At 46.8% G+C, this 127,357-nt stretch overlaps 37 protein-coding genes across 37 annotated transcripts; 16 read left to right on the top strand and 21 right to left on the bottom strand.

The window, feature by feature from the left end:
• Window positions 1-2,274: 2,274 nt before the first annotated feature.
• LAJ45_08155 (uncharacterized protein) lies at window positions 2,275-4,442 on the bottom strand (the record flags this gene model as incomplete). The annotated part of the gene is made up of 5 exons (XM_046117708.1): window positions 2,275-2,804; window positions 2,861-3,042; window positions 3,101-3,692; window positions 3,748-3,991; window positions 4,065-4,442. 5 exons carry the CDS (start codon window positions 4,440-4,442, stop codon window positions 2,275-2,277), a joined length of 1,926 nt encoding a protein of 641 aa, XP_045968995.1.
• A 3,053-nt stretch (window positions 4,443-7,495) lies between these two features.
• Window positions 7,496-8,315, bottom strand: LAJ45_08154 (uncharacterized protein; the record flags this gene model as incomplete). Its single annotated transcript, XM_046117707.1, has 3 exons — window positions 7,496-7,996; window positions 8,051-8,219; window positions 8,296-8,315. 3 exons carry the CDS (start codon window positions 8,313-8,315, stop codon window positions 7,496-7,498), a joined length of 690 nt encoding a protein of 229 aa, XP_045968994.1.
• Window positions 8,316-8,500: 185 nt separating this feature from the next.
• LAJ45_08153 (uncharacterized protein) lies at window positions 8,501-8,986 on the bottom strand (the record flags this gene model as incomplete). Its single annotated transcript, XM_046117706.1, has 2 exons — window positions 8,501-8,659; window positions 8,747-8,986. 2 exons carry the CDS (start codon window positions 8,984-8,986, stop codon window positions 8,501-8,503), a joined length of 399 nt encoding a protein of 132 aa, XP_045968993.1.
• Window positions 8,987-12,100: 3,114 nt separating this feature from the next.
• On the top strand, window positions 12,101-15,945 carry LAJ45_08152 (uncharacterized protein; the record flags this gene model as incomplete). The annotated part of the gene is made up of 4 exons (XM_046117705.1): window positions 12,101-13,046; window positions 13,101-13,172; window positions 13,226-13,444; window positions 13,502-15,945. 4 exons carry the CDS (start codon window positions 12,101-12,103, stop codon window positions 15,943-15,945), a joined length of 3,681 nt encoding a protein of 1,226 aa, XP_045968992.1.
• Window positions 15,946-22,083: 6,138 nt separating this feature from the next.
• On the top strand, window positions 22,084-23,004 carry LAJ45_08151 (uncharacterized protein; the record flags this gene model as incomplete). Its single annotated transcript, XM_046117704.1, has 3 exons — window positions 22,084-22,240; window positions 22,305-22,646; window positions 22,712-23,004. The coding sequence occupies 3 exons, from the start codon at window positions 22,084-22,086 to the stop codon at window positions 23,002-23,004; spliced, it is 792 nt and encodes a 263-aa protein (XP_045968991.1).
• A 1,355-nt stretch (window positions 23,005-24,359) lies between these two features.
• Window positions 24,360-25,870, bottom strand: LAJ45_08150 (uncharacterized protein; the record flags this gene model as incomplete). The annotated part of the gene is made up of 4 exons (XM_046117703.1): window positions 24,360-24,559; window positions 24,612-24,834; window positions 24,888-25,558; window positions 25,702-25,870. The coding sequence occupies 4 exons, from the start codon at window positions 25,868-25,870 to the stop codon at window positions 24,360-24,362; spliced, it is 1,263 nt and encodes a 420-aa protein (XP_045968990.1).
• A 949-nt stretch (window positions 25,871-26,819) lies between these two features.
• Window positions 26,820-28,982, bottom strand: LAJ45_08149 (uncharacterized protein; the record flags this gene model as incomplete). The annotated part of the gene is made up of 4 exons (XM_046117702.1): window positions 26,820-27,005; window positions 27,071-28,050; window positions 28,115-28,390; window positions 28,451-28,982. 4 exons carry the CDS (start codon window positions 28,980-28,982, stop codon window positions 26,820-26,822), a joined length of 1,974 nt encoding a protein of 657 aa, XP_045968989.1.
• Window positions 28,983-30,757: 1,775 nt separating this feature from the next.
• LAJ45_08148 (uncharacterized protein) lies at window positions 30,758-33,101 on the bottom strand (the record flags this gene model as incomplete). Its single annotated transcript, XM_046117701.1, has 8 exons — window positions 30,758-30,864; window positions 30,934-31,043; window positions 31,098-32,071; window positions 32,125-32,234; window positions 32,286-32,328; window positions 32,391-32,692; window positions 32,752-32,934; window positions 33,053-33,101. 8 exons carry the CDS (start codon window positions 33,099-33,101, stop codon window positions 30,758-30,760), a joined length of 1,878 nt encoding a protein of 625 aa, XP_045968988.1.
• A 1,040-nt stretch (window positions 33,102-34,141) lies between these two features.
• LAJ45_08147 (uncharacterized protein) lies at window positions 34,142-39,277 on the top strand (the record flags this gene model as incomplete). Its single annotated transcript, XM_046117700.1, has 13 exons — window positions 34,142-34,196; window positions 34,260-34,689; window positions 34,755-35,016; window positions 35,087-35,433; window positions 35,504-35,856; window positions 35,942-36,997; window positions 37,053-37,091; window positions 37,151-37,221; window positions 37,271-37,585; window positions 37,639-37,831; window positions 37,891-37,984; window positions 38,033-38,433; window positions 38,556-39,277. The coding sequence occupies 13 exons, from the start codon at window positions 34,142-34,144 to the stop codon at window positions 39,275-39,277; spliced, it is 4,338 nt and encodes a 1,445-aa protein (XP_045968987.1).
• Window positions 39,278-40,984: 1,707 nt separating this feature from the next.
• On the bottom strand, window positions 40,985-42,904 carry LAJ45_08146 (uncharacterized protein; the record flags this gene model as incomplete). The annotated part of the gene is made up of 3 exons (XM_046117699.1): window positions 40,985-41,169; window positions 41,223-42,803; window positions 42,862-42,904. 3 exons carry the CDS (start codon window positions 42,902-42,904, stop codon window positions 40,985-40,987), a joined length of 1,809 nt encoding a protein of 602 aa, XP_045968986.1.
• A 1,282-nt stretch (window positions 42,905-44,186) lies between these two features.
• LAJ45_08145 (uncharacterized protein) lies at window positions 44,187-46,309 on the top strand (the record flags this gene model as incomplete). The annotated part of the gene is made up of 7 exons (XM_046117698.1): window positions 44,187-44,243; window positions 44,324-44,380; window positions 44,441-44,701; window positions 44,763-44,878; window positions 44,939-44,990; window positions 45,046-46,171; window positions 46,242-46,309. The coding sequence occupies 7 exons, from the start codon at window positions 44,187-44,189 to the stop codon at window positions 46,307-46,309; spliced, it is 1,737 nt and encodes a 578-aa protein (XP_045968985.1).
• A 2,092-nt stretch (window positions 46,310-48,401) lies between these two features.
• On the top strand, window positions 48,402-50,035 carry LAJ45_08144 (uncharacterized protein; the record flags this gene model as incomplete). The annotated part of the gene is made up of 6 exons (XM_046117697.1): window positions 48,402-48,440; window positions 48,509-48,604; window positions 49,013-49,044; window positions 49,106-49,207; window positions 49,268-49,334; window positions 49,391-50,035. 6 exons carry the CDS (start codon window positions 48,402-48,404, stop codon window positions 50,033-50,035), a joined length of 981 nt encoding a protein of 326 aa, XP_045968984.1.
• Window positions 50,036-56,113: 6,078 nt separating this feature from the next.
• On the bottom strand, window positions 56,114-56,693 carry LAJ45_08143 (uncharacterized protein; the record flags this gene model as incomplete). Its single annotated transcript, XM_046117696.1, has 2 exons — window positions 56,114-56,181; window positions 56,270-56,693. The coding sequence occupies 2 exons, from the start codon at window positions 56,691-56,693 to the stop codon at window positions 56,114-56,116; spliced, it is 492 nt and encodes a 163-aa protein (XP_045968983.1).
• A 701-nt stretch (window positions 56,694-57,394) lies between these two features.
• Window positions 57,395-59,937, bottom strand: LAJ45_08142 (uncharacterized protein; the record flags this gene model as incomplete). The annotated part of the gene is made up of 7 exons (XM_046117695.1): window positions 57,395-57,460; window positions 57,541-57,594; window positions 57,692-58,120; window positions 58,202-59,261; window positions 59,316-59,413; window positions 59,479-59,677; window positions 59,801-59,937. 7 exons carry the CDS (start codon window positions 59,935-59,937, stop codon window positions 57,395-57,397), a joined length of 2,043 nt encoding a protein of 680 aa, XP_045968982.1.
• Window positions 59,938-60,682: 745 nt separating this feature from the next.
• On the bottom strand, window positions 60,683-62,120 carry LAJ45_08141 (uncharacterized protein; the record flags this gene model as incomplete). The annotated part of the gene is made up of 4 exons (XM_046117694.1): window positions 60,683-61,088; window positions 61,139-61,416; window positions 61,479-61,897; window positions 61,952-62,120. 4 exons carry the CDS (start codon window positions 62,118-62,120, stop codon window positions 60,683-60,685), a joined length of 1,272 nt encoding a protein of 423 aa, XP_045968981.1.
• A 358-nt stretch (window positions 62,121-62,478) lies between these two features.
• On the top strand, window positions 62,479-64,795 carry LAJ45_08140 (uncharacterized protein; the record flags this gene model as incomplete). The annotated part of the gene is made up of 8 exons (XM_046117693.1): window positions 62,479-62,753; window positions 62,823-62,984; window positions 63,112-63,185; window positions 63,267-63,377; window positions 63,476-63,530; window positions 63,615-64,048; window positions 64,117-64,457; window positions 64,559-64,795. The coding sequence occupies 8 exons, from the start codon at window positions 62,479-62,481 to the stop codon at window positions 64,793-64,795; spliced, it is 1,689 nt and encodes a 562-aa protein (XP_045968980.1).
• Window positions 64,796-68,980: 4,185 nt separating this feature from the next.
• On the bottom strand, window positions 68,981-69,528 carry LAJ45_08139 (uncharacterized protein; the record flags this gene model as incomplete). The annotated part of the gene is made up of 3 exons (XM_046117692.1): window positions 68,981-69,381; window positions 69,448-69,467; window positions 69,524-69,528. 3 exons carry the CDS (start codon window positions 69,526-69,528, stop codon window positions 68,981-68,983), a joined length of 426 nt encoding a protein of 141 aa, XP_045968979.1.
• A 224-nt stretch (window positions 69,529-69,752) lies between these two features.
• Window positions 69,753-70,368, bottom strand: LAJ45_08138 (uncharacterized protein; the record flags this gene model as incomplete). Its single annotated transcript, XM_046117691.1, has 5 exons — window positions 69,753-69,806; window positions 69,878-69,957; window positions 70,033-70,059; window positions 70,137-70,171; window positions 70,358-70,368. 5 exons carry the CDS (start codon window positions 70,366-70,368, stop codon window positions 69,753-69,755), a joined length of 207 nt encoding a protein of 68 aa, XP_045968978.1.
• A 495-nt stretch (window positions 70,369-70,863) lies between these two features.
• On the top strand, window positions 70,864-72,126 carry LAJ45_08137 (uncharacterized protein; the record flags this gene model as incomplete). Its single annotated transcript, XM_046117690.1, has 7 exons — window positions 70,864-70,870; window positions 71,353-71,354; window positions 71,419-71,517; window positions 71,671-71,695; window positions 71,780-71,864; window positions 71,925-71,949; window positions 72,007-72,126. 7 exons carry the CDS (start codon window positions 70,864-70,866, stop codon window positions 72,124-72,126), a joined length of 363 nt encoding a protein of 120 aa, XP_045968977.1.
• A 184-nt stretch (window positions 72,127-72,310) lies between these two features.
• Window positions 72,311-74,195, bottom strand: LAJ45_08136 (uncharacterized protein; the record flags this gene model as incomplete). The annotated part of the gene is made up of 2 exons (XM_046117689.1): window positions 72,311-73,769; window positions 73,834-74,195. 2 exons carry the CDS (start codon window positions 74,193-74,195, stop codon window positions 72,311-72,313), a joined length of 1,821 nt encoding a protein of 606 aa, XP_045968976.1.
• Window positions 74,196-76,667: 2,472 nt separating this feature from the next.
• On the top strand, window positions 76,668-77,196 carry LAJ45_08135 (uncharacterized protein; the record flags this gene model as incomplete). Its single annotated transcript, XM_046117688.1, has 4 exons — window positions 76,668-76,822; window positions 76,905-76,935; window positions 77,011-77,068; window positions 77,150-77,196. The coding sequence occupies 4 exons, from the start codon at window positions 76,668-76,670 to the stop codon at window positions 77,194-77,196; spliced, it is 291 nt and encodes a 96-aa protein (XP_045968975.1).
• Window positions 77,197-79,205: 2,009 nt separating this feature from the next.
• LAJ45_08134 (uncharacterized protein) lies at window positions 79,206-79,931 on the top strand (the record flags this gene model as incomplete). The annotated part of the gene is made up of 3 exons (XM_046117687.1): window positions 79,206-79,289; window positions 79,380-79,453; window positions 79,514-79,931. The coding sequence occupies 3 exons, from the start codon at window positions 79,206-79,208 to the stop codon at window positions 79,929-79,931; spliced, it is 576 nt and encodes a 191-aa protein (XP_045968974.1).
• A 415-nt stretch (window positions 79,932-80,346) lies between these two features.
• On the bottom strand, window positions 80,347-81,269 carry LAJ45_08133 (uncharacterized protein; the record flags this gene model as incomplete). The annotated part of the gene is made up of 4 exons (XM_046117686.1): window positions 80,347-80,686; window positions 80,769-81,084; window positions 81,147-81,157; window positions 81,250-81,269. 4 exons carry the CDS (start codon window positions 81,267-81,269, stop codon window positions 80,347-80,349), a joined length of 687 nt encoding a protein of 228 aa, XP_045968973.1.
• Window positions 81,270-81,481: 212 nt separating this feature from the next.
• On the top strand, window positions 81,482-81,990 carry LAJ45_08132 (uncharacterized protein; the record flags this gene model as incomplete). The annotated part of the gene is made up of 3 exons (XM_046117685.1): window positions 81,482-81,605; window positions 81,682-81,774; window positions 81,935-81,990. The coding sequence occupies 3 exons, from the start codon at window positions 81,482-81,484 to the stop codon at window positions 81,988-81,990; spliced, it is 273 nt and encodes a 90-aa protein (XP_045968972.1).
• Window positions 81,991-84,753: 2,763 nt separating this feature from the next.
• On the bottom strand, window positions 84,754-85,140 carry LAJ45_08131 (uncharacterized protein; the record flags this gene model as incomplete). The annotated part of the gene is made up of 3 exons (XM_046117684.1): window positions 84,754-84,903; window positions 84,966-85,025; window positions 85,102-85,140. 3 exons carry the CDS (start codon window positions 85,138-85,140, stop codon window positions 84,754-84,756), a joined length of 249 nt encoding a protein of 82 aa, XP_045968971.1.
• A 1,431-nt stretch (window positions 85,141-86,571) lies between these two features.
• Window positions 86,572-90,816, bottom strand: LAJ45_08130 (uncharacterized protein; the record flags this gene model as incomplete). The annotated part of the gene is made up of 7 exons (XM_046117683.1): window positions 86,572-86,579; window positions 86,648-86,692; window positions 86,957-86,981; window positions 87,032-87,460; window positions 87,520-87,944; window positions 88,000-88,363; window positions 88,432-90,816. 7 exons carry the CDS (start codon window positions 90,814-90,816, stop codon window positions 86,572-86,574), a joined length of 3,681 nt encoding a protein of 1,226 aa, XP_045968970.1.
• Window positions 90,817-90,831: 15 nt separating this feature from the next.
• LAJ45_08129 (uncharacterized protein) lies at window positions 90,832-91,431 on the bottom strand (the record flags this gene model as incomplete). The annotated part of the gene is made up of 3 exons (XM_046117682.1): window positions 90,832-90,835; window positions 91,036-91,171; window positions 91,305-91,431. 3 exons carry the CDS (start codon window positions 91,429-91,431, stop codon window positions 90,832-90,834), a joined length of 267 nt encoding a protein of 88 aa, XP_045968969.1.
• A 1,230-nt stretch (window positions 91,432-92,661) lies between these two features.
• Window positions 92,662-94,503, top strand: LAJ45_08128 (uncharacterized protein; the record flags this gene model as incomplete). The annotated part of the gene is made up of 9 exons (XM_046117681.1): window positions 92,662-92,939; window positions 92,996-93,096; window positions 93,194-93,219; window positions 93,326-93,424; window positions 93,489-93,504; window positions 93,566-93,772; window positions 93,842-93,862; window positions 93,951-94,285; window positions 94,366-94,503. 9 exons carry the CDS (start codon window positions 92,662-92,664, stop codon window positions 94,501-94,503), a joined length of 1,221 nt encoding a protein of 406 aa, XP_045968968.1.
• A 1,051-nt stretch (window positions 94,504-95,554) lies between these two features.
• LAJ45_08127 (uncharacterized protein) lies at window positions 95,555-96,618 on the bottom strand (the record flags this gene model as incomplete). The annotated part of the gene is made up of 3 exons (XM_046117680.1): window positions 95,555-95,611; window positions 95,675-96,036; window positions 96,096-96,618. 3 exons carry the CDS (start codon window positions 96,616-96,618, stop codon window positions 95,555-95,557), a joined length of 942 nt encoding a protein of 313 aa, XP_045968967.1.
• A 2,423-nt stretch (window positions 96,619-99,041) lies between these two features.
• Window positions 99,042-101,986, bottom strand: LAJ45_08126 (uncharacterized protein; the record flags this gene model as incomplete). Its single annotated transcript, XM_046117679.1, has 11 exons — window positions 99,042-99,309; window positions 99,371-99,450; window positions 99,516-100,418; window positions 100,480-100,558; window positions 100,620-100,657; window positions 100,733-100,890; window positions 100,963-101,102; window positions 101,160-101,393; window positions 101,448-101,613; window positions 101,669-101,849; window positions 101,945-101,986. 11 exons carry the CDS (start codon window positions 101,984-101,986, stop codon window positions 99,042-99,044), a joined length of 2,289 nt encoding a protein of 762 aa, XP_045968966.1.
• Window positions 101,987-102,157: 171 nt separating this feature from the next.
• On the top strand, window positions 102,158-102,428 carry LAJ45_08125 (uncharacterized protein; the record flags this gene model as incomplete). The annotated part of the gene is made up of 2 exons (XM_046117678.1): window positions 102,158-102,240; window positions 102,305-102,428. 2 exons carry the CDS (start codon window positions 102,158-102,160, stop codon window positions 102,426-102,428), a joined length of 207 nt encoding a protein of 68 aa, XP_045968965.1.
• A 143-nt stretch (window positions 102,429-102,571) lies between these two features.
• Window positions 102,572-103,868, top strand: LAJ45_08124 (uncharacterized protein; the record flags this gene model as incomplete). The annotated part of the gene is made up of 7 exons (XM_046117677.1): window positions 102,572-102,641; window positions 102,697-102,810; window positions 102,890-102,929; window positions 102,990-103,085; window positions 103,145-103,554; window positions 103,618-103,775; window positions 103,830-103,868. 7 exons carry the CDS (start codon window positions 102,572-102,574, stop codon window positions 103,866-103,868), a joined length of 927 nt encoding a protein of 308 aa, XP_045968964.1.
• Window positions 103,869-104,450: 582 nt separating this feature from the next.
• On the bottom strand, window positions 104,451-105,530 carry LAJ45_08123 (uncharacterized protein; the record flags this gene model as incomplete). Its single annotated transcript, XM_046117676.1, has 2 exons — window positions 104,451-105,419; window positions 105,474-105,530. 2 exons carry the CDS (start codon window positions 105,528-105,530, stop codon window positions 104,451-104,453), a joined length of 1,026 nt encoding a protein of 341 aa, XP_045968963.1.
• A 738-nt stretch (window positions 105,531-106,268) lies between these two features.
• LAJ45_08122 (uncharacterized protein) lies at window positions 106,269-108,047 on the top strand (the record flags this gene model as incomplete). The annotated part of the gene is made up of 8 exons (XM_046117675.1): window positions 106,269-106,289; window positions 106,541-106,610; window positions 106,715-106,831; window positions 106,888-106,969; window positions 107,034-107,171; window positions 107,225-107,692; window positions 107,755-107,916; window positions 107,984-108,047. 8 exons carry the CDS (start codon window positions 106,269-106,271, stop codon window positions 108,045-108,047), a joined length of 1,122 nt encoding a protein of 373 aa, XP_045968962.1.
• A 2,463-nt stretch (window positions 108,048-110,510) lies between these two features.
• On the bottom strand, window positions 110,511-112,987 carry LAJ45_08121 (uncharacterized protein; the record flags this gene model as incomplete). Its single annotated transcript, XM_046117674.1, has 2 exons — window positions 110,511-110,747; window positions 110,804-112,987. 2 exons carry the CDS (start codon window positions 112,985-112,987, stop codon window positions 110,511-110,513), a joined length of 2,421 nt encoding a protein of 806 aa, XP_045968961.1.
• A 4,531-nt stretch (window positions 112,988-117,518) lies between these two features.
• LAJ45_08120 (uncharacterized protein) lies at window positions 117,519-119,003 on the top strand (the record flags this gene model as incomplete). Its single annotated transcript, XM_046117673.1, has 6 exons — window positions 117,519-117,586; window positions 117,688-117,748; window positions 117,977-118,020; window positions 118,102-118,123; window positions 118,430-118,436; window positions 118,900-119,003. The coding sequence occupies 6 exons, from the start codon at window positions 117,519-117,521 to the stop codon at window positions 119,001-119,003; spliced, it is 306 nt and encodes a 101-aa protein (XP_045968960.1).
• Window positions 119,004-119,294: 291 nt separating this feature from the next.
• Window positions 119,295-120,917, top strand: LAJ45_08119 (uncharacterized protein; the record flags this gene model as incomplete). The annotated part of the gene is made up of 1 exon (XM_046117672.1): window positions 119,295-120,917. One exon carries the CDS (start codon window positions 119,295-119,297, stop codon window positions 120,915-120,917), a length of 1,623 nt encoding a protein of 540 aa, XP_045968959.1.
• Window positions 120,918-127,357: the final 6,440 nt, after the last annotated feature.

Genomic DNA, 127,357 nt, shown 5'->3' with positions numbered 1-127,357 from the left:
GCTTGGTATCTAAAGCTCTTCAGGTTTTGGGATAGATATTTTGAGAACACCTGCTTTTATCAAACTGGTCGAAGAAGTGCCATGGTAAAACGAAGAGATTCCGTATTTTTTACAAAGGCGTGTGCATTTCCCACTGATCTCTTCCGTGTACGAGGACGATCCTGTCTATCTTTCGCTTCGACGCCCTTTCCAGAATAATAACCCCGTGATGCACCCTGCGCAACTGATTACGGCATCCAACACTTTGCGCCCCAATTATCAAACGGTAGGGAGATCAACGTCCGATTTCAACCGCCACCAGCAAAGAACACTGGATGGAAGGTCTCTATCTTCAAAGATGAAAAATAAAATTTAAAAGTGGCCACAAAGTCAAAGCCGCCGATCCCTTTTGTGGCTCTTGAAATCTCAGTGACGCCATAGCCATTCAAGGAATTCCTTCGAGAGGAAAAAAAAAAAAAAAGGGTGTGCGGTGAAAGCCTATGTTTACGCATCGTCACATCTCACACGGGCTCCCATCCGGCACGTTCGCCTTCAGGATCAGTCGATCTTCTTTTTCTACTCTCCACGCTCTGGAAAGCATTGCTTTCCGGGGGCACCCAGTTTACTCATCCCCGCTCACTGGTCCCCGGAATAGTCCTCGCTCGGGATATCGGGAAAGACAGAATTCCCGTCGACTCCTTGCAACCGAGACCACAAAATACATGTACATAGATAATCATAGGTACCTGCCTGTATTTGCGCTTGCCAGCGATATGTAAAGTAGACACGGGCGCGGGATGTAGCATGCCCCAGTAGCGTATAATTTGTGGTCAATTTATCATGTCGAAGAAGTCACACTGCACCATAAACATCATCATCACCAACAGCGCACACAGCTCCTGGACAATTTCCGACACTGTTTTTATCATCTGCATGCCCCATGGTCAAATAAAAACTATTGCGCGCCTATGAGCATGAATGTAAAAACGGATAGACTCTATGAAAAAAGTCGGGGAGTGGTGCTTTCTTTCGGACCGCACGGGTCCTTCGACAGGTGGGCCGACAAGCAGCATTTCCCGGCCCTCCTGATATTCCAACAGGAGCAGCGCCAAACATCTTGGTGGAGAACAGCGCAAAAAAAAACTGGGCGGGCAGGATGGAGGCTGAAAACCCCTGAAACAGAAGAAGGTAGCTTGTTGGCTGCCTCTGCGTGCGGGACTCGGAAGACAACAAAGTTGGCCCGACAAGGCCAAAGGAAATAGCAAACTTGCCAGAGCCTCATCTATTTACGCAATTCTACTTGAATGAGACGTATCCAGATATTTAACCACCCAACGCAGAGAGTCTACACTATAGGCGCTTAGAAGAATAAATGGACTTGAGTAGCTCCAGGTAAGTATGGTCCCCCAGCCTTAAAGGTAACATGAGAAAAATGCCAAGTCTCTGATAACTTTTCAACCACGATTGATATTAAAAATCCGTAATAATAGAACTCTTCTTCATCACGGTATCCAGCCTTCTATCATTACGGATTTTTAATATCAATCGTGGTTGAAAAGTTATCAGAGACTTGGCATTTTTCTCATGTTACCTTTAAGGCTGGGGGAACCATACTCCGTCTAATTGAAGTTTTCGCTCAATTAGGCATCCTCACGTGGTATCGCACAACCGGTCTTGGCAGAAATATCGCATTTTATGGTTGCACACGCTAGGGTTAGGGCTGGTGCTTGATAAGATGTTAAAAATTGATTTGCGGGCAAGGGTAATTAATGGTGCCTACATATTCAGGCGGCGTTAACAAGTCTCATATCTCCCTCGATCTTGGGCTTAAGATAAAACTATTGGGGCCGGTGGCGCAGACGCTTACACGCACTTCGATATTGAAGTGGAGAACTATAGCTACAGTTGTAGACTTTATTAAAACTATTAATTATAACCTGGAGCACCACCTTCCGCGTAAGCAGAGTGGGGGAGAGGTATTATATGGACTGACTTATTAAATTTCAAGCTTGGTAAAGAGTCATATATTTCTAAAATTCTAGCGAGTGATAAACTATGAATGTTCGGCCAGACTTCGAGTGATTTCCTATGCTTAAACAGTTTTCGAAGATTGATTTTATTGACTGGTTTTAGTTCTATAGGTACATAATACGATTCTTATTTACGTTTTTCCCTGATTTCTGCTATCTTGTCAAAAAAAAAAAAAAAAAACCACATTCGCAACAAGCTTTTATTCAGTCCTCTTCTAAAGACAATTCCCCTGAAGCCTAACTTAACCCAGATCAAGACCGATTATTATTTAAATAGCTTTGGCAATTCCCTCGCCGCCTCTGAAATCTTTGGAGAATAGTGTTTTCTCAGTAAAACCGTTTCCCAAATCGTCGCAGCATATGGATTACTAATCTCCGGTTCGTCGATATCCATTTTATACGTTCCATCACCGACCCTCTCATCCGTCGAGAACAGCCCATGAAGTCTGCGTTGATGCTTCCTCGCCATCTTGTTCAGCATTCCTAGTGTTGCTAATGTCGATTTTTCTGGCATATTTAAACTCGATGTCATTAGCCGCTTTGTGAACGCTGCGATACGTATCGGTGTGTTTGACTTGTTTGCGTTTTGTTGGAAGAAGATTGTGTTGAGGGCGCGGATCAGCATCTCGATCTCGGTAGCTACGTTGATTCGTTTCGAGGGCGGGGCGGCATCATTCGGATCGGGGAGACGCAAAGACTTTGTGGAGAGTTCGAGATCGGGGGACATGGAGAGAGGTAGTAATGTGGCATAGAGATGTGTTGTGAAAAAGGTTAGATCAATGCTCATTCCTTCGCCTATGTGCGAGTTAGTAATCTCTACCCGATGGGATGTGGTTGATAGAAAAGCACACCTTGACCGGATAACAGGGCAAATGCTGTTATGACACAGAGAAGCGCTTCCCGGGTGGCGTTGCGCTGTGTTGAGGTTTCGATATCGTCATCCTCTTCCTCGTCTTCCAATGCTGCTCCAATGAGCTCCTTCAAGGCCACAAGGAGATCCCCGAAAAAGTCCAAGTTTATTAAATGTGCGTACCTGCATATCTAGTTGTTAGCCCTGGTAGCCCGTTATCAAAGGGATGGAAATGTCTCACTTTGCTAATCCTTCTAATGTCGCACCCATAAGTCCCGGCGGCCTTTCTTTCAAGATTCTGAAGTAAGTTCCAAAGACCAACTTCAAAGTCTCAGACTGTCGTTCTTCTCTCTCCTCGTGCGAGACTGTTGCGTCTGCCTCGTCCATCTCCTTCTCCGAAATCTTCCTCTCCTTCTCTGATTTTCTGGCCTTCTTAGTCCTGAATTGGCGATCCTTCTTCTTGCGTTTTCTTGGATTTTCAACTGTTTCTAGAGAAGCCTTTACGTCGAGCTCTGAGAGCAAACGAAGCGATAGGAAGGTATTTAGTACGGACTCGTCAACCATGAAACCTTTGGCCTTGAGCATCTTTGCAAGCAGTTGGACTGCCTCAAAGGAAGCTGCGCCATCGTCATCATTACGAAAAAGATCCTCCAGCGTTGTACGGCACTTGACAAATACCTCATCCAAGGTCTTGACGCTGACACGCTCAACAATGATCTTGAGAAGTTGGCTGCGGAAGTTGAAATGTGGGACCGTGGAGATAAGCCCGCAGGCGCAGTTCACAGCGATCTTTCCGACAGCAACAACATTGGGTGAATGGTTGTTTCTGGAAGCTATTTTTGTTTAGTAATTAATTCCGAGAGGCTCCAAGGAGAAGGAAATCTATACCTCTGGACAGGTCCGCCAGGTTTTCAACATATGCCTGATAATTTGCGACTAGGGACTGTTCAAAGCCTCTGAGCTTCTTTACCTCTTTTGTAACCTTTGACTTCTGCTCCTCTTCCGTCAGGGGTCTTATCCGATACCCAGGTATGATATCCTTATATATAGCCAACTGTGTCGCCAACGCCAGCTTCTGTATCGTAGCATTCTTATCCTCCGATATTTCGCGTAGCCTCTTGAGTAGCCCAACCTAAACCACAGATTTGATGAGCGAGATGTCCGAGCAAATTTCTTCTTCTTCTTCTTCTCATAAAACAACGTACATTCTCCTCTGGATCCTCATTCAGAAGAATTGCGGCATTTGAAAGCTCCTCCTTCGCATTTATCACCCTTTGGCGCTCCGAAACTTTCGGGCGGACTTCCAATTCCTTCACCACAGGTTGGATTGTTTTTTCCTCTTCAACTCCCGCCCATTCTTCTTTGTCCTCTTCCTCGCTATCGTCTGTCCTTTCTGGAAGCACAGATTGCAGCACTGCTCCACCGGGAGTCTTGATCGGAAGTCGGGTGCTTTCCTTCTCGGCTTTCCGTTTCTTGAGCGCTCGCGGTCGGCGCTCGTAGTCTTGTTCGAGGTCCCATTGCGCCGCTGCGGCAAACTGGTGCGCATTCTCAGTGGAGGAGCCGAACGACTTCTTTTTGGCCATTGCGTGTAGTCTGGGGTGATTTTTTTAATCTGGGGGTTGTGGTGGGTTGTCTAAGCTTTTTTTTTTCTGCGGTTGACAGAGCCGCTATGCAGCTAAATCAGGTGATCACGTGGTGGCTGTATTGGGAGGGATACCCACACTAGTAATATTTTATTACTGTTTAGGGTTGAAATCTTGCTATCTTGATCATTGATGTATTTGATTATGCGCGTTTCACAAAATGACGAATTTGATGATATATATATTGTTCCGATGACTTTGTTACTAACTTAACTGAGTAGGTTTTTCAGATTCCTGAACACAAATCTAGATAAAAGATAGCGTGAATCATAAAGTGCGATTGAATTAGATTTAGTCGATCGGGATTGTTTTTCCCTCAGATTTTAGCAGAATCAGTTTTAATTGGTGTTTACTTTATCACAATCTCCTGAAGCTTAGCGCTGGTAATAGAGGGGCTGATACACGTTTCTCTAGCCACTAAAAATATACTCTAATAAATTCTTTAGGAGCTCAATTAATGGCGCCTATAATTGATCATTAGGTTTCTAGTGAACGGGAGGACCTCCCTGAGAAGGTACATGTATGTACTAATTTACCTAGGGGCATGAAGATATGTTTTGAATGTCATAGCAATCATGCGTGTGGTTGTGGAGAGATCTCAACCGCTCGTGTTTGAGAACCGGAAGAGAAATGGCTATTCTCTCTGGACTTGTAGGCCTTATAGCGATACTGATCGCAGATATAGGACTACAATTTCGCACATTTGATTTTTATATCGATATTAGAGGAATGAAGTGAATTGGAGTTACCAGCCATCTTTGTAGGAGTGTGATAGCTAGCACATAGGTCAATTATACTAGGATGGTTTACCAGTATTAGAAGGGGTATCCGGGCCGCAAAGAGGACCAGGACCAGGTATATTGGGCGGAGAAAGGTGGATGGATATCACCCAAGCCAGGACTCGTCATTATAGTACGAAACAACGGGGTAATATACGAAATCATTATCCGCAACACCATCACGGAGGTGAATGGGAAGCTTGAGATTAGAGGGGATATAGTACTAGTTCAGTACCGTTACCGTTACCGTACCCCCTTTTTCGTGGTGTATGTAGGTACGCAAGTCATTATTGGTGCAAACGTTCCACTGATAAGTAATCACGAGCTGAATTCATTGCCATTGGGCTCTCGAAATTGCCAAGGCTTCTTACAGCACCTGATAGCGAGTGCCAATTTCGGATATGGGCGCTTTGATCTTCAATATTTATATGACAGGTTCATGGTAGTATTAGAGTGTTTCCAGGGTTAGGGTACTTCGACGAAATTGATAATTCATGTAGTCTCAGCTCCTTAGCAAACAAGGCAGAAGAAACATTCCCAGCAATTACGAAGATACATATGAGTATGTGCTTTGTAGTTCTTGGACGTAAATCACCGTTTTCGCGTCAAAACACACCAAGATTGGCCAAAATACCTCCTACACCTTCAACTCCCACCCAAACACCGTGAAACTTTCAGAATAAGAAGATACACTATAGAAGAGCATAAATTTTGAGCTATAGCTCTCCCTATTAAATATGTGGGAGGTTATGCGGCTTTGAGTTTGCAAATTTTGGGATTCGGCCGAATTTTGCCAAGGCCCATACAAATTCGAGATCTTGGCACACTTTTGGGGGGACCGATACTACCTATCCATGGCCCGTTTGCAATTGGCAACGGGGTCGACTTGTCGGATTTTGGTGGGGAGCGACTTATTCGCGTATTCTGGACCTTTTAAAAAGTTTTGGCTGTTTGGCAACACATTTTGTCCAGTAGATTTGTCACCCAAAGTCAACAAATCGACCGCAATAAAAAAGCAGCTCCGAGCCTGCTTTTTGTTTCCGTTGCAACGATTCGGTCAACTTAATTTAAACTACCAAACAGTAGGTTTTTCTAGAGTGCGACTTATCCTCTCCACATAAGTGACCCTTTGGATAAGTCTGTTGCAACGACTTAAACTATCAGATGATTATTCTAAATGCCAAATTATACCGATTGGTACGTCAAGTTATATCTTGCTTCGCAACGGTGATTTACGTCCAGGCGGTGTACAATTCAACACAGGTATTCTGAAAATATTATCGAGGTACATAATCGGTACCTATTTAGACGCTACAGCGTAATTCCAAATATCTTCGCCTTCAGCGGTTTGTTCTATATACATTTTATATACATACCAGCTCTGCAGGCCGTGCATCATGATCACAGGATATCACTCGTGGCACTATTTATTTAGAAATTTTCAGCCCGGAACCCGTTCAACTACCGTGAAAGTTGAGATCTATAATAACGGTGTGTGACTATATATGCTATTCTGGTGGAGCACCGGATTAGTGATGTTTCACCGAATGCTGGGGCTTCGTTCTCTAAGCAACGCCGTGCAGGATACTAAATACACCGCATGCCGCATCAGCTTCCCTTTGATTAAACCCGTGTTTGTCCTGCGGGCGTTTCTGCAAAGGAAAAAAAAAAAAAAAAACATAAACCCCGGCGTATGTATCGTGGACGTCATATTGCACTAAATGTAATGTAGGTTCCGAGTTTTGGGGACCTGCCAGTCCTTGGGCGTGTGATACAGTAAGAGGTAAAATTATTGTAGAAACAGGGGTCTAAAAACAGGGTTTCTGTGGCTGGGCAAGCCAATAGGACTCCTCCCATATTTCTACAATAATCTTACCGCAAGCTGTAGGAGTGGTGGTGCAGATCACTCACGGCAACGGAGGCGCCACCCCCAGATGCTAAGACATTTAGCGAGCCATGTCGACGACCTCTTTGAGATTGTCGAGATCTGGAATCAAAGACAAAATCGGTTTCGGAGATGTGATGCATTTGAGTACAGAAAAGATAAGAATAAACTAAAGAGAGAACTCCGGCTCCGATAATGTTACTACCCGGACGCACAAATAGTTATTTACAGTTTTCTTAGGAAATCCGTCAATCATTAATAGATACTCGTAGATTTCGTGCAAGTTAATCAATCTGTAGCACTAGAAAAATGTAAGATCATTTCACAGGTTAATAGATTTTCTCAAGCTGATGTGAAGCCTTTCCCGCCCTCCCAAACTCATCGTTGACAACCCCCTCCTCCAAATCTGCATTATTCAAAGGTATGTAACCATCCTCAGTCTTCCACAATGACATCGCATAGTGTCTCACCATTATGGCGAAAAACATCTGCACCAGCGTTGAGGTGAAGAGCCCGATCCACCCAACCATGATAGAAATTTGCATCATCTCCGAACAGCCCCATGCTTCCGATTTAGGAACTGAAGGCCCAAGTCCGACCCCATCTACTCCTGCAGCTTCGACAATATCGCTGATATGGTTGAAAGTGGTTGTGTGGAAAGTTCCGTGGGGTAATGTTAAAGAGAGTAGTCCTGAGCTAGGAGATTCTGCATCGCAGAGGTGGTCGCGGAAAGTCGAAAATATAAAAAGCAGGACAAAACGCGAAAATACTGAAACAACGGTGTCTAAAATAAAAAAATTTGCGAATATTGATAATGTGTAGGCGTGTTGCTGCAAGGGTTAGTGAAATGGCGGGAGGGAAGGAAGACACATGTTTGCACTTACTTTTATGGAGCCATATACACCCAATCCGCTAATGAATGCAGCAAAATATGTATACAATGCGAGGCTATCCGAACTTCGATAGGTGGTATCACTCGATAATTTGTGAAAAAGGCAAGCCGAAAGCCCATTTGAAACTAACGCCAGAACGCTAACAGCAATAGTAAATCCGCTATGAAGTTATTAGCATATTAATATTCCACTTTTTATTAAGGCAAGGATAGAAGGGTGCTGTCGGGTGCACGTACCGAAGTCGTTTCAATATCATCCTGGTCAGATCGCAATTAAATAGACGGCCGTTAATAAATTCTCCGGTTCCGAGAAATGAAATATAATGTTTCCCCAATTCAATCCCGCAACAAAAAATAGAGACAGTGTCGTATGTACTAAAAACCTCTACCCGCCAAAAAAAAAAGAGAAAAAAAGAAAAAAAGAAGAAAAGCTTAATCGAGTCTAATGAGGATTAGCGTCAATGATGTCGATGTGCTCGCCGTGTCCGTGGTGGTGGTGATGATGATGATGGCTGTGCTCGCTCTCAGGCTCTGCTTCGACAACCTCTATTTCCTCGGCCTCGTAGTCTGAATGGTCCGACGGATGTCTTGCCGCCGTTTCCTACACTCTCATCAGCCTGATTCATATACAAATGTGGGAATATACCCGGATATCTAAAGAAAAGGAATGGAATATCTGTACACTTACAGTTGTTAAGCCAACTACCCTTCCACGAGGTGCTTTTTCGACGTCCTCGCTACTACTACCACTGTCGCTGCTGCCAGTGTAGCTGTCTGAAGAATCCGTTGGCGATTTACTCCGTCGACCACCAAGGAAGATGCTCGGTTTATAACAGTAGAAGCAAGTACAAATGACGACAGCGCAGAGTATTATAGTAGCAAAGAAGATAGCGAGGAAGAGAGAAGTTTGAGCTTTTGTCATCCCCATCCTGAGAGAGTGCGGCGGCGGACCGTGTGGTTATGATGTAGCGATTTTTTAGCCTGGCTCAGATTGACGTATTCCGGATGATCCGATCAAGCATTTCTCAGCAGCAACAACGCTGCAGTTTCACTTTCGGTAATCGCAAGGTCGTGGAATCCGGAAACGATTGGTCCGCGGAGGGGAAGGCCGGGGTCCTGCGACCAATAAAATCTGGCTGGCAACGGTTTGGAGTAACAGAGGACTGCTCGCTCGAGGAACTGACTGTTTGTAAATGCAGCTATTGACAGAAATGAGTATTTGTAATCGACCGGTATCGCATGTGCAGTAAATCAAAGCCGAGTGGATGGGATGGAATCTCTGTGACCGTGGGATTCTTACTGAGGAACCTGAGGGCGAGCAAAATCTAAGCTAGGAGGAAGGATCTAAGAGCAAGGAGAACTGACGGGCATGAGAAGAGTTTTGTAGGATCAGACACGTCGACCTCCGTTCATCCTTCCACAAAATGTTCGAGGGAAAAAAAATAAGAGGCGGAGGTTCAGGGTTTGATTCTCGGCCGCCCGTACAACTCTCATTGGGCGTAAGCGCCTGTCTGCGAAATCCCGTGGCCGGCCAACCTCCCTTCAATTGCATCTTTTAAACGATATGTGATAAGTTAGTATGTGGTGTAGACTGTCGGTCGAGTACCTGGCACAGTACTCTATGTACGAGTAGTCATGTCTCCCTCCATGTTGTTACACAACCTGCACAACCCCATGTCGTAGGTCCATGCTGAGGGCACAGTGAGGGGATCGCTAAGAGGCCTCTCTTGTTTGGCGTCTTTCCTTCCATGAGATAATCGTAATAGTATCCTTTACATTGGTTCGCTACATGCAGTCCTTAAACCTCATAACCTCATTTTTATCCGGCTGGGTAAATTTGGCTGTTTCCTCCGTTTCCCAAACTCCATGGGATTTCACCCGTCATTGAGAGATCTCACCACGGCAGTTTCGGGCCCCACGCTTTCTTAAGATGGTCTTCTTGTCAGCGGGAGTGCACTTCTCAGCTTCCGGATTCTAAAATATCATGGGAGAGCCACTCAGCTATTCTTATTTACATGGCTTATGGGTACCAGCCCTGATTCGTTTTCTTAGCTTCTCGGGTACTATTCTTTATGAATATAATTATAGTCCTTCTGGAAACAACCATAAAGAGATGGAAGGTTCTGTCGAGGCCCAATGTACGTGCTTCTGAACCGTGAGGAACACCGCATCAAAAGCCGGGATTTCTCATGAAGTTGGTTTTTTTCCAGGTCACTTGATGTATGAGAGGTATCTGCAAACGGTAGTCAAGAGAGAGCAAATAAGAAGGCCATTTACTCCTGGCCTTGTAGAACTGCATCTCGCCCTGAATGGTAATTAACAGAACTCTAATCTGTAGGCATAAGTTGAACCTAGCTGAGAATCAGCTGGTCGAGTGTTTCTTCATCAATCAGCCAGAATATTTCAAGAGAAATACTCACAGTAGGCGTCAGACAGAATACAGCATCTAGACGCTATTAAGTTGTGGCTTTGGGTCTGGTTTTGTCTTCTGTGCACCTATTTCGGAATGCCTCACACACACTTCTCCACTTTTTTTTTTTTACTCTTTCTGCATAGTAACCACCAGGCCCTGCGTTCGACAGTCATTTGTTTTCGGAGTGTGCCTGACTGCAGGCCGGGGTGCAGCGATGCTCGGGAAAGTTGTCAACCTCAACCCATTAACCCGCCAGGGCCAGATACATGTACCTATGGCCAGTGCCCGGGGATACGGAATCTTTTTTCGTATTTTGATTCGTGTCTCCCTTGGTTCTATCTTTCCTTCGATTTTAATTATTTCATTGGTTGTCTTGGTTTTTTCCCTATTGTGTGCATGCACGATCCTACTTCGGTCGGCTGTGACGTAAATGATCAAGTTATATTTCGAGTAAGTAGATATCGAAAGGACTTTTATATTTCTTCTAGCATGCGGTGAACTTTCCTCCTAACTCCTGTAATTAACAAGGAAAGAGAGCACAGAGGGCGTTTATGACCTAGGCATCCTGGTGGGCATTGTGGAAAGTGGGGACAAGAAAAGGGGGAATAAAATAAATCAAGGTCGAAAGTAAATTCCTAGGGAAAAAGAAAAAGGGACAAGTCGCAGGAACAGCAGGAACAGCAGGAACAGCAGAAATAACAGCAGGGTCAGGAACAGGAACACCGCAGAGGCTGTCAGACATCGATTTGCCAGCTACGTGTAGATATGTAGCTGATCCTGAATTCTTACTGTTCTGACAAAGATAGAAATATGTATAATATGTACATGTAGTATTAGATACATGTAGTTGAACAACGATTCTACATAGCACAGACAGCTCTCTGCTGCCTTTGCTTCTCTGCTGTCGGTGCACACCGTGCTACTTCGTTCAAGCGTTCAAGCAACTTCGCGCTCTCTACTAACAACCTCTACTCACACACACCCTCCCTCGCCCTTAGTTCCCACACCGTTCTCTAGGTCGCCCTACGTTCCTCCCAAACAAACCCTCTCCGTCACTTAGGAGTTAGCCTGCAATCCGTTGCTCACCACACCAACGCTACCCTTTTGTCCCTCCTCTCCCTCTCTTGCGCCCTATATCCTTCTACCTTCTCCTCCGTCCTCCTCCTACTGCCCTCCCTCTCCTTCTTTACCCCCTGCCTTTACCTCCATCACACTTCTCCTATTACGGTACCCCGTTTTAACTACATCAACTGTTTTTTGAAGCTCTGGAATTTGTAGTCCCTTTCTGTTTCTACTGGAACTTTCTGGGTGCCCCTCCTCGCCCCTTCCGATCTCAATACGCCTACACCTTTGCCCCTCCTCGGCATTGATACAAGATACCTTGTCAAATCCCAGATTTTCGGTCCCTCTTCGCTGGCCGAATCCCCCTCTTTTTACTCTTGCTTCTCCTACTGAAGCTGGGCGTGGGACCTTTGCTCCGTGATATCGTATTCAACCGTTCCTACGCCACCGTCCAATCTTCACTGCTGGCCTTAACACTATTCTGAAGGGCTTATTGACTCTCTGTCCTCAAGGCAGTGCCCATACTAAGCCCTTACAACTCAAACCCCTTCAACTCCCTGAAGTTTTATGACGTTGAACGTTGGAACGGGTGCTCCCCCGTCTCTTCATCAGCAGCAGACACACTCTCCTCAGATTCTTGAACCAAGCAGTCCCTTGAGACGGTATACAGTTGGCTCACCCAAATCTTCAACTCTCAAGCCTGTTGCTTCGCCCGCTCCAACATTTCCCCCACAACAATTTCTTCCCTTGCTGTCACCACATCAAGAGCTCACAATCCAGCCCCGTAGCTTCTCGACAGAACAATCTCAACAGACTAGAGTCAATTCTCAATCTCGCAAAGTTTACCCTCCCGCTCGACGACGGCAAAATTCAAAGTCACCAGAGCGAAATCGAGGAACTGGGGGGACGGTACAAGGGAATGGGCGAAGGAGTTACCACAATCAAACAGCTGGTTCAAAACATAGCACACCGGCCATGCAAGGAAGGAGGAATGAAGGAGGACAGTCGATAGCAATTCAGAGGCCTTCATTGAAGTACAATCGATCAAATTCATCGGTTCAATCAAGCTCGTTGCCATCAACGCCCAATCATAACCCCCGCCAGTCGAACGGGCTTTCTCGAAGCCCTTCGCCATCATGCCCTCTTGATTCCCCAAGATCAGCACTATCAGAACCCGTCACAGTAACCCCATATAAACCGCCAGTTAGCGGATGTATATATGAGACTGCATTGGTCAACGCACGTAGGCGGATGCCTTATGCTCTTGGCAATGATAAAATCGCTCCTGCGAGGCCAAAGCTGGAAAAGTTGGCTCCTGAGCAGGAGGCTAAGCTAACAAAGGATATGCTTGATTTATTTGAAGTACTAAAACCAGATAGTGGGAGCAATGAGAGACGGAGGCGATTTTTGGTCAAGCTTGAAAGGCTTCTGAATGATGAATGGCCAGGCCATGACATAAAAGTGCACGCTTTTGGCTCAACAGAAAATCATCTCTGCATGAGCGACTCCGACGGTACCGAGCACATTTATACGCCTTATGTAAGAATATCTTGCTGACATCGTACAGTGGATGTGTGTATAACAACAACGTGGAAAGAATTCAACCACGTCTGTAGGCTGGCGAGAACACTTGCTAAACGTTTGTACTCATATGATCGAGACTAGTATTATTGTGTCTAACGATCCTGGTAGATGGCATGGAAAGAGTTGTTTGTGTTCCTGGAGCAAAAGTTCCTATCGTAAAGGTATGGGATCCAGAATACGAAGTTGCCTGCGACATGAATATCAACAACACACTTGCCCTGGACAATACCAAGATGATTAAGACCTATGTTGAAATCGATGATCGAGTTCGCCCCCTGGCAATGATTATCAAACATTGGACAAAACAAAGATCGTTGAACGATGCTGGTAAGCGGATTTTTATTGAATCAAGGATAGGCTTCGGAAATTAACATGTCATATTAGCTGGCGGTGGAACATTAAGTTCATACACGTGGATTTGCATGATCTTAAACTTTCTCCAGACTAGAGACCCGCCTATTCTCCCTTCATTGCATCAAAGGCCTCATAAGAAAAGGCCGCCTATAAGTGGAGTCGACATCTCATTTGATGATGATATCGAAACGTTGAGGGGGTTTGGCATGAACAATAAGGAAACCCTTGGCGAATTGATTTTTGCTTTTTTCAAGAAGTACGGGTATGACTTGGATTATGATACCAGTGTGATATCAGTAAGGCATGGGAGACTTTTGACAAAGGAAGAAAAAGAGTGGCAATTCAAGCAAAATAACCGACTCTGCGTTGAGGAACCATTCAACACCTCTCGGAATCTTGGAAACACCGCAGACGATTACTCATGGAGAGGTTTACATCAAGAATTTAGAAAAGTTTACCAGATTTTAGCAGAGAAAGCTGATCTAGCCGCCTGCTTGGAACTCTTTGTATTCCCACCCGAGGAACCACATCTCCCGTTACCGTCACATCCGCCCCAACATCGTCCTATATCTATCGCTCGAAGTAACTCGAGCCATGTAAAGCGACGTGAGTTTAATGGAAATAATGGAAGGGGCCGAGGACCGCAATGGTATAACAGTAACAATAACCACAACAGCCACAACAACCACAATAACCACAACAATCACAATAGTCACAATCATAACAGCCATGGCAACCACAATAGGCCAAATCAAAATAAAAGGGCTTCTAATGGGACTTATGGCGCCCAGTTATCTCAGCAATATCTCCCGCAAGATATTTTTGGATACATCCATACACCACAAGACCAAATCCTTGCTTTACAAGCCCAGTTTCACCAAGCTCACGTACGTGCCCAGGCGATTGCTCAAGCACAGGCTGTTCAGCAGGCACAAGTCCACGCTCAGACGTACGGTCAGCAGTCACAGTCATCCGCAGCTTCCATTAATTCATTGGGCTCTGCGCAAAATCACCAAGACGCTCTTGCCTTACATCCGCTGGCATCCTATGCGTATTTTGCCCAGCTCTGGGGAATGAATCTCTACTATCCTGGCCCTTTACATTCCGAAGGCACATCAACGCCAACATCCCCGCATATTGCAAACGATACCAGGAGTGGGCATGGTCGAGGAAGGCGTCAAAATGGGTATAGTGCGGGCCCAAGATCGCAATCACAACCGCCTCCTGATATGTACCCAAACCCAGGTTACGGAAATGGAACATCTACAGTTGGAGCGCCTGGATCGGAGGATGAAGATTTTGCCGATCATTCCTCAAACGGGAATCCCGTAACACCTCCAGCAGAGGAACAAGATGAGTATGTGGGTTACTATGACATTGGCGGTTCACTACAACATGTACCTGCTGTTGTGGACTCAGTTGAGGAGGAGGAGGAGGAACCTTTTCTAGAACAAAAGAGCTTAGTAGACCGGCAAAAGCGTTTATCGCAGGAGAAACTACCAACTCCGCTATTAGGAACGTCACGAGATGCATCGGGTGCTCTTCGTTTGGAAAATGCCTCTCCTTCTCGTGATTGTTTCAATGACCATCGTGGTCCTGTGATCGTCAATGGGTCAATTCCAGTGTCATCCTCGACCTACACAGATACTCCTTTCTCAAATCTCTCGCCTTCATCGGAGACTCTTTATTCCTACGATGGATCATCTCCAAGTATAGAATGCCATGGATCAGATGGAACATCGGATGTAGCAGCCACGGAATTAAAAGAAATTTCTGGACACACTCAATTATATGCCCAGAAGCTGTTGGAGGTACATACACAAGCGGCTGGTGGTCGCCCTGAGAATGATCTGACAGCTTCCAATATGGTGCAACAACATATTGACACCTCAATATCCGACCCCAGTATTCTATCATCGCCAAAAGCGGAATCTCGCCCTTTACAGTTGATTTCGGATGATGAAACAACTGAGCCTAGCAATTCCACACGATTATCTCCCAATCTTCGACAGCGTGCAGCTACTCAACAATTACTTTGGAGTAACACTAGAGTCCCAGTAATAGATACCTTGAAGCCTAAGGGTTGCGGTTTACCCCAAGAGGAACTTGATGTACCACCTACACCTGTACCTGATGTCTTGGCGCCTTCACCGATACCTAAAAAGGACGACAAGAATGACGTTCCTACAAAACAGCAGCATAAAAATGGGCGCAGTCGTAAGCCAGTCCGATCTACCAATAGTTCGGAAAAACCTCCAACTCCTACCGAAAAATCGACTGCAAAAAATGGAGCTGGTTCGAAGCAAAGGAATGGAACAGCAAGTAATGGCACTAAAGCAAATGCCGGCCCAAGGTCTGGCACAAAGAATGGCTCATGGGAAAGGATAGGAAATACCGGCAAGGGAAGAAAGCCAGTGGTTCAGAAAACAGTAGATTCCGTCCCATTAAATGAAATCGAACGAAAGGGTGGCTGAGCCGATGCCATTTCGGTTGCTCTTATTTCCTTTCGGAAGTGCGGTGTGTATAATGAACTTGTGAATACTTACGACAAAAGAAGGGATGAATCTGGCGCAGGAGAGGGATAGGCCATTTTTGTTTTTGTTTTCAGTTTTTTTTGACCCTTGTGATCAATTTTCTCCTTTTTTCTTTCCTTTATTTTCTATACCTGGGATTCACGGTGGCGGGGTTTTATCAGAATGCTTGTGTTCTTTCTTTTTATTTCATTTTAAAACCACTAGTGTTTGTGTGTCTATGTGCGTGTTTTCTTGGTGTAACCTTTTCTTTTCCTCTCTTTACTCATTAATACGGAAATGGAGCGATTCACGGTAAAACGGCATTTTCCTTTTATCCCCCTTTATTACTCGTCCTCTTTCCTCAATTAGATTTATCATCTGTCTCTCATGGCTGTCATCTTGTCGGTTTACGTCCCTATTTATGTTTGCACTTTCTATATGGCCTTGTGGAAGCCCGGGATCGGGGGGGGGGCTCTGGGGGGTAAGTAGCATCATCTAGGGATTAATGGGCTAGCAACATTTGGCCATTGTACCAATAAACGCGCGGGAAAATGGAGGTAGCCATGCAAGCATTTAATAACGCGGAAGGACTGGATGATGCAAGACTACTGGTGGAGAAATGTTGAACTTCTGGCAAGACTTTCTCTCCTCTGTTTTTACCTCATTATCTACCTATTTTCTTTGTCAAATACTTTCCCCTCTAATACGGGTGAGCTACAGGTTTGAATGGAGGATAGGAAGATGTCCTATGATGTTTCCAAGACCTGAGTACTATACAAATTCTTTTTCTCTCTCTTTTTTCTCTCTCTTTTTCTTCTTGATTAACGTAGCGGAACGTGTTTCCACAATCGGGGAGGAATGGAGAAATGAGGTTGCTGGTTATGGCTGGTGGTAGGGGAGCATTGCTTATGGGTGTCCTTTTTTGCTTCCTGCTTTTTGATGGTATTTTCTTTTTCTTTTGTGTGGTCATTGTGGGTAAGGTTCGGTGTGCGGTTTTGTTTGATTTGCGGATTTGGGATGTAGAGGTGGATTTAAAGCCTACCATCATCTTTCGAGGTTCTATTTCGGTTTTTTTTTTTTTTTTTTTGATCACCTTTATACTACCCTTCATCCTCCTTCGCCATGGCTTTATTTATACTCGCTAGGTAACAGTTTTGATATGGTAACTGGCTATTGGTCTATCGCTTTCTTCCTTTCTTTATATACTCTTTATGCATATTCTCGTACGTTTATCCCTGCAGCTGGTGCTAAGGATTATAAAAAGCATTTGAGGGTTATTTTCCATTTCTCCTTTAGCTCTGTAAGGTTACGGCTTTTGTTTATCGTTGTTCGCCCTATCATTCCCCCTTTCATTGTACTGTATTATCATTGGGCGGCATTGGTTAGCGCAGCCTCCATTTTCTTTCCCTGTTGAATTTCCGCCTGGGTTGTTTTTATGTTTCTGGAAGTGGTTTTGATTGGTATAGATAGGTAAATGAGTATTTCTTTGAGTGAAGTCGAGCCTTAATTTAATTTCTTTGTGTGGTCTAGTGTCTACATGTATTCGCTACATGTGGTTACATGTACTTAGCATGTGTGATCCGGTAGAGGAGCTTCCCACGTAACACTTACATCTAATAAGTATATAATTATAACCTGCATATGCAATGTGCTTTTATAGTCTTCTGATTGGCTCATTGAGAGAGGTTTTGTTTCACTTGAAACATGTTGTGTTGGATATTAACATAGGGTATTAATTGTACTGAGTGGTGTTAGGTTAACATGTTTTCTACTGGTTCTGGGAATCGATTAGTAGTTCGATTTTAGTGACTTGGTGGCTATTAAAGAGATATACTTGCAGCTTGAACTGCTGATATATGGGGGATATCAGAAAAGGCAAATATCGACCAGAGCAGATCTAGATATAGTGATGGACTTTGCCTGCCAGGAGGGGTCGAGGGCCACGCAGCGGCCTGAGAGCCCCGACCGACAGGCAAATAGAGAAAATAAGCCGCAAAGCGGCTTGCCTGTATATTGGACTGATTGATACACATATAGTACCGGCCGAAGGCTGGAAACTACTTGTTGGATTATATACATGTGGAAGATCTGCAATTACAGATATAAACAGAATGGAATTTCTGTCTTATACTAAACATAGCCTCTCGAATCCCACTGGAAGTCTCGAGCTTTAAGAAAGAGGTTTCTAATGGTCTATATGTAGTTTAGAATATAGGTACGTGGTGTATGTATTATGTATTCCAAGCGTTTCATCAAAACCTTTGTGTGTTTCGGTGGATAACGATGCTTTATGTCTAAGAATTATAATGTATGTATGTAAGTAAGGAGTAGGCAAGCTGGGTTGGTCCAGGGACCAGGGGTGGGCAATTGTAATATAATGCTCAGTCATGAATGTTTTCGATAGGATTCATTGAAGAGTGTTTATGGTTTGTCGGGCTGGTACTTTAATCCAGATAGACTAATCCGTTTATCCCTTAAGCTGTTACTTAAATGCTGCCAACATGAGACATGGTGCCGGGCGAGCCTCGCACGAAAGCCAGATTCGAGACATAATACTTGGTAAAATTGGCAGCTTTAATAAATAAGGGACAGTACATACATATACGTCGCTGCCAAATGTTGAAACGTCCATGGTCAGTTTTGGAGCAATTTCGAAAAATACCAAATCGTAGATTGTTTGACTAGCTTGAGGACCAGAATGAAGAGCACCTCTTGATCAGCGTTAGACGGAGTATATTTAGTTATTAGTTTAGTTGTATGTTGTGGAAGGTGAATGGGATGTAGGTACTGTAATTACACATAGGAACACTGGGGGTACTTATGATTATTGACACATTAAAAGAAAAGCTAGTGTACAGAGGCGTGGACTGATGTCCGTTCGCAACACAACTATATGTATGTAACCTTATAGCTGTTTTCATCTTTTCTGCCGACTCCGGATCGCATACACATTAAGTGACGGCCCATTTAGGCAATGCTTATCACTACAGTGGAGTCCCGATAGTAGCATTCTCGATAGTAGCATATCCTCAATAGTAGAATATAGTTGGACGATCCCAAACGAGTCGGTATGGGCAAAGTTGTTCTCGGTACAAGCACATCCCCGATAGTGGCACATGAAAATCCGTTCCCGACCATATGCTACTACCGAGACTCCACTGTAGTAACAGCTAGATCACATACACCCATACCTAAGAGAGTGGTTACGGTTTCCTAACTCGGGAATTACCTTACGTGTGTGTAATCCAGTGCAGACAGACAATGCGAAAACTGCTGTAAAGCCTTTCTATAGAGACTCTTATATTGGACGCCTCAGCTAGGAGTTCCTGCGATCGACTATATATACATGTAGGTAACTAAAGTTTGACATTGTTTACGAAGAGATCCGAACGCACAGACTCAACCATATATTATGTAATAGAATTTTAAGGTATCTTGTGTTTTACATGACGGGAGTACATAAATGTATACATGGACGAGCTAAGACGGACTCGATAGTAAGAGGGTATCTCCGTAGTCCTGTAATCTTTCGAGTGATATGCTATGATTAAATAAGTCCTAGCCGTAAGAGATAACTAATCTAGGAAGGTAATAGGGCTTTGGTATTATTATTATATTTCTAGATAATAAAACCTACTCGGATAAACGAGAAAGGACTCTGGGTCTTCTTATACCGTTACAGAGCTTACGGGGGTGACTTCATACTAGCTGAGTGATCTTTCATAACTAGACCGTGTGCACCTGTGTCGAGCATGTACCTGTGCCGAGCACCTTATAATAAAGGCAGCATTTTAGCCACCATTTGGAGCGGATCCCTAGAGATCAGATAAGATGCTCGGCACAGGTACATTCTCGGCACAGGTGCACACGGTCTAAGTGACTACACACATCTGCAGCCGGCCGGCCACCCCCCCACCCACAGCTAGCGTCAGACTTAACCACACGCACATTATATGCACATACATGTATATACATGTACATGTATGTAATCGACTCCTTATCTATCCCGAAGCTCAATCGGATTTCAGATGGGCCAAATAACAGAACCCTTTCTATCTTATGAAGCTATGTAGTCCGGGTTGAGAACATTTGCTATTAAGTACGGGCAAAGTTCTCCAAGCAGTATGTCAATCTATGTGTAGGTACAGCCACTCTGCAAAAGTGTTCGTGATTCCGATTTCGGAGTGAGATATTTCTCCATATGCAACCGCGGCGGACCATCCAGAACCCCCCAAGAGAAGACTTTCCCAACCAATGGCGCCCAAATTAATGAAGAATAAGATCAGTGACCTATCTCTGCTTTTATATATAATCACAAACTATATTATATATTTTTCGTTGTTTTGAATCTCAACTTTAATTTGCCATAACTGTAAGGTTGGATGCAATTAATGAATTAAACAAAAAAAAAAAAATCTCAACTTTAATAACATTAGTATTACGGGTGCGCCACACTGCGCACTGACATTAAAACCATATCACGAACACTTTTGCTGAGTGGCTGTACATATATGCAGCTTCATGTACTCGCGACCAGCAACAAGAACCCGAATATGCAGCTGCAAGTCTTTGGTGTATTTTTGACTTCTACTCCAATAGAAATTGCAGATTAGGACGTGCATTTTCGGGTCCTTGTTGCTGGTCGCGAGTATATGCGTAGTCCTTTCTACTCAGTACATGTACATGCCATATATATAGAGACTCTTTTGTTCTCGTATATATATATAATGTGGCATTCCCAGCTTATATCTTCTTCATGGTGCACCGGCGGTAATAATAAAGAATACTACATGTACATCTATATTCCCTACTTAACTCTGCTCGTTGGGTGGAGTGTGTCTAGCTAGACATGATCTGTGGGACTTAATTCTCCAACCTTACTTCATTTAGTTTATGCATAAGTCACGTTATCCTAAAGCACAAGTGATGAGCCCTGTGCCTGGGCACGGGCCACATGCACGGTCGGCTTTCGGCTGCGTCTCAGGTCAGAGCCGCATACAGCGTGAGGTAAAATTATTGTAGAAGTATGGGAAGAGCCCTATTGGCTTGCCCAGCCATAGAAACCCTGTTTTTAGACCCCTGTTTCTACAATAATTTTCTCTCTCGCTGTACAAGCGAACAAGCGACGTCGTGTATTTTTGCTACGTAAACGTTTCGCGAATACCTTCTACTTCCTCTCGCCCGGCCTTCCCAACATGGTAGTTAGATTGTACATTTCGATCCAGGTTTCGAATATCGAAACGCCAAAAATCACGACAAAGGCCGCCGCAAGTTCATGATATTCAGGAAAGCATCCTTCTGGGTGTACAGATTCTGGTAGAATTAATGCGAGAGTGGATTTTCCGTGACCTAATAGTCCCATTGGCCCTTAAAAGAGTTTTTGCAGTGAGAGCAGACAAAGAAACCCACTCTTATTGCGAATAATTTTACCATAATCTGTAGATGTTAAATTCAAGGTCATTGGCCTTTTTACCATTGGCTCTGTCTAAAATAAGATCCCTCTCTCAATTCTCGCTTCCCCAACTTTCGGTGGTTTACGGGAGCCTAGGTTGCTGGATAGGGCTTGCCTCACAATATTTTGCCGATTCTAGGTCTAGCGTTGTGGCTTTATCTTCGCTTCTTTTTCCCAATATGTCACTAGTTAGTTCATCTTTTCGAATGTATGTACCTAGGAGGTTAGAATTTTAAGGAGCCAGATAGATATCCCAGATAAAAAAAGGCATCATAGTATCCTTTCTTTGACTTTTTCACATTGCACCACTTGATTGATTTCTCACCTCTGATCGGGGAAATTCCACACCTATATACCCCACACCAGAAACTGGATTCGGGATTTATTTCATTTTACGTTTGATGATTTCGCGGAGAAGCTGTCCGTTATTTAGTTATCTGCAGATCTGACATCATCGTCGGCCTTTTGAAAAGTTAATATCTGCTACTAACTACCCGAACCCGAAGACTCCTCAGCTCTGAAGAGTATAAATATAACAAAGAATTGCTACAGATAGCTATTGGAAACTTTCTGGTCTCATAGCAGGAAAGAAGAATAAAACTGCATTCTATTAAGCCAGGCCTCAGAAAGAAACAATATTAAGACGAATGCCTCGACAAGAATCTATTCCTGTCGCAGCCAATGTGCTCGGGACTATAGGCACCATCTTATGGTGTATCCAGCTCGTCCCTCAGATATGGAGAAACTATCGGTCGAAATCCACCGAAGGCCTTCCCGCATTAATGATGTTCATTTGGGCAACCTGTAAGTTTTCCCTTGGAATACATCTCATCATAAGCTATCTATTAAGGATTAAAAAAATCTATAGCAGGAGTACCCTTCGGAACTTACGCAATTGTACAAAACCTCAACATCCCTATACAGGTACAAGCCCAGGTTTTTGCCTCTCTATCCCTCATTTCATGGGCACAATGCCTCTGCTATGCCCATGGATGGAGAGCCTGGACTGCTTCTCTACTGGCCTTGGGGACGGGCATCGTATATGGTGGCGCTGAGGCTGGTTTGATACTTACCCTCAAACCATTATACGAGAAGGGGATTGAGTGGCCCATGTTGATTGTTGGGGTTATTGCTTCTATCCTTCTTGCGGCGGGCTTGGTACCGCCGTATTTCGAGATCTGGAAAAGGCATGGGAGGGTTGTTGGAATCGGTATGTGAATTATATTCTTCGGGTGATGTTGGGGTGATGTGCTAATGTGAGGATGGGGGGGGTAGATTTCATATTTCTTTCTATTGATTGGGCAGGAGCGTTTTTTTCGCTTATGAGTTTGGTGGCACAGACTACGTTTGACTATATGGGGGGAGTTCTTTATCTGGTGTGCTTGCTACTCGAGACTGGGATATTTTTCTCGCACTGGATCTGGCTATTCCGCACTAGGAAGCAAAGAGCGGCGGAGAGGGTGGCAGAAAAGGAAGGAGAGGATGCGGGAGTGAGCGATTCGGTCGAAGAGAAGGAGATGCAATCAAGTAGGAATAGTGTCAAAGAGGACATAGGAAGTAAGGTTTAATCATGAGAGTTGCAATTTTGGGCACTGTTTAAGGTTTTTGATTTTCATGGTAGTGATGTTATATAATGGTCTTGGGTGGAGGAGGTATTTTGATTATTTTGAAATTTCGGGGCGTATAGAGTTACTTGAAAAACGCTCTAGAGGATAGGACATAACACTGTTCTAGGAATGAATGACCAACATTTTGATGAGTTGCGACTGGTAGCACGTGAATCACTTGATATCACTCGCATCGAAATCAACATCTCAGATAAGAATTGATTTTTTTTTTTTTGTTTAATTCATTAATTGCATGCAACTTTACAGTTATGGCAATGCCCCTGAACTGCCCTTTCTCTTCCGCCTCACGTATTTCTGAAGATAAGAATTGATTGATTGATTGATAATTCATTAGTTGTATGCTCTCAGACAAGGGACAAAACGAGAAGAGCGAAGTACGTAGAAATATGCCATTAAGTAATACGGGACATACCGAACCGATAAGTTGATTTGAATCGACTGGTAATTATCCCATTCCCCGCAAGAGTTGTACAACTTAATACCTTAGTGCTATTATAATACATGTGCAACATACAAGTACCGCTGAATCAATGATGAAATGGTTTAACATAGTATTGTAACTGCGTGATTTTGGTAGAAGATTTGACAGAGTTAGGAACTTGGACGGAAACTCAATGTTTAGAAAGCTCACCGGACTTTCCTCCTTAATCAAAAAGCTAAAACTTCTCTAGCAATAGCAATGCCTCGTCGGCCTTTTTTAGGATAGTCAAGCCGGATTCGAGAAGCAATACCAAAAGGATAGGTGTGCATTCATTGGCCGCATAGAGCGCCCCCCCCAAAAAAAAAAAAAAAAAACTTTGGCATTATGTGACCCTGTCCCCAACACAATGCTTCTGGACGACCATCTCGATCGTAAGAAGAGCGTAGCACAAATTGGTTGCCTGATCGGACACAAAAAGGTTTCGGCTACTATGATGCTTTCTGGGATTTGAGGATGGAGGAAAATTATAAAAAGGTATTTGCTAGAATTGAGTCTTATAGTAGATGGGTATTGACGCCTGCCATATCTTATTTTGTGGAGTTCTAAGTAGAAAATTTGATGTTAATTATTGCTAGGCCCAGGTACATATCGCATGTCATTTAACTACACCACAACTTTATAATCAATCCCTTTTAATATCCATAGACAAACAGCGGAAACACACCACGCTGTGATACCTGTATAAAGAAAGAAATATTCTAAAGTACAGTGGAATTTATGCCTTAAGAAAAGGATATAATAAAGAAAAAAAAACAGAAAAAACAAGGAGTCTAGCAGAGGTAAGAGCAAGAGGTAAAACAAGGATCTATGCTTTCTATCGCGTCAACATGTGTTCTCTTCCGGGGCCAACCCCAATATTCCCTACTGGAACACCAACAAACTTCTCAATGAAGTCAACGTAGTTCTTCGCTTCATTTGGAAGTTCATCCCAGGAGGCAAGCTTGGTTGTTGGTGATGACCATCCAGGGAAGGTTTTGTAGATGGGCTCGCATTTTTCGAGGACCGTAAGGTCAGCTGTGTATGTGTTAGATTATCATATGTTGCTAGAGGGTGAGGATAAATCTACCAGGGAAGGACTCAAGCTCTTGGCCTTCAAACTTGTAACCAATGGCGATCTTGATCTCAGAAAGACCATCAAGAATATCAAGTTTGGTCAGGTTAAGGGAGGTATAGTGGTTTACAGCAGTGGAGTACTTGACGATCACAAGATCGAGCCATCCACAACGGCGCTTACGGCCTGTAGTGACACCGACTTCCTTTCCAATATTCTGGAGGTGCTCGCCAATTTCCTGTGAATGCTGTGAGTAAATGGTGTTTTTACAGGCCACATGTGTAAACCTACATTTAATTGTTCAGTAGGGAATGGACCACCCCCAACACGGGTGGTGTAGGCCTTGACAACGCCAATGATGTTCTTGATCTTGAAGGGTGAGATAGCCAGTCCAGTGATGACACCACCAATCCCAGTGTTGGAGCTGGTGACATAAGGATATGTGCCGTAGTCGATATCCAACATAAGGGCATTTGCGCCCTCAACCAAAATTCTCTTATTGGTGTCAAAAGCCTTCTGCATGAAGAGAACCGCATCAATGACGTACGGCCTCAGTGTTTCATAGTAGACCTTGTATTGCGCCAATTCCTCCTCAACATCGTAGACCAATAAATCTCCATGAAGCTTCTTGAATGACCTTGCAAGACCTCTCAACTTCTTCTCAAATGTCTCCCAATGGAAGAGCTCGTAGACCCGAATGCCGCTACGGGCAGCCTTTGTAGAGTAGGTTGGGCCGATACCCTTCCTGGTGGTACCAACTTGTGAGGAGCCAAGGGCACTCTCCTCAAGCCCGTCAACTTTTTGATGAAGATCGAAAACAAGATGGGCGCGATCGGAGATGAAAATACGATCAGTGGTGTCGAGCCCTTTCTTTTGGATGTTCTCGAGCTCGTAGAAGAAGGATGGAACATGAACAACGACACCAGAGCCGATGAGATTGAGACAATTAGGATTCACAAGACCTGAAGTGGTAGGGAGGTATTAGTAGTGGGACATGACAAGGCTTTGCATTAGCACAAAGTAGGGGTCTCCTTATTCAATTTGCAATTGTAGCAATATTGATAGATAAACAATTTTTTTTACACCGGAATGAGTCATAACTAACCTGAGGGCAGAAGGTGAAAATCGTAAGTAATTCCCTTCACCACAATTGTATGTCCAGCATTGTTTCCTCCTGCACTCCTTGCGCACACATCTGCCTCGCTGCAGAGGATATCAACAAGTTTTCCCTTCCCCTCATCACCGAACTGGCTGCCCAAAACTACGGTAGCCATGGTTTGGGCAGGTTGTGTATTTTTCCTTTCGTATGGTCGCCTAGCTGGGTCGTCGGGAAAGAAACAGTCAACCAGCGAAGATGGCACGGTTAAGTAAAAATCAAAACGAGGCTCACCGCTTGGCGGGGTGAGGGGTGAAAAGAAAAGTGGGGTCTCTTTTGATGCAGGCTGGAAAGAAAAAAAATGGAGTAAAGCTTGGCGGTGGGGCACGCAATCGTTGCAAATTCGACCACGATCATTTCTTGGTGTTAATTGTCACTATCTACAACATACCTACATGTATGTCACTTGTAAAATTGACTTGGATACCCTACCACGGCCCGAAAAACTACCGCGGGAAAGATAGTTCTACATCAGTGTTAATAATGACAGTAAATTCACATGTGCGTACATACATGTATATAATACATACATGTATGTATACAGTACTAGCATGTTCTAATGTTTAACATTAGAGCGTATTTGACAACTGTCGATTTCGACAATTGACTGTTCGGCTTTGACAGTTGCGGGTCGCAAAATTGACATTATACTTCACGGACTCTCAAATTACTTACTAGATCTCGACCATTATCAGTGGTGACGAGATCGAGACACAAGGCCTTTTGCGCATTGATAGAGTCCAGCTCCAAGTTCCGGTACCATGTGCCGATACCCTCATCAATCAAAATTGACGGTTCGGCAAACTGCTATTGCAGCCGGCGAACTGTCAATTGTCGGAATCGACAGTTGTCAAACACGCTTTATTATAACTATATATAATTAGATAAAATTTCATTCCAGGTTGTTGCCGGACTCCGCCGAGTAGCGCCTGATTATTAGACTTAAGGTCCTGGATCAACCTACTTTCCTTGCCTGGTGAGATTTAAGAAAAGACAGCTCTATAATTTGATAAAAAGAATATATGGAAACAACCCTATATCAATTAAACTGTAATACTTATTACTACCTACATTAATCTCACTCCAGCCTGCTTGCTCTTTTTCGCAGCCGACTGGACTGCCGTCGCTGAAGTGCTATTAAGGCTTGAAGCTGCTTCCCTCTTTTTCTCGTCTTCAATTTTCTTGAGCCTCTTCTCGGTTTTTGCTTTTCCAGAGCCCTTACCATGGAATTGATGCGATAGATGTTTGAATGCCTGTGTTTGTCAGTTATGTAATGATGAAATATAAATTACAAAGAAACTAGGTGGATAAAGCATACCTCTTTCTGAGTCATGTCTCGCCCAAACTCGTCCTTATAGCTTAAGTTAACATCCGGTTTATACTCCTTAAACCTTTGCGCCATTTCCCTTGCTTCCTGTAGATCCCTCTGTCTATTCTCCCACCTAGCATGCTCCTCCCTCTCTCTGGCAGACATGCGATCAAACTTCCCGCTTTGTCTATCACGGAGTCTTTGCTGCTTAGCCTTCTCTTCTGCTTCAAGTTCACGTATCTTCTTTTCGATGCGGAACTTTTCACGATCACGGAGGAGATTGATTTTGTTATCCGCCTCCTCGTCCCGTTTAAGTAGACCGCGTTGATTGAGCATGGCTAGTGTTGCACCCACGCCACGAGAGATGGTCATCTCCTCGTCCAGACCAGTACTTGAGATCTCCGGCGGTGCTGGGGCAATTAAACCTAGATCTTTTTGATCCTCCTCTCCATCTTCCATCTTGATATCTCCATCATGCCCTTCAGGCTCTGGAGAATTTTCCATAGCACTAGCTGCAGGAGTAGTAAGAGGGGCAGATCTGGATTTCCTCCGTTCCGGAATAACAGGCGCCCTGAGTGCCGCCACAAACTCAGTCGTCTCATCAATGACGAGACCAACCCCATCATCGTCTTCACCTTTCATTTGAGTATCTTCTATATTACTCTCTTCACGTAGTTGACGTGCTAAATCGTCGGGTTTTAAAATCTTACGTTTCTTCAATACCATTTTACGTTGCATAGCAAGTGAACTTTGTAGATCGTCATCGTCGATGAAGGAAACGTCTTCATAAGTTCTCTTCGGTTTGTGGTTTGGTTTGTTATCAACCTCCATAGTTTCCCCATCCGCCTCTGATTCCTCCTCTTTAATTGTTGGTGGGGGTGCAAGTGAATCCTCAACATCGCCGGACTTCTTTCTTGTGCTCTTCTTCTTCTTTGGTTTCCTGATCTTTATGGTAGCTGGGTCCGCATAATCCGGCATAATCTCTGGTTCTACATCAACCCCTCACAATTAGCTGTGTTTCGTATCCAAGAATGTGGGCGCACATATACTCACTCGGTATATCTAAGGTAATTGGTTTTGCCTTGAGTTTCTCAGCAATTTCTTTCCGGTGAACGTCGGACAAGTCTTCGGTATTCCCACTGCCATCTAGCACAAACCTCTTCTTCTTCTTGCCGTCTATCTCCTCGTCATATTGGGCAAGTATAGATGTTTCTCCATTAGCAGCTTCATGGGGATTATAAACCGGTTTTTTCTTTTTGAGCTCCAGCCGCTCCTTGAGGCGCTCGCGTTCCGCGAGCGTCGTAGAAATAAGCTCGTCTCCGTCCTCCTCTAGCCACCCACCAAACAATCAGTCCAATTCTTATTTGAGTTATAACGATATATACTCACCTTCATCCCCGATTGTTGAATCCTTTAATGTTAACACCATTCCCTCCTCTCCAATTACAAGTTCCTCCAAATCATGCCCCACCCTCACACCCTTCAAATCCTCCGCTGTATAGTCCTTAGTCTCCCTCGCTAACCTCTCTAGTTCTTCCTCCTTTTCTTTCGCCATCTTCTCTGCTAGCTTCTTTTGACGCTTCTTCATCTTCCGTACCCACGTTGTCGTGTCCTCCTCATTCTCGTCCGCCTCCCCAAGTCCCTTGCCTTCCAGCACGACAAATCGCTTCGCTGCATCGCGTGCCTTTTTGATGCCTTCAGCACGTGCACGGCGTGCAGAGTCGGCTTCAAGGACGGACTGGTGGGTTTTCCAGTTGTCGATAGCACGACGATCTTGAGACTCGGTCGAGTTGTCGAAAATGGGAGTGGTATCTGTGGCACTGGCAGTGGTGTTTGTAGAAGGAGGGTCAGCTTTGAGAGGCTTGAGACCGAGTGATATTCGGAGCTTATTAGTTTCCTCGAGTGATAGTGATTCTTCCATTTTAGAGGATCAGTGAGGGGGACTTGAGCCTTGAGGAGCGGAGTTTGATAATCGCGAATCCGAATCGCGAATCGTAAATCTAGATCCTAGGCCCCGGAGAGACTTGGCGCCAAGTAATACTCGCACGTTAATTACTGTAAGTACATGTAGTCGGATATCGACATTTTAATTAACGACTGAGTGCTTACGAGCTAAAACTCATATGCCATTAAGGACTTCAACATTCTCATTAAGGTTTAATTTGGATGAAACAAAATCTCAGAATCAACCACTTAAAACACGGGTGTATCGTGCATATACATGTATGTTTATATTTATATGTTAGATTCTGATGCCTTGGATTGCACTTGTATACGCAGCTCTCCAACCTGGTATCCCTTCCATGGATGAAACTTGTCAAATTCGCGACCTGGACCGTGCACCACTTAGTAGGGGAATTGTGTTGCCATTTACGGTTGATAACAACAACAGAACCAATTAAGAATTAGCAAAAGTTACCACACAAGGCTAATGATAGCTGAAAGAGGGAAGTCGCGAATTTGACAAGTTTCATCTGTGGAAGGGATACCCTCAGGGCCAGATAAAAGTACCAGACAATGCAGGTTTTTGGTTCATCAATGGGTACGCCTAGGCGTGAGCTGCTGAAAAAAAAAAAGAAGAAAAAAAGCCCAGAGACAAAACATGCATTCTACGACATGTCTTGCTGATATCGACATGTAGGTATATGTGTATATAAGCGCAGTATGATATCGATGGAATTATTTGGCTGGGCACAAGACAGATGCTAAAGTACATGTATGTATTTCGGTAATTACATGTATACATAAATACAGTCCAAAAATAAATTTAAATTCCGGAGTTCTTGGAGATCCTTCTCCAATGTTCTAATGAATTCCTGTAAGAGGTGAAGACTTTTATCCAAGGGTACGGATCTCATTGGGATATGGAACGGATCCAACAATGTGCATACCGATAACGTCGAGGGTGACCCTAGAATATTTATGTATATGGTTAGTTCTCTGTGGAAATTAAATGTAGCCTTCCGCTGTCTTGAATTACTTGACTTCATCGACTTCTTCTTGCAACTGAGGAAAGCGTCGACATATGTCCCAGTACTGAGGGCATCCCCTGAAAGTGTTTACTTTGGGTGTCAAGGGGATCAATTACAAATGTTTATATATCTCGGGGTGGTGGGTTGACTACATCATGAATGTATACATTGTATCTCGGTCATTCAATTTTGTCTTGGCTACATGTAATTGGCCAGCTATTGCAATGCTGAGTGATATGCTATGTCCCAGGTTGTATTTTATGAATGATCCACATATATAGAAGTTACATACATGTAGTCAACTGCCTATAGCTTACGAGCAGCAGGCTGCTCATTGTAGGGAGTAAAGGCCTAAGATCAACAAAATCAATCAAGAACTTATCAGACAGGGTTTTCGGCTATAAGTATTTGAGAGTACATGTATCAATGCCTTTCGATTTGAATCAAGGAGGGCGCAATCCCTTCAAACATGTACAAATAAGTACTTACATACATGTACACAAATAGAAAGGGACAAATAAATGAAGAAATAAGCGCGCCGAACCCTATCTAAATATTTGAATAGACCCACCACCACAAGTAACAGCCCAAACCCTAAATCCATTCGCTCATACATGCAACTACAAGTAACTATCAAAGAGAATAGAAATATGAGGAAAAGTAAAAAATAAAAAATAAAAAGCAAAAAATGGATTACCAGTAGAAAATATTAAAATCAATTGACTCAAGGTTGGATAATAATCTCATACCCTAGCAGTACCTCTGTGCTTGCGCCTTCCCACCCCCTATTACCCGCAGTTGAGATCATGTATTGGCAGGTCGTATCGACATCTACATAGATGTTATAATTTGAGACTCCAGAGTGAAAGAAGGGCTTAGATTTTATGATATAAGACTTACATATTGATGATATAACACCTCCATGGTGTCCCGGAATAATTAAGAATGGGACGGTCGACTTTGTCCCTTGATCGCTCAGATCATATAAGCGTAGATTATCAAACGACGCGCTAATTTTCAGATCAATTACTACTCAAGTAGGGTTCTTGATGGCAAATACTAACCAGATCAGGTGCCTGCCATTGGGCATTGCGGCCAATGCGGAAACTGGCCCACTCCCCATAGGGAATCTCATTGTTCTTACAGGCTCTCCAACCCCTTTATGAACGTTGAATTCCTCTACTGTACCATTTCGTCTCCCAACATAGACAAAGTTACCATCCGTGCTCCAGCATGCATCCATACACCAAGGCGGAACTCCTTTTGACGGAGTGCTTGTTGCGACAGGCGTGTGCTGCCGGCGGTCCCAAATCCTGAATGTTCCATCCATAGATGATACTAGAAACACATTTTGGTCCGTCGTGGAGGCTGAAGATGATGCTGCTGTAGGAATATGATTGGTAGAAGAAACATCGTGATGATGCACGCCGTTGGTACCATTGGAACCCCCACTATTTTTTGTTCCACCTGAACCGCTGTCACCCATAGTGATGTCCCCGTCATCATCGCCTTTTTGACTTCCACCCCCGTTTTGAGAAAGCTTTGTATCACTATTAAGCCCGGATCCACTGGCAATGGCTTGGCTCATCTCATCTACCTCACCACCCCCCATACCCATATCATCATCATCATCGCCGAATAAACTCCCATAACTCCTCGTGCTCTCTGCCGGGCTTCCTGGCGCATCCTCGTCACCATCGTCTTTACTTGCTCCATTAAGCCCATTGGGAAGACCGCCATCTCCCCTTCGTCCCCCAGATGCTCCATTTATTAGGCTGTCTTTTTTGATCTCTTGCCAATTATCTGAATTTGGTCTAAAAGCAATACTTGAAACTTGACCTGCATTGGAAAGAAAATCCCGTGTTGTTTGCCCGGTGTTTAAGTCCCAATCGTAGACATTCCTATCCCAACTCCCGGATAAAAGGGACCTTTCGTCTGAAGAAAGCGTGAGTACACTAACTGCCGAAGTGTGTTTTCGTAGCGTAGTGATAATCTTTCCTTCATCATGGCGTACTGATTGAAGATTGATACCACCACTCTATATAGGCAACGGTAAGTACGGTTCATGCTATAATTGAAGGCTTTAAATACCTCTAAACCGCTCAACAGCCATAGACTTTGGTTTTGAACTGCCAAGCTGTATACGGGACTTAGCTTTAGATCATCCGTTGTTTCCGGGATATACAGATGTTCAGATTTGACTACATAGGTGTCAGTTCATAGTAGAGTTTCATTAAATAAGGTAGACGAACCAACTGGTTCTTCGTTCTCCCAGTATGATAGCAAGATGCCAGCCTGTCAATAGTAATACCGCGTTAAATATTGCCTACAATGTTGCATGTTTCAAGAGGACTTACCCTGGTGACGCTATCAACAAACGGATGCCGTTGAGCAACAGTCAAGGGAACCCTCCCATTGATGCTTCCAAACCAATCGAAGCGCCTTATATAACCGTCGCTTCCTCCTGTAAATATCCACCGCATGCAAGGTGTTGCGCAAAAAGCGTTTATGCTTGTAGATTGGGGGGCTGCTACATAAGGTACAATATCATATGTGGAAGCTGTTCCAGCACCTTCTCTCAGCTTTGGGCGTGGTCGGACATCCTTCGGCTCTTTTGAACTTGATCGTGAGCGATGAGGTCCCGGCGGGTGCTGCGAATCTAGTATAAAGGTTAGTCGAAAGATATATGGAACGTGATAGGGATGGCCGAGAGTTTACCGTCGCCGTCACCGTCTCCATCACCTTCCTCATCGCCCTCGTTCTGATCATCCCCATCAGGGTCAGCGTCCCCATCCACATCGTCATCATCATCAGAATTGTGATCGGATTCGTCTTCGTTTTCCTGGTCGTGGTCATCCATGTGGTCGTCCTGCTCATTGTCCGAAGATCCGGCGTTGGAAGCTAGAACGAATCGTTGGTTCAGTATTGGTCCCCAAAGCTACTGGCGATATGCCTATAAGGTTCTACGGATCAAAGAGACAAAGAGATATATGGGGCTTGATAGAAAGGCTTCAGTTACCATTATCATTATGGTTTCGTTCATCATCTGAATCCATCTCGCCGCGCATTCTAGTTCCCTACTTGCTTGATCCAATCGCGTCTTTTTTTCTTCTGGGTGCTGTTACCCGATAGAATTTCGAGGTTTGCGATAAGCGTGTAAGGGCTCCCAGTGAGTATTTAGTGAAAAAACAATGTGATAATCTACATGCCCATTCGCATTCACGGTGTGGTTATCTGTAGGTATTCGACCGTATTCCCTAAGTTAACGCGATCCAAATCCCTTGCCCTAATTGATACATTCTGCCAAGAATCTGTATGCGGTACTCTAGCTCAGTACATTTACCCCCACATGCATGTTCATTCGATAAGCACTACCAAAACATACCTTTGCGTATCTAGGCAGGGGAAGTCCTAGCCGGGCCCACTCTTCTAGTAGGGACAACTGACTCAACTTATGGGCATAAAAACAGTGACAATTGATACCCTTGCAGGGAAGTGACCTTCTACTCCAGATTGGTACAGCTTGTACGGAGTCCAATAAATAGCCTAAGTACATGTATCCTAAAAGGAATCGAGTACAACATGTAGCTATATCAACTCTACCTGTAGACTACATTCCCTCTTACCTAGAATATCACAGTTATGAAAGAAGCTGCAGCTAATGCGTGATGAAGGGCCACTACCACGGCAATTGCCGAGATTCTACGAGCCGCATTCTGAACTTTTATAGATCTACTCCATATGCATCTTCATCCGACGTATTCTGGAGAGTCGGTTTTGGTGAATTCAAAGGGTATGTAATGAACCTTGTGAATATGCAATTAGGCCTACTACATGCCTTGGTTATTGCACTGGAGGCCTGAAAAAATGCCAAGACACCCCACTTACCCTCGAAATTATGAACGACTACATGTACATACATCTTATTTTTGCTGGATGCCTGGAAGCCTTAATGATCCACCAAGTTATTCTATCACATCCTTACTTTATTCATGATTTGACATATCTACTGCACCCTACCTCCCGACTGCACAAACAATCGTTTCTTTAACCTCTCCTCCTTACTCTTTCCTCTCATCTTGACTCACCAATACATACTGTACTCAATATGCCTACCATCACCAGTACTAGCAGCAGCAGCAGCAGGAATGGCGCAAATGGAGGTAGCCGGAAAGACCAACGAAAAAAAAACCGCGAATCCAAGCTTACAAAGGGCAAATCTGCAGTTCCAAACGAAGATGGCCCAGAAGAAACCGCCAACCAAGCTTCTATTGGGGCTCCTGAGGAGGTTGGGGATATAAAAGACAAGCTTGGTGAAAGTAGTACTCAACAGGATGTCCGGGATTCCGAGAATAGTAGTGAAGAATTATCACTAAAAATCTACGATGGAGACAATTGGGGACCAGATTCTCCCTCTACGGGTAAGGGCAAGATTCTTAAGAGGGGAAAAAGGAGACAAGAAAATCATGATCTTCCACCGCTTCAGATTGCCGGGATAGTCGCGCCGAGCAGGGAAAAAATCTTAAGAGATAGGGAATCTTCCATTACCCAAGAAGAGTTACACACGGATATCTCTGAGAGGATACATAGAGGAGGGAGGGGGGGAGGGGGAGAAATAACTAATCCGGGAGTACAGAGGAACGAAAAAGTGGCCCGGTAATAACTATCTCGATACATCACTTGAGACTCATCTGACTTAACTCTAAATTTTCTGCCTATAGTTTCGAGAGAGAAAGTACAGACCACTTCGAAGCAGCATGGCGTAAACGCCCGGACGTACCGACAACCGAGGAATTGCTGAGCGAAGTCGTAGATCTTCCAACAAATTGCATTGACGGCGCTTTTGACAGTGTCGATGATTACCTTGAAACACACTACGAACTTCTGAGGGAGGATGCGTTTGCATGCCTTAGAGATGCCGTTTTACTTATGAAGAGTGATCCAAATACCGGGGATACACATGATGTCTCCATTTACGAGGATGTGAGTTCATCTGTTTTACGGGTGTAGCTTCATTTTACACTCAATGCTAAAGCCTGTGTGTTATTTCTAGGTTCGTGTACTTGGCCTAACATTCTCAAAAATGGGAATTGCCACTAAGGTATCATTTTCTACCAATCGTTCAGGAAAAAATATTCCTTGGGCGCACTCAAAGCGACTGCTTCCTGGTACACTCGTATGCCTCTCGCCCGATAACTTCCAAACAGTCAAAGTGGCTACTGTTGCAGCCAGACCTTTGTGCGGGCTTGAAATGAACCCCCCTGAAGTTGATCTACTTTTCAACGAAACCGAACTTGAGATTGATACAGAAAAAGTCTTTCTCATGGTGGAATCACGCAATGGATATTATGAAGCATATAAGTGGACTCTCAGGGCGCTGCAGAGGATGACAGAGCATAAGTAATTTTACTACTATCTTTGCTCTAAAGTCACTATTCCTATTACTATTACTGATATCGATTCTTGGCAGTTTTCCCTTACACGAACATATATGCTTCCTTAACAAAAACATTCCACCGCCGCGTTATGTCACGCAAAAACCATTTCTCAATCTCGCCCCGATATTTCCAGATATACCGGATAAGGAACCTTTGGAAGATGTTGATATCATCAAGGCGTGGCCTCAAGATCCCTTGACCGCCATGGACAGCACACAGATGAGGGCTTTACATTCAATTTTAACCAGGCGTGTTTCGATTGTCCAAGGACCCCCAGGTACAGGGAAAACATACGTTAGTGTCCGGGCGTTAAAGCTTTTGCTGCACAATATGGACGCAGTGGACCCGCCTATCATTGTGGCATGTCAAACAAATCACGCTCTAGGTAATCCTTAGACCCCCCCCCCCCCCCCCGCGGGAGCTTCCTCCTTACTACGGCTCAGTTTAGCTTCTAATTAATTCTAATATAGATCAACTTCTAAATCACATCCTTGAATTTGAAGACGAAGTCGTGCGTATGGGAGGTCGCACACAGGACAAAGACAAAATCAAAGATCATACGATATTTGAATTGAGAAAGAAATCAAATGTCAAAATACAGGGCTCCCAACATGGCCATGCAACAGCGAATTTAAAGAGAATTCGGGACAAGATGATGAAGCTTTTCGAATCTCTCAAACAGGAGGTTCTGACGGTAGATGACTTATACGACAATCGCCTCATCACTCCAGCTCAAGCCAAAAGCTTCAATGAGCGTTCGGCAGGTTGGATAGTACCTGAAGAAACCAATGAAAAGGGGGGTATCATTGGCCAATGGCTTGGTGAGTACCTTAAAGAAATTCAGGTTCAGGAAGTTATCTGCAATGGAGATGAGGAAGGCGATATCGAAGAGGAGAAAAGGAAGGAACTTGAAGAAGATTTCCTTCTTTCGGGGCCTAGCGCAAATGGCGATAAAATAGATGATAGGCTCAAGGGGGATTGGTTTGCGATGGGTCGTCAATACACCGTCGAAAACCCAGCCGGTGTTACAATGGCAGAAATTCAGCAAGCCAGACGTGTACAAAATGTTTGGGATCTTGAAGGCTATATGAGAGCAGCCCTATACCATCACCTCAGGACGGAGTTCATAAATAAGATTTGGAATGAAGTCATAAATCTCAACAAGGATTACCAGCGCTATTGTCAAATGTTGAAGATATCAAGGTTGGAAACTGACGCTCACATAGTTTCTAAGGCTAAACTCATTGGAATGACAACAACTGGATTGGCTAAATATAGAAGTATCATTGCAGCTATAGGCCCGAAAATCGTGTTGATTGAAGAAGCAGCAGAGGCCTTGGAAGGACCCGTGGTGGTCGCATGCATGCCGAGCGTTGAGCACCTGATCCTAGTGGGAGATCACAAACAGCTTAGGGGCCATTGCTCTGATATGAACCTCTCCGATGATCCCTACTATTTAGATATCTCAATGTTTGAACGTTTGGTAACGAACGAAGTACCATACGTGACATTAAGAACACAGAGACGTGGGTTTCCTTACAGCCAGAGATAATAAAGAGGGGTGCTAATTAATTCGGAAAGGCATGAGGCCGGAGATTCGTGAAATCCTGAAACCAATTTGTACGAAAAACACTCCATATCAACCTGTTTCTTAAATTTACTAACTGGCCGATATATAGATGAGGATACACTCGTGGATGATAAGAGTGTTCTAGGCCGAGAATCAGTCCAGGGAATGGGCGATGTGAATGTAAGGATCTATCTTCTAAAAGACGTCCCTGTACTTATTTTGTATCCAGGTCTATTGGTATACACATTTCTACGCAGAAAGTGTTGATGAGGTCCATTCACGCGTGAACGAGAATGAGGCCGTAATGATAGTTTGTTTCGCAGAATACCTTGCGTTGAACGAATTAAGCCCCGATGAGATAACTATCCTCACATTTTACGCCGGGCAGAGATCTATGATTCTCAAAACGTTGAGGGAAAATAAAAATCTTGCCGGGGCGAATATCAAGGTCAGAACCGTAGATAGTTACCAGGGAGAGGAGAATACAGTAATTCTTCTGAGCTTGGTGAGGAGTAATGATTATGACCAAATTGGATTTTTAGATGTATTATTAATCCCCTTCTCTAGTCAGTTGTACGAATGGCTGACACTGTTTAGGTTGAAAATCGTGTTTGCGTCGCCCTATCACGTGCTAAGAGAGGTCTCTACATATTTGGAAATGCTTCAATAATCACACAGGCCAGTAAATTGTGGTGGGAAGTCGGAAATATTCTCAATGCAGCGCCATCAAGACTTGGAATTTCCCTTCCCTTGACGTGTCAGAAACATAAAGTCAGGATAGCGATAGAAGGTATGACTTATCCTTAGTGCAATTGTTTATCATTAGTCTAACAATTTACGGGAATTTAGATCCTAAGGACTGGGTCGACATCAACGGAGGCTGTCGTAAATGGTGCAAGGAAATATTGCCGTGTAATCACGCCTGCATCTTGAGATGCCATCCGTGAGTATAGGACTTCAGCAAATCCAAGCCGTACTAACCAAAGATTAGGTTTTCGCACGATAACGTACGGTGTAGTTTCCCATGTGCAAAGATTCTTTCATGTAACCATCAGTGCGGTAATATTTGTTCGAAAGAGTGCATTTGTACAAAATGTGGCAAAGAATCAGAGAAGCCACGGCCACCACCGCCGGGTCGTTCTAGCAATCTAGTCACTGCTCCTAACCAACGGCCCCCTACTCCTCCTGTTGCCGCTATTGAAAACCGCACAACAGAAAGGCCTCCTATACATACTGCGAGTGTCGATAGGCCGCAAGCCGCTCCACCTAGGCTTGTCGATGTTGATGATGAATGGGCGGCTGCGCTACCAACAAATCGGGCACAAACAGTAAAAACAGAGGATAATTTCCCAGAAATTCCTAGCAGGGCTATGCCTTTTGCGTATCCTAAGGGTAATAATAATAACCCTCGGGCCCAGAACGAATATCCCCAGAAAATCTATCAAGAAGGTCGACCAGGGGAGGACTACCCCCAGGGCAACTACGATTATCCTCAGGATAACCATTCTTTCCAGAACCGGGCTCCACCCCCGCAGAGCCGTCCTCCGCCCCCACAGAACCGCCCTCCACCCCCGCAGAGCCGACCTCTACCAACCCTCAACACCGTCCGCCACCCTCTCAGAACCGCCCTCGAGAAAACTACCAACAGGAAGGCTACCCACAGGACAGCTACCAGGATGACTACATACGGGACGATTACCAGCGAGAAAATCCTTCACTGGATAACCGCCTAGTTGTCCGTCCTCGAAACACCCATCCTCCAAACTACCCTAACAACTTTCCCCATGGCCAGGGCAACTATCAGGACGATATCATTAATCATCATCAAGGCAATTACGACGACGTTGATTACAACGGAGGCAACGGGTATCCCAACCGCGGGGGTCCTGCGGCGGCAACTCGCGGCGCGGCTTATGGCTCTGGTCGCCGTCAGGTCAGAGAGACATGGGTAGAGGACGAACGAAATTCGCATTTCGTAGAAAGGGAAAGTGGGATGCAGAGAGGAACATACGGCCATTGGGAAAACAGAGAATACCCAACGCAAGAGCGCAGAGCTCCGGAAGAATGGCCGTCTCTAAGAGGGCCAATGAATTCGCACAGAGGCTTTGAACCAGTACACCCTAGGGGTAATAATAATAATAATGTGTGGCACAAGAATAACCCACATCACGGGCCATCTACTAGAGGGGGCGGCGGATCGAGGGGAGGGCGTGCCTCATATACCGCTTATCGCTAGCTGTAGCTAGCTGGTAGTGTCCCCTCCGTTTTTTTTCTTTCTCTTTCTTTTTTTGTTTGTTAAAGCTCAACTACATGGTTAAAGTGCTGTATTTGTGCTTAAAAAATCTGTTCTCCTTTTTTTCCTTTTTTTCAATTTTACAAAAGTTTACTAGCTGTTATACATGGTTAGCGTTTTGGGGCGTACAAGGTCGGGGGGTTGGGGTTGGGGTGGTGGGTAGGGTTGGGCGGGTTTTTGTTTTTTTCTTTCTTGTAAACATTTTTCTTTTATTTAGGTATCTTCAACCAGTATCAATAGAGACACCATTCTTAGATGCGAGTCTTGCAACCTTTAAAACCCCAAGCGGTGGCTAGAAAGGGGGGGAAGGACCGGAAGTTAGGTAGCTTATCACCGAGTGATGGCCTATGATCGCCGCTCCTACCCACCAGTTCTGGGTCTGCCAACGGGGTGGCGCGATGGCTGATTCGTTATTATAGAAACCGGGGAGCTTTCTTTCTTTGATGTTGTCCCGGCGTTGCTGTATGCCGGATCTGCGGGAAAAGGTACAGCCCGCCGCACTGGCGTGTCGAGTGAGAATCTGTGACGCACGCTTCCCGGATCGCGCTGGCTAAAGCGGGTACATGGGATTCTCGGGGTAGATAGCTGCGCTGCTGGAAGCGAGGATTCTTGTGGACTGGGTTATATATACTCTGGGCGTTACTTATGAGATACGGAAGGCAAGGCGCGGTCGGCATGCCTAAGGCCAGGAACAATACCCCCAAGCTATGCGCCCACACCACAACCAGACCCAACTTCGCATAGATAGGGGGTTAATAAGGCTTGAACGGACGGATATGGATTCTAGACTATTACTGTGCTCTACATAGAAAAACTCTGGGAGTGTTAGCTGGGATCATGAGGGATCACTCGCTCTGCCGCGGTAGGCGGGGCGGAGTTTCTTTAGCATTTACTTGGTGTTTTTTGGCTCATTTGTGGGGTTTAGTGTGAGGCATGATTACAATCGATCAGGTTTTTCGCCTCTAATCGAGTCAACTCACCCTCCCAGACCCATCAAATCATACTCATGATTGATTGATGGTATAAACTCATACCTATTCGATTATTCTGATTGATTACAGTATTATATCTTCGGCCTTCAAGACAGAATTTCTTACCAAAATTGACCTTCGTCAGGTTTATGAGAGGGGAAATGATTATTTGCCGGTCATATTTCATAGTTTGACTGTCTCTTTGGACTTATATGATTTAATCGATTTATTGCAAAAGACTAATCGTGATTATGATTCGAAATGTCACCCCTAATCGAGTCTAATCAAATCAAATACTCGATTTTTGTACTCGATTGTAGTTAACTCATGCCGCACACTAGTGGGGTTTATGTACCCGGGTTGGTGTGGCCGGATGAGTGTCGGGACTCGGCGGGTTACGCTTGGTCCAGTGTTGGTGTTCGCCTGGCTGCACGGGGTCTGCTGGAAGGATAGATGTAGCTAGGAGGGTTAAAGGCAGGTGTTAATTTGATATGATATTCATAATAAGGCCCTGAATGGCGAGAAGTCTATAACTCACAAGTATCATGCCAATAAGTGATCCAATCACAAATTATCACTCGATCTATTCTAGCTACATAAAAAGCTCAACCAAGGGGGGAAAAAAAGGAAGACGGAAGAAGAAAAAACGAGAAAAGCCACCCAAACCCCACTCCACCCCCTACCCCGATCCCGCCAACCTCCTAATCCGCTCCTCGGCGGCCCTCGCCCTCCTCTCCCTCTCCAACCTCACCCTCGCCTCCTTCGTCAGCCCCGCCTCCTGCTCCTCCCTCCTCCCCATCCCCATCTGCACCGTCGACCCCAAATTCCTCCCCCCCTCCCCGGCAACCTCCGACTCTCCGCGGCCTTCCTTTCCGCCTCCTCCGCCAGCCTCGCAACCTCCCTCTCCCGCCGCCTACGCTCCTCCGCCTCACCGCCCTCCCGCTCGCGCTGCCCCCGCTCTTCAGCCTCAGCCTTCGATAGCGCAGCGGGCACGCCGGCAGCCTCCCAGTCCCAGGCGGCCTCGCCGAGGTCGTGCCGTGCGACGCGGAAGGCGTCGCGCGTGGGCCGGTCGCCGGAGAGCTCGAAGGCGGGGCGCGGCTGCGCGGGGGTTGTGAGCGTTGGGTCTGCGCGCGCTTTTGTGAGCAGGGCTGTGACGATGGCGGGGGAGGAGGAGGACGCGGCGAGGTGCAGGAGCGTGGGGGAGTGGTGGTTGGGGGGCGTAAAGGTGTAGTTTGGTGAGAGGGAGTGCGTGGTGAGGTAGGTGAGGAGTGCGGGGACTTTGGAGCGCCGGATGAGGGCGCTGAGTTGGGTGCTGTGGAGGTGGGCGGTTTCTTCGGCGGGGGTGAGGCGGGTGGGTTTTGGCTTGGTGGGTGCGGGGGTGGTGGTGCTGGTGGTGGAGGTGGTGAGGGCGGAGAGGGATGTGGTGGTCAGCGTGGAGGTCTTCATCCGTGTGAGCTCGACAAAGCAGCGCATCAGCTCCGACTGCGTCGCGCGGCGGGTACTGAACGGGAAGCCGCGGATCCGTGGATCATTACTCCTCAGCGGCGCGCCCTCCCCAAACAGCGTACGCCGATTCGAGTTGCCCACCGCACGCACAAACAGCAAGTCCGCACTATCCAGCCACTCCTTCCACCCCGCCAGCAGCTCGTGGATCTCCGCCGTCAGCGCAACCTCATTGTATCGCCGCAACGAGCTACCGGCAGAGTGCGCAGCGCCCTTGGCGGCGTCGCTCGCGGATTGTGCACCACCTTGCTTGCGCCGCGTGGTGTAGCGGTGGAAGGTCTTGTGCGCGAGGATGGCGGCGGACCGCTCGCCGCCGGTCTTGGCGACTTTGGGAGCGAGGGAGACGACCATGGCGGCGAAGTGGCCGCCGCCGATCATGCACATGAAGATGTGTGGTTCTTTGCCCTTGGGCTGCGCGGAGAGCTGCTTCGTGCGCAGGGCGTCGAGCCAGGATGCGTCTGACTGCTCGGGCTTGGTGAAGAGCGCGCGGTACACGCCGAGTGATGTCTCTGCGGGGAGGAGCGGCGAGTTGAACCATATTATGGGGGCTTTGCCGGCGCCCTGTTTCCAGCCGGCGGCGACGGCGGTGGTGGTGGGCTCGTCGTCCGGGTTGGCGAGGACGGCGTTGCGCTTTAGGAGCGCGGAGAGCTGGTCGGTGGGGCCGCTTTCGCCGTCGTCGTCGGAGCTGCTGTCGGAGCCGGAGATGCTCTCGTTGAGGCCCTCGAGGAGGTCGTCGAACTCGGCTTCGGTGACAGGCGGTTGGCCGCGGACTTTGCGCTTTAGGTTGAAGTTGTGGATGTCGGAGCGGGCGTGGGCGCGCTGCTCGGCGACGGTCTTGTTGGTGATCTTGCAGAGGGCGCAGGAGGTTGAGGAGGCGGTGTCGGCATCTTGCGGCGCTGGGGTGGTGGTTGTGGTGGGCTGGGTTTCCTCAGGCGTGGCCGGCTGGTCGGTCCGTAGCGTGAGGGTTTCGAGGAGCTCTGGAGGGATGTCGTAGACTGTGGATTGTTAGATGTGTAGATGCTTGGGGGGGGGGGGTAGCTAGTGAGTACAAACCGTACACTGGACGCTTGAGGAGATCCTCTTCTTCTTTGACCATTGTGGGTTTGCGTATGGGTTTGTTAGTATAAAGAGATGGCTGTTTTGCAGTCGTAGTGAAGTCTCTGCAAACTGCAGTCCCCAGAGATGTTGTTCTTCAGATCAAAACTCCGTGATGGTGGGGCTTCCTGTATATCGATAAAGAGATGAGCGAGTCCCTGTCAGTCTTCAGGCTTCCCTTCAACCCACAAATGACGCAGAGGTGTCCTCGCCAAGAGTTTTGCAGCTGAGTCATGCATCAAGCAACACCGCATTCCTCGGCACTAGGCCGCGGCGGGTTAGTGCGCATGGCGGGAAAGACACCCTGGGGAGAGCTCTTGAAGCCACGATGCTGCAACAGGAAGCCCCCAGAGAGGAAGAAAGAGAGAGATATAAAGAGATAGGGCGGAGAGGAATGTGTTCATACATGTCAGAGAAGGAGGTGCCTGCCCCTCTCTCTCCCACGGCCATATCTCGAGGGAGCTGCTGCATCTGCCCAAGCCCTTGTCCCATGTATGTATGTAGAGCAGAGTCATGGCATGCTGCCGAACCATCGCAGTCTGAGGCTCAATTAGACATCTCCTTGGACATGCCTGTATCTAGATCTAGAGTACTCTATTCTGCTGCAATGTACCATCATGTCCCGAGTAGAGTACATGTACCTACCTACTCCATCTGTTCTACTCGACCTGTGCTCCTCTGCTCATAGACCTCCGGGTCCCCAATTAAACTTCCCCTATCCCCTTGGAGCAGAGCAGCGAAGACTCGCAGAGAGCATGTAGCCTAAAACAAAGTGCGTCCCAGAAAATGTAGGTATGTAGGTAATAAAACCCCAAATAATAAACCCCGGTAAGAGACATCCCAAAATTTCCCACGGCAGCTCTCTACCGGTGCCCTTACCACACCCCCCAAGACGAAATGGCGCATCGGCCCAGACGTTTTTTCTGAAGCACGACTACGAGGCTGAGACCATTTTTTCCTTTGCTTGCAGCAGGCACATATGCAGACTTGACCAGGGTGGTTTTTTTAGACTTCTTCTACCCATCATTCCCACCCCCCCGGCTCCCCCCCCCCCCCCCCCACACACACACCACACACACCACACATCTCCACCACCACCACAAACCACACTCCTCACTCGCTATGTATATGTAGACAGTAGCTACTACTACCACCACCACCACCACTACTTCTACAACCACAAACCATATATTATCACCAGAAACAGAAACAATTAGACGCATCTACAGACAAACGCATATGAACAATCCTCGGAAGAATCAACAGCAGAAGAAACAGCCATAATGACGACGACAATTCACCGCCAGATTGGGCGTATGGGCAAGAGGTCCGCCGACGATGTATGGCCATCACCATCATTACCTCCACAGAGCTGATCCCCCCAAGATGTGAATTAGCAGTAACTGACGAATCTCCCCAGGCCAGCGTAGCAATGATCATCAAGGAAGTCCACGACGCCGAGACTCTCCTGTCAAAAGTGCCCCCTCACCCCCCTTCCGCGGGCCCCGCATTACAGCACAGCTAACATCCCCCACAGCTCCTAGAGCACACAAAAGCCTGGCGTGATGCCTGGTCGTCAATCCTCGTCACTCAAGTTAACCTCACAGACTCTTTCCACGATGTCTACAAGACGATCCCCATGCCCGGGGACTCGAAGATCGAGGTTCTTGAAACGCCGACAGACACGCTGAGACGTGTTGCGACGCTGCATGCCGCACAGAATGATCTCAAAGCGGACATGCTGGACGAGATTGAGAAGGTGGATCGGTTGCTTGTTGAGAGATTGGGAGAGGCCAAGGTACGTTGCTAGTGTTACTCGGGGTTGGGAATTGCTAGCTGACAGGCGTGTTCGTACATAGGCGGCGCTGAAACCGGTCAAGAAGGCAATTGAGAAGAGAGAAAACAAAAAGCTGGACTATGAGCGCTTTAATAAGCAAGTTGAAAACTCGCGCGCAAAGAAGAACAAGTCGGACAGGTGAGAGAACCACTGTCGCGCGCTTGGTGGGACGGGAGCACATTGCTAATACCTTTATAGGGAATATTCGGTCCTATCGAAGGCAGAGATGGATGCCGAGCGGTCCAAGAACGTACGCAAAACTACCACAGCCAGTTATCTAGCTACAGGCTAACATATAATCACAGGCCTACGACAATGCCGACGAGCACATCAAATCCTTTGTGCCCCCACTACTTGCCAAGATTCTCGAATTTGTCCCATGCATCGTCGAGTTCATCGTGATGTCCCAGTATACCCTGCTCCAGAACACCTACAGCGCAATCTACGAGTACGCCAACGACTACGGCTACACTGACCCCGAAGGCGCCGTCGTAATCTCAGAATGGGAGTCCCAATTCCTACCCATCCAGCAGCACCTTGAATCCGAGATCACCTTTATCGCCCGCGGCAAAGCCATCACCATGCCCATGAACGTCATCGTCCAAGAAAAGAGCATCATCCCTCGCCTGGGCCGCTCAAACAAAGCTCCCCCGCCCCCACCCCCGTCACACCCGCCCGGCGGCGCCCCAAGCTACCAGGAGAAATCACCAATCATGAACCGCTTCCAATCAAAGTTCACCAAGGAGGAAGCACCACCCCCGCCCCCGCCGGTGAGTAGCAGACCTAGCATCCGCTCCCGCCCCTCCAACTCCAACCTCTCCGCGCACTCACGCGACGAGTCCCCACCCCCGCCACTACCGGGCCCACGGCCCGGGACAGCAAACCCGCAGGGCAGCTCCGGCGGCTACAAGGGCGTCGTCAGGAGCCGGTCCTACGGCGGTAACACGCCCCTTGCGGCAGTGGCACAACGGCACGCAGCCGACCCGCCGCAAAACAACTACCTCTCACCCAAGATCCCCGCGGAGATGCCGCGGCGCAAGAGCGACTCGACCGGGGGCGAGTTCCAGGGCGGCGGGAGCGTGCAGGAGCGGCTGGCCACGATCCGCGCGGGCCAGAACAGTTTGGCAAGGGTGGAGAAGGTGGTTGGGAATGGCGGTGGCGGCGGCGGCGGGGCGCCGCGGCCGCCGGTGTCGAGGCACCCGACGGGCGCGAGTATGGCGAGCGTGTCGAGCTATCGGAGTGCTGCGAGTGATTTGAGTAGTATTGCGAGTAAGAAGAAGCCGCCGCCACCGCCGCCGAAGAAGAAGAAGATTGGGTTGGGGCAGACGTGGGCGAGGGCGTTGTATGATTTTGATGGGCAGGATAGTGGGGATTTGAGTTTTAGGGAGGGGGAGAGGATCTTGGTGGTTAGGAAGACGGAGAGTGTTGATGGTGAGTTTTTCGGAATCTGTGTTTTTTTCTGTTGTGTGGTTTTGGGGTTGTGGCTAATAGATGATTGTAGATTGGTGGGAGGGTGAGCTTAATGGCCGGAAGGGACAGTTCCCGGCTAATTATACGGAGATTGTTTAATTAACCCCCACAAAACCAACGAGCTGGCTGAGACCTTTTTCTTCTTCTTGTTTTTTTCGTTTTATGTCTTTTTAAGGGGATAGCCAAGTTAGGGGTAATCCGGGGCATTACACGGGATTTTCCTTTATCATTATTATTGTTTTTGTTTTTTTAACTTTATTTATTGCTTTTCTCTTCTTCTGTGCGCGTGTCTGTTTCTCTTTCAGAAATACCTCCCTCCCTCCCTCCCCTTCACCTTCGAGGGAGTATATTGTAGGTGTTTTTTTATTTTAGCTTATTTTTGTATCGTTGTATTGCTGCTGCATGGGGATTGGGGTTGGGTCGGATTAAGCTCAGAGATATTACCTATCTTAAGGGCTGCGCTGTCTGTGGAGAGTATAGTAACATGGGGTGGGACTGGGACTGGTTAGTAGGGGTGGGATAGGGATAGGGATAGGGATAGGGAGAGAAAAATGGAAGAGAGAATGTTTAATCTACAATGTGTGTCTCTGGCTTTGCAATTTGGCTTTTATGGGGCTGGGAGGTGTGTGGGTGATGTGATGTGATGTGATGTGATGTGATACCTACATGTACTGGTACTGATAGTTACCGCGGGGGAGGAGGAGGGGTCAATGATCACGACGGGTTGGGTTGGGCAGCTCATGTAGGCAGAGTACCAACCACAGTGGAGTCCCGATAATAGCATTCTCGATAATAGCATATCCTCGACAGTAGCATACTAGTATAGTTGGGCAATCCTAAACGAGTCGGTATGGGCAAAGTTGTTCTCGATACAAGCATATCCCCGATAGTGGCACACGAAAATCCGTTCCCGACCATATACTACTATCGAGACCACACTGTACATACATGTATGTAGTACATCCCGTTCTTAGCTATCCCGCCCCGCCCCGCCCCGCCCCAAGGTTAAAGACACTAACAGACCTAGATTTTATACGTGAGACCTCGCCAGTTTGGCAATTAATTGGGTGCTTTGTAGTGGTACTGTGGTGATGCTGGACTACATGTAAGTACATGTATACAATGTACTCGCATTGCCGGATTGAAGCCGCTCACGAAGTACATACAAAAGAAAGGGTGGATAATTATGAAATTACTACCGCTGTCTTTAGCAATGGGATGGCACTGCTGTATACTTTGAGATAAAGTGGCATATTCTCACAATACCGTACTGATCTGTCTGATGCGGTGTCGGTTTTTCCTTCCCAATTTCTGATGCTGTAGAGTAGCTACGTAGATAGAGTACGTACGAGAAGAACGGGGTGAAAATGATCACTGGTAGTGTATGACTACGGAATTTGGCGAATAATACGGAATTAAACAACTACTCGCGTACAGAAGAAAGAATTATAAAAATGCACTTGCTTAGTTTATATTGGCAGAGCGGTGCCGCTCCACAGAAATGAGATTTGTAAGATAAGTTATGGTTGATCGCTGGCGGGCATGCTAATAATACTGCTATAGTACTGCGCTGCGCATGCGGGCATGGAGGGGGTGGTTTATTGCTTAGAGGTTGCGGTAAATATCAGGTTTTCTCGTTCTAGGGGGTAGGGCTACGTGCGGTGGAGTCATTATGATCAATGCTTCGAAAGGATACATAGATTGTGGGTGGCCAGCTTGCAATTGATAAAAAACCATGGAATCACAACGAACCTACCAAGATGCATTTCCATTAACCACATAGCTAACAAGGTCTCCCGAGTGATTCTCCATGAAGCCAGCTGCGGCTGCGGCTGCGGCTCCATATACTTACCTTTTTTTTCCCCCTAACCACAAACATACACATCCAGGCATCAGCCGTGCTTGGCGCCTCGTTGGTTTCAGGATCGACCTTTGGGGGAGGGGGCTTGGTAAAGGTGCAACGTTGGTTGATCCTCCCACCTCACTCTCTTGTCTTGTCTTGCCAGCCAGCCAGCCAGCCAGCCAGCCTACTTTCTCTGCTCAATTCCCTTCCTTTTCTTTCCACCTCACACTCACAGTTTCGATATCTTCTCTCCCTCCTCCTCCTGCTCCTCATCACCCCCCTTTTATAGTAGCTTTTTCTTCGCCTCGCAACACTACTACCACCTTAATCCTCATCATCCCGGCGACCATGGATAGAGCTCTTGACGACGTCGTGAGAGAGCGCTCGGTAGGTTCTTCCTTCTTCTGCGTGTGCTGGCTGCTGCCTCAAAACCCAATCCACTAACGCCCCAGAAGCGCGGAAACAATAATGGCGGAAACAATGGCGGGAACGGGACCGGGAATGGGAACCGAAGCCGCCGTAGGACAGATCGAAGGGGCGGCGTCAGAAAGGTTTGCCTTTCCCTAACCTTCTTTTCCCCCCAATTATCGTCGTCGTCGCGCAGGAAGAGAGCGAGAGAGAGAAAGCTAACGCGAGATGTGTTTTCGGTTTCATTACAGCCACAGGCGTGTTACCACCACCTCCTCCTTTGATCTCATCCTCCTCATATCCTCCTCCTCACATCCTCCTCCTATTTATAAGTCTTAGTACTCCTCTTCCTTCCTGATTCTTTGCTTCCCAAGAATCGCAATATGGGCCAGGAGAGGATTAACGGCGAAAAAAAAATATATCTGAAAAAAAAATCACAAACCTCACCTTTTTATTCTTTTTACGCAATTGTCGCAGAAAAAAAAAAGAAAAAAAGTTCCAACCTGGCTAACGTAATCGTCTTTCTTCTTTTTTCTGTTTGGAATTGACAGACCGGAAACCCAAGAGGATACAGCGATTCCCTGTTTGGACTCCCCGAATCCAGAGCTTACATTGGCAGGAGAGTAAGGCTAACGGTTGCCTAGAGCTTGGGTACACGATAAATACGAAGGCGATGCTTCCGGCGGAGAAGTATACAGACGCGGTGGATCAGCCGATGCTCGTTTTGCTTCTGAGACAGGCAGAAAGTTGGTTCTTCTATATTCTTAGGTTTTTTTTTGGAGCGCAGTATATTAATGGTGACCTAGTGCTCCCAGCTCGGGCAAATTGAGAGTTGAAAATATCCATTACGAACTTGGACGCGATGACCTTATGGTATGGGTTCTTTCAACTCAGCTAATGGTCTAAAGACAATATCTAACATCTTGCAGGAGCTTTTTGAGCGCCAGGGTATTGTCACAAAGCTCGAGCTCCAGTACGATCGTGCCGGCCGCTCGGAAGGCACAGCATTCGTGACTTACGAGCGCGAAGAAGACGCCAAGCGTGCTGTGGCCGAATTTGACGGCGCAAACGCAAATGGCCAGCCAATCCGCCTCTCCTTTGTCAAGCCAATCTCAACCTCCAAGTCTCTTTTCGACCGCATTAAGGCCCCTACATTGGACGAACGCTCTAGCTCCGAACCAATGCGCCGCGGTGGATCTGGAAGACGGGAGGCGAAATCGTCCCCTGGCCCGGATGTACGCCGTGATCCCACCCGCCGCCCTACACCCCCTGGTATCGACCGCTATGTGCCCCCAGAAAGACGACGTGAGCGTGCCAGAGCCGATGAGCCCCTAAGGGGTGGCGAGAGAAATCGCGGTGGAAGAGATGGCGGAAGGAACAACAACAACAACAGCGCAAGGAAGGAGAATCCTAGGACCGGTGCTGGAAATGGTAGAACCAGGAAGACTGTAGAAGAGCTGGACGAGGAGATGAACAATTACTTTGCAGAGGCCGGCGCCGAAACTCCAGTTCCTGCAGTCAATACTCATATCTCTGCACCAGTGGCTGATGAGGACGAGGAGATGATCCTTTAAATCTGGAGAAGCTTTCTTTTTTCCTCGCTCTCGTATTTTCTTTCAGCAGCTCAGTGTTTTACTCTCTTACTTTCGAGTTTTTCTATCCCCATTTTTAAACCCCTTTCAATTGCTGTACCCAATTTGCTACCTGCCCTAATAAGCCCTTGCGAAACGGAAAGGAAAAAAACTGGAAAAAAAAATACAAAGTGTAAACTTGTTTTAAATGATGGTTTCGGTTTTTTTCTTGTTTTTTTATGTTTGTTGTGATGGATATTAGGAAATTAAACAGCAAAAGCCTTTTCTTTCAAATCAATCGGCCCACTCCGACCGACTTCCTGTGGTTATTTATTTCTATTTGGTGGCTTGCTTTCTCATAAAACTGCACGGCGGCATTCCTCAGGGACCTGCATGTGGCCAAAGTAGTAGGAGACTGGACGAGGTTTTTGTTGCCTGAAAACTGAGTGTTTCTGGAAAGCCCTGCCAAGATCAAGCCTCGTCTATGGTTAACCCTTCGGCTCTTTTAACTTCCCACTTGAAATTGAGGCAGGAGCAGGTTTGTGATCTAGATTATCCACATTGTTAAGGGACATTATTGTGCAATTGCCACACACACTGACTGTGCATAATGCATATGCACTTATGCAGAAAGTGAATCATGTATCATCACTCGTGGTTCTCAAGCTGCGAGCGGTATGAAGTACAATATCGCACGTATACGTTTGGTTTATCTGAGACAGATGCATGGTCTCAGTAAAAGAATTTCAAGGAGAAGCTGAAGATAGAAGATAGGCCTCAATAGGCGCATAAACCAGTTACCTGCGTCGTCTAGACAGATTCATCTCGATCTTTCTGAAGAAAGAGCAAAGTCCTGCCTGACAGGTGCCTGATCCTCTCGGTTCTAGAAGGTAGCAAGGCGTAGAGAATTTATATATATTTTTTTAAATAAAAATAACTTGCTATATATTTAAAAGACCGGCAGGATTATGCTCATCCAACTTAGTTCTGAATATACATTTCAAAATGATTATGGCAGTTATGCTCTCGCTGTAAATGCGTAAATAACTGTGGCGTATAATTGTGTTGGAAATTAAGATGTTCTCTTCTTGGTGGTACGGTTTGGGGCAATTGGCTTTAATATGGCCCAGCCCAGCCCAGCCCGACTAGCCCCTCCATATCATGACATATCATGCCATATAAGGTATCTGATTGTTTTAACATTCATATCTTTATGCATTTAACGGCCGTAGGCTAGCCTATGACCAATGGTCCGACCAAACCTGAGTGATCTCCGCAGGTTAGGTTGTCCGTCCCGGTCTTTTGATACTTTGACACTGATACGTATCATATCATTCGGATTATCGTTATCTAGTGCTATTCGATGGTCTTTTGTTAAAACCTCATGAGCCGCGGTATCCCCCCAAAATGGCCAAGCAAGACACTTCGATCTTCACTCTTTGCTCAACCCCGTTCATTCCTGCTTAGTCGTTTTTTCAAACAAACACCTCCATGGTTCCTGGCTACGGAATTTTTATCGTGAGCCCGTTTATTAGTATTTCTGGGTCGTTGTGTTCTCGGACACTTGAAATGGGGTTTATCCCATCCATATTTAGGGCAGGAAGCCGGGCATCAAGCTTCTCAGACTACAAATAAGTAGAGGGGATATCAATCAATATAGAATTGTCTCCAGGCCTCGTCTATTCCATTAGCGCTCGTCCCATACATTGATCGAAGAGGGTTCATGAAAAAGCTAGCCTCGTACTATCCCCCATCGTTGTAGTCTATAGTGGAGCCCAGCAAACTCGCGAGGCAGCCCAGCCAGCGGCACTATTATCTTCAAGACGAGAATATATCGACTGACCTGGTCCTCGAGGGGCATGATGTCTCGGACTACCTCAAGGCGAGGTATTGGGTAACTTGACTTCATAGAGCACACTGGTCAGCGGGTCTGGAACCTCGTGGGGGTATCCTTGGCTCAGGGTGAATTTGCCAACTTTAGCGGTCTGGTATACAGTCTGCTTGGTACGTTTAAGCTTCATTTAGGACGGATTCAGTACTAATATTAGTGAAAATTTAGGTCAGCCTCCAGTTTTAGGGGTCTATTCGGGGATGTGTTTGACTCAACAGAAAAAATGGAGGGGTTTTGTATTTAAGTTTTCTGATGATTTCGTGGGAACCGATTGAGCAAATCTCGCAAAGATACAAGATACACAACACCCCCGCAGGATAAAAAAAATAGCTTAAGCATAGAGATGACATTATCTAAACCCATAAAGGAATTTTAAAAGCTGTCAATTTCATCGGCCCCTCGGAAATCTCCCAAAGACCAAAGAGTCTAGCTGTCCCAACTACTGTCCCGAATATAACAGGAGTAGTTGGGAAAACCAGACTCTCAAGTGATCTGCAAAAACAGGTTGCAGAGCTCAGGTGAAATTTAAGACTACTTCCGAGCACTCACGGTGTTGCATCTCACCAAAGAGAATGCGAAGTGCCGGTAAGTAGCTTTGACGATGAACGGAGCAAGAAGAAGATGAAGAGAGAGAGATGGAAGCAGAAACCACGCTTTTATAGCCGAAACGCCAAGGGTTGTTGTGGGCTTTGATTCTAGGGCTCCGCTGCTTGCCCTAGCAGATTTCTTGGGGGAGGGGGGAATTTAGTGTGATGGCACGTAATGCACACCTTTTTGCAGGAGTACGTATATGTATATTAGACACGCGGCAGCTAGCTAACAGCAACATTCAAGTGCCTCTTAGTAGCAGCGGCACCACAACAAAAAGCGAACATCAGCTAACAAGATCAATTAGCAACAGACGACAAGTACATATAAACATCACTCATCCACCGCTGAGCCATGGGGACGAGAACGTTACTAGAGCCATTTGCAATCCACGCACAAAAAGGGCGCTCGTTCGGAGAAACTAATCAAACTATCAATAGAGCCGCCCATTTATCAAAGAAGCCGAAGCCTACTCGCTGAAGTTATCACAACCTCTTCACCGAGTATACCAGTGAGCTTGCTCGTCTGGCTTGGTTTCGAGCAGAAGACTTGATTCTCCAAGTACGTCAGCGAAGCTTTTTTCCGTCAGAGCCCCTAAAGAACTGATAGTGTCACTTTTTTTTTAGGGCCACTTAGAAAAGCTCTCGGGGGGTGGGTCTATTTTATGTCATGAAAAGGCGTCCAGACTCTGAATTAAACAAAAAAAAAGCGTCCAGACTCGAGCCACCAATCCAAACGAGTGATCATTGGTGACTCTGGCTGGATCTTGCCAGAGACTTAGCTGATTCATATATCCATATATATTTAAAAACAACTATTGAATTACATACTCGTTTTCTAAGGCAGCTGAAGCTACATGCTGCTTCCAGGCGCGCGATGGTACATACCAAACATAACGGCCGGTCGGCTCGAGACAGATACACATATCTCGTATAATATAAAATGTCAGGACGAGTAAAATTTCGCAAATGCCGGTTGCTGATTGGTTTGGCTAGCTGAGTAGGAACAATGATGGTTAATTCGGCTTGGGGAGAACATACTGGATTGTTCGTATGGGATTGTGACTATGGCCGACAATTGTGAACAAAGGCACTTCCGAAAGACGTAGTGCTAGCTGCAAAATTACTATATTATATGGGGGGGGGGGGGTGGTTCCGGTCCTATTTTGAAGTACCCGGTCATACCTACAGCCACTCCGCAAAAGTGTTCGCGACCCCGACCCCGGAGTGAGACACCCCCCCCCCCCCCCATATGTAACCGTGGCCGCATATACCAAGAGAAGACCAATGGCGTCAGGAATCAGTGGGGAATAGGTATCAGTGGCCTACTTCTATATAGTCACGAAATATATCATATACTAGATTTTTCGTTGTTTTCAATTTGAGTATTAATATCAACATAATACATTACGGATACGTCACACTGCGCACTGATATTAAAACCAAATCACGAACACTTTTGCAGAGTGGCTGTATACATCATACTTTTACTAGTAACCTCAAGTACATAGCTGTTGCTCGAATATTATAATAAATAAATAAAAAAAACCCGCTCGACCAAGAATTTACAAAAAAAAACAAAAAAGTTCACAACACTGCCTAGAGGCCTCGGTTGCTACATCTTTTCTACGTCCGGAGGGGGGGTTGAACGCTCACAAGTTCGGTACAGAGTGTGAGCTCTATACCGCTGGGCCACGTCCAACCCCATGTTCACCTTCTTTCCTTTACTGCTATTAGCTCTATGGGCGGCTCGTAAGCAATGATATGACATTTCCAGCCTATGAAGAAGAAATCTTTTTTTTCGTATACTACCAAGAGGAGCGATCAAAATACTGATTATTCATGATACCAGAATGGCATCCAGGACAGGCCGGTGTACCGAGTGATATGACATGACGCGATGATGACTTTCCACGAGAGCTACATAGTGGAGATCTAGAGGACTGAATATAGGGAGGTCTTCGGGGGGTATATACACCCGCCAAAAATATGTATCGATAGAGAGACCTGTCCCAATAAACTCCCCTCGATCTAGCCATCAGATGAAAAGTTGCTAGGAAGTACTCCAGCGGGAGGGAGAAAAACCCCACATATATACCCACGAGCACCACCGGCGGCCAACAGCGTTGTATCTCCCAGACCGTTGAACCAGCAGACGGAGCTATGAGAGGAAGGAGTATGTAGGCATGTTTTGCCCTCTGGCCCAGGGAGGTAGCAGGTTTGGGGTGCACCGCACACGCGTCATTGACCCCGCCCCCGAAGACCTCTGACCAATTGACACACCCTATGCATATATCATCTCATGCTCATCCCCGAGTTAGTAGAATACCCACCGTCAAACTTTCACCAACCCCGCCCCCCCCCCCCCCCCCTTCGTCAGGAAGACAATGCTCCACTTATCATAGCTAGCCAGACGTATATATGTAGAGTGGGGTAGGTGCGCTGAATCTACATGTAGTACTAGTCCTAGCAGCCAGATCTAGATATATGGAATGTTAGCCTACCGAAATCTGGGAGAAAATCAAAGCTGCCCCTGCAACCGCATGTTTCCAGATGTCTAGGCGACATCTTGCTCCACCCTATATCACTAGACTAGTAGTACTATACGGAATGAGTGACATCTCGTGGCCGTATGTATTTAGAATACAAGCTGCAGAGACCGACCACTAATCGAGAGCTTCTAGGGGTCAAAACAAGACAGCCACAAAACACACAACGCGCCCACATGCCGGGCGAGGAGGAAGGGGCGATGCTCTAATTTGTAGAGAGACGACCAGCCAGCCTTCTCAATGCCTTACATACATATAGTACTAGGACAGAGGTTTTGGTAATATACCCTTTTTACAGCCAAAGTAGCCAGGTTTAGCTACCCGAAGCAACCACCCAACCTCATCCAAAAAATTCCAAGGTTTCAAGGACAGCTGGGAACTATCTCAAGACGGAGCACAGAAAATTCTAGAATTTTAAGTCCATTCTTCAGGTGTGTGCGATCTAATTTTTAAAGTCATGGTTTGAGTGTTTCTGATTTTGTATGGTGTTCCCATACAAATTTCGTGTTGCACCGGCAACCAAAATTTACCAAAACTTCTGTACCCTGACTGTACATACACACTCGTCACCGGCAATCACTCGCCAACCCAAACCACACAGCAAGAACCACCAGCGATCCAGAATCCATCGTATAGCACACATTGGTAAAGCGAGGTGACCGGCAAGATATTTAATTCACTCTCCACCACCTAGGTCACAAACCACAGTACAGCAAGCCAGCCAGCGGTGATAAAAAGGCTTTTAGCATCAATTCATCCATTACTACATATATGTACCCCCCCCCCCCCTTTCCAGACCCCCAAGCATGAGGAGCCACTCAAGGGTATCTCACGCAATCCGAGCACATTCAGAAAAAGAATAATAAACAGAAAAAAACAATAACGAGTGCGCCAAATAACTCCCCCCTATAAGTCCCATAAAAGCCCCCCATCCATTACTTTTCATGATTTCACCCTCGCCATGCATTGCAAGATGATGATGATGCTACATCCCAAGAACCGATGATCGCCGCAAGTGGCCAAACTGAGCCGAGCCAGCGGCAGCGGGGAAAGCCTAGACGGTCCCCCGCCCCGTAAAGATCGTACGACTATGTCTCTCCTTCCAGAACAAAAACGCGCCGCCTATCCACCCCCACTATTAGCCCCACATCCACCACCAAAAAAACCGAAGCAGAAAAAAAAAAAAAAAAAAAAAAAAAAAACCACATACCCACAAAAGTCGCCAACCACAGCAACATCCCCACCAGATCAAACCACACCGCCGTCTTCATCCTCCCGCACGCGCCGCTCCCCTCACAGTCCTCGCCCAGATACAGCTTCCCAAACACCGCAAACAGCACCATCCACAGAAAGAACAGCGCCCCGTCCGCCGGCCAGAACCTCGCGCACCGCACCGCCGGCACAAGGAAAATGAGCGTGGTAAGGATCGTCAGCGCCGCCACGACCATGGCGTAGACCCAGCGCGAGTCGGCGGACTCGTGCACTTGGCTCGCGCGGTGCAGGTCGCGCCCGTAGATGCCTGTTATGACGAGTGCGATGAGGAGCTGCAGCGCGCGGAGAGCGGTGTGGGCGATGAGGCCGGGGAGGCCAAGGGGGTGTGGGGGGTGGGAGCTGAGGCGGGTGGTTTTGAGCATTGTGCGGTTTGGGGGGTTGGGGGTTGGAGGTTGGAGGTTGGAGGTTTAATTGATTGTGGTGATTGTGGTGATGTTAATTCGAAGTTTTAAGATTGATTGTTTATTGGTGCTGTTGTGTTATGCTTGCTTGTTGACGATTTATACCTCAAGTCTCAAGGTCTGGTATGTAGAAAAATCCCAAAGGACAGCCAGCAGCAGCACCACTCCTTTATATCCCCTCCTCCCTCGCAAAACAACAGCTCACCCTCTCTTCCAATCCCAAAACAAGAGGTGTAAAACATGACGCATCCGGTCTCAGCTGCTGCCCTGTTACCACACACCCGCCCAAGAGCAGCAGCAGATCAATGATCTCACCGTGCAGCAGCGAAACCCTGACTCGCTTATCTAGCTGTTTCGCCAAACGCCACTAACACAAGCTTCCAAGCCACGCTAGCCCGGAAACGTGCTGACAAGGGTCTGGGGAGCTCCAAAAATAATTCGAGCTCAGCTTAGAGCTAGCTATGGGGAGGGAGGGAGCTATGGTGGAGATTGTTTCAGCGCGCGCGCCTGCTATATAAAAGTACAGATGCTGAAGAGATTGATTTATTCGCGGCCACTTGAAACAGCTATGTATCTAGAGAGAATTCAACAGAATGAATATGTAGCTAAGCTAAGAGAGACAGGACAAGAAGAAAAAAAAGACAAGAGCCAATTGCAAGAGACTACTCGCTACCCGCAGGCTCCTCCTCTTCAAACAGCACCAGCGACACACCGGCCTTCACGACGTCCTATACGCGCACCACTCGTTAGCCACCACCAACCCCAATAAATAGACAGTCAACACCCAGCCAGGGGATAGAACACTCACGCCCTCCTTATGCACAATCTTCTGCACCACGCCATCGTGCGGCGCACGTATCACCTATGCATCCCCACCGCACATTAGCCACACATCCCCACACCCCACATTCCACATTCCACACTCCACATTCCACATTCCACACTCGGGCAAAACCTACCGTCTCCATCTTCATACTCTCAATCACCACCAACACATCGTCCCTCCTCACCCGACTGCCAACCTCCACCTCCACCCGCAGCACCTTACACGGCATCGGCGCCACAACACTATTCCTCACCTCCGCCACGCCCAGCGCCTTCGCAAACCACCCCGGCCGCGGCAAACCCAGCCGATACTCCTTCCCGCGCTGAAACACCACGACCACGTCCTCGCTGCGCACCACCGTCGTCTCCAGCCGCGTGTGCGGGTAGAACCCCACGATCTTTGACCCCCCCTCCTCCTCCGCGCCCGCGACGCTAACACCGGTGTACACAGTGCCATCGACATCCACATCATTCTCTCCCCGCCCCGTCTGCACCAGCGCAACCTTCACCGTCCTCCCCGCCTCCCCCTCCCCCCCCTCCTCTACAAACTCCACCACCCTTGCCTGCACACCCCCACCAAAGCCGACGCCCCCACCGAGAACACTAAACGGGTCGTCCCCGCGCTGCGGGATGTTCTCCCGCACCACGAGCGCCAGCGCCGCCTGCGCAAACACCTCTGCGGGCGTCTCCTCGCGCGCAAACAGCTCCGCGCGGTGCTTGTCAATAAACCCCGTCTCGACCTCGCCCGCGACGAACGCCGGGTGAGCTGCGAGCCGCTTGAGGAACTCGATATTTGTGCGCGGGCCCACAATCTCGTACTGCTCCAGCGCGGCGCGCAGCTTTGCGAGCGCCGCGTCGCGGGTGGGGCCGCGCACGATGAGTTTCGCGATCATGGGGTCGTAGTGGGGGCTCACTGTGTCGCCCTGGCCGAAGCCCGCGTCGATGCGGACGTCGTCTGTTGTGGGCGGTGTGCGCAGGTGCTGCAGGAAGCCCGAGTCGGGGGTGAAGTTGTTGTTGGGGTTCTCGGCGTAGATGCGTGCCTCGAAGGCGTGGCCGGACATCTTTGCTTCGACCTCCTCCTGCGTGGGGATGGGGAGGCCGCTGGCGACCAGGATCTGCCAGTGCACCAGGTCCGTGTCCGTGACGGCCTCGGTGACGGGGTGCTCGACCTGCAGCCGCGTGTTCATCTCCATGAAGAAGAACTCGCCCGTGTCATTGTCGAAGATGAACTCCACCGTTCCCGCGCCACGATACCCGACTGCCACCGCGGCCTCGCGCGCCTTGGTCCAGAGGTCCCTGCGCACGTCGGGGGCGAGGAAGGGCGCCGGCGACTCCTCGAGGATCTTTTGGTGGCGGCGCTGCACGGAGCAGTCGCGCTCGCCGAGGGCGACGCAGTTGCCGTGCGCGTCGGCGAAGACTTGCACCTCGATGTGGCGTGGCGTCGTGATGTAGCGCTCAATGAGGACGACATCGTCGCTGAAGGAGGAGCGGGCTTCGGACTTTGCGGAGACGAGCGCGGAGGGGAAGTCGGCGGGGGTGTGGGCGATGCGCATGCCTTTGCCGCCGCCGCCTTTGACGGCTTTGATTAGGACGGGGAAGCCGATCTTTTCGGCTTCCGAGAGGAGGAAGGCGGCGTCTTGGTTGGGGCCGTGATAGCCTGGGATGCAGGGGACGCCGGCGGCGAGCATGATGTCTTTGGATTCGCTGCAATTGGGTTAGTAGATTCGTGTAGATAGGCTGTAGATGTAGATTGTAAACCTCTTGTTCCCCATCCTCTCGATCGCCTCCGGCGGCGGGCCAATAAACACCAGCCCCTCCTCCTCGCACCGTTTCGCGAACTTTGAGTTCTCACTCAACTATCTCACCCATTAGCCCCCCACCAACCTCCCCCCAAGATCCACAAACACAGAGAGATACATACAAACCCATACCCCGGATGCACACTATCACACCCAGCCCTCTTGGCCACACCAATGATCTTCTCGCCATCCAGGTACGCCGCCACAGGGCCGATGTTGTAGGCGTGCGGCGTGACCAGCGCGTGTTGCGCGTGCGCGTCAGGGTCGGTGTAGACAGTGGTTGTGCGGATGCCATGGAGGGTTGCGGTGCGGTTGACGCGGCTGTTGGTGGGGGGGTTAGCTGTGGGGTACGACCGGGGTGCGGGGAGGAAAGGGCGAGGAGGAAAGGGTAGAGGGGGGAGAGGGGGGAGAGGGGGGAGGGCGGGGGGGGGGGGGGGGGCGTACAGAGCTATCTCGCCGCGGTTGGCAATCAGTATTGATGTTAGTGGTTTTGGGACTATTCCTGCTGCTGAGGCGGGGGTGGAGTAGGGGCGCCGGAGGAGGAGCAGCGGGGAGAGGGTGCGTGTTGTGCGGCGGTACATTTTTCTCTCTGTCCTAGGTTCCTAGCTATAGCTGTTTTTGTGGTGGGTTGAATTGTGGGTTGAGGTGTGCAATTGACCGACTTTCTCAATATACCAATGCCGTAGCAGTCGTAGGTAGTCAGTCGGAGTTGACCTCACAGCTAGCTAGCTACGTATTTACAAGTAACCATGTGAGCACATGAGCTCGGCTACCCACGGCACAACCGGCGAGCCCCGCCCTTCTCGTCATTCCCCCTGGTGGGCAGGAACACAGAATTGCGTCTTCAATCAGCAGGTTCTTTCTTCCTCTCCTGAGATGGAAGGTTGAGTCTCGGCCTCGGTGGGCTCAAGCCGGCAGGTGCAGTCGCAGAATTATCATTGACCACCCCGGCGTAGCTCTAGCCATGTGTAACCCTAACCCTGGCCAACAAGGGGGTTGGAGGGGGCCCTAACCCTGTGCTCGGGAGCAGGGTGTGGGGGAGAGCTGGGGATGGGGGTGGGTCCGAGGTAGGCTTTCGGGTGTGGGGTAAGGGGGGAGGGAAAGGGGTTGGCGGGGGGAGGAAGGGTGGAGATGGGGCCTTGCAACTGGGTGCGGCGGAGGGCCGGTCATGAGATGTCACTCACTCGTATTTGGGCCGAGCTATGTGTTTTGGCTGGCAGTGGTAATGATATGTGGATGGATGTGGATGTGGATATGGATTGAACAAACAAAAAAGAAACCCCCCATAGGCAGCTAAACTAAAACTACAACCAAGAGCCATAAAAACTAAATAACCTGGTCCCTATACTCGCGATTAAACGCCCTCCCAATGACAATCTGCCTAATCTGCGTCGTCCCCGCGCCAATCTCGTACAGCTTCGCATCTCTGAGCAGCCTCCCCGCGGGCAGCTCATTCACATACCCATTGCCTCCAAGACACTGGATGGCGTCGAGGGCGCACTCGGTCGCGCGGTCGCTGGCAAACATGATTGCGCCGGCGCAGTCCTTGGTCTCGATTGTGCCCTCGTCGACGGACCGCGCGGCGGCCATGGTGTAGGCGCGGGCGGCGGAGAGCTTGGTGTGCATGGACGCGAGCTTGGCTTGGATGAGCTGGTTGTGGGCGATGGGGGTGTTGAATTGCTTGCGCTGGTGCACGTAGGGGAGGGTTATGTCCATGCAGGCTTGCATTATTCTGTGCAGTGTTAGTGAGAGTTCGTGTTAGAAGGTGGAGAGAGAGCATACCCGATGGGCCCGGCGGACAACACAAGACGCTCGAGGTCGAGCCCCTCCATGAGCACCGTGACGCCCTTGTTGGTGGCGCCGAGCTGGTTTGCGTCGGGCACAAACACGTCCTCGAAGATGAGCTCGCCGGTGTTGGACCCGCGCATGCCGAGCTTGTCGAGCTTGCGCGCGCAGCTGAAGCCGTCCATGCCCCGCTCGACAATCAGCGCCGTGATGCCCTTTGAGCCCGCGTCGGGGTCGGATTTGGCATAGACGACGACCACGTCTGCGTCGGGGCCCTGAAGCTGAATTAGCACTGTAGAGCCCAATCCCATAGCTATCTATAGTCGCCCGCACTCACATTCGTAATCCACATCTTTGTCCCATTCAGCACCCACCCACCATCCACCTTCCTACACCCACTCCTCATCCCCACCACATCGCTGCCGGCACCATGCTCACTCATCGCCAACGCGCCCACCTTCTCGCCCGCCACCAAGCCAGGGAGCAGTCGGGCCTTCTGCTCCTCGCTGCCGTTGAGCGTGAGCTGGTTGACGCACAGCTGCGAGTGCGCCGCGTACGAGAGGCCGATGGACCCCGACGCCCGCGAGAGCTCCTCCATCACGATGCAGTGCGCCTGGTAGCCCAGCTCCAGCCCGCCGTACTCCTCCTCGGCCGTGATGCCGAGGAAGCCGGCGGAGCCTAGCTTGCCCCACATGGCGGCGGGGAAGGCGTTGCTGGTGTCGGTGTGGGCGGCGAGGGTTTCGGGGATTTCGCGTTCTGGGGGGGGGGGGGTTAGTGCGGGTATAAGGGAGGGGGGGAGGGGGGACAGACTGGTGAATTCGCGGACTCGCTCGCGCAGCTCGATGAGGTCCGAGGTGGTGGGGGGCGTGAAGTTCTTTGTGTGTTTTGTGGAGGCGGGGCGGGCGTGGGTTGACAGGATGGGGCGGGCGAACGTGAGGGAGAGCGCAGGCCTGGGGAGGAGTGTGCGGGCGAGGGCCATTGTTTAGGTGTATGTAGGTAGCTCTATAGACAGATGGATAACTTTACTGCAATTAACTCAATTGTAGATATCACACGACAATACGAGAAAGTAGGAGTAGAAGAGAATGAGGAGAGAGTTATGAAATTGAAATTAAATAGCTTGATAACCCTTCCAATTGAGCCCGTGGTGGTGATGCGTCGTCGTGTCACGGGACGGGTCTGGGTCTGCGGTTATCGTCGGCGCATGTCTCACTCTCTCTGTCACTCCCCCACACCGGTTCTCCTAACCTCCTCAGAGCTATCTATCAAGAATACAAAACCCTCCCCCAAGCTCACCACCTCCATCCCCCATTCTCACCAGTACACCAACAGCAGCAATGCCCCTCCCCCTCCGCCTCCCCCACCGCCTTCCCCCCCTCCTCCGCCGCCTCCCACACCGCACAATCACAACCCACACCCACCCGCACTTCACGACCCCCGTCTCCGTGCTCCCCACCCACATCGACACCAGCAGCGACACCTACGCCGCCAATGCCGCCCACATGAGCGTGCTCAACACGCAGCTGCGGGAGCTGCACCGCACCATCGCGCTCGGCGGGCCCGCGGCCGCCCGCGAGAAGCATCTGCAGCGGGGGAAGATGCTGCCGAGAGAGTAAGTCCCTACCCCCCCCCCCCTGGCTGTGTGGTTAGGGGCTGATGGAGGAATGGCCGGGGGGAATAGCCGTATAACAGCCCTGCTCGACACGGGGTCCGCGTTCCTAGAGCTCTCGCCGCTGGCGGGACATGGGCTGTACCCGGGCGAGGATGTGCCGGCGGGCGGGATCATCACGGGGATTGGAAGGGTGGCGGGGGTGGAGTGTATGGTTGTTGCGAACGATAGCACGTATGGTCCCCCCTTCCCTTCCCTTCCCTCTGTCTATGCCTGTCTGTATAGCTAGCTATCTCTAAGCTATCTATATCTGCTTGAAGCTACAACAAGCTACTAACTACTACTATTGCTATTGCTACAGCTGCAAAGGCGGCACCTACTACCCCATCACCGTCAAGAAGCACCTCCGCGCGCAGACCATCGCGCTCGAGAACCGTCTGAGCCCCCCTCCTCCTCCTCCTCCCCCTCTAAGTGCCCATCCCGGCGATCACTGACACTGACACTCCTCTTCTCCAGGGCTGCCGTGCATCTACCTCGTCGACTCCGGCGGCGCAAACCTGCCGCACCAGGCCGATGTATTCCCGGACCGCGAGCATTTCGGCCGGATCTTCTACAACCAGGCACGCAGTACGAGCCCACCTTCCTTCCCATTGAGCTTGTTCCTACACCGTAGCATTATTAGCAGTAGCAGTAGCAGAGTAAAGCTTACACCAGTGCCCCCCCAGTGTCCGCCCAAGGCATCCCGCAACTCTCCGTCGTCATGGGCCCCTGCACCGCCGGGTTCGTCCCCCCCCCCCCCCCGGGCCCCTATCCCCCGAGTGCTACCCCATGACCCACTAACCCAACTCCCCCCCTGCAAAACAGCGGCGCCTACGTCCCCTCCATGTCCGACGAATCCATCATCGTCGCCAACACGGGCACCATCTTCCTCGCGGGCCCGCCGCTCGTCAAAGCCGCGACCGGCGAGGTCGTCACCGCCGAAGACCTTGGCGGCGGCGAGCTGCACAGCAAGGTCTCTGGCGTAACCGACTATCTCGCTGTCGACGACGCGCACGCGCTTGTGCTTGCAAGGCGGTGTGTTGCGAATCTCAATTGGCCCGAGGGTAGCGGGGTAAGTAGTGGGGGAAGCGGGGGGGGTGGGGAGGTGAAGGAGCCGCTGTATGATCCGAAGGAGCTGAATGGTGTTGTTGGGGAGAGCCTGAGGAAGCAGGTGGATGTGAGAGAGGTGATTGCGCGCGTGGTGGACGGGAGCGAGTTTAGTGAGTTTAAGGCCAACTACGGGAGTACCCTTGTTACTGGTAAGCCCGCCCTCTCCCCCTTCCCCCTTCCCCCGCTCCCCCAACTAACCCACCCACCCCCCTTCCAGGCTTCGCAAAGATCCACGGCTACCCCGTCGGCATCCTCGGCAACAACGGCATCCTCTTCTCGGAGAGCAGTCTCAAGGGCGCGCACTTCATCCAGCTATGCACGCAACGCAACATCCCCCTAGTCTTTCTGCAGAACATCTCCGGCTTCATGGTCGGCCGCGACGCCGAAGCGGGCGGGATCGCCAAGAACGGCGCGAAGCTGGTCAACGCCGTGGCGTGCGCCGACGTGCCAAAGTTCACCGTCGTGGTGGGCGCGAGCTACGGCGCGGGCAACTACGGCATGTGTGGCAGGGCGTATGGGCCGAGGTTTTTGTGGATGTGGCCGAATGCGAAGATTGGGGTACATCTCTCTCCCTCTCCCCCCCTCTTATTCCTGCTGCATGAGGATGATGATGAAGAAGAAGAAGAAGAAGAAGCTAACAGAGAGCATGGTGGTGGTAGGTGATGGGCTCCGAGCAGCTCTCCTCCGTCATGGAGACGGTCGGCAAGAGCGTTGATCCGGCGCTCAAGGAGCGCATCGACAGCGAGAGCGAGGCGACGTTCTCGTCGGCGCGGCTGTGGGACGATGGCGTCATCCCGCCGGAGGATACGAGGCGCGTGTTGGCGCTAGGCTTGCGGGCGGCGTTGGGCGGAAGGGGAGAGAGCGCCGTGTCGAGGTTTGGGGTGTTTAGAATGTAGATAGCGCGGCACTGGGGAGGGAGGTGATACCGTCATAGTAGTTAGTGGCTGTTGTGTTATAATGGAGTTTTTTATGTTTTTTTTTGTGTGCTGGGTGATGGGTGCTGGGTGATGTGTTGTGACGGGGTGATTAGTGGTGATGTGAGAGTGTTGGTGTGAGTGAGTGAGTGAGTGAGCAACGACGGGTGACAAGTAGATAGCAGTGAGTGACAAGCGATGACGGGAGTACACACACAGAGAGTATTTAGAGTAACGGATGGCTGTGCTCGATACATGTACCCTACCCTATTGCATACTCTGTGTAGGTGACACTCACATGTAGTAGTAGTAGTACATGTAGTACCCACCGCACCGTAGGTGTAACCAGCTTATAGGTGCTACATATGCGGTGCAGACAGTCTACAGCCTACAGGGGGGCCGCCGTGGGGGCTGTCCGGACTTCGATCCATCCTGGCATACATACATACACCTTACTCATACCCCCCACTGCACGCACTGTCAGTCTCTATCTCTTTGTGTAGGGAATATATTACCCTCGTACTCCACTCTTACACCTCGCACTTCTAACCTCTAACCTCAATCTCAACCTCCCATCACTCACCTCTACAACCACAACCTCCCACCACCCATCACTTCTTCACCACCATCACCTCTTCACCACTCACTTACCTACGACTAATCACCCCCCCCCCCTCTGTCCGTGTCCGTGTCCGTTCCGTTCCCAAGCATTTCCCCCCCCCCCCCCCCCAATCCCAATTCCCAACCCCAATTCCCAATCCCAATTCCCAATCCCAGCTACGGGAACATATCCGACATCCCGGGTCCCCCCCGCCGCTCAGACCCCCCATAGGATATAGGCTTTTCCGCACGCCTTTTCCGTTCCGCATCCGCATATCCTTTTTCCGCAGCTGATTCTCCCTCCCAGCCGAGGGCAGGGCAGGGCCGGGCCGGCGGTCGGTGGGTCGGGGGTGGGCACCGGGCATGCTGGTGTGTGGGTGGGTGAGAGGAGTGGGAGTGGGAGGAAGTGGTGGGAAGCTCTGGTGGAGGTGCAGGTAGTGGTGCAGGTACTAAGAGGTGGTGGTCCTGGATAGAGAGGGTGGGTGGGTTTACCAAAGAGTTCGTGAGATGAAGTGCTTGGAGGAGTGGAGTGCGTGAAGGTCCCTGAAAAAAGTACCTATAGTACATAGGTACCTACCTGAAAGTGCCTGAAGAGACATTAAAAGTGCCGGGGACCATGGCGAGGACCAATATCACGGGAACCGCGTCTACGGAAAAGAAAGCTCAAAAAAATAAAAGGTGACCAAAGACCTGTCAAGCGAAAAGAAAGCAAATCAATCAATCAAGCAGCTCCCGAAACAAAAAAAAAAAGCAAAAAAAGCAAAAACAAATTGTAGACAAAAGTACCTACCGTAGCCGTCTGATCAGACATCGCACCGCCGTCAGTTACAGATCGTGAGGTGAGGTGAGGTGAGGTGAGATGAGGTGAGGTGCGGTCCATGCACCAGGGCCACAGACAGAACAGCAGCTACAACATCGATACCCCCTCCGGTACGGCTTCCCTCCCCAAAACCCAAAACCCAAAACAACTAAATTCTCATCTGAGCACTTTGCAGTTATGTACTCGCTTTCGCACGCGCGCGCGCGCACAATCAACCACCACCAAAAAAAAAAAAAAAAAAAAAAAAAAAGTGCCGCCCTCACATCCTCACCGCCTCCGGAAACGTCTTCCATCCATCCATTGCTGTCTATAATTATAAAGCCTAAATACCAAGAAAATAAAAGGAATAAAAAACATATAAAAAAAGAATATGAATACATACACAAAAGCAATGTTTTCCCCCAGGACCCATCTCATCTCATCTCATCTCATCTCATTCCCATCTCGCTAGTCGCTACCATACAAGACCGGGGGGGGGGGGGGGTTAGAGCAACTCTCTACCGGTTTTAAACATTTACTCCCCAAGCACACAACAACCTATGTACCTACAAGCACACACACATGCACACAGGTATCTTTTTTTTTTCCCCCCAAATCCAAATTTCTGGGACACCCGCCCGGCCGCGCCGCCAAAGCGTTATAATTCTTTACCCGCAGACCGTACCCCCGGGAAGCTAAGTATGGTAGGGGTAGCTAGGGGTAGGGGAAGGGGAAAAAGAGGCCCCAATTGCAATATCAAGCAAAAAAAAAAAAAAAACAGCCAAACCTGGCAACCAAGCTCCGGCCGGCGTGGTTTGGCATATTTGTATTGTGTGCATCAGCCCAATATAAATAATTCGCGACGCACCCTGAAAAAAACAAAAGGTACATGTAATTATCCTACTCTCTAGTACCACCCTTTGTACCTTTGTAACTACATGTACTCGTCTATTCATAGCGTTTGTGAACACCACCGCTATTGCATGCTATACAAAAAGGTTGTCTTGGCTATTTTTTGTTCACAAACGCTGTGAAAAAACGAGTACATACCTACCTTTCTATATACGTGCCGTCGATCTATGGGGTGATGGTGTTGGAACAAGCTAGACAACATGTGCTAGTAGGTACAGGTAGAGATGTAGTAGGTATAGAGCTACCGGAGGTGTATGTCAAGCAGGAAGGAGCGAATGTGAATGGTGAAGGGGCCGGCCCCGGGGGGGCGCGCGGGGGGGGGGGGGGGGGGGTTGGTGAAGTCGGAAATCGAAATCTGTGCCTCCGCTCTGACAGATAGACCGCCAAACAAGACAGACAGACAGACTGCCGGGTCTCTATAACAAACGTCTGACTACAAGCAGATATTATAAGTTACGAGTATGCACATCGCTTCTCACCCCACGTGCACTCCCACCTACTCTAGATAGGTGTAAGTGCGTATCTAGAGCAAAAAAGTAAGTAGAGGGTACATGTACCTACATGTAGGTTTGTACCTAGTCTCGTGCCCAGCCTGTGTTTGCTTTGTACCTACAATACGATACTGTACCTTGTGTTCCAGTTTCCTATTCCTATTCCACGATAGGTACCTCCACCATCCATTAAGGTTAGGTCAGGGCCCCGCCGCCCGTTTCAAAAACCCCAATCCAGGTCCTCTCCACGCTGCAGCATACCTTCCTCGGTAACGAACTGACGTTTAGGCAAGTCAAGTCTATTCCACTGGCAAAGTACCTACCTCCATGTACCACCCAGGTATCCAGCCAGCCAGGGTCAGGGTATGTGCCTACTATACATGTACCTATAGTATCTACAAGGCCGAGCCTCCACCCCCACTCCAAGCTTCCAGATGGATACGTTGTGCTCTAGATCTTCACACCAACCTGCTCTACGCCTCATGCCTTATGACGCCCACCCCCGACGATGACGCCGCAGCTACCAGGTACATACATGTACTCTACATACAGTACTTCGTACATGTACTTTAGCTGGGTACCGAGCTGGGTGGTAGCTACTTAGTGCGTGTAGTATGTAGCTACATGTACCTCCTTATACGTAGCTAAACAACACGGTTTCAAGTTCAATTGGTGCAATTCCAGTAGGATTATTCTGAGCTTGGTGCGGTGTAACCGTGAGGATCAAGCCCTTCCCTATCCTTAAATATCCGCTACACGACATGCAACAAAAAAAGAGAGAGAGTGAGAAAAAGAAAACCCGAGGGGAAAGGTACCGGGATTCGAAAAGAAAGAAAGAAAAACACTAAAATCATTCTTTTACCTCCTTTGACAAACGACCAAAAATGCCCAAATTGAACCACGATATAAAATAAAATAAAAAAAGAAGGGAGAGTAACAGTAAAACGGTGGCGGCTACAGCACAAAAAATGGGTTACCCAAATCAAAAAAACATAAACAGCAGTCGACGCCAATGATCGCCAAATAAAATAAAAAGATGATGCCCCTATAATCCGCGCGCCCTGTTCTCGCCCTTTACCTTATTTCCCATGTCTTCGTAGACGTTCCCTCTCTTTCCCAAATGGCGCCGAATGAAACATATATATATATACAAACAAAATAAGGAAGCTTCAAGGGTAGAAAGCTTTCTCCGATACCAGGAAATTCAAAGGGAAGGTTCAAAAAAAAAAAAAGGGAATTATGTCCCGGCGGGGGTCAGTGAAAACAAAACAAAAAAAGTCCAATCTTTAAAAAAAAAAGAAACCATAACCATTGACCAAAGAGATTACCCCCCCACCGCACTTCCTTTCTGTCGCCATTCCAGCCTTATAGGATTACGCAGAATCTTGATCTACCCTGTCTCCCGCCCGACGTTTTTGGCGGTTTTTTTCCTCCGGGCGGTTTCTCTTTGCCATATCCATCTGAACCCCAGCCGGAATTCGCATCCGCTCTCATCATTTGCCTGCACAGGTCCAAAAACACCTCATCCACGTTCTGTCGTTTTCTTGCTGAGGTCTCGTAGAATGGGACACGGCCCCATTTCTCTGAAAGGTGGATGGCGCGGTTGCTATGGACAGCACGATCTTCCTCGAGGTCCGATTTATTGCCGACGATGACGATCGGGACGCTTTCGGCTTCCTTGATACGCAGAATCTGGTCACGGAGGTCGGAGAGTTCGGTCAACGTGTTGAGACTTGTTATTGAGTAGACGAGGAGAAAGCCTTGGCCTACGTGAGGTGATAGTTGTTAGTCAGGGGTTCGGGACGGGGATTTATTGAAGCTAAGGTAGGTACCGGTTTTCATATATATTTCTCTAAAATGACGTTAGCTTTTCGCTTGGAAGGTAGGTGGGCAGAAGCTTTTTCTTACCTCATGGCGGCTATTTGCAGACGGAAAAATTAAATACGTTAGCTTTTCGATAATTCACAACTTTCCCATGGTGATTGGTCCTTTCCCCCGTTAAATACACAAAAAAGGTTACTGACTAAACTGTTCTGTTCCTGCGGTATCCAAGCTGTATTATAATTCGCCGCGGAAAAAGTAGTGGGCTTCATATTAGCCTTTCCTAAACACTCAAGCTGTGGGTTGGGAGCGGAATTTATTTCGCATTGGTAGAAGGGCACACTAACATCTCGAGTATGCATGACCGGCCCTGCAATAAAATCCTTCATTAGTCTTCCGTTGCAGTAGTAGAGATGGTGGGAAGGCTGTTCAAAAGCTCACATCAACATCGATGACCTTCCGATAGGAATCCTCGATGGTGGGGTCATAGGATTCTATCCACTCATTGTGAACGAATTGTGCTACACATCGACGAATAGTTTAGTCTCCTAGGCACGCGACACCAGTCCCGGAGGAAGCGGAAAGGAAGAATGAACCTGTAAGACAGCTTTTACCAACACCACCTGCACCACCGAACACCAGTCAGCAAGGCCAAACGAAGCAGACGAAGCTAGATTAGCATGGCAATAGTGATGCTTACCGGCTCCTAGTATCACGATGTTGTATTCTCGTCTTCTGCTGGACCGAGAGGAAGTAGACCCCGTTATTAGCCGCAGTACGTTTTTACACATGGTATCCTCCACTCGAAATAGGGGAACGACAGACGACACAGCACAGCACAGCACTCACTGTATGTGAGAGGAAGCGGGAGGTAGTGGTTGGGGGGGTGGGGAGGATATAGGAGCTAGGTGCAGACCATACCTGTGCTGCATAGATAGTTTTAATGTGCACCTGGAATTGTATTTGATGTGTATGTAGAGAGCCGCCTTGTATATAGTGTATTGGTAGGCAATGTTAATGTAATGTGGGTAGGATATGTACGGTGCAGCAGGGAGACAGACAACCAAAACACACCACGGCTCGATGACGAGTGGGAGGATGAAGTGGGGAGACGCGGAAGATAGATGGCAGGCTGGAACCGAACGTCTTCAGGGAAAGAATGAAATAAAATATATGAACGAAAAAGAAAGAAAAAAAGATATATAAGTAAGACTTCAAGTACTAAGTGGAATAAAATAAAGTTTCAAACGACTGGAAGTTAGAGACAAGAAAAGGATTATTAAGTCCAAGAGAGTAAAGAAAGAGGAAGGCAGAAGGCAGAGAGAGCAAGGAAAAAGATCGAGTGAGAAACCGGGCGCGAAAATGATCGACCGCGTTCTGGAAGCTTTGGGGGGGGGGGGGGTGTGGAGCTAATACGCCGGTGCAAAATGGGAGGTGAGAGAGAGAAGAAAAAAATACAGTTACACCATTGTTACCCGTAAACCAGAAAGGTAACTTATGGGCCTAATTAAGGAAACCGAATTCAACTGCTGGGTTCAATTGTGAAAAAGCGGGCGCGGGCGGTTGTTTGTGGGGGCGCGCTTTGGAAGTTCTTTTACTTACTATCGTTCACGGGGTATTGGCGGACACTGGGTGTTGACGGATTGCAGGCAAAACTTGGCTTGGCTGTCTCTTTTTTGGTTTGTTCGTCAACACCCAGTGCCCGTCAATACCCCGTGAACGACAGTACTGCTTCTACTGCTACTTACTACTACCACCCCCTTGAGGTCTTCAAGGCTTCAACGCGCCCGTCCCGGCAGTTCCTTTAGAGTCCTCGTTTATCTGCCCTACCTGCAAAGAGGGGGGAAAAAAATACACGTCTCACAGCTACATACATGTATCATACCCAGGAAAGGCACTGCTCTAGAGTACTTTAGAGGTAGGCTGTATGTACTACCTAGAGTACATCTCTACATATTTAACTTCATGCATAAACAAACAAGACATTCAACACCATCTGCATCGTTTCGCTGGCGGTCCATCAAATCAACTCAGACAACGAGCGGGAGACAGGCTTGACTGACAGCAGACGTTCGTGTAAAGTAAGAAGGGGGAGAAAGAAAAAAAAGGAGCTGTTTCGTTTCGAGCTTTCTCCGAAATTAGACAGCGGCGCAAACAGCTACCAGCCCTCTAAACCCGATCAGTAAGGGTTCCTAACGCTCGGGCTGCTAAGAAACCGTTACAAACGCGGTTAGACCTCTTCCCCAACACCTATTACTGGTTCGTGCCCCCAGTTCCAGCTTGGCGTGCATTAAGCTTGATTTTGACGCGACAACTTTTTTCCACTTGGGCTCAAAAACCCAGTCAACGCCAGAACGCCTCCATGCACGAACATCAGCCTGCAGCAAATCGATAAGATTTTCTCTTGGGAAGTCAACAGCACTGGATGGTGAGAATACCCGGTACAAGGTGGGATATGAATCGTTATCACATCCGTTTCGTTGGTTAGCCAGGTTATAAAATTTCCCAAGACGGTAAGACCCGTGGATGGAACATCGGAGAGGTTAACTTTGGCTGATTACAATTGATAGGAGGATAAACGAAAAGTAATATTTTCAAAACCACTTCAGGGTTCAGGAACCAAATATACCAAGAACAACGTTCTTCATTATCTTCAAATCTATAAATATCAAGCCATTATAAACAACTAATAATTATACAGTATCATAACGCTCCAACAAAAGTATTTTAAACGTCTAAGTACCCAACCCGCTCATAAAAAAAAAGACCAGTCCAATATGAAACATAAAAAAATTCATGATAACCAGTGATCCCAAAACCCCAAAAAATATTGACAAGAGAAGAAAAATAATAAAAATCAAGATGCGTAAGTGATTATGACTTCTCCGCTTGCTGCTGAGCCTTCTTAGCCTCTTTAGCAGCGGCAGAAGCCCTTTGACCCGCCTCGACCCTCTCAATCCTCTTCTCCGCGGCCATTCTCCACCCTTCGCCATAACGGAAGATCATCAACGGGAACAACAGTCCCAATGGCAATGCGATAAAACCCATCAAAGAGTTACCCCATCCGTACCCGAGTTTGTCGTACATCTGTCTTCCAAACAGCGGGAACGCGAACCCGAAGAGGGATCTGAAGAGGGTAGCTGCGCTAATAGCGGAAGCGGCATATCGTGGTGACATGTCAATCAGATAGGTCTGAACAGACGAGAAGACAGAGATAAGGCCCATGGAGAAGATGGAGGTTCCGATGAGGGGCATTATCCAGTGAAGACGCTTCTCAGCAGACCACCCGTACCAGAAAAGACCACCTGAGATCAAGATGGCTCCAACAAAAAGAGTAGGAAGACGGAACTCGGGCTTTGCAACGCCGCCGTTGGCAGCGGTAAGCTTAAGGTAAGTCTTCTGGAGCGCTGGAGTGAAGGTTGCAAGACCAAGCAAGAATCCGATTCCGGGAGCAAGGTAGTTCAAACCAGCAATACCAACAGTCTCGCCGTATTCACCCTGGAACAAAGTCGGGAAGGTGACAAACATCAAGTACAGGAATCCGTAAGTGAAGGCCATAAACAAACCAAGAGACAACAACACCGGGTTTAATGCCAACATCAAGAAAGGTCTGGTAAGAGCGATCTTGAAACTAGTCTTGATATCTCTGCTGACTTCGAAAACAGTGTGAAGGTTTTCATTTCCAGTGGCCTTCCTCGCTGCAGCAGCCTTGCGGTTGAGAATAACAATGGCGTATGTCTCATCCTTGAAGATGATGGCACCAGCGACCGCCGTCACACCTGTGACAATGGACAAGACCCAGAAAACCCATCTCCATGAGATATGCTGAACAATGAAGCCGGCAATGATTGGTGCGCAGACGGGTCCTACAAGTGGACCAAGAGCGAAAAAGGCCATTGCTCGGGCCAAATCGACGGGAGCCCAGACATCAGACAAGATACCAGCACCAAGGGCCAATGGAGAACTACCAGCCAAACCGGCAAGGAGACGGAAGGCAATCATTTGTCCGGTTGTCTGGGCGACGGCACAAGCAATGTTGAAGATTAAGAAAAGGAAGATAGAGACCTGCATGACCTTTACACGTCCGAAGATCTCAGAGAGTGGGGCAAAAAATAGAGGGCCGAATGCGAAACCAATCAAGAATACTGAAACTGTCATGGAAGCAATTGTGGTGTTGGTGATGCCGAATTCTTTTGCGTAAGCCTGGGCGGCAGGTGCGGCGATAGAACTGGCGAATGGGGAGACAAATGTGTAAAGGGAAACGATCAAAGTAATGGTCCATTTCTTTTGCGTGGGGAAGTTACGAGGATTTGCTGGATCATCTGGTCCATCCCTATATTTCACAAAAAAGTCAACATGTTACTCAGAAACGGATATATTGAGGAAATTAAGCTCACCATGTGATCAATTCAGGATCAATATCTTTAAATTCAGAAGCATCGTCCGGAGCGTCCAGTTCACCCTCATTTTCGGTCCGTCGTGAATATACAGATCGAAGCTCTTGCAGTGTTTCCTGTCGTCGGAGATTTGCATCGTCTGTCGACAGATCCTGGTAGATATCCTTCTGTGTAGCTGCAGATGAGATTGAAGCTCCTCGCCCTCGTGCTTTGTAGGCACTGGGCCCGCTCTGAGATTCGAGATCGACGTAGTGAGGACCGTTCTCGGCAACGGTTTTTGAGGATGAGTTTGAGGATGACGCTGAGGAGGCAGACATCGTTTTTTCCAATGCTCCTTCGTTAGGAGTGTTTGATGTCGCCATTGAAATAACCTTAAATTCAAATATCCCAGAAAATCACGTTTATATTTCCGGATATGGGCTACTTGTTAAAATGCCTTAAAGCTATTTGACTGAGACCGTTGTCTAAGCTTCAAGTGCTGTGTTTAGGTTGTTTGGATTGAATGATGGGAGATCAAGGCAGAGAGAGGAAATGCTCCTATTTAATAAGGATTCTTCTTGATATCCAGAACTATATTCTTTGGCAGCACGGAATACCATCATCCGGGCGAAAGTACGACATGCCCCGACCCACGGGTGTTACAGAGAAAAAGCTTGACATTAATCATCTACTAGTGACTAAGGTAGGCAAAGATACCGAGGTCAGATCCTCTGCTACCCTGATTTGGTGATCTAATACCGGCTTTAAGGTAGCCGTTGAAGGGTTGTCGACTTGCAACCGGTGATAGGGCAACTCTCGGACTATCGAAACACCCACATGCGTTCAATTTACCGTCATAGACCTAATGCCAAGAGCTCGGATAACGGTGCCGGTGCATACCACATGGGAAAATGCGAGACATGAGATTCAAGGGAAAAAAAATAGGGTTTCTTCTCTGTTTACGGAACATACGGAAGTGACAATTTGTGCAAATTTTCAATCTGGCGCAGGCTGACGTTGTGTGGCTTCAGGCTTGCATCGGGTGGATAAGAGGATTCATGAATCTAGCATTCGTTTCTAGAAGTTTCGTGTGAATCCCAGAGAATTCCATTTGCAGATAGACAGGGTCTGATTATCCAGATTTCTTAAATAGAGCGTATTTATTAAGTGTCAAATCCGAAAATTGACACTTTAAAAATGACAGTTTCGGAAGACAAAATTGACAGTTCCCCTCAGTAACCTAATTAACCTAATTAACCACACCAGGAAGGTATGATGGGGGAAACTGGGTAGATAAATAATTCTTCACGCTTACTGTGAAATACGCAGGCAGGATATATACTGCACTCAGTATAGTAAAAATCCCCAGGCGTATCCTACATCCCCACCTTGGAAAATTGACAGTTTCGGCAACCACTTTTCAATGTGGCGAAGTGTCAATTTTCGGATTTGACACTTAATAAATACGCTCTAATCCCTCTATCGGACGAGAGATGTCTTTGTCAACAATACTTACCAAGAAATTTCCTGTCCTTGCTTGAGCACAAGTAAGATTCATTAGGCGAAACGCAATCTACCACCAGTTACGCAGACTATGGCGATATCGATTTGGGATAAACTCTCCTCCCGAATGACTCCCGGGACATGCTTGTTACCTCAGGAGATTTCTCTTGCAGGGTCTTGAGAGGCTCAGCGTTTGCGAATCGGTTGAAATTTAGGTTGTGCCGAGGTACGTGTATCCTGTATGCGCCCTTAAATTTAGCACCATCAGCCCTTTAGCGGCACTAAAAAAAAACCGGTCCCGCATTCGGCCCGAATATGGCCGTATGTTGCTTAGTGTGAAGGATCAAAGATCCTCCGGCCCGCATGGAGAAGCTTTTTTTCTTTCTTCCTTGACATTCTCACGGGAACGCAACGTGGAAATGTCTTAACCCTTTCCTCCCAAGCCTTCCTTCATGTCATGCCTGGACGATGTTTCTCCCGAGTGGTCGGTCTCTTATCAACCTCCTCCTTTCACAAATCCAAGGGTTAAGGGGCTTGAGAGTTAACAAATACAACCACAATAAACGAAGGCCCATGATTACGAGCCGGAAAGTTTTTTGTGCTAAACAGGCAGGTTTGTGGCGCGTAGCAGCCCACGTGCGGGACGAGAAACATGTATCAACCGAAACAAAGCGTCAGAGCAGAGATACGCCAGCGAGAGACGTGAGACGCACGGCCTCATCGAACAGTTGATCGAGTCTTCCTTGCCGGCTTCCGTGCTCATTTTTTAGTGTTTAGGACAAAATGTGTATCATACGAGCCATCAGAGTCTGGGTACAGTCGTTCACAGGGTGAGGACGAACACTGAGTGAAGACGAACCAGGGTTCTCAATATGGCAAGAAACAGCCAAGATGCCCAAGTGATCTTTCTATTTGTCCAAAAATCCTTGTTCGTCTACACCCAGTGTTCGTCCTCACCCTGTGAACGGCTGTACCCTAGTGGACGCGTGTGGTAGCTGACGAGTTTCTTGAGGTCAATGCTTTGGACATCCGGTATCGGGGCATCAAACCGGGCCGATACGAACTATTACTCTAGGACGACAGATCGGGATAATCTATTTGTTCAGAATCATGCTCGTTGGTCTCGGAGTAACTAGAGAGCGCTCAAGATTAAGAAGTGGAATTGTGGTGATAGAGATGGCAATATTTCATGAGATAAACCGCACCGGGGGGGGGGGGGGGCAGATCTGACTTTACCCAGCACGACGGTTTCTCGAGTTGTTTATGCTCAGATGCTTAGTCTCCTCTGTGAAAGTTTATCGTGAGTTCCCGATTTGAGCTCTTACATTCGGTACCTTAAAACGGCAACGCCTATGCAGATGGGCATGTCAAAAAATGGTCCAGATCGAAACCTGATGAAGCAAACCAGACCCAAGTTACTGGGATTAACGGGGTCGGCCCAAGATACTGTCATCAGTGGCTTTCTAAGCCGATTGTTAGCAACCTTGTACGAAGGCAGTTTGGCTTGGTATTAGTAGTGATAGCTTGGGGTCTATAAAGTATGCATCAATCTCCTGGTGGAATATATAGGGGTTCGCATCCTGGTACAGGGCTTACCTGGCTGAGCCTTTCGTTCCGGGTGTAAGTTTATCCGCAACTGACTTTCATTCCAAATAGCTGGGCCTGATGTAAAATAGTATTCCTAATTATATCTAGAAGTTTGGTCGAGTCTCGTTTTATATTACAGCGGATATGGTAGTTCAGGATGTGATTGGTTAGTGAGCTCGAGGAGGCTTTCCTAAACCCAATTTATTGGCGCGTAGTAACCTTAACTTACGATTATTGGCGTGTGCAGGCACTTATGTACCACATGTTACTAGTCACTATGATTCAGGGTCATAGTATCGCACTCGGCGTTATATATTCCAATATATTATAATAAAATCCGACCCGGGCCACAAAGAATACATACCGTAGTGTGATTTTTCTAAACTATAGCCTACTTAATTGACCGTGAACAGGGGCCTTTGAAGTCTACATAAATTGACGAATTCTCGCGCTTTATCTTTCGGTACACATAATATACATTCAAAAAAGCAAGTCACTAACGTAGGAACCTATGTACGGATGAGTGAGATTCTATGAAGGAGAGATATAAAACTTGCTGAATGAAATCTTCATTCTTCCAAACATTGTGTCATTGCTTTAGCGATGTCTTCTACATAGACATACACGGCGAGGCGATCCACGATCGCCAATATTTCATATAATTACAACGAAATACGCTCAAGTAAGGATTGCCGGCAACCTATATATCTACACAACGTTATCATCGGGTTTACCATAGTGCTAAGGAAATAACCACCTGTTGGGTATTTCAAGCATTCATGTATATAAGAGATACATGTAGCTACATCTTGTCCGCGAGTTTCCTAGAGGTCTACTAGAGTTCGGCTGGAACCCTGCCAGTTTACTGGATGTACCCCTAGCTATTCTAGGATAAGCTTATAAGATGCTTTAGCAGTCCCTATTTTTACATAGAAGAGTTCTAGACCATATATTTAGATAAATAAAGCCCCGCAGCCCCTTTGTAAAGAGCGTTCGTATAAGGGGATCTGGGAGTCTCAACCACTAGTTGTAATCAACATATATATATCATAGACCTTCACTGGTGATTCTTTCTAAGAGAACTAGAAGGTATCTTGTATCCGCTACGCGTGTTGTGGGTAGAGATGCTTTTGATTACGCGCTTTGTGGTGTTGTCTACATAAGTCGCGTGCATGCAAGGGACATGCTGCCGGTGGCTATCATCCGACCAGCGCTATCCCCTTGTATTTCCAGCAAGGTACATCTTAGATTGATTTTAGATGTGCACTCTTCTCTCTTTTGGTACGGTGTACATGTGGTTAACACGAACCAAAGCAGCAGCAACGTGTCTAATGCCCACATGCACTCCAAATTACATGTAGTATTTACTTCTGATATTAAATATTTATCTATAGCCTTTAAGAATCAGAGCTTATAAATTTAGTCCATCTCTCGTGATGCGTAAATCATGTAATATCACTCGGTTACCGGTTCCCCCCTCTTTCAGAAAAATGATCATCGTTCATAGCTGATTGATGGCCCATTGATCAACTATTATGGGCAGTTGTGTATGTGCTCACAAATCACAAAATGGAAGGAGTATATGACTTGCGGCATATTGGGGGGGGGGGAGGGGGGGTGGGCTGGAGGTAATTAAGTCTTAGAAATCCCACGAGGGTACCGCAATAGGCCGCATAAATAAGATGATCCGCGGACCCGACTTCCCTCAGGAAATAACTTAGTGTGCGATTCTGTATCCAAATCTGGTCCACCGGCCAGTACATGAAATACTAAGTACAATCGAAGTAAGGTACCTGAAACGAAGGGGTATAAAGTGTAGTTCGATTTGGACTTCTATATATATCCCCATAAGTCTTGATCTTTTATTTACAGGCTGGGCCGTGCTTCAATATCTGGGTATCTATACGTACCGTAGAATTCTTTCAGCCACAGACCAGCATCAAGGGTGGTCTTACAATCAGCATTTTATGTTAGTGAATGGTTCAGCAATATCTCTGTGGCTGTTGGACTGGCACAGCCGTTTGAAAGGCTGCGGCAAATATTCTTCCAAAGCGATCATTGACATCAACATGCCGCTTACTAAGATGACACCAGTAGCCCTAACCCTTACCGTAGATCTTTCCGCTGCTCAAGCGTGAACTCTTCTTCTTCTGTTGCTCTTGCCCTTACTTTTAGCGCATAGCCAACCGGACACTCAACAGACCTCTTCTCTACGCGTTTAACTTTGCGACAAAGAACTATATATCAAAGCTACATACTTTAGATATTACTACACAAAAACGTTCGCAGGAGGCTAGCCGACCATGTCTGACGATGGCTTCGACGATGACTTTGATGACGGTTTCGGGTTCATCGATGATCTGGATTATCAAGATGATGACGAGCTGGTCTTTATCCCTTCACTCTCTTCATACATTACTAAACCCCCGTACACCCCACCTCGTAACAGCTCAAGCTGATCCCTCCAGCGCCCATAGTCCGCCCTAGTCGACTCCATGGCCGAAACCGCATTCGCCCAGGGTGACCCCATCTGGGATGAGTTCGAAGCCGAGTACGACACGACCGAATACCACAGCGACTGGTCATACTACTCTGACGGCGGTTTCTTCAGCGATGAGGAGAAGGCTCCTGTCCCTGCCGACAATGCGGGGAAGCCGCCGACAAATGGCGGTGTCAACACAGCTACATTAGACGGTGCAGGAAGGACAGAATCAAATGGAAAGACCAACAGTACCGGTAGACCGCTTCGGAAACGCCGAAAGCTCATGGTCGTTGATGAGAGTGGTGAGAGGTTGCCTGAATCTGCGCCGATACCACAGGACCAGCAGGAACAAGCGAAGGTCACGGCGACTGTCATTGTTCCGCTGCCGCCGACATCACCGAGAAGGCTCAATGGTAGCGAGTCAAAGAAGTCGAATGGTGTGTTGAAAGAGGATGGGAAGACCATATCTTCATCTATAAGCGTTGACGGGCTCAGGGCTGCAATGAAGCGGAAACCGAGTACAGATGAGGCTGTAATCTCTCCTTAAGTTTTCTTTCTCGGGGTTGGCGGACGGATAATGGTGTTATTGATGATTACAGGGAAAAGTTCATTTTTCATTTTTTTTCATTTTGATTGCAATGAAAGGTCTTTACAAATAAGACAATATCCAGTGTTCAAATTCATGTCCAACTATTCACTGAGGATAGTATTCAGCTACGTGGCACTGGTGTAATTGAGGAAGACACAAGCATGCCTACGAATAAAAGCTGTTGAGTAAACGTTTATGGCACATGTCCAATTTATTAGCCACTATCATGTACTAGGAAATCCCTGCAGATAAACAAAAATACAAGTACGTAGTAATTATGTCGAAGCTCATAAACCTCAGGCCTTAATAGGCTTCCCTTCCCCGCAGAAAAAAAACGCCACAAACTCAGATAATAATCCCAACCATATCACATCTATAAGTGCCATGCAAACAATCTCTTGAAAACGGCGCTTCCCTCGGTCTCGATGACATCTCCGTGACAAGGGATGATCTTGTCAAAATCCCACCCGGCAACTACCTTTGCACTTTGACTGAAAGAATTCTTATCCTTTGCCGTAGCCCACCATATGAAGCGCTGTTGACCCTTCCCATGTATTCCCAAGATCATAGCCATCAATTTCCCATATACTCCAGATTCTGGGTTTTCTCCAGTCTTGGAGTACTGCTCATAGGCCGGTAGGTTGAAGACAAGGTCGGCGTTTATGAATGTCCGTGTGGGTTTATGCAAGAAAGCAAGCTCCTTATTTGCGTGTCTAATTTTAAATCTTTACATCAGCAAAAAGAAAGAAAAACAATCTAGGCTAGTAGACTAGCCAAATAAGGGATTAACCATACCCGTCAAAGTACTCAACATCAAATTCTCTCGCAAAGTCCTCTGGTAGTTTGATGCTCCTCTTGTTCTCTTTTGTAAAAATGTGATCAATTACTACATCCTCATTGCCTTGCTTTGCTCTCTTCTCACGGAGCCCCTCTGGCCCAATGACCTGCGCGTTCTGGTACGCGGCCTTCCAGGGACCCAGTTGCATATGGTGCTCAATATCAGGCGCGATGATATAGGATACATTGCCGCCGAGAGAGGTAACGGTATCGCGGGCTTCCTGGGTTAAGCTGACGGGGGAGAAGACAGCAAGGTTTCCGGTTTGTAGACGGACTGATTGATTGGCGCATGTTAGTACAAATAAATATTAGGGAGGTTGCTAAAGGCTCAAATACCGATTGTGGCCCTTCCACCAAATTTGAAACGGTTAAACCGGAGGAATGGGACAGAGAGGGTGGTGATCTGGGGGATACACTTCGGATGACCATCGTTGCAGACATGTTTTGTTCTTTTGACATGATTGTTTTTTTGCTGGGATTGAATGAATGAGCGGGGTGTGTGTTGTTCTTATAAGCTATGATACTGTTACAAAGCGGTGATTTCCGTTGAGTGTCTATGACGTTGTTGTATTCAAGAGTGGGTGGTGGAGATTTTCAGCTTGCTTTATACAATCCCACGCAATTTGTCTTCTTGTCCCTTACCGGTATTTTTCATTCCCAGTGGATCAAGAATGTCAAATTCCATTGCCCACACAATTACGGACAGCCCAGAACACATGGAGTGCATGGGGAGGAGGGAGGCCATGCTTGCATATCAGTTCAACACGATACGTGCAAGGATACCTAGCTACGTATGTACGTAATCCGGAGCCTTCAACACGTGTTGAACATTTGGAATCCACTAACGCCGTACCGATCCGCAAATTGACAGCTCCCCATTCTCGCTTATCCTGTTACGTGCCACCACTTCGCACATGGTCGTACAACGAGGAGTTGACTAAACAACAGTATCATGCTGTTAATTGTAAGCTGATCAAGTCCCGGGCCGAGCTTTCACGAGATTTGATGATGTGGATTTCTGTGCGGAGTATGGGAACGCAGGATGCCGGTGGAATTCCAAATTTTTTGACCCTACCCGAGGTCGCCGAATCACTGGACATGACGCTTACTAACACTTCTAGAAGGCTTGATAGGATTTGTAACAAATCCATGCCATCTAATTTATTTCCTGGTACTCTAGACCTCTAGGCCTCCATGAAGGCCAGGAACATCGATGGAAGAGTACCATATCTTTGCTCCCCAGTCTCATCATATGAAGATGAAAGTCAAGGAGATTTCCTTCTGGCGGGCGGAATAGCTCACAGCACGCCCTCTGGAGTCTGTAGGTACAATTGTAATCCTGGGCTTGGTTAACGTCAGAGCAATAAACTCAACCCTGAAGGCTACCTGTAGAGACTAGGGTCCCTGTCAACTGTACTTTATGTAGTAACGCCCTGACTAGCAACGTACAGCGTGACAGAACAGATACAGTATCACACAAAAGCCGGTGAAGTCGCAATGAGAGATAAGTCGGCTTGACCCCATAGGTGGTAGGTGCGTGGTCGGACAGCGGAAGTAGAACGCGACGTTAACGCTGGCGACGATTAGAGCACCTACTTGACTTACTCCCAGGCAGACAACTTACTGTACCTACATACCTACATGTACATTTAAGTGCCTTAAGCACTTGCAACTAAGATTTAACTTCCTATTAATCGATTAACTGGTTTAATGCATTGGCCCACCTCCTTCTTCTTGAGACCGGGCCGGTACACCTACTGATCACGAGAACAGGGTCGGTCAAGTATGGCTCGAGAAGCTATGGTGGGTAGGTGTGTAAACTTCGGCGTTTGCAGCCAATCAATCTATAGAAATTGGGAGATCTACTCCCATAATGGTACTAGCGCCTAGCCCAACTGTGGAATTTTCTCTAATTCCCATACAAAAAAAGTTCCTCTGAAGTTGACACACCCCCTATGCCTTCTCGCGCCATATGTATAACGGAAACTTAATATTGATACCGAGCTGTGAAGGGCTTGGAAAGACAAGTTATGGTCTGTTTGGGCTGCTCATATTCTATAATATCACCCATTCCACTGATCGGGTAGAGTACACGCAGCAAAACATTAAATTATTCTCATTCAAATCTAATTATAAGTCAAAATGCGCAGCATCGCCTGTTATCGAAGAGAGGTGGAACATGATAAAAGAAAATATTGGCCCTTGCTCATTTGATCCATCTCATAGCCCTACCCCGATGCTCGAGTTTCGTACTTACCTATCACCTCAATCACTGCGTAAGCTTTGGTACCAACAGCGATCTTCCTGAAGTTCTAGACAAATAAAATATGTTCTCGCTCTCAGCTTCTCGTTTCCCATCATGCAGCCTAGCCCTACAACAGCGCCAGTAATATTCTCGAGAGCACCCTTACAACACATGAGCTGATGTACTTCAGTCGTGGGGATATATCTACATGTATCCAAGGGAACTGCTGCAAACAATGTCTCGGAGAGGATAGGCTTACATCCCCGAAGTACATATTTCGCTACCAACAAGGCCGCATATTGATAGTGTTCATGTTCAAGATTAAAATTTCTAACTGGATATCAGTCTCCTTTTCTTCTCAACATAGATCTACCGCCATCAATATGCCAAACTCTTGAGGAGTGCTTGAGCTGGTCCCTACTTATTATCGCACTGAAGGGAACCTTTTGTTACCAACAAACAAACATTCTAGACCAGTGTTTCTCGCGCTCGTTTCATGTTTGTTTATCACCGCCATGCCATGCCATGCGTTGGTATGCATGCATATATTTCCGTTTGTGTTGCGGGCCAGATCTGGTGGCCGGGCGCTCATGAGGGTCTAGACCTGAGTACATGCCTATTTCTCTGAGACAAAAATAAGAGTTATGAACGACCCGGGTGGGGGTATAATGACGTTTTACTCTATGCAGCTGGAGCGTTTCAAAGGGTTTCAGATGTTTTTGCGGCTGGACAGAATGTATTTTTTGTATCTTGTCTTTAGTTTCACCATGATGGTTGAAATGGTGAGTACTTACTACATCAGTACCACATACAATTGCCCCGCCTACCCTTCAAACTTTAATATTTGCCTACGGCCCAAATTGACCGCCTCCCTTATTGCAACTGAATACAGGAGGCATTCGTATTTACCGATGCCTCTTCAAGACTGATGTCCGCTGGGGACGATGTACGTACTCCTACATACATGTACTGAGTCATAATGGCCCCACATCCGAGGGCACCATGACGGTCGATCATACCCCGTGAATTGCACACCTTTTCGTTCAGAAATCTCTCGCTTGGAAGAGTAAAGGATTGAATGCCCGTACATACTAGACCTTCAACACTTCTTTAACACTCTGGATACATGTAGAATGTCAGGAGCTACCTAGTTTAGGCCTCAGAGTAATTTCAGGGATGTCTTGGGTAAAAGCGCAGCTACAAGTTATATTAACCCCGCAATCCTGCCTAGTTACCTTCATGGTAAGGAAAAATTTAGTCCTTGAGTTATAACGGTTAGCCTGTTTTGGAACATCCGGGGTGCATTGCATGACCGGGTTCCAGACTCTCGGGTTCACCAACAATATCAAATTTTCAGTTTTTTTGTGGAGAAAGAGCACGCAACCCTAGACACGCCATGGATAATAATTGATAGGATAAATAATATGTAGGTAAATCTGATTAATTAAAGAGATGGCGAACCAAAATAATAAAATTAAAAAAAAAAAAAAGAGTCAGGCAGACAAATAAATCAAAGTATTAATGATTGATACCAACAAGCAAACAAGCCAGCCGACCAACGAACTAAACCTCATGCTGCCAGATGATGCCTCCCAACCCAAAAACAGACATTGACTTTTTTTACAGTACTCCTTCCCACTTTCCTCGTCCTTAATAAAACAAAGCCAACCTGGCATTCCCATGATTTCTAAACAGTATCTAATCTGTCCCAATTCTTGGAACACTACCACGTCTCGTCGGATTCAGCTTCTCACTCGGTGCGAGCAGGAATTCATTCTTTCCAGCTGCAGATGACGTCGAGCCGCTGAAGGGATTTGGTGTGGTATCGGTAGTGGTTCGCCCTTGTGCCTATAAAAACAACATCAGATGGAATTCGGGAGAATTGTATTGGTGAATGGGGGATGACATACAGTGCATTGATTGCATTTCTCACCCCAGTTACGGACTTGATTTTTGCATTGGTGGTAACCCTATGGTAGTATTAGTGAACTGCAGCATTTGTAGCAAATAGTAATAGGCCTGGGCTGGTGTGGTCTGGACACGAACGTAGTAGTTTGAACAGTAATAAGCCCCGTTTGTACTCATGATTGATGAAGCTATCTTCTTGTAACAGGCTGGTTTTGAAGGCAGGAGAGGATAATGTAGAGGGAATGGAATTCTCTTGCAGAGAATGATTGTAAAAGGTACGGTAGGTTGTGCAGCAGAGCGGAGTAGACAAGATCTAGAGTGGAGGAGCGCTGTAGTTATGTATGTATGGCTGGCCTGATCAGATCAGTAAATAACAAATTCGCAGACGAAACAGAGCAGACTAACAGCAGTGAATCGAAGATCAGATCACAATTAAAGGGATAGAGACTAGAGCAGAGAGTGAGAGAAGAAGAAGAAAAGAAAAAAAGAGAAGAATACAATCTGCAAATCGAATCCAGTCCAATCGATCAGGAGCTGGCATGGCAGGCTTATATAACGACTCTTCCTACTCGTGGAACGCTGCCAAACCCCCCAAGAGAGAGAAAAAAAAAAGAAGAAAAAGAAAGCAGCAAAAGAAAAACAAATAAAAACACCCGTGTCAGTCCAAGCGCCCCTCCATCTAATCACAATTTCGAACCACTGCCATGATGTCTCCTGTTGCTGCAAGTCATGGTTTCAGGATCTTCCAGAGCATCCTCGAGTTGCAGGACAGGCAGGACCGGGCTGGGTAACACAGCACGTCGGACAAGCTCCGAGGATAGGGGATGATCACTCAAACTCAATCAATCACAGGCTTACAATAGGAAACACTGTACCGACTACACATAGACAATGTTTTATTTCTGGAAATTTGTGGGGGTAAGGCCATCAAGGAGCGAAGAAGGGGAGGAGGAGAGGCGTAGCTGGGAGGGAGGGAGGGAATAAAACGCTCAAATAACAACCACCAAACCTCATTTGCATAGGATACCCCCAATTGCAACCCAAACAACAACAGGAATACGTTGGGGATAACCTGTTTCCGCATAAAGTAATACATACTACATAGAGTACACCACAAGAGTACAAGGTCTGGTAGGGGAATCCGGAAATTGCGTCTTCTCTCTCCGAAAACCAAGGAGTCTGGGAGCGTTTCTCGCCAGAGAATGCACTCGGATTTCCCCGATCTTCTGGGGTAAAAGACGAGTGCACGCTGAGATGGAAGACACACTTTAGACGTTGCCCAGGTTACTTTTTCCGGACCCCTACTGTCCAGAGTTTCTGGAATGACGGGAACCAAATCGTGACAAGGTTGTTCCCTGGAACTTGAAACACTACGTTCCCGGGTTGACCTCCACTTCCACCACTACACTGCACCACACTGCACCACACTGCCTGCACCTACGCGGTATCGAACTTTGCATGTAGTCCATTGGTAGGTAGTGTGAAATATTTCGCTAATGATGCTCCCACAAGCGGACACGAACGGTAGGTTATGTTATAAATGGGAATAGAAAAAAAATGTAAAACAAAAAAGTTTATGACAAGACAATATATGAATCAATAACTTCCTCAAAGTCCTAAAAAAAACGCCATAGACGATCATTAAAAATTTCCACGAGTCGCCAGCGTGAACATCGAAACTTACCACCCACGCTCCCTCTAACCTCAGCGCTTGTTGCCACCTCCTTTCCTATCTTACCACCATCAAAGAAGAAAAAATAGACGACAATTATTTGGGTCTCATGTTATTCCGAAGAACTGAGAGATCCAATCATAATAAAAGAAAGGTCGCTCTGATGACGACGGAAGGATACAGAAACACAACCGATTATCAAACCAACCCCACATTAAAATGCAAGCTCCCCTAACCAAAGTAAAAATCCAAGACACTAAACCGGTTACGATTTGTTCCTGGACCAGAAATCCAGAGAAGCAATAACGTCGTCACCATTACCTTCATCTTCGTACGCATACAAGATCTGATATATGTGAGCGCATGTAACCAATAGCTAAAGTATATAGGGCTTACCTCTCTCGTTGACTCATGAAGCATTCGAATATTTTTTCCTGTCACAATATGCACCAAACCACCAGTTTCCACATTTCGAATCTCGATAAAACTGGGTTCGAAAGCAAGAATAAAGGGGTATGAAAGCGCAAAAGAAGTCGGTTGACCTTCCCAAGCAATTTGCCAGTCAGGTCGTGCTCTCCATCCGTTTCTGTTGACAAAGAACGAAAAGTCTGAATAGTTAAGTAAGAACTCGCCGTTCAGCCTGTAGATGGCTATCGGCTTGACGTTTTCTCTCTGGAATAGCTCTAAGGATGTATCCGCAGGATCAAGAAGAGACTGAGTTTCCAGGGTTTCCAAGCTGACAACTTCAAATCCCTTCGAACACCCAACGCACAGCTTAGACTTCAAGAAGTGTATTGAAGTTGATTCTGATGGGATATAAAATTCCTTAAAGCTAGTCAGCATCTTTTATTTTATACGACGATCGATATCAGAGATATTCGCACCTTGAACGGCTTTAGTGTGTCCTGTCCTCCTTGTAAGAGTTTACGGAAAGCAGGCGTTCTTTTACCGCGAGCCAGAGTGTCGTGCGGTTCTAGCACCTTCACAGTGGACGATAGAGATGAACTCCTCACACAACAAACAAGCACTCGTCCCAAGCACACACCGGCTTTGAAGAAATTAGTGTGTCCAATGACTTTCTTCGGCCGTTTATTGGCAAGGGTTGTATCGTTGGGATCAAGTCCTTCGACAGGAACAGACATAAGGGTCTTTTCTGAGAGAATGAGAATAATCGAAAACTCCTCCAATACGTCGATCTGCTCGACTTTACTGACTTCAATGACTTTCTTTGGCATAGATCCATCTTTGTACTTCCGGTCAGATATGTAAATGCCATTTTCCGTTCCGTATACCAGCTTTCGGCCACCATCTGATAATAGTCAGCGCTTGATTAAATTTTGTTCATAATAAAGTATTAAACCTACCAATGGGCACAAGGCAGCTAACACGATTGCCTGCGTTGAAGAACTGGTCGCAAAGAATTGTTCGTGTAAATATGTTACTTCTCTCCCTCAGCACGGTTTGTTGAGCTTCAATGTGTTCAATCCACTTCCTTCGACTAACTACTGAACCAGCAAACAGGGGAACGATATAACCCCGTTTCCCCAAATGTTGGAAAGTGATTGGGTATCCTTTTTCTTTGTTATTAAAGTCATTCGGTATCTTTTTTGTATCTGTCTTAGACGATCCGGGGATGAGACTCGAAGAAGGCCGTTTCGCAATCCCCCCTGCCCTTCCGGGAAGAACCTCTTCCATTTGAGTAATAACAAGTAATTCAAGCGGTATTGGCTATGGTGAATATCAGATATAATCCCCCACAAGCAAAAGAATGTAAAAATGAAAATTGGTGGACATACCTTTCGATGCACCTTGTATTGCTCCCTTTTGTTCACCACTTTTATTCTAACCAGCAGTAAGGCATGATCAAATAGAAATGCTTGAATATCTCCCCCACCATCTGTAGATGCGCTTTTCTTCAAGCTTCCCTTAAACAGGAGCTGCCTTCCCTCCTCTGTCAGTTTTAGATCAACTGTCTCCCCCGGTCTGAATACGAGTTGTTCATTGAGCTGCATGAGATTAAAGTGATTTTCCGCTTTCCCTGATTCAATATTCACTCGAGTAAGGAATTCTCGAATCAGCTCGGTTGCCCTCTTTAGATCTTTTTTATCGGGATTATCTTCAGACGTAGGTTTAAGTATAGCCTCCAGTAGTAATGGATATCGAGCAAGACGAGTTGTTGGTTTCGTAAGGTAGCCATTTAGCTCCAATTTCCGTGATTCTTTCTTACGTTCAGTCTCTTCCACGAAACGTGCAAAAGCTGGGTTTGCAGCCTTCTCCTTTTCAAACTCATGTTTCCCGTATAACTGGTTCGAGCCATACCTAATGAAAGGCTCAAATTGCGGCACAAATTCTAGGAAAATGTCACCGACGTTGTGAACAACTGGCGAGATTTGTTGTCTCCGAGTGAGAGCTTCTGCCAGACGAGAATTGACGGCGTGAACTTCCATTACATCGCCAAAAACTGTACGGATAAATATTTCACGGCGGTGCTCAGGAATCGGCGAAAGACTGTTGGGGTTCTTCGAAAGTAACGGCTTCATCCAGAAGTCCCGAAGGTACTCCAAATCCTTCACAAAATCTCTCTCTGTGTATATTAATTCGCAAATGACCTCTTGCCTCTTCTGTTCCTTCTCCGAAACACCCTCTGCGATCTCCTTCGGTACTGTGTGAATCCACAACTTTTGTTCCTTCTCGTCATCACCATGCAAGCTAGACCTTGACTCTTCCCTCCTTAGACCAGGCTGTGGCTTCATATTCAATCTCGCTTGCTGTTCCAAGCGACGAGGGCAAGCTATGGAATAACATAGCTGCTGTGGTGTACAAGTAGGCGAATAGCAGTCTGTTAAGAGAGTGAATACCCCGTTAACTTCGTTTTCTTCATCGACAATACCAGCATTACCATCCCTGAATTGATAAACCTCCGAATGTGAATCTCTTAATCGATGGTCGTATGTAACATCGTGAAAGAACTTTTGAGCATCAAGAGCCCTACCCAAAAGCAACGCAAGACTCCGATCGCTGGTTTTGATTATATATGCGATTACATCCACAGCTTCCGCGCCCGTAAATGCTGATTTGTAGGTCAGCTGATTCTTCTCCCGATCCCCAATCAATATCCGCTCCCTTAATACAAATGCGACTCGAGATAATAGAGCTGGATATACGAGTGGTGCTCGCTTCTGGGGTGGGATTTCCATCCCTCCCCCCCCTCCGGAGGAGGATGTTCCGGATTTGTGCATTGAAGGCCGTTCAGTGGCCTGTGTGAATGTCGAAGTTGTGGAGGGGGCAGCGGAAGCGGAGAATGCAGTAATGCTTGAAGAATTACTTGCAGAGCTTGGCGTTCTTTGTTTAGCGGCGAAATTGTTTTCTCTTGCAGGCATGGAGTTGAGTCGCTGCTGACCCGATGGTTGCCCACTCTGACTATATTGGCTATATTGACTTTCCTGGGAGTCTTTACGCCTGTGTGGTATCACTCTCCCACTCATCGTTTGCGCATGGTCCCGCTCATGAGAATATGTGGTCAATGACATTGTCCTTTCGTCATGCCTTTCGGGAACAACCCTGCCCTGAGCTGTGGTTCTCGACATTTGTGGACCCGGAGGTCTTGTTCCCTGGTAGCCAGCGAATGAAGGCCCTGGGGGTCCCATATTAGGTGAGTACGAAGCTGCCATAGATCTGGAACGGTAAGGGTCGTTATTCAGCGCAGGTGGTGGTGGATAATACCGGTGTGGTGCTGGCTTGGTCATATTGGGGTTTGGGGGAGGGGCACCAGGGGGTTGGACACGCATTGGCTGGGGATAAGGTCGTCGCTCGGGATACATAGGTTGCGGTAAATTTTGGGGTTGTGATTGCATCCTAGAGTTGGGATTTTGGGCGTGCTGTGGATAGCCAGATGGATTCTGAGGTGGGTAGCCGTTCGGTGGGTGTCCTTGTCTTTGTTGACGCGGTGATCCGTTTGGCCCGCTACCACCGCCATAGCCAGGAGCAGACATTTGTGAGGCAGATGTCATTGTCTGAGAGCGCCCATTTAGGGGCATTGGGTTTGATTGAGAGGTCATTGTGTGTGAACGTCCGGACGGAGCAGTACCAAAGATGTTTGCGAAATCATTGTCGCGTTGGGATCCCGGAGCAGGAGGATTGTGATGAGCACGGTATCGTGAGTTCTGCTGAGGATCGGCCATGATTACCGGGAAAGCTTATCTGTTCAAGAAGACCATAATAATTGGTTAGCGATTTGAACATATGTACACCAAGGCTACCTTATCTGCGGAAATGGACAGATAGGCAAAAAAAAAAAAAAATGACCAATATTCAACTAGCCAGCCAGCCAGCCCAGAGTAAAATAGCAAGTATATTTTAGGTTTTCCAGACAGAAGAATTATGAGATGGTGAGTACAAACGGGAGTACAATTTCAGATGCTGTAACGACATGCAGCTTTTCTGAGGAGGGGGGAGGGGGAGCGTGGGGTGTAGGTTGTGGCGGAGGTGGTGGTAAAGGTAAGAGTTTAGGCGTTGAGTGAGTGAGGTAGACAGACACTGGAGGTCAAGTTAGGGGATGGACAGCCGGATAGAGCGTTGGGTGTCGTGGTGGTGGGGACCGTTGTCTGGAGATTCTAGGTTACCCGGCCTATATTGAATGTGTTTCTGAGCTTGTCAGGGTCTTCAGTACCTACATTGTAGAGTATGTGGGCTTGAGCTGCTGCCTTGGGGATCACTTGTCCAGTAAGAGTGGAGCAGAAAGCACAGACTGCGGAGTACAATTTAGTATTTATCAGGGGAAGCGGAAATGAAGCCATGGCGTCTTGCTCTTTATTTTTCAATTTCGTCCAGTTGTTTACTTGTTATTTACAGTACTCAATTCTACTCTCATGATTTAGTCCTTATTTTTGGTAAACTTCAGAACTTCCGAGGTCCGGACCGATGATATTTAACTGCATTCCGTGCCTGGTCCAGCTACGGAATCTTCGGCGCCTCGACCGGACTATGTATAGGTCCTTACTGTTATTGTTCCACAACTCCAAATGACCTCCAGCATATTGCACTACCGAATGAAATCCCAAAGAGAGAGAGAAGATGCCCCTCCCCCTCCCATCTTTACTACATACATCATGTACATTACCTAGATGTACCTACATGTACTTATGTACCTCCAGCCGTTCTTCGTACCCGTACCCCCAGTCTTTTGGAAACATCTGCAGGGTATTTGGTCTAATCTATTGTGCAACTGTGAAGTGCAGGAAAAAAGGAAAAAGGAGAGAAAAAGGGCTTCCCTCTTTGAAATCCCCAACGCAATCATATCCGCACTAAGTAACTTGAAATATTGATTCTTGGTAGGCTACTAGGCGTTACCGTCACAAAGACCTAGTCACCATGTACCTACATCTTATCATCACTTCATCAGCTCGTAACTATGTCGGTATGGTATTCTCTAAAGCCACTTTCGGGCTTCTCTCCGCCACCGTGTTGAATAATGGCGAGAAAGTTGCGTGTATAAACACTGCAGATTCTAAAGAAAGTGACTTTTCCTCTCTCTCGTGGTATACTGCTCACACGAGCGTTTTTTCTTTCTTTCTTTTTCTTTTCACTTTTATTATTATTTTCATACCCGTATGCCCGCACTGTCATCTGGACAGGTCCGCTGTTTATCTCGATCTGCGGCGCCGAACCGTGGGCCGTAATATGGCTGTCTGTATTACAGTATTGACCCCCAGTTCCCCCTCTGCCCCTCCATCGGCTCTCCGCTCCCCTGACTCCTCCTTGTGACGCGAAGTTTGGGGAAGAAAGTAGGCGATCATTCAGTCCACAACGCAGCGCCTAGAGCTCAGACAATAAAGACCCGCATCTGCGACGCCGTGTGGCCACTATCTTGTGGAAGATCGAGCCACGCTTGGATAACTTGACTTCTGCAAACCGGTTTTCTGGTTAATGCTCCTTGAAGAGCTTACAACATATCTCACAGCTGCTTAACCACCGTTCACATACTCACCTACATACTCACCGTTCTCCACTGAAACATGGAGCCCAACATGCACCGTGGACCTTCGAACCTTCCTACACCTCCTCCAGATAGCATCACAGAGGAAGAAAGATCGAAGCCAGGCCTCAAGTTTGATTCGGGAATGGATATTGACTTTCAAAGCGACTCGTTGCACTCCCCGGTATCATCCGCTCAGCCGCCTGTCTCACAACTAGAGTCCACTATTTCTACTACTACAGCGCAGGCGGACTTCAAAGAAGAGATGAAGAATGATTCGGAGTGGAGGAAACCTTCTGTCGATGATTTTGATTTCATGACGACCTTGGGGTAATCAGCGAGTTGGCCATGTGTGATAATGATTGCCTTTTCTGACTGCGGGACAGCACCGGGACTTTCGCCAGGGTGTGGCTTGTAAAGCCTCGGAGCGTGCCGAATTCTGGCGAGGCACCTCTCTTTGCCCTAAAACAGTTGAAAAAATCCGACAGTAAGGGAGTTAATTTCTCTAAATTCTCAGGATATGCCTGGAGGAAAGGCTGCAATTTTTATATCTAGAGGCTAATGTTCGTACTATGGGATTTTAGTTGTTCGGCTGAAACAATGCGAACATGTATGTGATTATCCCCATTTACTCACAACTTATAGTCGGACCCGATCATACTGTTTCCCGCCGCGTAAGATATGGGGAATACTTGAGCGCTGAAAAAATGACTTAGGTACGCAACGAAAGAGCAATTTTAGAAGTCTGCCGGCCACACCCATTTATCACACATTACCTGTGCTCGTGGCAAGACCGAAACTCGTTATATATACTTGTATGTCCTTCATGGATTTACTGCAGTGATAAACTATCTGCGCATGCTAACACCATCAATAAAGCTTGAATACTCGCCAGGTGCACCCACTTTCTTCCCAAACACACAAGTCAAATGCCTAATATCCGCCATCTTCAACAGGCGGTGAAATCTTCGGATATCTACGACGAGCGCGCCGTTTTGATTTTGCCACGACACAATTCTATGCAGCAGAAATCGCAATGATCCTTGTATTTTTACATAGCCATGGTATCGTTTACCGAGATCTGAAGCCCGAGAACATCTTACTCGATGCAAGAGGCCATGTAAAATTGGTAGATTTTGGCTTTGCCAAGGTTGTCGGTGATCGTGAGTTTTGTCTTATTTCCTCGCGAATTAAATTTGCTATGCTTTACTGACAGGTTTATCACTCTATAGGTGAGACCTACACACTTTGCGGTATAATAAACATTCAAATATCCCATTTTTTTCTTCTTTTTTTCTCCTTTTTTTTCCAGAAGTGCTGCTAATATAGTTTTCTTTCCAGGAACACCGGAATACCTAAGCCCTGAAGTTATCCAGAGTAAAGGCCACGGTAAAGCTGTTGACTGGTGGGCCTTGGGAGTACTGATATATGAGATGAGTTGTGGATTTCCTCCATTTTACGATAACTCTCCCTTCGCGATATACGAGAAGATTGTTGCGGGACGGATATCGTTTCCTTCATTGGTCCCAGAGGAAACCAAGGATATAGTAAGAAAACTTTGCACCAAAGACCTATCAGCACGGTTAGGAAACATGCGTGGTGGCGGCCATCAAGTGATGGCGCACAGGTTTTTTGATGGGATTGATTGGCAAGAGCTAGAAAGCCAGGTCAACCCGGTATGCCTCCCGACACGACACGACACATATTTTATGCAGTTCCTTTCTTTTCCCCATGGACTAATGTTAAATCCAACCAGGGCCCCATAATACCACACCTTAGATTCGCAGGCGACACAAGGTATTTTGACCATTACGAGCCACCAGCACCCACAACAGACGACGAATATCCCAAAGAAATGATGGACAAGTACGATATACAATTCCGGGATTTCTAGTAGAACGGCGCAGGCGTTTATATTCATCTATTTTTACCGGGACTCGACAAGAGATATCAATATGTATGTAAATAGCTAGCGTTGGTTTGGTAATTTTACCTATGTACATCATTCTATGGCTTGGCTTTGAATTTGTCCGGTTTTATTTATTTCAACTTTCTGCCATGAGGTTAGTAGGCACATGTACCTGTAGAGATCGCTGTGTTCAACCAATGTGATATGTTAATTTGACGGAATACGGTGCTGAGTTTCAGCCATATAGTGTGTTGTACTCTGGTCTGGTGGAATCCAGGCTGTTGCGCTGGTATATATACATGTAGGTATATACTTTGTCTACGGAAGATAACTTGATAGGCGCTCTTTCAACTCTGACAACTCGACACCTATTAGGCAGAGATTTTGAGAAAAAGATAGGTCACAGTCATAGGTTCTTGTCGTGACTTCTGAAACATGGATGCCTCGATGTGTCGCTGTTGTTGGTGGACCGGCTACATGCGATATGCAGGGGCTCGGCGGAACTTGTACTCTTCTGTGCTGGGTGATAGCTTTGACCTCAACGTAGATAATAAATCACATATGATGGGAATATAGATGTCTACCTACTCATATTTAAATAGCGAGTACATCTCGGACCCGGTCATTCTCGCATACGGGTGCCACATCTAAAGATCCAAGTGAAGCTTAGATCTCAATCACAATCATAAGTTATCACTCGGATCATGAGTGATAGAAATCTGAATTTTTTTTCAATTTTGCTCTTCTCGCTAAACCAATATAAATTTAGGCTAAGAGCCATACCAGATATCTCCATCTTAGTACTTTAGAAGCCTCTAATGAGTTAGGAATACCAAATCCTCTTATATGGTTGACGATCCACATGACCTGCATACAAAGGCCGTGGAATGGATTAAATGACCAAAGAAACCATGACTAAAGGGGAGAACCTCCGTGTATTGACTAACAAAACCCAGAAGAAAAAATTGCAAATGAAAGAATTGCCGTGCAGTTTTCTTGACCCCCCATTTTCCTTTGAGAGATTTATTGTTAATAATCACCAGTCAATGACTCTCTCGGGGAAGAATTCGTCAATGAGCTCCAGATAGTAGGGCTATTATAAGTTGTTAGCATCAAACTGCTTTTTGTGGTATGAAGAGGCATCTATTATATATACCTTGAGCTCTTCCATAGTTGGCGTTTCATCACTCTTGGAGTATAGATCGTACGGGTTGAAAGCTTGGACAGCTTTCAGCATCCTTCTGTCATGATCGTTCATGAATTTGTGATAGGCTCCTTCTTTATGCCAAGGGTAAAATGAGTGGAACCTAATCATGGCAAGGCCTTCATCGGGGATTCTGGACTGGTGTTTGACAACGTGGTAAAGATATTCATCATGCCCCCATGAAAGCATGACATTGTCCAAGCCACAGCCCTCGTGGTAGATTCCAAATTCGGTGCTGTATACAGGATGATTGTAATCGGGATTGTTCACAAACGTCTCTGGAAGGATGATTCGCTTATCAAAGGCGCATCCCACTGTCACGAAAGAACTTTATAAATCACAACTCTATCATGTTGAATAGGAAGGTTCTCACCAGGGAAAGTATCGCCGACCACATCCCACTGACCCTCAGCATCAAAGAAGAACAGGAGCTTCCCCAAATCGTGAATCAGGCCAGTGACTTGCATCCAACGAGGTTTTCCATCCCTGCGGATAGCCTCGGCAGTTTGAAGTAAATGCTCTATCTGTGTAAGGTTGGTGTCGGGATCGCTCTCGTCAATTAGAGTGTTAAGTTTCTCCATTGCTTCCCAAATACTCATTCTAGCCCTCTTCTTTGTCTTAAAGTTTATCCGGGCCCTGAGATTGTAGGCAACCGTTTGTTTCTCATGTTGCTCACGGTAGAAATTCTTGACACGGTCACTAGCATCGAGGTACTGTCTAAATTGGGTCTTATCTTTCTCGGCATCGAACTCAGAAGCATCGTCGAAGCTAATATTTTTGTTCTTCAGAGCGGCTTTGAGGACATTTACATTGTCGATAGCGTCGGATGTATCCTCAAGCTGATGGCCATCACGACCATTGTAGACAGTAAGCTGTTGAAAAACCCCGGGTGCCATTTTAAAAGGGATTATGGAACTGAAATCCCAGTCTTGTTAATAGGTGAAGCTTTTATCTCAAATGATTAATAGATCAACGTACGGAAGGGCTATTCAGAAGCGCAATAACCGAAATCAGGCTCTTATAGCGAGTTTTTTTTATCCGAAATACTTTTGTGCGATGGATGAATTGAATATCAATGATACAGACGGGGTACGTATACGATTATCTGAACTTAAAAAAATATTAGTTATGTCATCCATATGAGGTCATCAAATATAAGGCACGGAGAAGAGAAAGGGGTAACGTGTATGTTTTGGCTTAAGGGTTTAAGGATGTTGGAGAAAAAGGTTATAAATATTAATCTGAAAATTGAAACCAACAGATCCATCTTCATACCTTCGAGAGTGATGGTTCTTTTAAGCTCTATGTAGGTGCTCATGTATGTAGAGGGGCGAGCTCTCTTTTATAACCAAATATATTTGTTAACATTCTCAAGATTCGCTTTATTTCACTACCGAAAAAGCAGATTAACCTCGGGTGAGCGTTGTAAGGCATTGCCACATCAGGACTGCCATCGTGTGAATTTCTTGAAAAAGGCGTGGGGTAAAATACGATAGCGGAGGGGATCCGCGGTCGATAATGCTGATAGATGATACATGTACGTAGCTAAAGTTGACATGTATTGATAAATTAAGATGTCTACAGATAACCATTGGCGCCCCATCTCACCCGAATACTTAAGGAAGCCGGGATTACTGCCAAGAATAATTGCACAATCAGCGGATATCGGTTCTTCTGGACGAATAGTTGGTTGCAGACCCTAGTTCTTGCATACAATTGAGGTCGGTGTTCAGTCCGGATCACTCGTTCGGTCAGGTGTCTTTAAGTTTTCTAACCGGGATTAGGGGATGACTTGATGTTTACTGTATTTTGTGTAATTATTTATTTACTTCATCTACTCATGTACCTCATCCCTTGCCAATGGGCATATGCATATACTCTAACGAAGAACAAAGTTTTCAAACAGTGCGGAGAAACTGCAGTGAAGGGGGAAATGAAATTAGGGTCTGGAGTCATTCTCAAAAAAACGTGGCATTAATATTGTCCTCTTACTGGGATAGATGGGTACAAGCCACATTGCTCACGATGCCCAGCTTATATGTAGAGTGTATTCCTTCCCCCCCTCCCTTCAGCGTCCGAATGAAATTCGGGGGAATCTCGGGCTTTCTAACTAGCATCTTTTGAATACAACTAGATAAAGCCATCACGATACTTGACATCAGGTGGTGTTGTAGATATCCCCTTGACAAAGTAAATTTCGGTAAACTTTTTCCTGGTGACAACGGACAATGTTGGTTTTAAGAGGGATGCATTGCAGGGAAAGGGCACAAGCCTTTTGTTACTCCATACAAAGACATGAGTTAGCGAGAGAAAACACAATCTTCCAGATGACGTAGTATAGCCACATTTGTACCCGTAATCTGCAAATAATCTCTGGCCGTTACATCCGACAAAAATGCCAAAAGTGTAAGAGGCACAACTGTACTGGAATGAAAATTGACGATTGGCATGAATTCTACCAGAAGCTTCGTTTCACCCCTTCAACATCATGACAAATTTGGTCAAAATGGCATTTCGCTTGGACCACTTGAACTTTCCTCATCTGGCTTGAGGGCGCGCTACAGGAGAGCGTTTGGGCACTGCACACCGTGTTAGATATTATTGACGTAAAAATAATGCCACTTTACCTTATAGACACCCTTTATTTATTTATTTTACGGCGAGCCCTCCTAAGTGAGGAGAGACCAATTGTCGTTCAGTGACAGCTTGATTCCAAATGAATTAAACAAAAAAAAAACAGCTTGATTCCAAGCAACGGATTAGTCGAGTGATATTTGATGACACAAACACCTGCGAAATTTGTCAATACATGTACCTACTTGGTTCTTGTGGTGGGTGCAACAATTTGTTTCAGCTAGATCTACTAGTAGAGCTGCTAGAGAAAAGGTAGAACTTCGCTGACATATGTACCTACTTAAGAGTGCCGCAGTCTATTACCATGTCCGTTGAGCCAATAACGCCATGCCCTCACAATCATGTAGGCTCGTGAACATCCCGAAAATTAAAAGAAAAAGACAAAAAGGAAATCCGGAAATTACCACGACAACAGTATAAGAAAAATAAAATAGGTTTTCAAAGGAAATAAGCATGCCAGCAGTAACACTGACATCATTAAACATCTCCCCAGTTCACACGAAACTTATTGTAAGAAGCCACAAATGATAGTCCACTATTATTGGAGGAGGATTTGCATGGCGATTTCAATCTGTTTTAATATTGAAACGTGTTCATATAACGGAGAACACTCCGGGTATCCATGTCTATACAGGCAACTGCTATTACTGCTTTTCTCTATCACTACCAGTCAATTTACTTTCATCTAAAGCAAGGCCTTAATCTCTGCTACTACGTCTTTGATTCTCTGCTCTGGAAGCCTGCTCTCAACCTTTGAAACAAGCCGACGTGTTTCATATATCCCGACTGCGGCTGCTTTGACATCTCCTTGAAGTGTCAACAAGGTTCCCAGCGCTACGAGCGCTCTAAATGTAGCCTCGGAATCTGTTTCAGTGCCAATAATGGTGGTTAAAGGTTTGAGAAGCTCAATAGACCGGTCAACTGAGTTAGTGGAGTGAAATAAAACCGCATAGCTATACCAGTCGTTATTAGGATTATTATGCCATAAAACCATGGGGGGTTGGCAGGTCTTACTTGAGGAAAAGTGTTGATTTGGCTTGCTTGAAGTTGCGATTTGTAGTGCCGGCAGATGATTTTTCAACTAACTCAACAGTCTTTGACATGGATTTGGGTTAGAAACAATCTATTCAGGATGGGTAAGAATACGTAAAGTACGTACCCGCTCAAACCGCGTGTTCATGTATTTTCTACCATCTACTGTCTGAAAAAGGTTTACATATGTTCTCGTCGCTAACATAGCATTGTTGACCAAGCCGTTGCCGAAACCACCTGAGGTCTCGAGTATTTCCCCTATATTTTGGTGACTGGATTGATATGTTGCTGCCTGGGAGCTTGCTGCTGCAAATAGCCTCAACAAATCCAGCCCCGGAAGCTGATTCTGTGGCGCCCAGCTCTTGATAATCTTAATGAGCAAGTCTAAACTTGCTTCGGTGGCAGCAAATGGCTTTTCTATCGGCTTGTTAAGTAAAGCAGCAGTTTGAAGAAATTCTATAAGCTTTGCAAGAACAGAGACCTCGTCAGGGTTCAGGGCAATCTCCTTCTCGCCCTTTGAAATAAGATCTTGGTTGATTTCGTTGATTTTCTTTTGAATAGTTGCCAGATTTGCGGCAACAATAGAAAGATATACTGTTTGCGGTATAAACTTTTGCTTGGTTGGTTGTGGGCGTGGGGCTGGAGAAGATGTCTCTCCTGGTCGATACCGATTCTCTGTGCCCCAGGGGTCTGGACCACCTCTATCTTGACCTCCACCGAGCTCGACTCCCTTTGCATTCGTCACAATGAAATTACCTACAGTATCCAGGTAGGTCATTGGAAGCTCGTTATCTTCCAGGAATTTTCGGGCTGCATCAAATGGGTTTTCAGATGCGTTGTATGGAAGCTTTAATGGTGGTGCGCCCTCTTGGAAATCAACGTCGAAGACAAAATCGTATTCCTTGCCCTTATATAGCTGTTTGCGGCCCGAACCTATAGCATCGACGACAGTCCCAACATTGGTCCAAGATCTGGTTTGACTAGACCAAGTATAGGCTTCTACGTTCCCCTCATTATGTATCATGATTACCTACAAAATGTTAAGTACTGTAATGCCTATGGGTTACAAGTTAATCTTGAAATAAACATACCTGCCCATCTTTTTTCCCTTGCTGCTGAAGAGCTTCTGGGCCTGGTAAATCTTTTTTGTTCACATCACCGACTTGCGTGCTACAAAATGAATTAGAAAGGTTATTTCTAGATGAAGATTCATGGATAAGTAGACACTAACGCAGGAATACTTGAAGCTGTAACGGCACTGTCAAATTCCTACACTAAAGTTAGCATATAAGTCCCCGGTGATTGTTCATGCCAATCAAATGGTAGAATCGGGCTTTAGAGCACCTTTAGGCCCTCTTCATCAGCCCATCTAGCCTGATCTCGTGAAAAGACCCGCACAACCCTATCACTCGCCCCGGTAACGATGTCTCCAGTCTCGGGACACACGGCAACGGACCAAACACTAATAGCAGGATGTGTTATAGTTTGAATACAGTTACCGTCTATCATGTCCAGAGATTTAGAAAGAGCTACCAATAGAAGTATTTACGAGAAACCGGGTGGGTGGGAGTTACCTTTCCAGATTTTAACTGTCCTATCCTCTCCAGAAGAGACAATCTCTCCGGTTGGTAAAGCAGCGATTGAGTAGATGAAGGAGGTGTGTCCATGAAGCTCTTGCAGTGGATGCCCTTCTGCACTCCAAAGACGAATCGTGCTGATTAATGTCAGTATATTCACAAAAGCATACCGTCATTTTGGCAGAAGAACTTACCCGTCATTAGAGCAACTAGCAAAACCACCATTTAGAAGTCTGCACAGCCCTCGGACGACTTCTGTATGTTCGCCCAGTATTTTTACTTGTTTACCGTCCCTCCAGAGTCTTATCGTCTTATCCGCCGACCCGGTAATTATCTCCGTTTCCGAAAGCGCGAGAACAGCCCATACAGTTTGCCCATGACCTTGCAAAACGTGTTGTGTTTCGCCGTTTCGCCAAACCCGAGCGGTACTACATGATTTGTTAAAACTCCAAGCAGAAATCGGATAGAACAGGGGATTATACCCGTCCCAAGATCCTGAGACAATGATATCCCCGTAGTTATCCAATGTACAAACATTGTGGCTATGCCCTAATAACATGTATGCGGGTGGTGCATCCGAATCCTGTGCTCCAGCCAGTGGTTCTCGGGCTTCAATGATTGTGTCTTGACCACCACTAACAATTAGGCCTGCACCGATAAATATTCAGTACTTTGCCTTTTGAAAAACAAGAGATTTACAGACCACTGGGATGTTTTTGACTAGGAGGGATGAATGTTATGCTATTGACGAAAGCCTGTCCGGTAGAGTTGATGTGGTCATCGAAAGTTACAGATTGAGCATCTTTGCGTTTCCACAGTCGAACTGTTGCATCCCGAGAGACCGAGGCAATAAGATTTGGGCTTGGAAAGACGACACCACGAACCTACAAGTAGAATTACAATTAATCTTGATCTGACATTCGGGAAAGCCAAGAAACAACCACAGGGAGCTCCAGGATAAGATATGAAAGCTACTTACATCATCTTCGTGGCCTCGGAGTTGCGCGGTAAGCTTGTACATTCCTAAAATATTGTATGACAAAGTCGAAGAATCACAAAGTTTGGAGAATGATGGAGATAACGAAGCCCCTAGGTGTTCATGACAGAGGGGCAGCCTGAATCGTCATCACTTGGCGGGGCAGCTTGCTTTAGCTCTAGATGACTAAGCCTGAAACCGCCGTTTGAGGCTTAAATGTCTTATGGTTCTTCTGTCCCGGTACAGGCGTCCCCGCTCAACCTCTCTCACTCAGGGTTCAGTGCTCACCACTTAGCCAGGTACCTCACCCTCATCCACCCACTTCACCTCACGTTGTCATTCCATTAATCCACATCTGTCTAGAGCCCGGGAACATAGAGCCCAAGTTAACCCCGAGTTCTCGACGCCACGTTTAACGATTTTACGACCAAATCCATCCACCACCTTTTCCGTCACTTACCCGCGAACTTACACTCGTCTTCTATAGTACATCTCACCTGTAATTGTGTATATTTGTGAACTCTGCTCCAGTCTACTAAATTTTGCTTCTTTTTGCGGTCCCTACACATTAGACCATCGACTGCCAACCATCTCCAGAGACAACCCCCAGGGTGAACTGAAATAACTAGAATGAATTCTGGATCACCAACGATCAATCTTCCTAATAATGGCCAGAGCGCAAATGGCGGAGGCTCAATTCGTCAGTTGGCCTGGTTCTCCTAGTTTTATAGGAGTTGTCTAATCTTTCTCTGTAGAGACCCCTCGTGTTGTCCCTTTGACATGTCATGGTCACTCTCGGCCAGTGACACATCTCTCATTCTCTGATATGTTACCAGACGATGAATACTACCTGATATCTGCTTGTAAAGGTTCGGTTTCTGCTTTCTATTCTCTTTTGCTTGAGAGCGACAGGATTCCGCCGGTCAGTAGCTAACGAATGTGCTCCAGATGGCAATCCAATGATTCGGGATGGTATCACAGGTGATTGGTGAGCTGATTCTATTTATGAATGCTGGTTGGATTAAGCTCAATTTGGTTCACATCCCAGGATCGGAACTTTTCTCGGCCACAAGGGTGCAGTATGGCAGGCACGGCTGTCAAACGATGCAAATCTTGCAGCTACTGCTTCGGCAGATTTCTCGGCGTAAGCTTCAACTAGCCCGTGCTATCAAGAGTAACATGCAAATTTTGATCATCGAATAGAAAGGTTTGGGATACATTCACAGGAGAGTGCCTCCAAACCCTGGTGCATAACCATATCGTCCGCACGGTCACTTTCGCTCCAAACCCTACTCATATAGCAACTGGTGGCCCGGAAAAAAAACTCCGAGTTTATGACTTGGCCCACTCAGACACCCCCATGGAAATTGGTACAAACGTACATACTGGAACCATTAAATCGCTCGTTTGGTCCGACAAAAATACAATCGTCTCGGGATCAGATGACAAAAAACTGCGTTGGTGGGATATTCGATCTCGAGAGCTGGTATCACAATTTGATATGGGCGAAGTTGTCACTTCTTGTGAGCTAAGCCCGGAGAGGACTCTGATCAGCGCAACGGCAGGGAAGTCGGCGTATTTTTTCGACACACAGAGTATGTCACTCATTAAAAGTATTACAACGGAGTATGAGCTTTCGTGTGTAGCTTTGCATCAACAAACACGAAAAATGATAGCGGGGACAAGCCAGGACACTTGGGTCAGAGTGTACGATTACGATACTCAGGCAGAATTGGAGGTTTATAAAGGACATCATGGAAGTGTTTGGAGCGTTGGCTTTTCCCCAGACGGAAAGTTATATGCTACAGGTTCCGAGGATGGAACTATCAAACTGGTAGGAAAGCGCCTCCCAATGATTGAATGATTTATTTTCTAATTTCTCGTGCAGTGGAAATACACAAACCAGCCTTATGGGCTATGGAAATGATTGGTTGAAGTGTAATCGGCATTCAAGGAGGTATCGGGTATTGGCAGTTATAGGTTATTATATAACTAGCATTACTGGATGGATGTCTGCCAAGTCTTAACGAAGATACGAACGAACCAGAAGTTTTGAGTCAGGGACAACGCGGTCAATGATCATTAGATTGATTTTGGATATCCCTTTAAAGCCTGAAGCCTTGTGTATCTATAAATAGTAACCAGAGGTGAATGAGAAACGATCAAGCCATACGTCATATAGACGGTTTAACAAGTTCTATATTTATGCCTTCTGGCCTATCTGGCTCTTCCGACTCCAGATTAGGTTTTTGGTGGTATACTCTACAAATACATCTCAAGTCTCTTGGATATATTGGAGCATCACAAGTCCCAATGGGGAGAAAGAAAGTCACACAGACCAAGGCACAGCAAGTAAACCCTAGAATGGATTGAATAGTAGTTATAGACCTAGAACTAACGACGGCCAATCTCCTTGATTTGGAGCTCCGATAATGCACGGGCAGGAGAGGTCTATCGTAACTAGATCATCATTTGCGGGGCATCAATATACTAATTTGATAAAGAGGCTTCACCTGTCATCCCCATATCTCTCCTTCCGAGTAATCTCTGTTCTTTCTCGATCTTGATGGCGGATTCTACCCTTCTCTTCATTTATATCTTTTCCTTGTCCTCGCTCCCTCTCTTTATGCCCGTCTCTGATACCCCCTCCTTCCCTATCATCACCCCGTTCCCTTCGTAAATCTCTGTCTCTGACTCGATCCTTATCACCAACCCGATCTCGATGTGCCTCCCTAACATTGTCCCGTGGACGACGGGTCTCCTCAATTGCTTTCGTAGAATGTCGGCGATCTGCTGACCGAGACCTATGGCGCCTGGAAGGCTCTCTAGACCGGCTCCTATGTCGATGTGATCGGTGCCGGTGTTCGTTCTTGCTGCCCCTTCCACTATGGTGTCTATGTTTTGACGATTTCTTGACCATTTTTAGTTTCTCGAGTGCCTTCTGGACTTCCTCTTTCTTCTCGCGAATCAGGTATTCTTTCATTGGATCGTCCTCGTCGTGCTCTCGAATCAACTTCTGCAACTCCAACTCTTCTTTCAGAATCTCTCGTGAAGGTGCCTTTGTTCTCCGGCCACTTTCATCTTCGGAGCTACCATCGCCTCTTCTTCTTTTTACAGGTCGTACTTGGTCGTCTTCATTCTTAGCCTTGGTCCCAGCGTTCGCATGGGAATTTTCATCAACCACCTCCCCTTCCTTTGGTTTGTATCGGGTATGGTCGACCCTGATTATTCTTCCTAAGATTGTGGCACCGCCGAGGTTGTCCACTGCCAAATTGGTGCTTCTCTGGTCCTCGTATTTCAAAAAAGCAAAGCCTTTACTCTTACCGGTGTCCTTATCACGAACAAGGTTGACATGTACAGGCTCACCAAATTGGGAAAATATGGTGATAATGTCTCCTTCACTAAGTTCGTATGGAAGGCCACCGATGAAGACGTATGCGGTATCTGACCAATCTGTGTGCCATGATGCAGAAAGTGGCTAGATTGAGGATTAGAATATTAAAGAGAATCGAGGAACTGAGATAATACTCACGACACCGGCTTCGAGTTCACGCTGGTTGAGAGCCTCTATAGCGCGAATATTGTTCATTGTTTACTTTTCTAGTTGGGTTTGGGTTTGTGACAGGAGCTCACGAACGGGATTCAATTCAGAGTTGGTACTTGCGCTAGCTTTGCATCAAATCATGGCGCGTCACACACGCGTGCGTCAGATGAGTGACAGGGGGTGCATCAAGAGTTAAAGGTTACCCGGCTGCCGAACACATACGGGCCTAGTCCGGCAGAGGTGCATTTTTAAGTTGCAGATTAAATCAGGGTCCAAGCTGGTCAGAGTTTATATGTCACAAGCCATGGGGAAATTTGCAAACAGTGTACCAATGGGAAACAAACAGTATAGAACATAAGAGGAATGTTTCAGGTGCCAATTCTGAAATTACTGTCATGATGGGGTCTATTTTCACCAGGTAAATAATAAAAAGTGATGATCTTCCTGTGGTCGGGGACTGCCAAGGCTCGCGGGAAAAGGGGCTTCTGCTTGTTGATGCTGGCTCTCGTCTCCAGCGTCTCCAGAATTCTGAACACTGCAACCTCCTCTCCCTACTAAGCCAGACTCACTCCGTCTGTCTTTCTGCCCTCACCACCCACCACGACCTCCAACCTCTCCCTTTCCTTTTCCTCAACCTTTCCTCGTCTTGCCTGACTTACTGCCCGTGCCTTGACGTGCTTTGTGTGCTTACCTACCTAGCTCCCGTGGCCGCTCTTCCTAATTCATTAACAAACCCCTGAGACCCGTGTTCCTACACATCGCCTAGTCATCTACCACACCATCATGTCTTCTCCTTTGAGTGCTGTAGGTTAACCCTGAACTTCGTCAACACCACCTGCACATCCTGCCTTCCCCCTCCCCTCCCTCGATCCTCATTTCATCATCTATCACCATTATCATAATACTCCTACTCTCTTCTCTATCTCTAGCCTTCTTCTACAAGTCCTCTACACATATACACTAAGAACCTTCGCGTCTCAATCGCCCGCCCCTAATTGAACCGTGTTCTACTGCCTATCAGAGCAGTCCCGCTAACAATGCTCTCATCCCGACAGATCCGCAGGAAGAAGAATGTCAAAAAGGGTATTCAATTCTGCCTCATGGTCTGCGGTGCCTCGGGAACAGGTACAATCCCCTTTCTACAGCTTCAATCCCCCCATATTTGGCGTAGGGAATTGTTTCCCACCAAGTATAGCTAGTGCTATGCTGACATCGTTTCCTCCAACTAGGCCGCACCACTTTTGTAAACACTCTTTGCGGCAAGAAGGTCTTGCAAACCAAGGACTGTGATGACTATGCCAATGCACACGTTGAAGAGGGTGTACGAATCAAGCCTGTCACTGTTGGTACGCTATATTGTATCTAACTCTAGCCCCTAACAGCTTGCTAATCGGGCCAATAGAGCTTGAGGAGGAGGGAACTCGCATATCTTTGACTATCGTCGATACCCCCGGATTTGGTGATCAAATCGATAACGAGGCCAGGTGCGTTCTGAATATCATACCGCCTTTATTTCTATCCTTGTTTTAACAATTGTTTTGGTAACAGTTTTGGCGAAATATCTGGCTACCTCGAACGTCAGTACGATGATATTCTCGCCGAGGAGTCCCGTATTAAGCGTAACCCTCGATTCCGCGACAACCGTGTTCACGCCCTTCTTTATTTTATCACACCAACAGGTCATGGGTATGTCCGTCTTGCCTGTATTTCGTGAAAGATATCTCTAATTTTATCGCTAGTCTCCGTGAGCTGGATATTGAACTAATGAAGCGCCTTTCTCCCCGCGTTAATGTCATCCCTGTCATCGGAAAGGCGGATGCTCTTACCCCTGCAGAACTCGCAGAGTCCAAGAAGCTCGTGATGGAGGACATCGAGCATTATCGCATTCCGGTCTATAACTTCCCATATGACATTGAGGAAGATGACGAGGATACTGTTGAGGAAAATGCCGAGTTACGTGGCTTGATGCCTTTCGCTATTGTTGGAAGCGAAGAAATTGTGGAGATTGGTGGTCGCAAGGTCCGCGCCCGACAGTATCCATGGGGTATTGTCGAGGTTGATAACCCAAGACACTCCGATTTCCTGGCAATTAGGTCTGCTTTACTGCATTCTCATTTGGCCGATTTGAAGGAAATCACGCACGATTTCTTGTACGAAAATTACAGAACCGAGAAGTTGTCAAAGTCTGTAGAGGGTGGTACATCTGCGTATGTAAAACCCAAAACCCACACCCTAGTAGAAATAATTGCTGACTAAACGAAAGAAAAAGCTCTATGAACCCTGAGGACCTTGCTACGCAATCCGTCAGGCTTAAAGAAGAGCAGCTCAGACGTGAGGAAGAGAAACTTCGAGAAATTGAAGTCAAGGTTCAGCGTGAAATCAACGAGAAGCGACAGGAGCTACTCGCTCGTGAATCACAACTCAAGGAAATGTAAGCTTTCTCCATTTGACCCCTGCCCCTGATTATACCAAGGGTGTCTAATTTATGGCTGGATTAGTGAGGCAAGAATGACTCGTGAACACAATCAACCAATGGATGATAAATCAAATGGTGATGTCTAGACGTTCTACCTAAAGACATCTAGAGAGTTTGGAGCACTGTGAATTTCTTTTATGGTGGAGATTTAAACCGCTAGGAAGGCAATAATCGGTTGTTACCAAGCAGTTGGGATGAGGCGCGCTTAATTACGTTATAGGATGGATGGAAAGCATGAGAGAAAAATAGGTTGAAGGACATGTTGGGGAGCAGGGTTATTTTCTTCATGTCTTCCAATTCAAAGGGTGTTTTGATAAACACACCTTTTTGGAAGGGGGGGGGGGTTAGGTGGCTCTCCTGTCTTTGGCCTCTATTTTGTCTCTCTTTTCAGCTCTACAATTTTGCGACCTTTCTTCTTTATTTCCTTTCAAGTACGTTTTTTACTAGCTCATTATCGATACCTACCTAGGGGCTTATTTAATTCTTCTTCTTTTCGTTCACTTTGTTCCCTTGCCTATTTTCTTTGTCTTTCTATGTGCAAGGCCCTGGGAGCATCACCGCTAAAATTAGGGCGCAATTTTTCCTCCTTGTCCACCGACATCCTTCGAATTCATCAACTCTCCATATGTTTATCTTTTTTTTATTTGGTATGTTGCTACATAGGTCTTGAAACCAGGGAGATCTTTTGAACGAGTGTCACAGAGTATTTAGTTATTCTTACCTACAATGCTTGCCCTACTCGTGCTGTAGCTACTGTAAACACATTTACTGTACAATACACCCTGTGATTCATTTGTAGTTAATAAAACCCCGAGACAAAACTCGCGGGGTGCTGTGTTGCGGACCCGTAGCCATTCAAGTATCATCAACATTGGGCCAGAACTTCATATATATATGGTGCGCACACTCTTAAAGGTGAACAATCGTGGCTGCAAGATGAACTCCAAGGCCAATGAGAGGGCTTATTCCTAGCCACTTTGCTGCATTCCTGCCGCAATTCACTTTTGAGGAGGTATAAATGGGTATAATACTGTTCCACTTTGCTCAGTCTTGGCGCCTTTTACATACAAAAATCCGCAACTTCAAACTCTTATAACTTTTTAACTAAAGTAGATATCAAAAATCTGGAAATAAAAACTAAAGTTCATCACTAGTACTACACTTTTTATTTACCGATTTTTTTAAATCTCTTTTTTGGCAAAGTTATAAGCCTTTGACTTTTCGCCCCGATTTTTGTCACCTTTAGGAGTGGGCCCACCATACATGTATATATGTTTTACCTATTCACCAAATAAATGGTTCTATAGTCGAATCTTGTCTATGGTACACCTAGCGAATTCAGGGTTAGGTTTTCTTAATTGATGTTTTCTAACTACATGGTAGATATAGTGGACAAGAAGGATACAAGTGGCCGTGCCAAGCCCACTGCTTATACCAACAGTCGCTTACATTATCAACAGCCATCAGATTACCCGACACTCTACGAATCGCTTCCTGATGCAGTGTGTCGCAACTACATGTAGAGTAGATACATGTAGGTACTTAGAGTACATGTATGTACCTCCTCTAGCTACTCTCTCAAATACCAGCACGCACTAAAACCCAGGCCAATAGGGTATTTCACATCGGGATTGACATCTAAACCAAAATCATGGGTAGGGCAATGTTTTTTCGATGGAGATTCGTTACTTGATCAGGAACCGAGAGCCTGTTTCTTGGACTGTTAGCCGTTTAGAGTAAAGTAGCGCTAGTGTACCAAGACCCGATCCATGAGAATTCCAGTTCATACAATTCAACTGATATTGCAGTATAAAACTCAACGGCAACATAGGAAACCGCTACCAGAGAGGACAGAGAGAGTGAGAATACATAGAGCCAAAGAAAGGAAGGGAAACAGACGGATTCAGAAAAGGGTATATTGCTGTTTCCCCCCATTGAGTAATGTAACGATCCTAGAGTGATACTAATTATGTAAAGAAAGGAAAAAGAGAAAGCGAAGATAGAAAATAGAGGGAAAATAGAGACAAGAAACAAGTCCAACTCGCTTTTTCCCTAAACGAACGCTGTAGGCCGCGATATATATACAAACAAGAACACACTACATTATTATCAATGCAATATAAAGAATATATAAAAATGAAAGGTGAAAACGAAAGTATGAGGACAACACCGACCGCCCAACTAACCCAAGCAAGCCCTGTGTTTTATGCTTGCTTGAGTTCAACTCATTTCAACCAATGGAATAATTCCAATGATCGCCAACAAGAAATGCTGCCCGCGGTGACTATAATGACGATTGCGAGGCCAAGTAACAGTGAGGAAAGAAGTGGTAAAAGAGATTGGAGAGAAAGGAAAGAAAAGGAAAATGTCACATGACATACAAATGAGAGTGTAGCCAGCTCTTCCTAACATAGAACCCAAAACGAACCCGCAGAACATTTCATCATAACACCGACTCTTGCAGAATCCCTGCCAATAACAAAACCCACTCAACGCCATTTGATAAGTCGATTCATCCTCCTTAGATGGCTTAGAGCAATAGAAATTGTTCATCCTATTGTCGTTATCGGACTGCTGGCATCTAATCTCCTGCTCTCCGCCTCTGCTGCTGCCGCACCCCTTGCGATTTGCATTTGTCTTCCATGTCGGGGTTTGACTTTTCCGTCGCTTGCGCCGGCATTATTATTCGTGAAGTCCTTCCACTTTCTCCACCCGTCAAAGTCGATCAATGCTTGCATGCAGCCCCATTCAGTTACCTTCCTCTCTAACCAGATAAAATTTACAGGCTGTTTCATCATCAGTAAATAAATAGTGGGAGGAATGATTGGAAACATAAACCCACCTTAGTTAAGAAATCGTTACAACCAGCTGCTAATGCTTCATGACGATCGCTTTGTAAAGAGGATGCAGTAAGGGCGACAATAATAACAGGCGATTTGAAAAGGATAGAATTCGGGAGCTTGTCCTCGTCTGAAAGTACTGCATTCTTAGGAAGAGGGGGATCCTGGAATCCTATTGAGTTGACTCGTTCCAACCGGCGAATCTCTTTCGTGGCTTCCAGCCCGTTCATAACGGGAAGCTGAATATCCATCAGCACTAGATGAAACCCGCCTGCCCGCCATTTCTCAACTGCTTCCTTTCCATTCATCGCAGACTGCCATCGGACTTTGAGACGTTTCATGAATGCCTCTAAAAGCCGTAGATTAATAACATTGTCCTCGACGATAAGGACGTTAATTGGGGGCACGGCTCCATCGGGTAGTAATCCTGCAGGGGATGCGTGCTGCTTCTTATCCTTCTTGATTCTAGTTGATAACGGTGATGCTACACGCGCTGGGGGAGGCGTTTGGACCGTCTGGGGGATATCCTCAGTGGGCGGTGTAGGAATTGGTGGTGGGGGAGGAGGCTGGTCTCGATTGGCCGCATCGGAATTGCCTCTCGAGCGAGCTCGCATGACTGATCCCGCAGCAGTCACGCCTGGGCCTGGAGCATGTATGGTTGGCGATGAAGTTGCCAGCCGTCTAGTACCAGGCCGAGTTGGGCCTCTCCGAGTTCCGCCCCCTGGCGATCCTGGAAGATTCGATACTTGGCCAGTGGTCAATACAGCGATTGAGGGGCCTGATAGAACATTTTGTGGGCCACCGTTCATTATTTGTGATTGGTTATGAGAAGATGGCACCAGAGGCATAGGTGGGAAGTACTCGTTACTCTCGATACCTAGGTGAGATTCGTGTGTGGAACCGTATGCATAGGTATGGGGGGACGGTCGAGGTGTCTTCCGCAACGGAAGAGGGGGCACATCAATGACCAAGGCTTCATCGATCGACTGGCCACCAGGAAAATATTCATCGAGAGTGTGTACAAGTGTCTCATCTGGGTTCAACATTCTTTCCACGGAGATGTGATTATTGTAACCATGGTGATTATGGTTCTGGTTGTGATCCAGAGAACGTGGCCTTGGATGCCGTGGGATAATTCGCAATGTAATATCCGGGGCATCATAGCTCCTCCCCAAGGCGTTTTGATATTTCTTCAGAACCACATCCCTTACATCATCCACCATATCCTCATTGCGGACACTGACAGTCGTTGGTGATCCACCTGGCCGTTTCACCCAAACCTTCCTGATAGGCATCTCTGGGCCCAGTGTAGCAGGCGTAGGAAGAGGGTGAAAATCGACGGGTGCCGAGTGGAAGTTATTATTTGTCGGGTTCTCTTCGGGAACGGGCTGCTGTTGTTGGTTGTTGCCGTCGGGATCTAGAAGGTTCTGAATTAGAGCACCCTCTGTGTTCGGGAACAACGATTGCCTTCGGACAAGTTGTGATGGACGACGGATGTACGCGGCGTTTTGTGCTTGATGTGTGGAGTGTGGGAGAGGCTGCTGGAATTCGGGGCGCGCTGCTCTGCTTTTCTCTTTTCTCGGCGGCTGAAAGGGAAACGCCGAGTCTGCTGCTTGTGGTGATGCTGGTGTGACGACTGGAGTAGTAGTAGTAGTAATACTGGCGGCAGGAGATGCGACGGGGGAAATTTCGGGAGTAGAATGTGGTGAGCCCTGATCGCCGTTTTCAAGGGATTTCGAGACGAGTGGAGGCTCTGAGGGCGTCGGCGGAGATGGTAGAGATGGTAGTGGAGGAGTGAGTTGTGTTGGAGGACAAGGAGTCGGCTGCTGCTGCGTTGGAGAGTTTTGAGATTTTGGCGCGCTTGATAATATTATTACTGCTGAGCCGTTACGAGATGAACTTCCCGCTGTTCCCGAACCTTCCCCCCTCGGTGCAGTAGTAGTACTGTCAGTAGAAGTAGGACGTTCGCCTGGAGCCGACTTGATGCTTGCCCTGCTCTGGTGATCGTTCTTGATCTCCACGGCATTCGAGGACGAACTGCTTAACGAGAGCCTTGCCGTTAGAGGCGAAGATGATCGCTCTAATCGCTCGGGAGGCTGTGGGGTAGAGTGTGAATTTCGACGCTTCGTGATGTATGCTTGAACATCTAGCACTCGCTGCTTCAATCTCAAGCCCGGTATCGGCATCTCCCCCAAGCGGTCCCGGTCCTCTCCACGTTGTTCACGCTCACTCTGCTCTTCACAACAACGACGCTCACGCTCAAGACGGGAGCTCACACGGCTACTACTGCTAGTAAGAGTAGTAACAGCAGTGGTAGTAGCAACAACAGGAGGAATATCTGAGTTGGAATTCGGCTTCTTCGACTCCGACTTGGAGCAGCAGCACGAGTCTAAGCAGCAAAAGCGGCAGAGACGGCGCTGGAATCGAACACAGCAGAGCAACAGTGTGAAACTCACCAGATAGCAAGCAGAAGCAGTAAAAAGGAACGTCGAGACAATAAAAAACAAAACTAAACAAAAAAGAAAGAAATCAAAGGAAATTGTTGAATTTGAAAAATAAATAAAAATGAGTGGACGGGGTCCGGCAGAGCTGCTAGTACTACTGCTGCTGTCCCTTGGAGATGACTGATGAAAGGAGACGAGAGGGCATGTCCGAACGAAGGGCCCTCTTTTTTTTTCGCTTAGATGCCAGTTGATGATCTTCCAAGATCTCACGGGAAGGCCAACGCAGAAGTCAACAGGGTCCGTCAATTGATCGAAGGTAGCTTTGCTGCTGCGTCTGCCAGCGTAATATAGATGGGGGAAATCTGGAGAAAGCACCTGGGATATAGATGGATGGAGATCTGCTTGGAGTAAAGGTGGTGGGGGAAAAATAGTGGGTTTTCGACTTCACGTCCTCTTCCACTCTAACGGGTTCTAAACTTGGAGGTTTTGCTGTTCCTCTACTTTTCTGTATGTTCTTGCTTGCTTTACGCAACTTGCCTACTTGCTTGATCCTTCTTTCAACAGACGCATCATAACCAGTAGGTACATCATACATACATGCAACAACCACCAGACCCAAATCTCCCTCCTCCTACTCCTCCACCCTCCCTAAAAATATGAGATACCAGTCCCGAAATTAAGCCGCAAAACCGTGGGAAAGACCTCTGGAGAAAGAAAGAAGTACCTGTCTCTCGAAAAATAAAAGTGAGAGAATTACGAATTACGAGGTATGGATCAACAGACTGCATACCTCTCTACCCACAGCGACAGACAGCATGCTGCAATTGAGCCACCCCCGTCCTTCTCCCCGTTCGACTTCTCATCCCGGTGGCTGCCGATTCCAGCCAAAAAGACTGATCTGTACTAACTGCATTTCGGGCCCTCCTGCAATCTAGTGGCACAACCGCTAGAGTAGCTGTCGCTGTCCATCATCTCGGTTTCCTTAATTATTTTATCCCTCTACAAGCTAAACGTGGACTTCCCCCGCAAGAGGTACATATGTATGTAAGTCTCATGGATAATTGAAATCGCCATGTCGAACAACAGTGGCAATAGACAGCATACGCATCCCTCTCTTTTCCTCCAGCCACCACCTTTTGCCCTGTCAGTTCTGGTTGTCTGGCTGGCTGTCTGGCTATCCTTGATTGGATCCCGCACGTATCCTCCCACCCATCCAAGTGGCAACTTCAACTCCGCAACAAGAACCCCATACACGATCTGAAGCCTTGGTCAAGACGCCAAACGAGTCTAGTTAGGCGTGCAAGAAAGAAAAAGCCCACTCGCGGTGCGCAATGTACATGGCAATTACGAGTTTTCGTAGTGCACAGATGTGTCGATTATTTGACAACCCAAGGCTTGTCGAAATAAAAATCGATCTTGCTCTGGCTCTGGCTCTGACTCCGCCTTTGTCTGTGTGTTAGTACCTCTAGGCATGGCATGTAAATTGACATGACAACCCTCCAGGGCTCAAGGGTTCGGCCGGAGATGAAAAAGAACTCAGACAACAAACGTGGCAGTGGCGAAACGGACGTCAAGTGAAACATCATCTTTAGGGATCAAATCTTGATCCGCTCGCCCTGGCCTTGGGTGAAATGATCAATTTTTTTTGGCACGGGTGAGGCGCGATCGCAGTCGCATATAGACATGTAGTTATAGGGTGTGTATGCGTACGTATTGTAAGTAGGCAGGTAGGTAGGTATGGTAGAGTGTTAGAGTACCTAAGGTATGGGCAACCCGGTCATTTGGTTATTTGTGCGTTTATGATCTTCAGAAACCGCTGGCAATACTGACTCTTCCCTCATGCCAACGATTCGGATCGGATTAAAGAAGTCAAGGAAGGCTACGAAAGAGCAAATACGACGACGGAGCCCCATCGCCGCCCCAATGCCATGCCGATAAAGCATGTGTCCAGGTTTAGAAACCCAATAAAGGACCTATGTGCCTATATAACCAGAAAACAAAAACCGTTTGGCGGATGACTGCATTCTTATTAAGAGGTACCACAAAACGTCGACAAAAGAGACTCGAGCCAGATCTACAAACCGTTAAGAGAGTCCAGATCTAGGTTCATACGTACGTTCAACGGCGGGCGCAGGTAGCTAGCCAGCCAGTCACGACTAAGCGGAATGATAGTGGTTCGCCATTGTCGCTGTGTGTTGGTTCCAGGCCGGAAGATAGAGTAGTAGTAACCTGAGGAGTTTGGTGATTGAGGTTAAGTTCGACCGGAAACCTGCAGTCCACGTTGCACAAATAGAGTAGGGAATATGCTATCGGCAGGGTCTAGAGTGGTACCCTACCTATATCTTTGCATGTGGCCTATGGAACGACGGTTTTCTCTATTCTGACCACTCTACATACATCATGTACTCATTCACAAGTGGCGCATGTCATTTTGGCGGACATTCTGAATCTGCCAATTACATATCATATGTAGTTTATATTTTTCTTTCCTTAGTTCTTTGCAGAGCTACTCTAGGCCGATTGCTTCCCAGACGAGCGAAAAGCGACAGATCAGAAATATTACCATTCGAGTTCAAGCAACAAATAGTAGGCACGTAGAGTATATGTACGCACTTTCCAGCATCCCGTAAGTACATATGGGTACATGTAGAGTACCCTCCCACTCTACCTCCAGTAGAGATATGCACATCCCATCCAGCAAATCCCTTCCTCCTTTATGCCACAGTTGCGGCTCCTCGACATCCACCGCCTTTCAACGGGCGGCGCCTTTCACAAAAAAGCTTAATTCTATTTCACACCATCATCTGAATCACATGAGGAAGGATCAGCAACCCCAGCCCCACGCGGTAAAGTTGTTTGCAAGCGAGGCCCAATCAATGGGTGTTCCGTTAATTGCGGGCCTAGCAGGGTGTGGGATTGGGTTAGGGAGCTTCTCGCTAGGAATGCACGGGCAAGACTCTAAAAGTAGTTGCGTTAGGCGGTGGACCCTGCTTGCTTGCTTGCCTCCTTGTGTGATGTGTGCTGCGAAGTGCTGAGAGTGCTGAGAAGTCTTACATTCTGCTAGGCACTCTACATAAATACATGTATATATCATGCTCTATTTGCCCCATGGTGCATCGGTGCTCCCTTGGCCATGTACCTACACAGGGGATTCTACGAGGTAGGAAAGAAGGAGGCTTGACTGATTGAGATGCTCCGGTCCGGAAGAGCTGTTGATAGCACGTGGATCTGGATATGTAGGTATCTGCTCGCTCACTCTCTCGCACCGGCTCTACACGGTACTGTCCATCGACCACTATATATCTCATAGTACCCACATGTTTCCCCCCTCCTCTGCGGGACCCATCAGCCTTAGTTTATGTGATAGGGCAAGATACCAACATCCAGAGTCTGCCTTCCTCTGCCTAGGAACTCTGATGCGAGGGTGCGAACAAAAGGAGTGCAGCGAGCATTGAATCTCGAAGGGCCCTGGGGGGTCTCGACCACGGAGATTGATCAAAGGGCCCCCAACAACATCCATCGACAAGAAGCAACTACATATTTGAGTAGTGAAAAGCATTTTTTGTTCTTTCTTTCACGGGTGTTATATTGCTGTAAAGATGCCCAATAACATGTTCATCATCATGGGCTCCCCTCGAAAAATCCCAGCGACCAGTTTCTAAGCACTTCCCCGCCGGCGCTTGTGGATTTCGCAAAGGGTGAGACAACATTTGGCTATCGAGGATAGAGAGAGGGGTGATAGGGTGCGTAGGGAGTGGTCCAGTCATCCTTTCCCCCGCCTCCCTCATCTGCCGGCGCGCGCGCTCGCGCGTTCTTACCTGCCTAATTGCCTAGCTCATCGCATTAGGCCTGGGTTCAGTCATTGGCTTCATCTCAGACAGAGAAAGCGTAACAGCCAGATGCGTAATTGGAGTAATTGTACAATATGTAGGCATGTAGATCACCTTGATGTAAAATCTTTGTGAGAACTCTATAAAGTAGAGTTGGTTGGAAACAGTAGATCTAGAGCTCCCCAGATCTAGAGCGATAGGGTTATTTTGGGGTAACCAAAAAATAAAGTATCGTACATGTAGTATGTAGTGGTAAATTCTAGTAGTAACAATGACCGATGACCGTTGCAAAACCTCTTTAGACCTCATTTCAGCACGCGCGACACACTGAAATCACCGACGAACTCACAACATGCGTTAAAAATAAGCCGTTTAGATATTAAGAGCGAAATTGTATCCCTCAGACTACATGTAGTTCTCATGGCTTACATTACAATTCTGTTATGATATATACTTTTACACTTGTTTGCCCATGGTTAGAGCATCAGAACCCTTTAAAGATTGAGATCCCGTGAGGTCTCTTTCTTTCATTTGCGCGCACTCCTGTAGTATTTACATGTATATATATTGTCTCTTTCATTCATCTCCTTTTCGTTCCCCTCACACATTTAGTATTACACACGGAAAGAAGGCTTCCTCAAGCTATCAATCTCCACACAGGCAAGACCAGAAGGTATCGTTCCAGCCTATGATTCGTCCCCTCCCTCCCCAAAGTCCTAAAGTGCAAAGTCATCTTAAAGGGTGCTTTGGCAGGCAATCATCTCTCCCTTACCCCCAGTCCCTCCACTCACTCCATCCCATCCCCCATCCCATCCCTCCATCCCATATATCCGCCCTCCCCACCGTACCTTTGCGTTCACACCCACCACACCCTCTCACTCACTCACTCACTCACTCCCAGATTTGCATACTTTACGCCCTTCCTTTGATTCCTTCCCTCTCTAGGTATGTACATTGTTTTTCTCTCTTTAATCACTGTGCGCGTCCTCTGATCAACACCATGCTAACTTTACATTTCCGCGCCAGACTGAGCATCGATACTCGAATCGTCGGATAGCCCGCGTGAAACCCGGCATCGCTTACCAGGACAGCTGCCCGCGTGCGTGCTCGCTCGCCTACCTACATCCTACTGCCTGCCCTGCCTAGCTGCATTGTTGCCAGTCAAGTCAGTGTGAGTCCGCATACACCACCACCACTTTACCTTACCCTTTGGCGAGTCCCACCACCACCTCCACCACCACCACCGACAGACCTCAACCCATAACCAACAAGTTGTTTCGCGCCTCGCTCTGATTCTCCCCCCCCCATCCTCTCATTTCCACTCACTCTAAACCTCCACCCAACCATCGCGCAGTCCCTAAGTAAATCCCTCCCTCCCCTCCCCCCGCTATTACCACTTTGCTTTGTTTTTGTTTTTGTTGTCGCGAAAACCCCTTCTACATTTCCTACCTTCGATAGCCTGCATTGCCTATATTTTATTACTATTTACTATCCTATCTTTGCCTATCTGTCGCGCAAGGCTTACCCCTTCTGCGCAATCCGTAAAGGATCTAAACCAAAAACCGCCGTTTTTTTTTTTTTTTTTCTCTCTCTCTTTTTCTCTATCGTTTTTTTTTTTTTTTTTTTTTTTTTTTGTGATTGTTGTCGCAAGTTCTACGTAGTCGTCGCCGTCTGTCGCTCTGCACTGCATTGATCTGCATCAGGGACCGACCGACCAGCGCGCGCCTCAACTTCGGTTGGTTGTTGTTTCTTTGAGCATCGTTACTGTTTGGACCCGTGGGTTCTGTCGCGAGCAATCTCAGCTAACTAGAACTCCCCGTCCAGTCCCTACAACCCCTCCACACTCCCCCCACATTGGGCGCGGCGCTACTACAACGCGATCGCTTGTTTTTGTTCGGATCAACCCAATAATCCCAGTTGCAGTCTAACTCCAACCAACGGGTCCAACACAAAGAAAATACTGTATCCAAAGAAAGAAATAAAGGAATCAGAAAAAAAAGAAAAAAAGAAGAAAAAAACACAGCAACCAAAGAAGGATACTATTTTCTTTCATTAAACAACTACATACATAACATACATACATACAACACCCATAGCGTAATAGCATAGCAGTGCATTGTCGACACAACGCGCCCTTTATTTATAGTACTTTCTATTACGCATCAATTTAATATTATTTGGCAATTATTCCCCGGGTGGCAGCCCGCGAATTACTCGATATGATGGCCTCCGCAATATCAGATCGGGCCTGTGGTGTTATCGGTGGTAATGACAGGTCTTACAGTGTCAACGGCAATGGTGGCAGTACCGGCGTCATCGGAGGGGGTACCGGAGGGGGTATCGTTGGAGTTATCGGTGGAAGTACCGGAGGACATCCTTTCGAACCCTTCTACCCTTTTAGCCAAACCCGGAGCGGTATTCTCGCATCTACTCCCCGGGGCATCTCCCCCGAGACTCACGCCCCTAGTGAAATCCGCAGCCCACCACCTGGGTTTGAAAACATTGTCCCTGAGACTTCGCAGTCTCATTCGATCCGGATTAAGAATATACCGTCTAGTATGACCCGTCGTGACATTTGCAACATCTTGTTGTTCGCAAAAGACATCCAAGACGTACGCATGATCAGTGAGGGCGCAGTAGCAGTGTTCGGCTCTTATGAGAGCGCAGTACAGGCACAACAGTGCTTGCATGGTAAAGCAGTGGACAGCTTCGGAGGTACAAGTGTATTATCGGTACAGTTGGTGGACAAGGACAGGGAGCTTATGGATTTGGGTCCATTATCGCCCGGATCGTCGCCGACATCGGAGGGATTGGGAGGCGGATACACAACTAGCCATCCACTGTTTTCGAGGACGGTTGGGGTTGGAGCCATTGGTAGCAATGGTGGTACTGGACATATGAACGGAAATAATGGCGGAAGTAACGGTGTGATTGGCGGGGGCAATGCCAACAATGGGACCGTCGGGGGAACCAGTCAAAATATCATTGGCAGTGGCGTCGGTAGTATTGGTGGAGGTGTTGGTGATAACAGCTTCTACGAGCAACAATCATTCCTTCAGCAATTGCCGCCCTACCATAGACAGGGGGCCGATTGTGATGATGCAGACGAGCGTGGAGCGGCCATGGGCCCCAGAAACAGATCCTTGACGAACCCTTTGGCTATTAACGGGCCTAGTCGTATGCCGCACCTGCCCCAGCTTTCAACTGCAGGCACGGGCTTTATGAACACGCCCCACCACATAACCTCCCCTATTAACAACAACCTGGTCTCACCGACCCCATGGTTATCAAACAGCAGTCACCCCCACCCCCGCAACCTTCCCGCTGCGAACCCTGCAGATCAGAACCCACCATGCAATACGCTCTATGTTGGCAACCTTCCCGTAAATACGACAGAAGACGAGCTGAAGAGTTTGTTTAGCCGCCAACGCGGCTACAAGCGCCTCATGTTGAAGCCCAAGCCCCAGGGGCCGATGTGTTTCGTCGAATTTGAAGACATCGATTTCGCAACCAAGGCTTTGGCTGACCTCTACGGCCGAAGTCTTTCCAATAGCGTTAAGGGAGGCATCCGCCTCAGCTTTTCCAAGAACCCCCTTGGTGTCCGCTCGTCGGGGAACATCCATGCACCTACCCCGATTGGCACTTCTCTATTGGCTGGTGGTAGTGGTACTACCGGTGGTTCTCAGTTCCCATTTACGACCGCAGTCCATAATCCTCCGGGCTTACCTGCTCCTGCCAACCGTCAGATGAGTCCCGGTGTCTATGACCAGGGTCAACCAGGTCAGGGCTTCGGAATCACTCCGTTTGGTGTTCCTGGGGGATACTATTCACACGGAAGGTAATTCAACCTTCAACCAAGGAAAAACAACTGCAAAAAAGAAAAAAAATATTTCTTGCTATATATGTGATGAGGAACGACAAACCGGCGCATTGGGTTTTAAAATTCGGTGTTTTCTTTTTTGGTAGGGGTGGGAACTGTTTGGTTCAGATTCATAGCCGGCCGGGTTTAGTCATGCGCATCAGAGTTAAGGGGGTTCATAATGTCATTGTTACGGGACTAGGTGTTTGTTTGTATTTTTCTTTTCTTTCCCTTTCCTTTCCTTTCCTTTTTTTTTTTTTTTTTTTTTTTTTGGGGGGGGGGGCGCTAGCGTTGTGATTTCCCCTGATCTCAGATCCTTCTCCTGCTCCTATTTTTATTTCTATACATGTGTCTCTCCATATGTTTATTTTCTTCAAGATCCGCACTCATCCTCTTGATAAACATCATTAGCATCAGAAGTTTTCGTGTCGGTGCTATGTTTCATTACTGTATTGGACACTAGGATTGTATGGGAAAAACTTTTTGGGTTGTGTTTTTAGGCTAGCCTTTCTGTTTATTTTTTTGGTGTCCTATTCAATAGCTTGGGAACGGTTTTTTCTTCTCTGTTTTATTTATGACACCTATGTCTTCTACCTCTATTATTTCTTGGCCCCTTAATTGGGGCAGCTTTCTTGACGGAATAAGTTCATGCCATGTCTTGTTTTTTTTCCTTCCTCTCCCTCCCCCTCTTCTATATACAGACACTGGTTCTTTCACATCTCACACTCCTTCTACCACCACCTTTCTACCAGCTTTTACAACTCGAACCCTCAGGACAGCGGAGGCTGACGGAAGAGACGAATAGCGGAGGAGATGAGGATAGCTTTGGTGCGGTCTAAGCCGCCCCGCCCTCTTGCTCACGAGTCGCTGTAATCGTGCAGGCGTGACGAAGCCTGTTTTGACGTGTTGGATGTGTGTGGTTAAAGTGTGGGGTTATGCAACAGGACTGTTGAGATGTAGGATTGGATGAGCGTATCTTTTCGTTAGTCATTTTCTTAGTAGGTTATATAGGAGGGGGCAGAACTGTAATGAGAAAGCGAGACAGGTGGGTGTGTTGCGATACAGTGCGTGTGTGTGCGCGCGGAGAGAGAAAAAAAAAAGGGGGGGGGGGGGGGTTATATATATTAAATGGCCACTGTGCTTTTCTTTTGTTTGAAACTTCGTATATGCCTTTTTCTCTTTTTCTTTTGTGAGGATTGGGATGGGTACGGGGGCCTGGTAATTGATATGGCATCATTAATGCATTTGCATGGGAAGAATGGCATTGGTATGGGGGAGCTTGTCTATATATAATGCAGAAAACGAAGGTTGGTAGTATGGCATAATGACATTCATCCGTGCGTTCATCTGTGCATCTGGGAATAACAAGAGATATCTATTATTTTTTAAATATAAACCGGAAAAGCTTCTCTAAGCCCTAGCCCTATAGCTGGCCATAGACATTAATTTAATGGAGTCTATCGATGAGCTAATAGCGGGAGACCAAATGATGCGCAAGTGTCGAGCGAGAAGCCAAGATACATGCATGTAGTTCAAGCTACGATTACAGGGCCAGAGATCTGAGCGATATCACCTAACCCACGAGGAGGGTCCAATAAGCTTCAAATAAAAGGAACAAAAAGTCAAATACTTGTTGAGGACTATATCTTTTACGGGGATGAGTGCCGATTTATTATATATTCCGCAGGACTCCCACCCTGGGATCTTACGAGTTAGGAGTCGAGTGATAATCTATGATCGCTACTCCCATTATTCATGCTCAGTGGCCCATAGCTTAGAACTACATGTATATTAAGCACTAATGCCTTGTAATGATTGCATATTGGGGCACTAGCTACGTGTCCCTCGATAAGCTTTTTAACCTATGTGCTGAGGGCTGCTAGGCTCGATAGATCTTAGGAGTGTGTATTAATTACATACAGTATCAGATCTAGAAATGGGGGTAAATATGATACCGCATCAGTACGGTATTGTAGTGTTACGGTAGTGGTACGGCATTGCCAAAGACTGCGGTAGTCGTTTTATCCATGTCTCTGTCACTGTATGTACATGTAGTCCCAGCATCACTATTGTGCGCATGCTATGAGTATCAGTACGAAAAAAAGGGTGAGATAACTATGGGAATACAATGGTAGTAATATGGTATTCTTGAAAATACCGTATTCTTCCAAATATCGATTTATTACCTATTAGCGTATTCGGGTACAGCAGGTTACCACTAGTACTGGCTGGTTTCAGGCTAGCTAGGCGCATCACCACTGATAAACTACATGTATCTTCACCATGCATGCAAGATCTGTAATTTATCTTCAAGGCTTCAAGTTTGAACACCTTCAGAATATCTACGGGAAGGCTTCCATTGTAGGATGAATCTACAAGTCTTCCTCGATAAATAAATATCTGGCGATACTTGTATATAAGAATATGCTTCAAACATGTACACAAAACACGAGATTTTGGTTAGGTAAGAAAGGTTTTAAGCAGTTCCTTAGATGCTATACTTGTAGTATTCTAGCGAGTTAAGTTCTGTATTACTATTAATTTTATATCCCTTGAAATTTGTATTCTGACTACTACACTAGCATTCCTGTTATATTTCTCGGTTTTGGTATCCTTGAGAATACATACATGTAGTTTTCGTTATAATATTTGTAACTTTATCGCGGCAGTACTGAATTCTCCTTCCTATAAGTTGCAATTGGGTATGTACTGGGATCAGCACAAACCGTGGCTGCCATCCACACCTAAATGCACAACATATACAGAGAGAAACCTTTACCACGGACGCATTAGCCCCAACGGTTAAGACGAGATGTAATGTATAGAAGGTATCGGTTGCGTCTTCAATTCTTTGTTTCTCTTAAGTGGCCTTTGCGGGTCTTTCTTACACCAGGAATCGAATCCTTTCCCCATGGAAATCCAGGGGTCTCACACAAACCCCCAAAGATTTAGGTGTTAGTAGGTCCACTTGGTCTTTGGAGTAAACCCGAGGACTAATGAATCTTTTCTGGAAGCAGGTTTGGCTTGTGGTGCGTGAAAGATAGCCCACCATTTTAGAACTGGGCTGGGCAACCTTCCCTTCGTGGGACCGAATTTCAATGATCCCATAAGGGTCAGCCTGTGATGCATACTATACGACTCTACCCAGATATTGAGGTTGTCACTACCCATAAATTCATTGATTCCGACGCAGGCAGAGGAAGTTAAAATATACTGAGTTCGGAAGTTTAGGATTCCCACAACCTACATGATTTATGGGTCAGCCTGGCCCATTTGAGAAAGATTATCAAATTGAGCCTTTGACATAAGCTCGCGATATGGTTCGAACTTTGGTAATCTATAGTCGCTGTACTGGCTTACAACCATAAAATCGTACGGAAACGAGAATAGACCAGATAAGATATTCTATCTCCCATTCCCCCAATACTAGGCGCTCCGATTAGTTTTCTCCATAAGCAAATAGTCAAGATTTCTTTCGGCGTTCTACCTTTGTGCCATTATCACCCGCCAAAGAGAATATCCTCGATGCTATTCGACCATGTCACTCGATTTCATCTAAATACCGCAAACCTTGGGGAATAGGCATGAACCGGTCCGTCTTATTGAAGGGTTCACTTTCAACCAAGTCAAGGCCCCAGCCACATGGTCGAACCAGCTGCTGCTTCTTAGGTTGCCGTCTCTTCGTGAATGAGAGCTGGTTATACGCCCACAAAGGTGGCCTCAACGCACTGCCTAGTAGCATGCACGGTTATATATAGCAATATAAATTTGCGCATGTATTCTTTGCATGTCGATGCGGAGAGATAAATAAAATCTGAAGGCGCGTGGCTCTGCCCATGGCCACGTATGAGCCATCTTACTGTACAGCGCACTGGGCCCTCTTTTGTCACATGTGAGTTACCTCTAGGTTATTGTCAGTTGCGGTGCCTGAGGTCAGTAAGGGCTAAATACTCGGTGACCTTCTTCCCGGCTTTCCAGAAGTAGGAAGCTCATGTACAGTATCAGATCGTCTTAGTACTTATAAGGCTATTCACATCAGCTGCAGAGGTTTTGATAGACATGAAGATCGGGGGCCGGATCAGTCCTGTTCACAATATTCCTGGAACTGACATGTTTATATATTAACCAATCGTCAAAATCTAATTATTTGCTAGGTAAACTACCACCAGTACCCAATAACCATACGGCATAGCAATATTCTCCGATGGGAATCATATAAATGTGTTTGACGATAACTGGTTATTTCATTATCTAACGCCCTCATATTCCAAGCAAAAGGATGCACTTCATGGGTTAAAGGTCTGTCCGGGCCACTAAGAAAATACCATTTAAATAGTTAACTGACTCCACAAGTTTCATGCAGGAATCAATTTGTGAGATAATTAATTCGTGGGATAATCAACCCTTCGTAAGATAATCAACTCATAAAGTGCTAATATTTTTAGCTAGAAGATATTTGAACAACGACCTTATTTCTTTGCTGCCCATTATGATCAATGTCTGCATGATTATATGTTTAAGCAATTAAAAAAGAGTACATTTCTTGTCTAAAATTATGATGCTTCCTTCAAAATTCAAGGGCCAGGACTCAAGATATTTTTTTCTTTTGCCATTTTCCTAGAAAATACTCCGACGAGTGATTATTTGTGACCGAGCCGTCGTGCTCGTGCATGTCAATAATCGTACACTTAAAGCTTTTTTTCTTCTCTACCAATGGTTTAATTTACCTATATGTTAGAGCTAGGACTGATATGAAAGACTGTAATGTTTCGAAGTTGAAATGTTCCGGTGAAGGTTTCCAGCGGGCTTAGCATCTGGTGTAACTTATAATCATTTAGTAATGATAATCACAAGCCAAAACTACATACGTGTAGCTAAACCCTCGCATGGTAACACAAAACAAAACAAAAAGAAAGGGGGTCCAATTTTAGTGAGATAGTCTCCCCCACCTCAGGGGGTATATCTGCCATATAATAGAGGGCAAGTACATTGCGTTGGGCTAAGTGTTTCCTCGTTGAATGTCTGGAAGAGGGATTCCCCCAATAGAGCGTTGTATACTAACCTCTTAAGCTGCCACACCGGTACTTTCCTCAGTCAATCTTTTTTCGGCATATATGTAGAACTGTAGTTACAGCAGCTGGATTTACGCTGAGGGTATGCTCTATATTACTTTGAGAAGCTCAAATATGTCCCCTAACAACCAAGTAGGGTGTAGCTAGTAGTGTGGTAATTCAAAGGAACTCGACAGTGGTGGGCTTACTTCCCCCAAAGTCGAGTCGTTTATTTAAGCCATACAGTCACTTTCAACTAAGAACTAAGGTCACAAGAGAATTCGGCTTTGGGGAAGTTCTGCTATATATTGCCTTGAGCTCTCTCAAGGTTCTAGAGGAGGTTTAATCAATTTTAGACGGAGAATCTTCATCAGGGAAAGAACGGATCAGGTAGAGGTAAGGATATATGCCGGCACCCTCCTCATGGAGAAGGAATACACCCGCAACAAAATTATCATGAGAACGGAGGGAAGACTATAACCAGCAAGATGTTATGGGATGTGTACTAGAAGGTGCCGAGTTAATGTACCTACTAGTATAGTGATATTCCATGCCAATTATACCATGTTTTTTTGCGTGCGCTTGGCGCTCTCCGTGGGGGCTGCTCGACCCCTCAACGTAGTTAAGGGTTTAGTGCTTGGTACCATAGGTGGTATTCAATTTGCGTCATATAATATCACTCGATTGCCAAGCCTGTACGTGGTGCATATGTTTTTTGTTTTTTGTTTAGTTCTGCGGTGCATATGAGTGGGTTAGAGTGGGTTTTGCTTCTCTCAATATCGTATCACTAATAGGTTTGGCCAACGTAGAATCTTAAGTGGGGGGGTGGGGCTCGATCAATTGTGGTTGGTTTCGTTCCCCAGTCTCCGGTAAATGTATGGGCGGATACTCTCCTGATTTGATCGCGTGAATGGCTGTGGAAATGGCTGGCGTTGATAGGAGCGTAGTATTTTCCTCATATTGTTTCCAAAAAGAGTTAGGTGGCCATGGGTATCTGATCATTGCAAGGCGAAATATTATTGGGGTGGTGCCGGCCAAATCTCTCTCTGGATCATAGGAGATCACTCGACCAATTTTCCCCTTCCCCCTTTTTCTTTTAAGGCCGGTACCAAGATTAGGTGGCTCATCTTGTGATTCTAGAGCAAATACATAAGTTTTACCGTATATGTATCATCATTTCTCTCCAATAGACCGTATACTCGTGCTTAGGTGCCACCGCCGGATCTATAGTTCCATGGAAGATTACGTACCCTGCGCGGAGAGCCCCTATAATACTGATAAGTGATAACGAAGTAAATATTACCGCTTGAGAAGCTTCCTCGGCGCATCTTAGCTATGACTTGGATTCCTTATGCATATATGGTTCGGTGAT

The sequence above is a fragment of the Morchella importuna genome, assembly GCF_003444635.1.
Source record: "Morchella importuna strain M04M26 chromosome Unknown Morimp01GS028, whole genome shotgun sequence".
Taxonomy (NCBI): Eukaryota; Fungi; Ascomycota; class Pezizomycetes; order Pezizales; family Morchellaceae; genus Morchella; species Morchella importuna.
Note: the sequence above shows the minus strand (reverse complement) of the source record. Positions and strands in the feature narration are given on the sequence as shown.